General features: G+C 33.7%; 1 pseudogene; it reads left to right on the top strand.

Moving 5' to 3' along the window:
- The first annotated feature begins 32,918 nt into the window (after nt 1-32,918).
- On the top strand, nt 32,919-34,391 carry LOC144251104 (mitogen-activated protein kinase kinase kinase 8 pseudogene; annotated as a pseudogene).
- Nucleotides 34,392-144,179: the final 109,788 nt, after the last annotated feature.

Below are 144,179 nucleotides of genomic sequence, written 5' to 3'. Positions count from 1 at the left end.
AAGTAGACGTATAACCAGGGGCATTATCTGTTTTTAACTGTTTTGGAATGCCCACAGTGGCAAAATTTTGTAAGCAATGAGCTATAACATCTTTAGTTTTTTTCCGGCATGAAGGGAGCCCATCAAAAATCCAGAAGAAGTATCAACTGTAACATGCAAATATTTTAATTTTCCAAATTCTGGCAAGTGTGTGACGTCCATCTGCCAAATATGGTTAGGTATCAATCCTCTAGGATTGACTCCAAGATTAACTTGTGGTAAAAAGGTCACACAATTTTGACATTGTTTTATTATTTGTCTAGCTTGCTCCTTAGTTATTTTAAAACGCTTTTGTAAAGTATTAGCATTGACTTGGAACCTTTTATGAAAATTTATAGCTTCTTCTAGTATAGAGAAAATATGTATGTCATGTGTAGTTTTATCTGCTAAATCATTGCCCAAACTAAGGGCTCCAGGCAATCCTGTATGTGCCCTGATATGTCTTATAAAGAATGGATCTTTTCTGTCCCAGATTAAACTTTGTATAGTGGAAAACAAAGAGAAAACAGTAGAAGAAGGGGAAATCCTACCAGCATCTTCAAGGGATACTATAGCATTAACTATATACTGACTATCAGAAAATAAATTAAATACAGAATCTTTAAACATCACAAAAGTTTGTAATACTTCATTAAGCTCTACCTTTTGAGCTGATTGTTTGGGTACTAAAAATGTAAAAGTTCGATCAGGTGTAACTATTGCTGCTGTACCATGATTTGACCCATCAGTGAATATATTTGGAGCATCCATGATAGGTGTTTTTCTTGTCATTTTTGGAAAAATTACAGGATGCAATGACCAAAAAGACAATAAAGGATTAGATGGTAAGTGGTTATCAAATGAAACATTAGATTTGCACATGATTATTGCCCAAGTATTTAACTCATTAGCTAATTCATCAATTTGATTCATAGTATATGGAGTAATAATTTTATTAGGAGAAATTCCAAACACTGCCTTTGCTGTTTTTATTCCTTTGAGTATTAATTGTCCTACAGCCTCAGGATACCTAGTAAGAATAGTGTTAGGAGAATAAGATAAATGTATCCATAATAATGGGCCTTCTTGCCAAAATACTCCTGTAGGAATATTTTTTGTTGATAGTACAATAAACAATAAAGGCAAACTTATATCAATTCTATCCAAATGCATATTTTCCATATATGTTTCAATGATTTTTAATGCCTTTCTTGCTTCAGGCGTCAACATTCGGGGTGAATTTGGATCTGATGGACCTTTTAGGATATCAAATAAAGGTCCCAATTCTCCTGTTGGAATACCTAGATAAGGCCTTATCCAATTTATGTCTCCTAATAATTTTTGAAAGTCATTAATTGATTTGAGTTGATCTACTCGTATTTGAATTTTTGGTGGACGGACCATGGTTGAGGATAATAGAACTCCCAAATAATTAATTGGAAAATTTAATTGTACTTTATCTATTGCTATCTCTAGATTATAATTTTTTAATAAGTTTGTAAGTGTGGCATAACATTCTAGCAATGTGTTTTTAGCTCTGTGTGCTAATAATATGTCATCCATATAGTGGAATATTTGTAGCTCAGGATTTTGATTTCTAAGTGGCTGGATTACTCTGTTAACATAAATTTGACACATAGTTGGGCTGTTAGCCATCCCTTGAGGGAGTACTTTCCATTCATATCTCTGATCAGGACCTTCATGATTCAGTGCAGGGATAGTAAATGCAAAACGTGGACTATCCTCAGGATGAATTGGAATTGAAAAAAAAACAATCTTTAATATCTATAACTAAAACATACCAAGTTTTTGGCAAAGCAGACAACTGAGGAATCCCTGATTGAGCAGGTCCCATAATGACCATTTCATTATTAATGGCTCTTAAATCTTGCAATAATCTCCATTTACCAGATTTCTTTTTGATGACAAAAATGGGAGTATTATGGGGAGATACAGAAGGTTGTATATGTCCTTCCACTAATTGTTGTTTGACCAGATCATGGGCTACTTGTATCTTTTCTTTAGTCAAGGGCCACTGAGGGACCATACTGGTCTTTCTGATTTCCAGGTAATTTTTATTGTCTCAGTGGCCCTTTGTGAAAATCCAACCCATGTCTGTCTGTTCCTTGATTTATTTGTATTGGTGCTGCTATACCTTGTTCTTGTTTTTCTAATCTTTTTCCTTTCCTAAAACCTTGTCTAGCCATAATAGTGGGTGCATTTTGATTGATATTATTTGTTAATGTTAAACCTAATTGATCTAAGACATCTCGTCCCCATAAATTTACAGGAAGATGATCCAATACATATGGCTGTATAGTTCCTTCACATCCTTCAGGATCCTTCCAATCTAATACCATTGCACTGTTATCGGGATTATTCGCCACTCCTAGGCCTCGAAGCGTTTGAGTGGCTTGTTGTAATGGCCAATATTTTGGCCATTCTTGACGAGAGATAATGCTAAGGTCTGCACCTGTATCCAGTAGCCCATTAAATTCATGTCCTTGAATATTTAGTTTTAGCATGGGGCGAGAAACTAAATTTAAAGAAAGCATAACCCAATCTACACCTGTGGAGCCTAATCCCTTGGAACCTCTTTCTACAACATGACTGGAAAATTTATCATGTAGGCTTGGTATTATTAGTAATTGTGCTATTCTATCTCCTGGTGAAATTACTGATATACCCTTTGGAGAACTGGCTATAATTTTTATTTCACCTTCATAATCGGGATCAATTACCCCAGGACTTATCAAAAGTCCTTTTAGAGTAGAAGAGCTGCGTCCCAATAATAAGCCTACTGTTCCTTTGGGAAGAGGTCCTTTCACCCCTGTGGGAATGATTTGAACTCCCATCTCTGGAGTTAGTACTGCTCTGGCAGAGGCGCAGATGTCCAACCCTGCGCTCCCTCTGGTTTGTCTGATGAGGGATCTGATGCCCTGGGCACTACCCTGATGGGGTTGCTGGGGTTGCTGGGTTCCTCCAGAGCTCCGTATATTTGTGGTTTGGGGCCCCGGAGCATTTGGGCCTCCTGTCCGTTTTTTTGGCAACGGAGCCCAATGCCTTTGTCCACGATATTGTGGATAAAAACCTTGTCCTTGTTCGTTTTTTGATAATGGAGTACCCTCTATGGTGGTTGTTGCTGCCGATCCTCATAAGGTCCCTTTCCTAACAACATATCTAGATTTCTCTGAGGATAACCAGCTGCTGCATTTCCCATAGCTGTCTCCTTGCAAAATTCCTCATTAGCAACCTTCCATAACAGGTATTGTCCTCCAGTTAGCACAGCTTTACACATATTAGCCCAATCTGCTGGCGTCATGTTTAAGTTGGTAATGGATTCGATCAAGCTTACAGTGAAGGGTGCTTGAGGAACATAGGTTGTTACAGCCTCTTTTAGCTCCTTCACTGTTTTGTAAAATAAACCCTGGTGAATTCGCTGCCCTCCTACCTCAAATACAGGGCATACTTGAGATCCTGTCTCAGGATCCCAACTATCAACTGCGGGGGTTGGGAGCCTCCTAGCATATGGAGGTCGTGCTGTTGGTTGGAGACTTTCATTCTCTAATAGAAAGATGTTATTAACAGTCTCCTGTTGTAACTTTTCCCCTGATGGCTTTTGCTGCTCTAAACTTCTTTCCTCTACCTTTGTCTGAACTGAAGGCTTTGGACTAAGCAAACCAGATACGTTCGCCCACAATGTCAATGTGCCAACTGGCAGAGTCCCTGGGTTGTACTTTTCTATTCTTTTTAAATCTTCACCATGATGGTTCCATTGTGATATATCTAACAACTCCTCCTTAAAAAGCCATGGGCTGTATTTTTGTATTGTATCAATGTATGCCCTGAGTATTCTTGATTTTACTGAGATGCCTCCTTCGTCTAACAATTTACTTAACACTCTTTCGGTTTGTTTTTTACTAATTGCTGATCCCGTATTTCTACTATAATACAACCCAGCAAGATAACACCAAACCAAACAGAGACAGAATCCAATAAAAATGGAACAACAAAATTTCATTATAGCCTTTCTATCCTCCTGACATGTGCATCCGTCCTTTCTCCCTATCTGGTCCTCAGACGTAAATAGTTTTTCCTCAAATGTGAGCGGTTTTTCTTCCGTCTCACTCATCTCCAGGGACTGAAATGTCCATCCTTCCTTTCTCCCTATCTGTTCCTCAGACGCAAATAGTTTTTCCTCAGATGTGAGCGGTTTTTCTTCCATCTCACTCATCTCCAGGGACAGGCAAGTTAAAACAAAAATGAAGCAAAACAAAAGAGTAAACTTAGAATGGCTACCCATCCTCTCGCCCTGCCCTCAGGGGCGAGCAGTTTACTTACCCTCAGTCGCTCCCCATGCGAGCCACGAAATGCCGCAGTCTGACTGGGCACAATTCAGGAGCCACTTGTCAAAAGAAACAAACTTTATTTTTAAAACTACAAACGCCAAACAAAACAGCTCCTCAGGAAAAACCCTCAGAGCCCAACTGCCACCACCGGCTTCCAGAAGCCTCTCTCTCACAAACCACACCACCTCCCACAATCCTCCTGCTCTTGAGGCCGATTGGCTGGGTCGCGTGGGCGGAGCCAAAGAAGTCCCCCAGTGAGCAGTTCCGTAGTCTGAAGGGCAGGGAAACAGCCCAATGAACATCACCGCAGAGGAGCCAATCAGCTAGATGTTGCTGGGGCCGCTGTGAGCCAATCATCAGCTGGCAGTCTGAAGGGCAGGGAAACAGCCCAATGAACATGACTGCAGAGGAGCCAATCAGCTAGATGTTGCTGGGGCCGCTGTGAGCCAATCATCAGCTGGCAGTCTGAAGGGCAGGGAAACAGCCCAATGAACATGACTGCAGAGGAGCCAATCAGCTAGATGTTGCTGGGGCCGCTGTGAGCCAATCATCAGCTGGCAGTCTGAAGGGCAGGGAAACAGCCCAATGAACATGACTGCAGAGGAGCCAATCAGCTAGATGTTGCTGGGGCCACTGTGAGCCAATCATCAGCTGGCAGCTTGAAGGGCAGCTGGAAGTTTGCTGGGGCCCCTTTGGCTGTGGCTCTCAACAATATGCAAACAATTTTAATGTGCCAGTCTTTATAATAATTATGCACATTTTACATTGATTTTTTTTTATTATTCTCTACAGTGTATTTTATCTTTATCCCCAATTTACATATAAGATTATGGAGGCAGATATGGTCACAGAGTGGTGGTAAAGTGTGAATTTAAACCCAGGTTGATTTCCATGTTGTCATATTATAAGACATGACTATATGAATTATAAGAAGATTTATTTATACCTGGAAGTACTTTTTCATGGGGAATCTGTCATTAGTCATCTTTGGAGAACAATAATCAGAACATTAGACTAAGTATATTTTTTCCTTTGCTACAAGAGCTTCTATAATAATACATTAGTTGTTGTTATTTTTTTTCTATCTAAAAATTCTGGTTCTAAAGTTAAACAGGTGAGGTTATGATCTCAGCTTAGTCAACTCTCTAGTTTGGGATCTTGGATGAGTCATCTTATCATTCTGACCTTTTTTTTTAATGTTTGGCTGGAATAAGTAATTTCTAAATTCTGTTCAATTAAAGTATTTTATTATCATTATTGAGAGTAAAGAAACACATTATTGACCACAAATTATGTCACATAAGTTTCGGGACACTCAAGAACACTTACTTATCATCTTATTCTGAAATAAATTTGCCTAGACTATAAACATGAACCAGGTTAAGTTTTTGCTCTTGGTTATAAATACCATGTTAAGAAATGGTTCTTTCATGACAATATTACTCGAAGTCTTAGGCAGGCAGATATTTATGCTTTCTAAGCTATAGATAGTTGCAACATTGCTTTATCAATGGCAGTGCTCCTGGAGAAAAAAAAAAGTAATTCTCTCAAAACCCATGAAAATAATGTACAAGGTGGATCATTTTAGAAAACAAGAACATTTGTGCATTATGAAAATCATCATGCTTCATATATGGAAAACAAATCTGAGACTAATCAACCATTGTGTCTCAGAATTGCTGTGCCACACAATAAGTTTAAAATGTATTTCTTTACAATTGTCATCCAACTTTACCCTCCTGAGAATTTGAACTCCCCTTGGAAAAAGTTCATGTTTCAAACCTTCAATCTTCTACTGCATTTCGATTGTTACCACACATTTGGCTAGATATTGAATATCCAAGTGAGACACAGAATTTAGTACGAAATTTTGCATACCATATATCTGGAAAATTTACGGAAGTTACACAAATCCAAAAGTATTATCATCACCGATGGTTAAGAAAGTGCTTTCGTAATTTGTAGATGTTGTGAACATTACTTGATACTGCTTCTTCCCAGCCAACTGCTGCATTTAAATTTAATTGTTTTTCTGTATTTTTGTAGCAGAGCTGTCACTGGCAATAACATACTTTTGCATATGCATCAGTTTGGCTCTAGTACAGATTTTTGTTCACACTGGACTCCTACTGATGTGTGCAGATTTAAAGTCTAAAAATTAAATCTAATTTTATATAGCTTATAAGTAGTCCCTAGAGGGTATTGGATTCTAAAAGCTAATATTTTTCAGACATAATCAGCAGGATTAGGTAATGTACTACCATTAGCCACATTTTAACAAAAGGAAACAGTAAACATAAAAGCTCTTAGCAACTTCATACTTTACTAACGAATATTAATATAAAATTAAACAAATTAGAATTGCAGTTTAACATTATTCAACATGTTTATTCATCATGATTGTTTCATATTTAAAGAACACCAAAATATTGTGTTTTGTCAGCCAAGGACAATAATAGTTTAATAGTAATTTATTTTAAACAGCTACTGATAATACAACCAATCAACACATTAAGTGGTGCCAACATTGGCATCTTGCTAAATAATCTCTAGACATTGCACAGAGAGTACATCTTTCAAAGATAAGTCAACAAGAGCAATCAGAGCAGAAAATTAGAATTTGGTATCTTAGAATTAAAATACAGCTAAACTAAAGTTTTAATTGGGGTGATCTAAAAGGGCACTTGATGTAATGATCTCTTTCATTTGTTACTAATTGTTTGTTCCTGATGAAGAAGAAACATATACAGGAATGTTGAATTGAGCTAAGATGGCAGTTTCCTTAGCAGCTATGTTTTATTGTTGAACAACAAAAGAGTAGGGAGGGGTAAACTGCCACATAGAAATCTTTCTCCAGTTTCTTTCATATCAAACAAGAATTATTCCAGGAAATTCAGGGTCAGGTACAACAAATATGAAATAATTTATATGTGTCCAAAGAGAAAATAAAATGCCTTATGACATTGCAAAAACGCTGCATTGGTGGGCTGAAGTAAGGTTACATCTCTAGTGGGCTCACAAATCAAGCTGGAGTTGAAATTCCTGATTCAAACTGCTCACATTGAATCTTGCAAGGGCGATCTTATCTTCAAGTAAGTGTACAGATGGCCTCAACTTTCATCTCATTTATAATTTCAAGTGAAAAATTTAGTCTGTAATATTTACAGATCAACATAAAATAGTTTCAACTTCAAACCAGCATTTATTATTGCTGAATTGAGGGAGATAGAAATTTTAGTTCTAATTTTTACTAGTAATTTTGGTCTATTACATGGAAAATGTTTTCTATATGTTTAACATTCTCACAATCTTGTTGTACAAAAAATCTTAGAATACTGCTAATTTTTTTTTAAAAGAATACAGTAAGTCAAATTTTGTGTATATATCTCCATAATTAGTCATATGAATAAATTTTGTTTTGTTATTCTTAAATTGTTAGGACCATTTTGAATGACTTTAGAAACACAATGTGTTACTAAACTACTAAGTTTTGGATACCTTAAATTTATTACAAGTTTCAAGAAAAATATAACACTATTATAATAATTTCTATTCATGAGATTTGTGTACTTTTATATGTGCTAGGCACTCTCTGGGCACTTGGGATGTAGTACAAAGCAAGAGAAAATAATCCTACCTTAGAGACTATACATTTTACTGGAAAAACACAATATAGGCCAGTGTACAAATAACTCAGGGTGACAATGTTACCTAATGTTAAATGACATGAGGAATTTTATAGGAGGAAGGAACAAGCTATATTTGGAGGGCTATTCCAAATTTGGTGGTAAAAGAAAGCCTCTCTTGAATGGTGACTTTGTGAGGGTGTGAGTCATGTAAAGTTTTGGAGGACAAGCATTCATGTAGGGAAGAGAAAGAGCAAAGTCTCTGAGACAGAAACAAATTGTTGAATTGAGGAAAACAAAGAACATTGCATGATCTAGTATGATCATGCTAGAGAGTGGGAGAATGAGCTCCAAGAAAGTAAGGAGACTACCAGGATTACAGAGGGCTCTATCAACCATGTTAAATAACTACTTGCATCAGATTTTTACCCACATTTTCTTTTCAGTTCTTATTTTATTGGTGCATTATAATTTTACATAGTAATATTATGCCACATTATGCCATATTCATACACTCACACACACACATACACACACAATATAATTTGATCAACCTCCTTCCCCAGTACCTCCTTCCTCTGCCTCATCCACTTGCTCTCCTCTACTGATCTCCCTTCTGTTATTATTACTATTACTTTAATTAGTGCATTATGTTTTAGACATGCTATGTGCTGCCCTTATTTAGTTTGGGGTCTAGATATTCTAATCAGAAACAATGGAACATGCATGGTATAAATATTTACCTTTTTAAAGTAGTTTAATTAAATTTAGAAGTTTTGTGCTTTATAGTGTTTGTCCTAGTGAGTATGGAGTGAATGCAAAATAATTTAAGAATTTGGTGAGTTCTTCTCTTTTAAAATGTTTTTAAGCAACAAATGAAATGTACTTTTCACCAACATATTACCATTCTGAATACCTTCTTTGTACAGGGGCTCTTAAAAGAAAACAGGTTCTCAAGAAAAACAGGTTCAACTGGAAAAAAAAAAACAGAGCTGAAGATGGATTTTTTAAGAGAAAGAGAACTAAGGGAAACACTTGAGAAGCAGCTGGCTATGGAACAAAAGAACAGAGGTATTGCAGAATTTCTAACTAAGTTTAATACTTTAAGCGAAATAGTCAACACAAAAATGTAATAGTATGTTTGGTGGTTTGCTTTGAGAGTGTACACATTTGTTGATTTACCTGCAACTAAAGTTTAGAGCAGAATTCAAATCATGGGCTCACTGTGTTTCTTAATTTCCGCTGCTTTTCTTAATTTCCAAAGTACATATTTTCTCTTCTGTTCCTGTCTCAAGGGATTGAAATGTGTCCATTGTATCATTAATTATATAATTGCTGTTGCTTATAGTTTAATTAATTCATACTTTTTTGGACAGTACTAGAGATTGTACCTCTGAGATACATCCCCTACCCTTTTTGTTTTTAATTTTGAGATGGGGTCTCACTAAGTTGCTGAGGGTCTTGCCAATTTACCAAGGCTGTTCTTGAACTTTTGATCCTCCTTCCTCAGCCTTCTGAGCCTCTGGTATTACAGATATGCATCACTGTTCCCAACATGAATTAATATTCTTAAAATAAGAAATAAGCCCTGATAAGCTGACAGCCATGAAAAAAGTTTTTTGTTCTTTCACAGCTTCCCTTTGAAAACTTAAGAGTTAAAGTCATAATGCTAACATAGAAAATACTGATTATTCAGGCAAAGCAGGTTTAGTAAGATATTTATCAACTGAAATTGAAGACTGATGAATATCTGAACAAATGAGTAAAGTTGAATGTTTGTATAATTTTCTTTCTGAATACCTCATTTTCATTCTACAAGGTCAAGTACACAGAATAGAAACTAATATGAATTCTTATTGGGTAAAAATAATGATATTATTGATCTGTGAATTGTTTCTTTTAACACATTGTACAGTGCTTGTACAGATAATTTTGAAGGTCATTCACATTTGTATATTTATATATGAATTTGAAGAGTATTTACAACCAACTCCCCCTTTGTTTCAACCACTTGATTCTCCTAAGTATTATAGAAAGTGGAAGAATTTCTTTTATCCCATTTAATAAGTATTCAGTGTAAACACTCCCCATATTCTCCTTTTATATATTTGACATGGTCATTTAAAGACCATTTGTTTCAGTTCTCTTTTTAAAACTAGAAAGACTTACAAGGCTGTTTCATTAGTTATTAGTCAACAGCTAGTGGGTTCCTGGGATAAGGTTTATTTGAAAAGCTTTCGCTTAGGTGAATCGTACCATTCTAAAAAATATGGCTTCACTAGATTAAAGGGCTAAAATAATCAAAGATAAACACTGATAATGGATGTGTTCTAAGTGAATAAGGAAGTCCAGGCAGAGAATTCAGTCTGTGGGGCCATCTTCCATGAGATCACCATGTCTTGTTTTTGTCACACCTGGAGAAGTCTTTCGTATAGTACAAAAAACAGACTCTTGGATTCTTTAAACAACCCTTTGAGTATTTGAGAGACCTTCCTAATTTTATTGGTTCCAACTGGTTAGGAAGTTTTACATTCTGTTTTATTTCTTTAACCACTAGAGGGCAAAACATTCACAGATCATCCTATGAACAACCTATTTAATTAATTATGAAAAATAAGTTGAAGGTAATAACTTATCTATCAATACTTATCTATTATAAATGTGTCTGTTGATGCAGTGTATTACTCTGAAGATAGAACATAGCATCCTATTTGGTTCAATCAAATAGGAGGAAACAAGGAATGGTTGATGGCAACATACTGGGTATAGAGCTATCAATCAAATGGGGACGTATAAGTATTTCAAAAATTAGTGTTTCTTTTCAAAGATATTTATAAATAATCACCTTTTGAAAGGAAAATAGTAGGCAAGTAATTTTGTTAAAATAAGCATATGGTTTTCACATTATTAAGTAAAGGAAATCAGTATTTACTCAATGTAGTCCATGTACATTTTGATTAAAAGTTTTTAAAATTATGATACAGAAATAATAAACTCAACTTGTTAATGGGATACCATCTTAGCAACACTACTACTGATTAATCAAGAAATGCAGAAATTAGAAACTGAAATTAAAGTATTCACTTGAATCATTGTTACCTCATATTCCATTTTGACCAAATATTGTGCTAAATAAAAATAATGGTGTTTTCTAATCAGTAGTAAGAAGTCAAATAGTAAACTTGGGATGATTAATTTTCATGAAAAATAAAAGAATTTTCTCATAGTGGAACACTGACATCCACAATGTTTATCGATGTTTGTCAAAAAAGATGAGTTCAAAGAACACATGCTGAGTGGTTACCATATGTGTGTGTGTGTGTGTGTGTGTGTGTGTGTGCAAGCGTGTGTGTATGTAAAGAAAAAGTTAAAATACAGTTACCATACATTTTGTGAAGTACATGTATTATTATTATTTATTAACATATGCATATTTAAATTGTACTGTAGGAGAAAAATGTATCAGAATCAACTTTTTATATCATAATCTAATTTTATATAAAAGCATATTTTTGTCATCAATGGCACACTATTAGCAGTGTGGTTTTATACTTCACCAGATTCCTACAGAATGGAAGTATAATTTTTTAAAATAATTTGTAGTGCTATAAATTTGCTATGAAGAAACAATTTTCTGAGAAAATGGCTTTGTCGAAAAATACTGTTCATGTATGTTAACAATTAAGAGTATTTTGCTCTGCATATACAAAAAATGTTGATGTTTTCTAAAATTTCAAGAAAGAATTCTTAAAAACCTAGTTGTTGGGATATTATTTTATAAAATATTTATAAAGGAAATGCTTCATTTTTACTCAAAATTGATGAATTATAAGGAGATAGAAGACCTGTTCATAATGGTTTAGCCTATTTAAACTACCCTTCACTGTTCTTGATACAAGGGCAAAGAACAAGCCACATAATTCATTTATACAAGTTTCTTTTGTCTGTGAGTACAAATGTTTCCTAAAAGTGGTTTCCTATTAGATTTATCTTACATGTTACAATTAGAAGCATTTCTGTAATGCAAGAGTTGGAAGCTAAAATAAAAATTGGCTTCCTTGGACATTTTATTTGGAACCATTTTAGATAAAGGTGAATTTTTAAAGTTTCTCCTTATAGGTAGAATCAGTACAGCAGGAAACAAAAATGAATGAAAATTAGCAACATCATACAATTACATTTAAAATATTAAAGTATACACACTGTTTTCTAGCCATTGTTCAAAAGAGACTAAAGAAGGAGAAGAAGGCAAAGAGAAAATTGCAGGAAGCACTTGAATTTGAAACAAAACGGTGTGAGCAAGCAGAGCAGACACTAAAACAGGCAGCTTCAACAGACAGTCTCAGGGTCTTAAATGGTAAGAAGGTGCACATTTATGCATGACCAACTTTTATTTTTAATACTCAAAGGGAAATTTAGACACATGTTTGTGGTTTTGTATATTTCAATGTCTTGTGACTCATTCATCTGTGCTTGATGGGAAGAATGTGTTGGAGAAATTCTTTATTTCATATTTGCTTCAATCTTTTTCTGCTACTTAATCCCAGAATCTGGGACCTGGCATTGCATTTTTGCTTGAGCAAATCTTTTTCGACTGAAACATGACATAATATGAATGGAAGAACTTCCACCCTCATTCTATCTTATGAACAACATTATATTTTATTTTTATTCAAATCTCCTGAAAATTCTTAGGGTTATAGTTTTTGTTCAACCTTTAAAAGGTGACAAAGATTTATGAGATTTTAATTCAGTGCTAAAGTAACAGGTTGCTCTTTTTTAAAAAAGGACAATAGGAACCAAATGAAATATATGTCACTCTTACCTTTCTGTGCTTTTAGACTCTCTGACCCCAGAGATAGAAGCTGACTGCAGTGGCGGCAGAACAGATGCTGAAATGACAATACAAGGTAGGAATTTGCAGAAGGCTATAAATCTAGATCTTGCTATATGAGTTTTTCCTCAGCTTTAGCCTGCTATTCAAGCATGTAGCCTACCATCTGGGCCACATCAAAACAAGTTCAAACAAGGTCAAGTTCATCTTGCTTGTTTATATGAGTGAATTCATTTTGTGCTGATAGATTTTCTTTAAATTAACAGGTCATTTCTGCTTATACAATGCAATTAAAAAGGAATAATTAATTTTAAACAATGTATGATTTAATCTTGGACACAGTAAATGTGTTTTATTGAATGTTTAAAGCCCGATCTAATGCAGGAGTGTTTATAAGTTTTATACAACATAAATAAAATAATAGATTAAGCAAATAGGTAGTTCTTAAAATTCCAAAATGTCTTAACTACTCATTTTTTGTGACAGCTAGAATAAGGTTTATGCAGAATGAACTAGTTGAATGTTAACAATAAATAAGATTGTTTAGTTCCTATGTGATTTGCAAATATACTATATGACATTATATACATTTTAATAACACAAGTCTGCTGAACAAAATCATATATAGAATACTAAAGGGAGTTGTAGTAAACACTCAGAGGAGCTAAACATGTATACTGCCAAGACCACACTATTAGGAAAGAGCAGGATCAGAAGGTAGCATTTATAGCTAATCAAACATCTATCCTAGAAAACAAACTCAGTCCAACAACATGAATACTAAAAAGAAAAAGAGCATTTTTTCCTATGTCAAATGAAGATGATTCTTCAAAGGGAACCCTAAAATGATTAAGTGGTATAATTATCTGCATTGCTTTTACTTTGTATTTTCAACTCAATCATATTTAAGATACTATACATTAATTTTGTTACTAAATCAGCTACAAAAATGTGATTCTTGGCATAGTGTAAACAAAGTACACTTTTGCATACTTTTATATGTTCAATAAGTAACAATCAGAAACTTGAGGAAACATTCTTTAGGAAATAATGTTGTATTCTTTTGCCTATATTTATTTTATTCCTGGCCATACAGTTAGTCTTTAAATACCAAGGCTTGAACCATATGCTATTTTGATATATTTCCTTGGACAGAGATTAACGTAATTGTAGATATTTTTAAAAATCTCAATTTTTAGAGTATTATGGATTTCAGAACAATTGTGTTTGTGTGTATATCATTAAAGACATAAGAATTCTGATTCATCCTATAAAATGTACACATATATAAGGACAAATTTTGATGGTTAACAAAAATCCATTACTTGTTTTCAGGGATGACAGCTCAATAAGACCAATTTCTATAGGTAGGGACCAATTTAAGCACTAATTCTGATAATGTTGAAATGATGTAAGGAATCTTGATCATCAGATGGGGGTGAAACAAATTGTGTGATAAACCCAGAATCCTTAAGGTTGTTCTAATTCAATCTAGGCAAAATTATATACAATATATTCTTATACATAAATGAGAAATTTATTGTTAGTATTAAGTGATTAAGCAATGATCTAACATTTTTAAAAATAGCTCACTTAATATGTATGCCATAAGTTCATTGTCAGTAAGCTTTTTGTAATTAATAAAGCTGAAGTTATTTCTAATTTGTAAAATTCACATCTATTCAAGTACACATCTTAATGTGCACAAAGTCTTGCTGTATGAGGTCAAAATATCCACAGTATTCACTCTTTATTGTGATTTGTTTATTCTGTTAAAAAATAGTAATCACAAGTTGCCTTTCCTTTGCTATCCAGAAAGCTATCAGTTGAGTAACACAGTAAACCTACTCACATAACCTCATGATTAGAAAAACAAAACATATGTACAATTATGCATAGTAATTTACAGCCAAATATAAATTACTATAAATTATTATTCTTGTTTCTAATTGTAACATAAAATCATTTATTTATACAGCCTGCCAATGTTCATATAGCTCAAAATGAAATTTTTAAAAAAACACTTAACTCAAAATTTATGACTTTTGTTCTTTAATGCATTTTCCCCCATATGTGAAAAACAAACAAACAAAAAACTGCAGATAAATCTGTGACTTAAAAAGGTATTTCATTAGCAGCTGGATGCTTCTATAAGTTTAAAAACAGCAGAATAAAGAAATCTTTCGTCACTTTAACTCCATTATGTAAGCTCATTTTGCCCTTTGAATGTTTTCTAAACTAAGACTAAATAATAATACATTTGGAAGCTAACAAACTGAATAAAATTACTGTGGAGAGAAGAAATTAAAAAAGAAGAGTGATTTAGTTAAATTCTCTCCTAAGCAGGAGAATGGAAGAGGCGAATAAGCAAGAACTAAAACTCATGTTTAATTTGTGAAATGGTCTATGTCATGCATTTTGGGAGGCACAAGCACCTGCTGTTTCACAATTCAAGGACATAGACTCCACCTCTTGCTTCCTTGGTTTTCAGTCTCCCACTATCCTCAAGCCCAGGTGTTAACAACATTCTTTGTATTCTTTTTTACTCCCTAACCAACCATAAATGAAATTATTCTCAATTCCAAAATAAACTCAACTTAATTGAGAAATAAAAAAGAAACAAACTATAATTTTTATGCTTGTTGGTTATTTTTAACATATTAGCAATCAATAAATGCCACACTTGGCCCAAGAACTAGTCCCCTAGATGTTGGGCACCTAAATACTGCTCAAGTGCTAAGTCATTACCCCCAATAAGTACCTCAGGTAGAGTAAATATTGCCTCATTGACACTTTATACCACATTTCCATAAAACTAAAGAAATGGGAAGGAGGAAATCAAACTGGTTTAGAAAATAGTCATGAAGGGAAAAACACTAAATAATTTAAATTTTCTTGGTAAGTAATGCAAATCAACTCATGGTACATAGAGATAAATTCTTTATTTTTTTCTAATAACTGACTTAAAATTCATTAGTTTGGTGGAGACTTTACAAATATAGAATAAACATTCAAAATTAAAAAAATAGTTCAGAGTCTGAAATCAGGTCCAATCCTTAATATATTAAGGAAGAACTGAACCTGATGTTTGTCTCCTTCCCTCTCTCACCCTTTACACACTATTGTACCTCTTCTATACAAATTCCTAATTCCTATCATACTGGAATTTTTGTTGATGTTATTTTTCTGAAAACCTTATTTCTTTCCTCACCCACCAAGGACATTCCCTCCTCTTCTTTGCATTTACTTGCCCATCCTTGAAGGCTGAGCTTAAAAGTTACTCTATTGAGGAACATTTTTCAGATTCCTCCCCCTGCTCCTGGGGTACCTACCTGTCCTTTAGAACCAGTTCTGCCTACTAGAGGTTCTTACCACACTTTTCGTTTCTCCACTGGAAAATGCTTTGTATTTGTAATTCTTTCTGAAGCATTTTCTTCGATCAGAGATAGCTGGGGCTGAGTGTAAGCCATCATGTTTTGTTTATGACTGGTACACGTCTGGCAACATGCAAGGGTCACAGTAACACTTGATACATATTTCCTGAAGGAATGAATTAGATACTGGGAAATTAAGATCTATATTAGATCCTGTGGATATGAAGATTCTTACTGTTTGACATTCTCAGATATTAGTTGGAAAGACTGATGGGAGAAAATAAAGGATGAATTCTGACTAGGAATGTCAGAAATATAAATTCTGGAAGAATTAATCTTCATATTTGATAGCTCAATTAACAGTGCATACTCTTCTTTGTATGCAATATATATATATATATATATATATATATATATATATATATATGTTGTCAATGTACCTTTATTTTACTTACTTGTGGTGCTGAGGATCAATCCCAGTGCTTCACACATGCTAGGCAAGTGCTCTACCTGAGCTACAACCTGAGCCCTTTTGTTACAATTCTAATGCATTTTATTGTTTGCACATTTGACAAATATTCAGGTTCTACTCATTTACATCCACATTTCTATTTTAAATCTCATATTTCATTTAATATCCCATGATCACATTTACTAAGTAACATAATTTTCTTTTGTTTAATATACATTAATAATAACCTCATGCATATTTTCTACGTATAATTGCAAAAGTTTAAATCTTAACAATTTTCTACCATGTACAGATTCTTCCATAAGATAGGAGAATCATGAATACTGCTGTTCCATCTATATCTTTTTTATAAGATTTCTGAAAAGTCTAAAAGTTTGTTTTCAAAATAGTAGCTTTTTGCTTATTAAGTACAAACCTAGTCTTTTAAATCAAAAAATAACAAAAATCAATGGAAATGGAAACCATAGTTCCCCTGACATCTTAGGCTATCTGCAAATTATGCTTGCAAAATTTTGACTTCACTTGAAAGTATCTCTCTTTCATTTACATCCAGTGACCATAATCAAAACTATTTGGCTTTTTATTCTTTTTGACTGATCTCAGATCACAGAAAACAAAATATTCTTCCAATAAAAAGGCATAAAAGACTTGTCTACACATTAACATTTTTTTTCCAATTTAATATCTTCTTTCTGCTTCCTATATATTTGAGGATATGTGCTCAATTTCAAAATTATTCATTTATTCAACAAATATTTATTCAACATTGATGATATTCCAAGCACACTTTTATTATGTTATTGCATTAGTATTGGAAAAAGGACTTTAAGATATATTGAATCTCTTTATTGTGCAAAGGAGGAAATTGAGGCTTAGTGAGGGTGGATGACTAATTCTTGACCACACCAAGAATTCATCAGAGATAAAACTCTTGCTTTCCACACCACCCATTTTCTTCCTGAGTGCTTTCAGATTTGGATTATTAAATGATGTCCTCCTTTCTCCTTAAAATTTATTATTATTATTATTATTATTATTATTATTATTATTTGATTCATAACTTATAGCTCCAAAACATACTGCATATCATTCTTAAGAAGAAAATTCATATATCTGATTAAGCTTTTTATTGAATCAAATGTTCTAGCACTCAGTGAATTTCCTATTAATACATTTTCCTTCATTTAGACTTTAGGATACTACATATTAGGTGGAAATATTTACTTATTTAAATAGTGAGGTGGATCAGGAATTGATATATATTCAGTCTTTTCTCCTTTTCTGTTTAATATTCTAAGTTAAAGGCATGGTTATCTAAATCTTAGAGTAGCTAACTTATTTTCTCACTGTCATCCTTCTAGTTAGTTGGATTTTGCACTGAAATCCATATTTATGACCCCAAAGACTTTGTTCTTTCCACCATGTTTTGCTTCCTGGACTTACATGTCTTTTATAGGATAATCACTTGCAGCCATATCAGCCATTTTGGATAGTTTGCACATTGCCTGTTAATTACTTAAAAAGTCCACATGATCTACTTCTAGGGAATGATTTGCAGCTGGAAAAATGTTTCTTGCTTTTTATCTTTTTACAAGCCATTATGCTTATACTATGTTTATAGACCCTTCAGACACACTGGGAAAACTCATTCTAGGCAAAGAAAATAAAAGAGTAATGAAAAAATTAAGAAATTAATCATATTTTATAAAAGATTCACATTCATCACTACAACATAATATATAATGAACTTATGATAAACTTAAAAGTCAATAACAAATCTAATTTCTCTATAGTTTATGACACTTGCGAGAGTCTCTTGGTTTTCTTTGAAGTACACGTTTGTTTCTAAGTTGTTTTAGTCAGTTTTTTGCTGCTGTGACTAAATGACATGACAAGCACAACTGTAGAGGAAGAAAAGTTTATTTGAGGGCTCACGGTTTCAGAAGTCTTAGTCCATAGAAAGCCAGCTGCATTCCTCCAGGATTGAGGTGAGGCAGAACACCATGGTGGAAAAGTATGGCAAAGGGAAGCAGTTTACGTGGTGATCAGAAGCATAGAGACAGAGAGATCTCCACTTGCCAAATACAAATGTATACCCCATAGCCATGCCCCTAATGTACCATTTCCTCCAGCCATACCCTACCTGCCTCCAGTTACTACTCAGTAAAATCCATCAGAGAGTAATTTGCTGATGAGGTTAAGGCTGTAACACAAATCATTTCTCCTCTGAACCTTGCATTGTCTCACATGTGAGCCTTTGGAGGACACCACATCTAAACCATAACAAGTTGCTAAATGACATTCCAAGTCACTTTAGCAGTGTTGAATTGAATGCTACTTAAACTTATCACTTTTAAGATCTTTATGAAAGTATCATTCTAATTTGATTGTCATATAATCATTTTATGTATATTTCTATTTCTAATACTTGAAAACTGACTTCATGTGGGAATGAAGATTCTTTAGGCCCCTCTACAGAATCTAGCATTTCTGGTCAATAATATATACACAATTAAATTTTAGCTATCAATATTAAATTTTATTATTATGAATTAATATATTTATTATAGTACCTGGCAACTGATAAACACTGACGCTATTATTACTCTAACGTATGATTTTGATTTCCTTTGTTGGAGAATTGGTCTTCATTTATTATACAGTGTTGAATTACGTCCATAGTTAAGTGTTTTGGTCTTACAAGAATATTTTTTGGTTACCTAAGTAAATTTTCCATATTTAAATATTTCTTTATTTGGATTAAAAGGGGAAACAGGGAAGACTTTCTTAAGAACAAAACAAATAATAATATAGGGTTTAAAACTGAACTCTGGACTGATAGTATATCATATTGACTTTCTTTTTCACTTAGAAATAAATGATCATCCCAGGGATTTCTTAAATCTATTTTTCTTGATCTTAATATATAAATATTAGAATGATATTACTGTGAACAAAACAAAACAATAATAAATTTTCTTCTAGTACCTTGGCACTGGTTTCTGATGTTTGGCAGCATTTCAATGCAACTAATCAATTTAAGACAGTATTGATTAAGTTGAACAAAAAGTGCTATTGATTGTTGGTGGTAACCAATAAACAGGCTATTGTTTTATAGTTATCACAGGTCATTGTTAACTACTCGTTTAACTGAAATCAGACTTTCTGTTAAATAAAAAGTTTCAGAAGATCATCATGAATTTTGAACTTTATAAAATTTTAGAATAATGTTTTCTCATGATTTCAGTATAAATTTGTTTCTTTTAAAATATATAAAAAAGCAAATCTTGCTTTTGGATATAAGTGATATAAGTGGATTTACTTAAACTACAAATATTGAAGACACCTTCTAGGTTTTTGTTTGAAATGGTTTCTTTATAATTTAAACCAATTATGAAATTAGACATAGTGAACATTAAGTATGAAGCTGCTGAAACAGTAAAACAATAATTATTACTACGTAGCATTATTTCAATGTGCTGTTTACATAGAGCTAATTTTCCAAATTCCTACTTCATTTTTAATAGCAAAGCAAGATTGTGGTCATTATGTCTCTGTTTAGGGCAGGACATTTCATGAGGTTTTGTGATGTTATTTCAATTCTCACTACATTGTCCAAATGTAAAGCAGAGTAATGAAGGCAAAATGAATGGATTTATTTGAAATCATTTTCCTAATATAAATAATGTAATAGAGGATTGGCAATGTGAAAGTTCAGAATTGCTTTTATCTGGGATATCAGGGATACTGGATTGGAATTGAACATTTAGAGGAAAATGAACATTATACAACTAAATTGCTTTTAAGTAATGAATGAGATCATTATTAATACAAAATATAACAATGTTTTATTAGCATGCCAAAATTAAAAAAATGAATTAAACTGGCTTGTTCATGAACAACTTGTATAATGTCTGAAGACCTATAATCAAAGAAGAGTGATAAATAGAAATTCAGAACAATTTTAACTAAAGATCAATGTGTAAGGATGTTTAAACAAATATATCAGTGAAATCCAAAACAGATCCTAATTTAGAAAGTATAACATAAATCTGTGCAGACAGTGAAATATGCAAAAGAAACTTGAGGAATTTAGAAATCCAGAGGATTTACTTTGTAAGAAATAAAATGTAGTTTTCAGATTTGGTTTTACAAAATATTTAAAAGCTCAATATATATGAGAGAAAATATATGTTCATTTAAATGGTTTTTTTAGTTCCTTTGAAACAATGACTAGCTGCAAGGCTGAAGGAAGTATCAGAGAGCCAGTAGAAAAATAAACCTGTCATTTTAATTTTATATATTTTTATTAATGATGCTTTTTATTATAATGAATGCCAAACAACTTAGAAAGTTGTTTTTTGTTTGGGTTAATACTTTAGTTTCTTAATTTTCAGGTAGCATATTATCTTTAGACTTAAGGAAAACTTATTTAGAATAGGTTTTTCCTTGTAGTTTTTTCACCTTTATTATCAAGGGGAAAACTGATGAGCATTTATTCAATTAACTTGCTCAATGAAGATTGTAACAGTAGAATATATATATATATATATATATATATATATATATATATATATATATATATATATATAATATCTAGCAAGATGAAGGTGATTATATTTAGTGATGTGGATTAGAAGTATCTCTAGTTGTTCATATTCTCAAAGACTCTTTTCACTTTTTTGTCTATTAGATTGCAAAAGCAGCTTCAGAGAAATTTTGAAAAACAGAGTAGTTTTTTAGGTGAGGTTTTGTTTTTTTAAAAAAATTATCCTGAGAAATGTTGTTTTAATTAAAGAGTCAAAAAAGTGATCTGAAAATATTTAAGTTATAGAAAAAGAACTCCCATATTTAAGTATGTGCATTAAAATACAAGATTTCTATGACAAACTTTTTAAAATGGCACAAAAATACATGGTTATAGAAAGCATGACATCAATTTCAATAGCATATACACGTTTATACATTCAAGACATGTAACACCCTTTGATATAAATTCTCCTTTAGAAAAAAAAATTAAAACATCATCACTTAGTCTATAAATATAAAAGGGCTTATGGTGCATTATTCCACCTCCCATGGTTAGGGACAGAATGCAGACATGCCACAATAATGTTTTTTTTTTTTATTTCTACTGTTCGAACCATATTAATGAGAACATCATTTTGGAGAACTAATTATTTCTATTTGTCTTGTGTCACACTTTCTAATTCCCCTATATTAGCACAGCCAAAGCAAATTAATTGCCTTTCCAGCAGTTGAACCTTGTCCAAGAATGAGCTCACATTCCCTTCCAGTTTCCCTGTTTGTGGGAGTGCATTATGTCAAAAATTTTTCTTGATACTAAACATAGTCTTGAGAATACCTTTACAGATTTCTGTGTGCTCACTTGATGAAATTTATAAGTTTAAGTGACCCGCCAGGAAAGATAAAGTTCTTAGCTGCAAGATTATACATCAAAACAGTTAAAGTGAAATTAAAATTAAATGAATGAATCTCACTGAAGCAAAAAAAGCAGTAATTAATGGTTCCCTTAATTGTCTACATAAAATATTTGCATGGGTCTAATTTGCATAATTTGCATGTATTAATTAATCTTTCAAAGGAATTTTGTGCTGAGAGAAGCCAAAAAATCTCTTTGTTTTATTTAAGATCTAATGAAATATTTATCTTCTTTAATGAACTTCTCATCTTCATTAAAATAAAAATTGCACAAGTTTGTATGTTTTAAATGCTTTTATAATTGAAGTATTCAAAAAATCTCTTTAGACTTACAACAACTAAAAAACAAACACATTATTTAGCATTCAGTATCATTTTAGCAACAGAAACACTAAAAAAAAAGAGAAAGCTCAATTTCACTTTTTCAATGGTAGAAAAGCATTTGATAGATGAATATAGTTATTTAATTTTTAAAAAAGGCAATTTTTAAAGTCCTGATACTCCTTCAGTGGCATGGATGAGAAAAAATTAGTATGTTAGTTGTTTGGAAAAATGGTTCATTGGTTGAAAACATTTTAGCTGTTCAAAGAAATTAGTTCATAAAAATCAAATGTTATTATTAACAACTACTATATTGACTAGCAGTGTTTTTCTGGCATGAGTGGTACAGTTCCAACTTCATTCTAAGTCTGTCCTTTGAAGAATTGCAGCAAGAGCTACTCCTCTCACAAACTAAGAGATCACAGGGAAAGCCAAGAGACGTGCCTTGGAAGGGATGAAATCTAAAATCTCAGGAAGTGCCAAATTGTATATATTCAAGGGAACAGAGAAATAATGTGAGGAGAGAGCCTGGTAGTTAAAAAGCTTTGAGGGAAGGGAAATGGTGATCTGTTAATGGGATTTGTTCTTTCTGACACAGCTGTGTTTTAATATATTACAAAGAACATCAACTAGCACTGATTTTCATGGCAACCTCATTTTATATTTGAAGAAACTGAGGCACACAGACATAAATTACTGAACTCTGTCAACTGAAGACCGACCGTTGAGTCCTTTTGTCTCCATATGCCTTGCTTCCTATATGACAGCAATCTTTTTATCTCAAGATAATTTATGAAGTGGCTATGAGTAACTAAATGGTAAACTAGATGATGAGGGTAGCATAAATTTATAAAGATTAAGATTCAAAATGCAAATATATACTTCTTTTCATGTAAAGATTAGGAATGTGATAAGTCAATTAAATTGACCTTGGGATTTCTGTAGAAAAAACCTCATTTTTATTAGAAAGGTATTTTCATTAGGTAAAGATTATTGTACACCCCTTTAACCACACTCAACTTGCATTTTCTCAGAAAGTTTCCTCTAAAGTATAACAAAGTTTAGCCTTATCTAAAGTGAAGAAAAAGAAGTCTACTAATTTATAGGAATTGTCAAATTCACTTATAAAATAAATGCCAAATATGGATTTTCTTTAGCTTTCATATTATAATTTACATAAATGACTTCAAAATGATTCAAATTAATATAACATAATGCTCAAAAAGCAGTATTGTACTGAAAGTGGCAGTATAGTGTCAACTACCATTCATTCATTTTGTGACCTTGGTAACTTACATTAACTGCTAATATCTATTCTATTTTTGATATTTTTATCAAGATGGCAAAAGTATCTACTTCTTTTCTGTGAGCGTGCACACATACACACACACACACACACACACACACACACATACACACACAATGTGTCCATGGTTCATTTGTACATACACACATGGATTCTGAATCCAGAATTCCAAGGCTTAAATTACCATGCTGCTATTTATTATTTGTATAATAGTAAGAATATAAATTAATCTTCATTTTTTAGGTTCTCAATCTGTAAATTTCAGATAAAGATAATAAATATCTTATACATTTTTTAATATGGATTAAATGGATTTGTATGTGTACAAAACAGAATGAAGACTGGTAGAGGCAGAGTGCTGAAATATTTGCAATTTTTACAATTATGCACAAATTTAATGTAATAGTACTTGCAATGATATTCATTTTGGAAAAAAATTAACCATATCTTGGATGATTTTTTAAAAAAAAATTCTCCCAGGTCAAAGAATATTTTTTTTTCTGTATGACTCACACTTTTTCTTTAAGGCATAATTTAAGCTGGAAAATGATAATTATATTCACCAGATTGTCCAGAGTACATAAAAAAAATTCATGATAGGGGGTGAATTTCAGTATTTATGTAATTTAAACAATGAAGCTTAAGGAGATTAATTTTCAGCCACATATTATGTAAGACTATTTATCTTCTTCAAAATTAAATAAAAAACTACTTATTTTTGACTCAAATTTAAGATGGAAGTGTTAGAGCTTTTTAATTTTTATGGTATTTTGGCAAATTTCTCTTAATATGATTTGTATTTTCATATAGTGTGGAGTATCTACAGACTCTTCTAATTCATATATAATCACACTCCTGAGATAGTAAATCTCCAAACATAGTTCCACTTAAGCTTACTAATTACACCTATAAAACGATGAATGATGGCTACAAATTATTGGATCTGACTCTTATTCTTTATTTATTTCTCCCTGGGAGAAAGAGTGCTGGATGGGAAGATTTTTAGACCATAAATTTTTCTCATACACATTCAGGTGTGCAGTGTTTAACTTTACTCGGTACTATGGTTTTACATTAACAAATGAAAGCTTATGAAATCATCGTACCAGAATTAAGAACTACTTATTTGTTTTTCATGGTAAAACCTCTTCTTGTATTAACAATTTCAGCATCTTATTTTAATTACTTGTATAGATTAATATAGTTTTAGGCCTACTTGAATCCCAGTCATTATTGTCTTCTGGCTTGCTTTAATAAATTTCTTCCCTAAAGTTTTATGAAATTTCACTATCTAGTCCTTCAGCCTAGTTAAAGAGTTGAAGATGAGGAGAATTTTCACAAATGAGAAAAGATTAAATATAAGCAAAGAGGAATGGAATGCATATTCCTCTTCTATACCAACAGATGGCACTGGGTTCCAACCAACTGTTGCCCATGTGGAATCATAAGACCAGTAGTGCTATATCCATTTTCTAAAGAAATTCAGAAAAACACATTTTGTAAAATTACAGATTTTTAAAAACAATGTGGAAGCCCAAACAAGATGAAGGTTTATTTATGTGTTCTCTAACGATATTAAGATAGATAAAAGAACTGTGAATCTCAAAAAGCTTGTAATACAGCATGTTAACATACAAACCAAATTGAAAATATCTCCAAGTCACAAATAAAGTCTTTATCAAATGAATGCAGTGACTTCCCCTAAGTGCTTTAAATTCAGGCATACTTTGGAGATAATATTTTGAAGACTATTTGCCCAAGTTTTCCCTTAAATTATGCAATTCAGAGTAATCCTATTGTATTAGGCATTTAAGTGGTATGAATATTACAAAGAATAAAAACATACAATATTCTGTACATTCAAATTGTTATTCTTAAGTTATTAGGATAAAGAAGATTTAAAGAAATTGCAAAATACTTTGAAGAATCGATTTATCATGTACTATAGCTAATAGGCTTGTACTTGCCTGAGAAGTCAGGATAAATCCTGAAATGTGTCCTGTTAAATGAAAATATGTGTCAAAAGTCTCAATGAATATAAAGAGTGGAGTAAGTGTTATAGATAAAAAGAAAAAAAAGAGTTCATGCAATAGAAGTCATGTTTGTAGTCTATCTCTTGGAACAAATCTCATATAACCCTGTCTTTTCTGGATATACAATCCCTTTGAGGTATGTCATACTCTTACATTTACTTTCCAAGGGTTACCAGTAGTATAGTTAATAGGTGACTACAATATACTTTTTCTCTAAATAATTACATTAAATGTATATATTTTATTGTAGTACTAAAATGAAAATTTAAAATATGGGCAAAATTTAACCACTGGCTTATTGTACCATTTTACAACTACAAATATAACAAATGAAAGCAGGTAGCTTCATTGCATTGAACTAATTTGAACTGAAACTAGGCAGAAACTTCCTCACTGGCTCTCAAAAGGACACCCTTACCAAATCTAGATTAAGCCCATTGGATTGGTTATCAACACCAACAGGTCAGTTATCCAGAGGAAGTATAAAAACACCAAAGTATATGAGCTGTCATGTTAAACAGATAGGAAATCTCATTTTGTTAATAAAACTGGGAATAGTATTTAGTTTAAATTCTACAGTCTCTCATATCTTAATTTCACATCCTCCATAAGACTTTCAACTCTCTAATTTCAGAAATACTGATAACATTTCTGTGAAAATGTTATGAAATTAATGCCTGGGTAATTATAAATCATTATAGAAAAAATTGGTCGATTTTTTAGGTTGCTTTTTTACTTAAATTTTAGTATAAATAGATTTTTTTGTTTTTGTTTTGATAAGCCTATAAAATAGCTTTCCTAAATTTGTATACAAATAGTTAGATTAGTGAGTAATTGCTCATTTGGATCTTGATGCAATTCTTGGTTGCCTCGTTTTGAATACTATTTTAATGTGTGATTCAATTCCTTTGTGAGAAAAGTAGAACATAACCATTTATTTAAACCCAACAACTCTTGCAACTCAGTAGGCTCCTTTACACGCTATTTTTATAAAACAAAGGAAATATGAAAACCTTCCCAATTATTTTCTTAATGTTAAAAATTTATCAACAAAGAGGTGAAATTTTGTTTTACTATTCTGAAACTACAGACTTTCATATTTTAAAATTTGCAGTGCTTTAACTTAACCTATTATGGATTAAGTCTGCATGCAACTTCAGCCATATTTCATGTGACCAATAATTGTTCAGATTTCTGACATACTTTATTTTAGTTAGCTTTTTCACTACTGTGTGCTATGACTAACAGACCTGATGACAACAATCTTAGAGGAGGAAAAGTTTATTTGGGGGCTCACAGTTTCAGAGATCTCAATCCATAGATAGCCAGTTCCATTTCTCAGGGCCCCCAGGTGAGAGAGCATCACTGCAAAGGAGTGTGGTGGAGGGAAGCAGTTCACTTTAGGATCCGGAACCAGACAGAGCTAGAAATTCCACTCACCAGACACAAAATATATACCACAAAGGCACAACTCCCAAGGACTCACTCCTCCAGCCACACCCTACTGGCCTTATGTTACCAATTAATCCCACCAGGGTGTAATTCACAGATTAGGTTAACCCAATTCATAATCTATTAATTTCTCCTCTAAACCTTCTTGCATTGTCTCATACATGAGCTTTTGAGGGACACCTCACATCCAAATCATAACGGACTTTAAAATAATCAATATTATTTTTCATTATTGGCAGCATTTATTGTTTCTGGATAAAATGACTGAGCAATGACACAAATATAAATATGTAATACAGAATTTATCTTTTTTTATTCTTAATTTTAATTTTTATTGTAAATTGGCAATTTATAATTATGTACACTAGTGGTATATAAAGTGATATTGTGATTTATTAGTATGAAATAAGTAAATAAAGCTACTTAACATATTCATAACCTCAAATACTTTCCATTGCTCTGTAGTGAGAACATTTGAAATTTCCTCTTGAGCAATTGTGAAATGTAAAATACCCTTTTGTTAAATATATTCACCACAGTGTGTGATAAAACTAAAAGAACCTCATACATGGCTCCTGCCTAAAATTTTGAACTCTTTGACTACTCTCTCCCCTTGGCCCTCAGCCTCTGGCCTCTGTAACCATCACTCTACTCTCTGCTTCCTTGAGTTCAATTGTTTTACATTCAACATAATTGAGAACATGCAATGTTTGTCTTTCTGTGCCTGACTTTACTTGTCAAATATTCTCTAGTTTTTACCATGTTGTCATAAATGGTGAAATATCCTTACTTTTTAAATGTCTGAATAGTGTTTCATTGTGTGTATACTGCATTTTATTTATCCATTTATCTTCTGTTAAATACTTAGGTTGATTCCATAATTTGGCTATAGTGAATAATACTGCAATGATGATGGAGATATAGATATCTCTTTGATAAACTGATTTCAAATCTTTCGGTTATGATTGCCTAATCATGTAGTAATTCAATGTTTAGTTTTGAAGAACCTCCATGGAGTTTTCCATAATGGCTGTACTAATTGAAATTCTCATAAACAGTATACAAGGGTTCCCTTTTCTGCATATTCTCAATAACACTATGTCTTTTGGTAAAAGCTATTCTGACTAGTATGAGCTTATATCTCACTGTGGTTTTAGATTGTATTTTCCTAACAGAATCAACAAATGGGACTGAATCAACAAATGGGACTTACTCAAACTAAAAAGTTTTTTCTCAGCAAAAGAAACAATAAGAGAGATAAACAGGGAGCCTACATCCTGGGAACAAATCTTTACTCCACACACTTCAGATAGAGCCCTAATTACCAGAATATACAAAGAACTCAAAAAATTAGACAATAAGATAACAAATAACCCAATCAATAAATGGGCCAAGGACCTGAACAGACACTTCTCAGAGGAGGACATACAATCAATCAACAAGTACATGAAAAAATGCTCACCATCACTAGCAGTCAGAGAAATGCAAATCAAAACTACCCTAAGATACCATCTCACTCCAGTAAGACTGGCAGCCATTAGGAAGTCAAACAACAGTAAGTGCTGGAGAGGATGCGGGGAAAAGGGCACTCTTGTTCATTGCTGGTGGGACTGCAAATTGGTGCAGCCAATTTGGAAAGCAGTATGGAGATTTCTCGGAAAGCTGGGAATGGAACCGCCATTCGACCCAGCTATTCCCCTTCTCGGTCTATTCCCTAAAGCCCTAACAAGAGCATGCTACAGGGACACTGCTACATCGATGTTCATAGCAGCTCAATTCATGATAGCAAGACTGTGGAACCAGCCTAGATGCCCTTCAATAGATGAATGGATAAAAAAAATGTGGCATTTATATACTATGGAGTATTATTCTGCATTAAAAAATGACAAAATCATAGAGTTTGGAGGGAAATGGATGGCATTAGAGCAGATTATGCTAAGAGAAGCTAGTCAATCTTTAAAAAACAAATACCAAATGACTCCTTTGATATAAGGGGAGTAAACAAGGACAGGGTAGGGACGAAGAGCTTGAGAAGAAGATTTACATTAAACAGGGATAAGAGGTGGGAGGGAAAGGGAGTGAGAAGGGAAATTGCATGGAAATGGAAGGCGATCCTCAGGGTTATACAAAATGTCATATAAGAGGAAAGGAGGGGTAAGAAAAGATAATACAAATGGAAGAAAGGATGTATAGTAGAAGGGGTAGAGAGAGAAAAGGGGAGGGGAGGGGAGGGGAGGGGAGGGGGGACAGTAGAGAATAGGACAGACAGCAGAATACATCAGACACTAGAAAGGCAATATGTCAATTAATGGAAGGGAAACTGGTGTGATACAGCAATCTGTATATGGGGTAAAAGCGGGAGTTCATAATCCACTTGAATCAAACCGTGTAATATGATGTATTAAGAACCATGTAGTGTTATGAACGACCAATAAAAAAAAAAATAAAATAAAATAAAATAAAAAGATTGTATTTTCCTAAAGACAAAAAACGTTGAACAATTTTTCAAATATGCTTAGGTGACTTTTTTTGAGAAATATCTATTCAGGTCTCTTGCCCATTATTTTATTGGTTTTTTTTTTTCTTGCTATTAAACTGTTTGGTGTCTAAATATATTTTTGCATTAACCCCTTAATGGATGTAGGACTTGCAGTCATTTTCTACTAACCTGTAGGTTGTTTCTGCATGTTTCTGTTTCCTTTGCAGTGCAGAAGCTTTTTGGTTTGATATAATCCCACTTGTCTAGTTTTCTTTCTTTTTTTTCTTTGCTCTTTGCTTCTGTTGCCAAAAGTCATTATGCATACCAATATCCTGTTTTTCCCTTTTTTATTAGTTTATATTTACTGCTCTTCTGTTTAAGTCTTTAATCCATTTTGAGTTGATTTTTAAATATCATGTGAAATAAGGGTCCAATTTTATTCTTTTGCATGTGGAAACACAGTTTTTCCCCAACATGATTTACTGAAGACTGCCCTTTCTCATTGCACATTCTTGGGAACTATGTTTTAAAACAGTTGTTTCTAAAGTATGAATTCATTTTTGGTATGTCTATTTTGTTCCATTTGTTGAAGTGTCTTTTTTTTTCTTCTTGCCAGTACTATGCTGTTTTCATTACTGTGTCTATGTAGTCTAGTTGGAAATAAGGTAGAATAATGTTGTTAGGTAATGTAATGTTCCAATTTTGTTTTTCTTTCTCATGATTGCCTTAGCTATTCAGTATTGTTTTTTTGTAATTAATCCCTATGAATTTTAGAATTTAGTTTTATTTCTAATTTTTTAATTTTAATTTCTTCCCTATTGTGTTTGCCTTTTTTTTCTGGATCCCACTATTTTCATATGGGTGAGGTTATAAACACAAAGTATAAAAATACCTCAAAATAAGTTCCAGAAGTTCCAAAATCATAATTTTGTTATTATAAAACTTTAGAATTGCTATTCTCATTTCACCTACATATTTTTAATCTGGTCTTCTTGAAATCCCTGTAAATACTGTATCACTATAAAATCTTCACTGCAGGGTGAAGTAGGAAAAAAAGACATAAGTGAACGTGCTCTTTCAAATGACTTCTAGGCAGTTTTCAGTGAACTTCACTCTAAGAATCATCTCATGAACAGTTTGAGAGAACAAAATTTTTAAAATGACTCTTAAAAAATGAGCATCAAATTTTTCATGTATCTGTCCTCTTGAATTTTTGAAGTCCATATTTAGCAATTTAGACACTACAAAAGTGCAGCAAAAAAGTAAGTAATATCTCATGGAATGGATTTTGGCAAACTATTATAACTAATTCCTGGCAAGTCTATGTGTTATAGTTAATTTATTTTTTAAATGCTTGCATAATTAAGTTATAGGGCCAAAAAAAAAATGCAAGACATGATATTTTTTCTAAATAATTCAAAATACAGTAGTATATTAAAAAACAAACATTTCTAATAAAATATATATTAAATTTCTATTCAGGCAGCTATAGATATTAAGGTAATTACAAGAGCGATAGAAACTGCAAGTGAAGCTTTATTTATATATAAGTATGTAATATTTATGCATTTGATTTTACTATGTGAAACAAAGAATTTTAATGAATCATATATCATATATGTATCATATATCATATATATATATATATCATATATATGCCTCCACATTTAAAAAACCAATATTCTATATAAAACATTGTATATATTCGTGTTTTAAAATCTGTCTGTAGAACTCAAGTGGTTTTGACACAGCCTAGATGAGTTCCTTAAATTCACAGTGCTTCTTGAAATCTAACCTTAATTCATGATATGATGATCTACATGGTGACATAAGTTAATTTTATTCATTTCACAATTGCCAGTGATGGGAAAATAAGGCAATATTGACAGTAACCACAGCCATAAGCTATTAATTTTAATGGAAATAGTGGCCTGTGTTACCATGACCCAGGGCAGAATTTCACAGTGGGCATGTAATATACATATATCAGCATTTATCTTCTTTCTAAATATATGCACATTTATTATAACATACTTTAAATGTTCAGTTGTAAAGTTTTCTGTTTATTTTTAAAGACTATATTAAAGAAATTTGGCAACCTCATGGAATTTAATATATGCTAAAATAAAACTGGAATTTGTGTAAGTTAAAAATCTAAAGTGCTTCTATGTTTCCTGAAATTCTTTGTTTTTAGAGACAAACACAATTTGTAAAATGCAAAACTGTCCATTAGTACTGCATATTTTGACGACAGCACATTTTATCTTTTTTTTAATCATTGCTTTCCATTTTAGAAAGCATTTAGTGTCTTAACAATTGTTATTGTTTGTGGCCAGTTTGTTGATATTTTCAAGATTGATTTTCAAAGAATTAAGAGTTTCCTTAGAAAACATGAAGTATGATAAACAACAGTTTTTAAGATCGAAAGACACCATATTTATCCAAAATTGATCTCAGCCAGTAAGCCCACTGAATCAAAAGTTCAGAGTAACATTGAGTACATTGTCCTTGCTCTGTGCAGTAGTATCTTTTTAGATTATTTTAATAAACATAAATAAACATAAATATACATTTTCTCTTTTCCTTTCTGGTGGTTTATTAAATTGTACCAATTCCAGCAGTAGGGAGCTTTATGATTGCCTGAGCCATTACTTCTATCACAGTGCATTGTGACCTGTTATGATCTTTGTTAGTCTAAGACAAATTTAATCTGAGGTCAGACTACTAACAACTATTGTTTTCATTTCTGAGAAGATGAGAACATGTCAGAAAATAATATTATCGGGGTGTGGGGGGGGGCGGTGAGCGGACGGAATTTCCCAGCGCGGGGGCTCAGGCTTCCACGGCAAACGGGCAGTCTCTTTCTGTTTACGGAGAGAAAGGGGAAATGGAAAAGGCAGGGAGGCGGCGGCTGGCGTCCGCTGCGCCGCCCCTGGGCTGGCTCAGACGCTGTGAGTCAGGGGCCCACGAGGACGGCCTGAGAGCACGGGCCGCCGGGAATGCACTCGCCGGCACAAGTCTTGAGGACGCGCCATGCTCCGGGGGCCGATCGCCCTGGCTCCCTATCCTGCCGCAAGACCTCGGTGCCCCGGTGTGCCTGGCTCCGGAAGGCCGCCACCAGTTGCGCACCGAGCCTTCGGGGGAACCCGGCTGGAGCGCTGGGCTGGCGGGAGTGCGCGAAGAACGCAGACTCTCCAGATGGCACCACAGTAATGGAGTACATGAGCACTGGAGGTGACAATAAAGAAGAAATTGATTTACTAATTAAACATTTAAATGTATCGGATGTAATAGACATCATGGAAAATCTTTATACAAGTGAAGAGCCAGCGGTTTACAAACCCAGTCTAAGGACCATGTGTCAAGATAGTAATCAAAACGAAGAGCGTTCGGACTCTCTGCTGCTTAGTGGCCAAGAGGTGCCTTTGTTGTCATCCGTCAGATTTGGAACCGTGGAGGATTTGCTTGCTTTTGCAAACCATATATCAAATACCTCAAAGCATTTTTATGGACATCGACCACAAGAATCTGGAATTTTATTAAATATGGTAATCACTCCCCAGAATGGGCGCTACCAAATAGACTCTGATGTTCTCCTCATCCCTTGGAAGTTGACTTATAGGAACATAGGCTCGGATTTCATTCCTTGGGGGGCTTTTGGAAAAGTGTACTTAGCACAAGATATGAAGACCAAGAAAAGAATGGCATGTAAACTGATCCCCGTAGATCAATTTAAACCATCTGATGTGGAAATCCAGGCCTGCTTCCGGCATGAGAACATCGCTGAATTATATGGTGCTGTCCTTTGGGGCGAAACTGTCCATCTCTTTATGGAAGCAGGCGAGGGTGGGTCTGTTCTGGAAAAATTGGAGAGCTGTGGACCCATGAGAGAATTTGAAATTATTTGGGTGACAAAGCATGTTCTCAAGGGACTTGATTTTCTACACTCAAAGAAAGTGATTCACCATGATATTAAACCTAGCAACATTGTTTTCATGTCCACAAAAGCTGTGTTGGTGGATTTTGGCCTAAGCGTTCAGATGACTGAAGATATCTATTTCCCTAAGGATCTTCGAGGAACAGAGATTTACATGAGTCCAGAAGTGATCCTATGCAGAGGCCATTCCACGAAGGCAGACATCTACAGCCTGGGAGCCACGCTCATCCACATGCAGACAGGCACCCCGCCCTGGGTGAAGCGCTACCCCCGCTCAGCCTATCCCTCTTACCTGTACATAATCCACAAGCAAGCACCTCCTTTGGAAGATATAGCTGATGACTGCAGTCCAGGCATGAGAGAGCTGATAGAAGCCGCCCTGGAGAGGAACCCCAATCACCGTCCAAGAGCAGCAGACCTGCTAAAACATGAAGCCCTGAATCCCCCCAGAGAGGATCAGCCACACTGTCAGAGCCTGGACTCTGCTCTCTTTGAACGAAAGAGACTGTTGAGCAGGAAGGAGCTGGAGCTTCCCGAGAATATTGCTGATTCTTCATGCACAGGAAGCACTGAGGAATCTGAGATGCTCAAGAGACAGCGTTCTCTCTACATAGACCTTGGTGCCCTGGCTGGCTACTTCAATCTTGTTCGGGGCCCACCAACACTGGAATATGGCTGATGGATGGCACTATTTGCTCTCAACTAAAGACAGCCTTTATCTCCTGGACTTTGGATCTGCAGACTCTACAGAGTGGCTCTAGATAGTGAATTATACCCTTTATTAAAAGCTGGCAGTAGGGATTCCAGTGGCATACATATGAATGGGACTCCAAGTGGCCCCTGTGGATTTGATTTGTGAAGCTACTCTGGTATATGCTAGGTCTCAAGGTTCTCATTTCTCATGTGGCAGGAATTAAAGGAAGAAAGGGAAAAGTTGATAGAAGGATCATTTCTGGTGACTGATTTCATTCAGTGTGAAATTTTAAAAATACCAATCACGAGGAGACTAGCCTAAAATTACTATTCTTGTTTCTTATTTAAATGTGGGATCTTCCTTTAACTCAGAATAATTGTGTTGTATATATTGGTGTATATAGTAGGATAATTCTTGGAGCCTTTGTTGGTAGATTCAAGTATCATTTGAATACATTATATTTTGGGTGAATAGAATAACTTGACTATTGAAGCAATAAGCTTAACTAGTGCCTTAAAAATGGCTGTTTACTTAGGAGCCATCAGACAGCAGGCCACTAGTGAGTCTCTTTTATGTTCCTATGGAAACACTTTGCACTGTACATGCTATGCTTAAAGCTTTTGAAACATGATGTTTTGAATGTGGATAAAACTGTGTAAACCACATAATCTCTGTACATCCCAAAGGATGAGAAATGTGACGTTTAAGAAAATGGAAACATTTGTAAATTCTTGGTGATACTACTACTTTTGTAATTCTTCTGAGTATTTTCTTTAAAGCATTTGTATATGAAAATGGCATACTGTGTATGTTTTATATCAAATGCCTTCATGAATTTTTCATATATGTACATATTTGTAGCATTGTAAAGTATGTAAGTATTCCTACTTAAAATATGTTTTTACATTATGCAAAGGAAACCCAACATTTTTGTCCAATGTGACTGGTCAAATCATCTGAATAAATTTAATATTTTGTCTTAATAAAAAAAAAGAAAATAATATTATCAGTCTATTAAGGGACACCTATCTATCTTCAGCAAAATCAAAGAACCTTAGGATAAGACAAGTAAATTTAATTCCACTTACTAAAGGAAAATATGTTTGGGTGTATGTTTGTATCAGACAAAGCAAATGTTTTAAAAGTTTAAAAACATTTTGTGACTTAGAACAATGTATCCTACTATAAGCAAAAAAGAGTTTTGTTTGGTTTGGTTTTGCCTAACATAAGAAATATTCTTCTGGGAAACATGGTATTGGTTATGTTCTTTGTCTGAAAGGCAGGCAGGCCTCCAGGAGAATACAAAAGGTGGCATTTGGCTTGGCAAGTTAAGTTGCCTGTAGTTGTAGATCACAGTCTTTCCTGTGTTCCAGATGAAAGCAAACTGGTATGTTTCACACCGTAACTCATTAGAACTGAAATATTTACCTGGTATATTTACCAGCACATCTTTCTTATAAAACAAGGACTATCCATGGCAAAACAAGTTACCTCAAAACTTCATAGCTTAACAGTAAGTATTCTCTACCTCAGATTCTGTATGTGAGCAATCTGGGAATAGGTTATAGGATCCTTTGCTCTGTGGCCTTCCCCTAGCTGCAATAGGATGGCAGGGGCTGCAGTCAACTCTAGAGTCCCCTGAGACAGGCTCCATTTCTAAATTCCCTAGTGAGGCTCTTGGCATGCTTACATCCTCAGAAGAGTCAGACTGAATCAGGACTCAGATCTTTGCTGGCCATTGACAGGAAGCAACATCAATTCCTTGTCACATCAGATTATCCACAGGATACATGGCAGTCTTCTTTATCAGACTGAGAAAATGAGACGATCTAGATGGAGTATAGACCAGCAATGTGGAAATTATAGTTTTTTTAGAACCTAATCTTGGAAGTAATGTCCCATCACTTTGCTGTACTCTTTTTTCAAAGCAGGTCACTGTCATGAGATTTATCCCACACTGTAGAGGAAGAGATTGTATAAGAATATAGGAGGCAGGGGCTATTGCTATTTTAGAGGATGCCTATTACAGAAAATAAAATTAAGTTACTTGCTAAGATTGAAATTGGAATAAATAGTATTATAGAGTTCGAACATTTAGGTAAGTCATAAACTTATATAAATGTGGACCCAATGTTCACATCAGTGTTTAAAGTTATCCTCATACCTGGTTGGTAAAACTTGTCTGATTAATTCTGCTTCCTCTTAGGCTGGATTTCTTGGCAAACACACCACTGTTTTCTTCCTTTAGATATTTCTTGTCTGTTTTCTGATGTGTTCTTTAATATAACTTTCATATTTCTGAACTGATTCCTGATGTGTTTTCTTTAAAACTGAGTACACAGAGGACTACTTTATTTAATAGTTCCTGTACAACCTGTAACTGTTCTCACCCACATACTGTCTAAACAATAGTTGATGATTCCATTAGATAAGGTATTCAGAAAAGCTATTCTCCACAAAAGTGTCATTTCTTTCATTAAAATTCCTATTTATTGAAAAAATTAGAATGATCTCTCATTGAAATCTGCTTGTCATTTGTCACGTTTAGGCCTAGACCTGAATTTCACTTCAGCATTGTGTAAATATGTTAAATGAGACTCTAGAGATTTAGAAATTCATTCATTCACAATTATCTCCCTAAACAAATATAACCTTTATTAAAATTACCAAATTAAATATGCTATAGAAAATTTAGAAAGTAGAAAGAGCTAGACGTTTTTTAAATTTTATTTTCTTATTCGCTACAAACTCAAAAGAAATGTCTTTCTGACTGACTCTTTTTTGGGGGGAGGGGGTCAGGAATAAAAAATGCATTTATTCCGAAAATTCAAGTTTATTCACTGGATTTTGACTATCTTTTACAGTTGTGTGAGAGGATACAGAGACTTGATTTGAAAAAATCCCTATTTTCCTTTGTAGAATCTTATTTGCCCAAAGAAGCACTTTTATTTTATATGCTGTTTTAATTAAGCATAATGAATTATACATTCATCACCCAGGTTCAGATATGCCCCCAAATGATTATTTCCTTCCATCCCTTTATCCTAGTCTTCTTTTACCCTATAAGAAATAGAGAACTGAGAAATTAATGAGAGATTTCATTGCGTTTCACCTTGCTGAAGTTGTTGGGAGGTCTCACCTTCCAATCAGGACAAGGTAACCTAAATGCAAAGTACTCCATTCTCACTTGCTGGTACATTAAGCACTCTGATGGTCTCTAACTTCTTACTAATGAATGTTTAATTAGAACATGCACACACGTGCACAAATACTTTAACAATGCAGATCTACCAGTAACACAATTTTTATTTATAGAAACAAAACAAAATTTCAAAGAAATCTCTGCCCTGTCTTTTGCTTTTGTTTTACATAACTTTTATAAGGTAATTTGATATTTCTTTCAAATGCAATTTAAGACAGGGGTAATTTCCCTATAGTAATGAATATGCATTAGCATATACAGTCCTGTTAACAGGTAATAGACTTAAATAGACTTCATAAACTTTACAATTATAAATTTACCATTAAAACATGATGGACCAATAGTCCAGAATCTAACTTATGTCCACACCTTCAGATCAGTAAGTTCCATGAATCTGAATGTGCTTTCTCTGGAGAACTCTATTAAGAGAATCACTAACCATTTATTTACTATCTAATACTTAAACAAAACTTCTCAAAAGCCTATTACTAAGCAGAAAGCATATTTATCATGTCCATATAGACAGTGAAACATAATATGTGGATAGCAGAGAATGTGAAATTTGCTTAGAAAATATCTGTTGTTACACTGAAATTTTATTTACCTGTGGCAAACTATTTTATTTTTTAAATTTTTTTCTGAACTGTTAAAACATGACAAATATTTTGGGAGATAAATATGTTTAACCTGATTTAAACATTATGCATTATTATACATGTTTTGAAACACTGCATGGTACACCACTATCTTGTATAATTCTTGTTTCTGTGTACCAGCTTAAAAAGAAAAGTAAAATTGGAACTGAAAAATTCCAAACAATAGAAGCATTCAAGAGTGGTATAAATACTAGTTTGTATTTTTTACTAAGTTCATTTATTACCAATATTTAGGCCCAATGTGCTTCATCATTTCCTCTAATAATTTCTTAAGCTTTAAGAGTAAGAAACATAGGCCCTTTACCTGTAATAGTTAACCATACTTCTTTCAGGGAATATTTACAATGGGATGTTCTCATACAAAACACAATCTATTTATCAGCTCAGTAAATATTTCATTGACACAATGCTTTAATCTGACATCCAAATTCCAGTTTTGTCATTTGACCCAAAAATGTCCTTTATTTTCCTTCATTACTGAATCCAAATTAGGATCATATATTATATTTAGTTGCCACTTCTTTTTACTTTTAACGTTCTCTTGAGTATTTCCTTAAACTTATAATTTATGAAACAGATATTTTTGAAGAATATTATCCTTTTCTAGATAGAGTGTTTCTCACTTTGTATCCAGTATTTCCTCATGATCAGGCTCAGCTTATGTAGGTAGTATTCTTCTCAGGATATTAACATCCAGAGGCACAATAATATCCACTATCTTTCCCTTGTTTTGTGATACCAATTTTGATAATTCCTTTCATATATATTTACTGAGCATGCCCAAGAAGCCAAGCTATGTTCAAGGTGATAGAAATATACAAAGTCATATGGCTTATTATCTGCTCTAAAGGAAATTATAGCGGGACTCTAAGCAATTTCTAGTGAAGCAATTTGTTAGTATAGTGAAGACTATTTGGAAGAAATAACTGTTTGGATACTATGAGAAGAAGTTGCAATAATACTTAGGATCTAGCAATGTAATATATGTTTATATTACTATAATATATGCTTGTTTCCTGTATACATGAATTTAGACTAATACTTCAACTAAAACATTTTGTCAGAAGGTCTTTCTCAACTTTAAACATAGAGTTCCCTGTTCCATGTTGCATAGACAAATAGATGGATGATGATCCTTATGTTTTACCAATTGTGCTTGCTTATAGTCATGGTGATGTGATTTTAAGAAGAGTTAGTTATTGAATACATATGAGTACACAGAACTACAAGGTCCAGATTTTTACCCCAAATGGGAATATTCTTCCATACTGAGTAAAATATCTTTAATATCCAGTAAATTAGGATTAACTTTCCTTTGGAAGTAAATTCTTCTTTGCCCACATAAAGCACCAAGATACTTGAGCTTAAAATCTAGGCAAAGGGTAACTTTTTAAAGAATCTCATAAGAATATACTTCTAAGAGGTACTATGATATTATAAGGTAAACTGATAATTTGAGAAAAGTATTTTTAGGGCTGGAGTTGACTAAATAACTCCAAACTGGTGAGATTAACTATCTCCATCTGTAGATCTTGAAATGTCTTCCTTGAACATTTCTCTGTTCAGTTTTCATTGCTGATTTGGCTCTTTAAGTTTCCAAGTTGGAAGAATGTTGTGATTGGATCAGCTTTCCCAGTGAGGATGCTGTGTAGGTCCATAATTCCCACAGTTCCACTGGCTTCAAATTTTCAAATCATCCAAGTTAGAAATTTTCCTTGCAACCTGTGCTTTTCTGGAGTCTCATGCAAAGTTCCTTTAGGGAAATGAGGGTTTTACATTCTTCATTATTGTCTAAAAAGGTTTTTTTCCCCCCTGGGCTCAACCTGTGTATCATAGCTTTAGATGATCTTCTGTTCTTAGAATGTTTTAACCTAGATGGTGTCCTCTCATGTACTTCCTTCTTGGAAGAGAACTAAAAAAAAATATCTAAAAATTGTTTCCAATGATAACTTACTTGTCTTTATTGTAGCCACAGTCAAGATCTTTACTTCATGGAGTGGGGCTGTACCTCAGTGGTAGAGTGTGCCAGAAGGGATTTCTTAACATTAAATAGAGATTTGTCTGTTCTCAGTTGGACAGAGAAACAATAAACACATATTGCAGGGCACTGGATTCAATCTTCAGCATACAAAAAGAAAAAAAGTACTTTGCTTCATACTACATGATATTATCTTTTCTTATTTCAAATGAAATATGCCATATTGACCTGTTAGGTAATCCATTATCTACTTCTCATACCATTATATTCGGCTGATATAGACATGAAGACTTTATTATGCAGAGTTGTTTGACTACTACACACAGTCTATGCCCATTCTCTAGAACAGCACCAGCTGCTTGTGAAGAAAGTATACAAAAAGGATTTAGGGTTTACTCCTTTCTCACTTTGAACCAACTCTGTGGACTTCAAGTTTCCCAGCTGTAACTGTGAATTAAAAAAAAAAAAAAAGAAAAAGAAAAACATGTCATAACTTTTTCAGTTTTTACTTTTTAATTATATTTTAACACAACCTTGAACATATTAGTACTCTGGCATCTGGCAGTGACTTGAACTTTATTATCTGCATTTCATGAGAAGAAATGATGTTTACTCAATATCCTTTTATAAATGGGTTTGTGTTCAACATTAATCTCTCTTAAAATATTTCTCATGTTCAATGTAGACTTTGTGTCTCTGCTTCTTTGCTTTAGCAGTAGCAGAATGTTCTTACTCTAAATATAAAATTTAAAAAAAAGCAAGAAACAATATTTTCTTTAATTAGCTTCTTCCTTTGGGGGTTTTAGAAGAGGGGTTATGACTTGACAAAGATCCTTCCCATCTGTTCCTGTTTGTTTGCTTTTATTTTGACTTCCTTTCGTTATCTTATCAAATACCACATGAATCATTAACATTTGTTTTCATCACTTGTTTTGATTTCCTTTACTTCACATGATTAAGACATTATGTTGAAAGAGGTGCAGGGCTACCATATTTTATATTAACCTCATATTCTTTAAGTAAATATTAAACTTTCAAGATAACTGATCTTATATGTTTGCCTCCTGCTGTTTTAATATTTTCCTCAGCTCTAGAGTAGTGAGGCATGTACCTGTGCTACTGTTTTGTGAAAGCAGCAATTTTCATTAAATTTTAGGTGTTCTGGATATAATTTTTGAACAAATGTATTCCATTTTTAATAAGGCTACTTTCCAGCAGGAAATGCAATTTATTGAGGCTTTTTTGCAAAAGACATGTAAGAGATCTTTATAGATGTTCATGAGAATGTTCTAGTGAAAATTTAAAAATACACCCATCTGTATTTTGTGATACTTTTCATTGTAACAATCTTTTCTTAATGACATCATTTTTACACAGTGATTAATTGGATTCTGTTGTCACCCAACAAAGAAATTTAAAACTGTTCCAACTTTTAGGTTATCTTCAAATATAGAATCTTATTATATAATGTGGTTATCCAAAAAACTTCATTAGTTCTTAAAATACAAGATTTATTCAGTATTCTAATTTTTATATATAGAAAGTGATAAATTATTTGTCTCTCTCTCTCTCTCTCTCTCTCTCTCTCTATATATATATATATATATATATATATATATATATATATATATGACACTACCAATAACTACATATAATACCTGCTAAAACATTAAACCATAACATGAAATTTATTAAGTGAACAAAAATTCTAGCTCTCATTTCTCCCTCCTCAGCCACAGCAAATAAATAACAGAGATTCTATATGCTTACTGGGTCTGATTCAATGGTTTCAACTTTAATATTAGAACCTGAGATCCAGTTTTACAAAGGATTTAAGATTTTTTTCCTTCAATTCCTTATCTGTGGTTACCTCTCTGCATAGTAACAAAAAAAAAATCATACCTATGATAAACTATCAGTGATTTAGATACTTTCTTATATGCTAAATTATAGCTGTAAGCATTAAATCACAATGAACTTTGAGACTATTAGGAATTTGTAATTTAAATAGTTTCACTCAACCCCTACTCCCAAATGCTTTTAATTAGAACAGACTTTTTAATTAAGTACTCCCATGCACTAAGTTTAGCTTGATGATTTTCCTGTCATATCAACATCCCATACAAAAGAAAATAATCTTCATGTCAAAGTAAGGTACTTTTTCTGAAACCAGGCTATAAGAATTCTGTTTTTTATTTCCATCTGTCAGTTGAGGCAGGGGAGACTAAAAGGAAGGCCCTGGCCCTGGAAGCACAGCAGATATGCAAGGTGGTGACTGCAAGTCAGAGGTACTTTTATTTCCTCCAGTTACTTAGTAGAGGAAAAATGATGTAAGGGAACACATACAAAAATTGTATTCATACAAATAGTAAATCACTGCAGTTCCATTTTGTTGCTCTCTGAAAATGTGCCCTATTCAGTTGTTTCTGCAAAAAAAATCACTAAGAATACCTACTTTGTTCATTTGTTGGATATTTTGGAGTTGAAATGTAAAATATTTTGAGTTCAATAGTACTCAGAAAATATTATCTATGCTGGTATTAATCATTATTACCATTATCACCAAATTGCTGGATATTAAAGTAAAACTGTTATTTGGATATCAAGCAGCAATTATTTGGAAAGTCCAACTCAGCATCAAAAAGAAACAGGAAAAATATTCTTCTGTGGACAACACATGCAAAAATACATCAAGACTCTGTAGGGAATGGGAGGAGAGTAGGAAGGTATGAGACTGTCTAGTTAGGAGTTAAGCATGATTCACAATGGGCAGCTCTTAAAACAAAACTTAGGAATAAGCCCTCTGAGTCTCCAAAATCAAATAGAACACCTCTGAAATATGAGACCTCAGATATGGAAACACTAGAGATTCCAATAATCTCTGTTCTGTGGGTTGTTTTCACTGGGTCCTCTATGGGCCCACGGCTTTTTTTTTTTTTTTTTTCCGTTGAAAGAGTCAGGAGAGAAGGGAATATTGGAACCATTATTATATAGCATACAAAACATGGCATAGTTTGATTTACGAACCCATATATTATGGCCTTCCTATCACTCTTGTCATTTCACTTTTATTTAGGTGGTTTGTTATCAGAGGATGAATTAGAATAGCCCCATAGCTCAGAGACCTGTTGTAAGCTCTCTGGGTATGTCCATATGGGGATATTTACTATGAACTGTCGGGCCAACAACTTCTCTGAAATAATATAAAACTAGTTAAAAATTTTTATTCCAACAGACTTTTAATTATCCAGAAGGAAATTTCAATGACAAAATTGTAAAGTAGGAAGGTTTTTAAAGGTAAGTTCTATAAATGGAAGTAGAGAGACTGTCTGTCTTCTGGAGTCTATCTATGCCTGATCTCTTTCTGGTTTTAGTTGACTATAAATATCAGAGGATCTCTGATATTTAATATTTAGTCATAGAAAGGCCCTAATTGTTGTAGGTGGGAACCATTTCACGAATGACATCTTTAATGCTTGATGCATATGTCCATTTGTTAGAAATATATCAATCAAAAATTTCAAAGATGATATTTTAAAATTGGAATTATAGTAGGTTAGATACTAAGCACATAACTATAATGTATATAATTTTTATTTCATATATGACCCATGGTTAAAGAAGCTTACAAAATTGTTGTTTTTATTTATTTTTCTTTGTTCTTATTTTAAATTTGTTATTGTTAGATATGCCTGAAAGTGAGTGCATTTTGTCATTTCATACATACATGGAGTATAACTTATCCTAATTAGGTTCTCACTCTTGTGGTTGTATATAATGTAGTTTCATTGGCTGTGTATTCATATGTGAACATCGGAAATTTACATCAGATTCATTCTGCTGTCTTTTCTAATCCCAATCCTGTCCCTGTTCCCTTCCGTTCATTCTCCTTTGTCTAATCCAATGAACTGCTATTCCCACTCCCCACCACCTTATTCTGTGTTAGCATCCTCATATCAGAGAGAACATTCGGCCTTTGTTTGGGGGGATTGGCTAATTTCACTTAGCATGATTGTCTCCAGCTCTGTCCATTTACTAGCAAAATGCCATAACAAAATAATTATCTTGTTTTTAAAATCAACGGAGTTTTATTTTAGATAAACTTTAAAATATATAACATGCTAATGATTTTTATCCGATAGGCATATTAATTTTTCTCTTCAAAAGTTTAATGGTTTAAAGCCACATGAAAACTTTTAAGGCAAACATCATTCTAACAGCTCATTCTAATATTGGCAAAAAAAAAAAAAAAAAAAAAAAAAAAAAAAAACAGAGATAGCTGCTGCTTTCATGGATCTGACTATGTAGCAGGCTCGAGTTATTAGAGTACATTGTACTGGAAAATAAATAGCAAAGCTCTAGAGAATGTTAGTAGGTAGGAGCAGAAGCATAAGTCCAGAGCTAGGAGTACCTATCTTCCAGACTTCCAGAAGAAAAAAAGAGGCTTAATATTTCAACATAGTATGGAGCTTGTGGGCCATAGAATAGAGAGAAGGGCCAGGGTCCCTGAAAATAAGAAATGGTAGCAGATGAAGATTAGGGAGAAAAACCCTATCAATTTATGTTCCATCTTGTATGCCATAGTGTAGAATTTGGCTGGTAATGTGAATGTGGGCATTTTAAATAATTATTCATATTGATTAAATTATTTTTAAGTATATATACTCTTTGCTCATGAATTCTTTCCCCTTCTATACTATAGAGGGCACAAAATATTAGAAAAATATTTTCCAATACTTTAATTTTTCTTCAGTAGGCAGATGTTTGAGAGATTCATACTGAACACCAAAACATTATTTTTGAGCAAATGATTATTACTTTTTTGAGCAAATAGTTGGCAAAAGACCTCAATTAATGGAATTTGAATTTGAGAGAAGTTTTATTTTCTATGTAGTCATTAGAAAATTGTGTATGTTTAAAAAATGAGAATAGGATTGATATTCTCAGTATAACTGAATCCATGGGAAAATAAAACAGTTGAAAGGAGAACTGAGAAGGAATAAATTATGAAACTCAATATTAGAAAGTTCTGGTAAAATTATCAACACTTCACTGTTTTAGTTACTTCTAAAATATCTATTACTACATTGTTTTAAAAAACACATTGCTGTATTTAGCAGATATCATTAGAATCAAAATTATCTTTAAAAGTCCAATTTCATGCAGGTGCTATTAAGTCTATGAAAGACTAAAATTTTTAGTTTATTTATATAATGTAAATTTTATTGGGTTTATCTATAGAGTCAGAAGTTAAAACTCTACTAAGCTGAAACTACAAATAATTATATGTTAAAACACTTACATAAGTGAAAAAATCATAGTTTTGTACCACAGGTGGGTGCAGTCAAACAGAATAAGCAAACAGAATAAATGAGTCCACATTCCATGCAAAAATCCTGAATTCTTCCCAGCATTTAAGTGTAGTACTGTCATCTCCACACTCAGAAATTTTCATCAAAATTATGTAAACTACAGTATTGATATTTTATTGATGCTTGATTTATAAAATTTCTATCTTTAATATCACAATGGCTACTGCTAAACTATAGTAATATTTAGCATCAATGAGAGACTATTGTTGTGGGACAGAGGAAATAAATACTTTTAGGCCACATATCTAGGCAGGTTATTCAGCACAATTTGTAGTTCTCCTAAGTCACTCTTCAAAATTAGGAGTGCAGTTGCATGAATAATACATTTTCATTTGTGAATATTAGATTATATCTTACATCCAAAATTGTATGCTATTTTGAGTGAATAGATTTTCATTGTGATTATGTGTTTGAATTATTAAGAACCCTGACATAAGATTGCTGAACTGGGAAACTGAGATATTTAATTGTTACCATTATTCTTAAATTTGAAGGAGATTAATTTTAGAGAGGCAACTAATATTTAACACAACATATTAGAAAGTAGTTAATTGAAGTCTAATCTCATAGACATTCCTGTAAAGGAAAACAGTAAAGTTTGGATGTTAACAATATAATAAATTATATAATACATACATATTTGGGTGGATATATTTATGTATTTTATGTGAACTACTTGAGAACTCTAATTTATTCATTTAACACATAGTTACTGAATGTGTCTGGGATATATCAATGACCAAAACAGAGTTCCATTTCAATCTGGAGGTAACATTTCAACTATGAAAATTAGGCTAAGATAAAATAAGAGAGAGGAATTCAGAATTTGGGCACATCAGTATTTCCATGAAGTAGAAAATAAGTTACCATTAATGGTTATAAGCTCATTATTACTTACTTTATCTACTGTAGGTAAGATAAAAGCACTTGATCAGTTTTATGTGAAAGGTGAGATCTGTAAACATTTAGATTATCTTTTATATTTCTTGAAACTACTGTTCAGTTATTTCCATTTCCTTATACTTCAATTGCTGAAACAGACATTTCGCAAACATGCATACGGTAGTATACATTTTTTTAGTTTGGAAAACTTTGCTTTTCTGATCCTTTTACCCTCTACTTCAGGTTTTAAAATCGAAATTCAGACATATCTTAAACAAATGTATTTAAACTTTAGGCCAACTACAAAGTGGACAGTTTCGAGGGTGTTATGTTTGAGGAATAGCCTTATGTTTTGTTTTGTTCCTCCATTGGATTTCATTTTCCCGTTTCTTACTCCTGCTTCATTCAAATACATTATTCAGTGTGTAGAAAATTTGATTTCTTCTTATTTTTCACCCAAATGTGTTTTGTCATTGGCAAAAGTTAAATAATATATTTACACTTTAAGGTTTAATTGTTGTGTTAATCTCATTTCAGGGGGGAAAGGTTATAGTCCATTGATAGTAATGAAATAACCTTGGTGGCTCTCATATAAATAGCAACAAATGTGCACAATAGTTACATTACATGGCATATTTAACAACATTGCTAAAGAGTAAGAGGGTACTCAGTCTTTCGTGATGCAGATACACCTGAGTGCATTCAGAGAAAATTTGGTTCTGCAAGCTTGAAGGCAGTAATTATCATTCAGGAGAAATAAACTAACTTTGCATATCAGTGAAATACACACACATTCTCTTATCTATTTTCTGAGTGTTCTGGAATTGATATCAAGAAAGCAAATATATATTTATGAGAAGTAAAAATGCTGTATTCTTCTTGATCATATAAACTTAATGTAATTATGAAATTAACTTTGAGAATATATGAAAACTCTTACTTCCTAAGGTAAGTGAAGGTAAAAGAAAAATCACAAATTTTATATCAGGCTATGTAGTTTTCATATCCACATTTGTTCCCTAAATGCTATGTCATTAATTGTTTTTTATTATTTATTTTTATATGGAAGACTGTATTTGAAAACTACTGTCATGTACTGAATCTTCACTGTTGAAGAATTCCTTGTTATAGTAAATAACTTTGCCGTCAGACATTCGTCATTGGAAAGTTCAGAAAAAAATAAAGTCCTTTTAAGGGAACTTCCTCAATTTTGTGTATTAATGTTCTTTAACATTTAAGTATTCTACAAAACCCAGTTTTCTCCATTGATTTTCACGTGTGGTTCATACCAGAGACTTGAGAATGTTTGTAAATGTACAAGTATCAATCTTCTTACAGTGAATAACTGCAACTTTGCTGCTGGACACTGGTATACAAGAATTAAAGGCAGGTCTGAATAAGACCTAGCTTTTTTTTTCTTTTTTTTTAATAGAATGAACCATTTTCCTCTTCTGAAAATTCTGTACCTGAGCACATCAAAAGACTCTTGTAGCAATGGTCACCCAGACTTACAGAATTATGTCCCCCCCAAAACCAGCAAGAACACATGGAAATGAACTTGTAAGGGGCCTAGAGGATTCTGGAAAAAAAAAAAAAAACTAATATTCTGTTACATCTCTAATTGTGGGTTTTCTCCTGAAGATTTTTTTTTCCGTATACTTTCCAAAAGACCAACAAATGGATGTTGACAACAACCCAATAAATAACATTTTGCATATCTGAAAAGAAGCATTAAAAATAAACCAAAAGGTTTCACTGAAGGTCTCTTTTTCTTAAAAATAAAAAACAAGAAATATATATATATATATATATATATATATATATATATATATATATATATATATATATAAATGTAACATGTTTTCATTCCAAACTGGTAGTGGTATATAGAATCAGAAATAATAATGTTGCTTCTTATTCAAACTGTTGGTCACATGTACAGTATATAAACATGGAACACACAGGAAGGTATTATGTATGCAGTAGTATACTAGAATTTAGGAAAATGAAAATTTTAGAAAATATGTTTTGTCACCCTGTTGGTCAGAAAGATGTCTTTCTGGTTTTAACGCATGCAGGCATGTAAATATTTGTCTGGAGTCACAGTATTAATGAATGAGATCTTAAGCATCTGGTGACATCAGAACTCTGTGTCAGCCACTTTTATTTGTATATTGATCCCTGTTAGTGCCCCAAACTGCACTATTGAGAATGGATTTGTGGCTGAACAGTAAAATCAAAACACCAGAAATATTTTTATATGTTAATGCCATATTATGTTAATGTTGCTGAAAAACAAAAACCTAACAAACCCTTGATGTACCAGTCCAATACCATGTAGCCCTGAGTGATAAAGTTAAAATGTGTTGTGCTTCCCACCCTGGACAGAGGGAAGGGTGGCTACTTGTTAATTTCACTGTCTTTTTGAAAGTTACAGTATGTGTTTTCACTTTTTTGCAGATAACTGGAAGTAAAGCTGCAAACAGTGCTTATTACATGCTAAAGTTACCTTTTCTTTGTTTTTATATATCTGGAATTACACCTTTAAAGACTGATATAAATTAGTACTCTCACTGTACATTTTATGATTTTTCTGTCATCTTGAAATTTTATGATTATAACATTATTTATTACCATAAAACAGCAAAATCTTAAGTGACTAAGAAAACTAGTATAAAATGTTTAAAGGTAGTTCTGATTGGGTAATAATTATTCGGTTAAGAGAAAAATTAACATTATAGATACTCTGGCACTAAGCTTCTATACTTTTTAGGTCTTCCTTGTAATGCTGGAACATAATTCTTTTATGTAACTTGCTATTTACCAGCTAAGACCATTTTTTAATACAATAAAAGGTTATATGTACAGTTCCTATTTTAGCTTGCTTAAAAAGGGAGCAATATTTTTATTTAAAATATTGTTACTAAATGCTTTATAGAAACTTGGTTTTCTAAGCATAGTTCTTCCATAACCATCTTTCCTTGTTTGAGCACAAGAGATTCTATTTCTAGTCACATGGAATTTTGTTTGTTTTTCCCTATATGCAGTTTTTAAAGGATTACAGCATTTGAAATTGGAGACACTTGTGGCAAGCTTTTGAATCATACATTTTTTGAAAGATTTTTTTAAAAAGCTACAATTTACCTATGTAGTAGATTCAGTCATTGCTCTGCTCCTGGCATAGAGTCATTTGTTAAGTGTGCTTGAAAGTCTTAAAATACATGCTTTCAGGACCCTCTGAGAATGCTTTAGTGTTTGGTTCAAAATAAAAGGAAATTCTAGTAAGGATTAAAGAAAAAAAAATCTATCAGCTGTATGTTAAGAGAGACTCTTACTAACATGTTGTAAATATTACAATTCATGAAATGTTATTGTAAGTCTATAATTTAATTTTCCCCCTTTTTTAGTTAAACAGATTGGTTTAGAAATTTGTGTTTTGGCATAAACAAGTAAAATTGTGCCCATTTTATTGTTTCCCTGCTTTTGTAATCTTACAAATATTAATGTCTAGTTGTTCTATATTATAACCACATTTGCGCTCTATGCAAGCCCTTGGAACAGAACATACTCATCTTCATGTAGGACCTATGAAAATTGTCTATTTTTATCTATATATTTAAAGTTTTCTAAAAATGATAAAAGGTTATTACGAATTTTGTTGTACAAAACCTGTACAAAAATCTGTTTTTACATCATGATGCAAGAATTGGAAATTTTTCTATGGTAGCCTAGTTATTTGAGCCTGGTTTCAATGTGAGAACCACGTTTACTGTTATTGTATTTAATTTTCTTTTTCTTTTCAACAATCTCCTAATAAAAATGTCTGAAATCTCCTTGTGACTTTATTTACAGTTCGTTCGTCTTTATTACATTTTGTGAAATGCATAGCATTGAAGGAATATTTACTTTCTAATGGGAGGCATCTAAAAACAACATAAGTCAGCTCTTTGCAATTCAAAGGGAACAATGCTCAATGATTTTATTTAACATGCAACTGCTTCTATCTCTAATATGAATTACTGTGGTGAAAAACATCATAAAAGCACACTCTGTAGTTATTGTTTAACAAGCAGATTTTCCATATTTTGTTTCTTGCTAGCTAAGCAAACTGCCCACATATACATGATTTATTTATGTACATTTCTCAGTTTATGAAGCTGTTATTTGTACCTTTTTCCTTTATATTCTTATATTCCCATGATTCTTATTTCACAAAGCTTTGTGCTGAATACTGTAAAGTAGACATGTTGATGGAACAAAATATATTATTCCCATATCTATACGAGTGTGGATTTGTAACTCTTAACCCAGTGTTTCTCTTTCAGTTCTATCAATGCGAAAATGCCTTTAGTAACTTTGAAATTACAATATCCTTTAATAATATACAAACATTTTAATCAATCTCAAGTGCCGCATTTGAAGAAATATTAGGTTGCTACCTTTGTGAATATTCTAAACAGTCTTGAGAGAATGGAAAATGGATTTTTTTCTGTCTGAATTATTTCGATGAAATCTTGAAACAGTATATGAACAAATTATGATTTTTCTTTAATAAAAACCTAAAATGTGTATGTAACCATTATGAACACATTTTTTTGTCTTCTGTCATTATGTGCTTATGTCAGTTAAGACTTGGTTTAAAACATCATAAAACCTCATGATATCAGTGCAATTCACTTGAAAATTTAGGTTTATCCCCAAGTATTTTCATTGAAACTAGCAAATTTAAAATCTGCACAAAAGCCATTTACTACTAGAGGAGAGTATTGCACTAATATAAATTATACGGACTGCATTTTTAAAACAGGAATAAAGATGTTAATAGAATCAAAATGTTATTGGAAATATCAATGTAAAATTAGCAGTTTTCTTCAAGTGTAGGCTCAGTGCCAACACTGGTATATATCAGCTGAACTGACCCTCATTTATTCATTTAAGTTGATCTATTAATAAAGCCTCTGTTGCACAGGGCACTACACTAGATGTTGTAATGACTAAAGTTGAAAACATAGTTGTCCCAGAACAGTTTATAATTTTGTTGGAATATACAATTGTATTTTCAGGAAAAAAAAAAGATTCACTGAGCATTGTTTGCTCAGCAGTAGACACAGAACTGGTATTGAGAGGGCATTAACTTAGACACATTTCCTCTAGGTAGTAACAATCTAGCGACTCACTTTATATTTTAACTTTCTAGAGAGCAGTACAAGATGATTGAGGAGTCAAACAATTGACTAAGAACTGAGAAAAAGGAAATATATATTTTCCCTAGCTAAAGCACCATATCAGTTATTCTTTTCATGTTATTTATTAATTTATGTCAATTATATCATTATTCTTAACTAATGTTCATAAACTTTGTTTTAAGCTAATTTCCCCGTTTAATTACAGATAAAAAGTTAATTTAGCAACAAACTATTTCTGATATGTTCAAATAATTGATGATGAATATAAAATGTTTAATATTTATCATTCAGCATCTATATATCTCCAAGGTAAGTAATAGCCTAAAATGATTCAAACTCAGAGGACAAATTCCTGAAAGCCAAATGAATGCTAAGATAATGAGTGACATTTGTGGTGGTGGCATCATTTATATTTGGAGATTATGAGCTGTAGATTTTGAGTTGAACAATCATATCAGCTAGAACTCCTTTGATAGTTGTAACTAAAACAAATTCCTGCAAGTTTAAAAATCAAAGGAATTGGTTATAAAGACAGAGGGGTCCACATGGAACCTTAAGATATGACGATAGGCAGCCCCCCAGGGCCAGGGTCCAGGTACCCTCTTTTGCTTTCATCTTTCTGCTCTGCTATGTAGTTCTGCTTTTTTTTTCTTCTGTCATGGCTGACATGTTTGCTTTCCTTGTTCATCTTTTAACACCTTTATTATTCAGGAACATAAAACCCAGCCCACAGAAATGAACCAATCATTTTCTCAATATTTTTCTATATCAGAGTTCCTGAAAATTCTGATTACCTCATGTCAGAATACATGCCCACAAGGTACCTTGGCAATACACTAAAACATTTGGGAATTTTTAGATACTATTGTATCCAATTGAATTGGAATCTCTGTGACAGGTAGGGCCTCAGGATTTTTAAATATTTGAGATGATTCTAATGAGTATCTAAGGTTGAGAAATTGGGAGAATGACCAGTATCACAAATGATGTTTCTGCTACAAGACAAGGATGTAGTTGGTAGTGAGATAGAGTCCATTGTGAACAATGCAGACCCTATAAAAGGCAACTAATTGTTAGGTACAATCAAATATTTTGAAAAATAATTTTAGCATTATGAACTTAATTCTAAATTACATATGGATTTTCTTACTGAGGTACAATAGTTTCATTGCTATTTTTTTAAATGACATTATTGATGAATCTGGCTCTTGTAACAACTCATTGTTCATGGAGTTAAAATTTTACCTGAATTTTCACTGAAGACTTCTCTTCTGAATATTCTAAACATTTTCATTGGTCCTTACCATTGGGGAAAAACCCATATTTTTCATGTCTAGGATAGAGCTTCTGAGTTGGAGCCCGGAGCTGTTCTTTTCAGTGACCATGGAAACACAGTTGTAACAGCCTGATGTGGTTCTTGAGATAGAAAGACGAAACAGTTAAGATATTTGCATTAATGGAGGAGCATTCAGTCAGGTAAAAGGAGATAGATAATGTTTCTACAATTTACTGTTACTGGTACAATGTCAGTCAATATAAGAAGACTGTGATGGGCTTTCCAAATATAACAATATCTAAAGCAACACTAAAAATCATATGTGTGTATGTGTGCATACATATATATTTCACTAGATAAAACAATTCAATGTTATAGTGATTAGCCTCCAGATAAACAGTAAATATTTTCATAGTTTACCCAGCGCTCTAAGCTACTCTGTAAGTAGTTTTCAAACCCCTTAGGTACTTTGGCTACTCTTTCAACAATGCTAATTTTGTGACAAACATTGTCTATAACATTATCTAAGAGATGAAGAAGGGTTAGTTGATAAACCTCCAGTACTGTATATCTGTATTTTGTATTTAGTGCTGTGGAGCCACTTTCAACAACATACTTCAAATTGATATTTTAAAAATTAAGGACTAAAATGATTACTAATTAGCTAATCAAATATATTAATTTTAAAAATCCTATTACAGGTTTCTCCCACAAGTGAGGAGCTGAAAGAAGATATTGAAATCAGTTTGTCTTTTAAGTCTTCTTGTAATCTCAAAAATATTATGTTTGTGTGTGTGTGTGTGTGTGTATCAAGAGAATTTTACCTGTATGAAGATGCAGAAAACACCAGTCCAAAAAAAAATGTGAAAGTAAGACCAATAGAGGAGAAGAGAGAATAGAAGGAGGGGAGAGAGAAGGAAAAGGGGGAATGGGGATTGGAAAAAGAAAAAGGGGTTTTCTTTTAATTTTATCATTCAAATAAATTCATCTAACTATCATGTACCTGGATTCATTTAAGCTGAATGGTTTACGGCTCCCTACATTAATATATTTTGATGCTTTTTAATGTAAGCTTTATGCATGCTTTTTCTTTTCCCGCAGAAAATTACTTTGAGACAAGAGATACATATCAGGGCCCAAGTAATAGTGGACAAGGGATCTTGGGAAATAAAGTTCCTGCAATACAGATTAGGACAGAGCAAGAGCAAAGAATATGATCAAAGAGCAAGTGGGTAAATTACCTAATAACACAATGTATCCTAAAAGGAAAAGGTAAGGTATTCTTAATTGACTAACAAAAATGATTTAACACCTAGTCCCAACAAGTATCTCAAGTTGACTGTCAGGCACTTTTGGGGACATCTTATGTCCCTGGGGAAGATTTCACCTGCAGTGCCTTGATGAAGCCAAGTACAATATCTTTTTGGCTGACTCTTTTATCTCTTGAGTATTGCTTATTAGATTCAAATTACCATCTACTCATTCTTGTGTCTATGCCACATGTATCTTCAGTTAATTTCTCAGACATTTGGACTCTTACTAGGAATGTTGTAGTATTTTCTGTATGCAGCAAACTATCTCTATACCTTTGTCAGCACAGTAAATCAGACATATAATCCTACCATAAAAAATTCAACTGTGAGATGGATACTGGTCCTCAGTGTCTATTAACTTCTAGGAAATAAAAATACCTAAGTGGTTCTCTGAGTAGTCCATCAAGGTCTCTTATCTAGATTTTAGATGAAAGACATATATTTCTCTAATCCAATGGTTGTTGGTTGAGGCATGGAACCAAAGTAACTCACAGTTCTCACCAATAACCATGTTTTATCTTGAATTCTTTACCCTATATCTTAAACCTGTTTATAATTTGGAGGAAGATGAATAGCTTACTATATGAAATTAATTAACAGAGACCCATTTGCAACTTTGCATGACCTTGCATCTTGCCTTAAATGTGGTATATATTTTATTTACTTATTTTCCATTTTATTAATATTTAAAAATATTTGAGATAATTTGTATCACAGTCAATTGTAGGAATCAACTAAGAGATATGCTATGACTCTTCATTCATTTTCCTCCAAGATTATATTTTGCATAAATATAGAGCAGTATTACAACCAAGAAATTTACTCTGAAACCATCTATCAATCTTATTCAAATTTTATGTTTTACATGTATTTACATGTATTCACTATAAAACTTCATCATATATATAAATTCATGTTACCACTACCATAATGAAAACCCAGAATATTTTCAACACAAAGATCCCTCACATTATTTTTTTAATAACCACAATCACTTTTTTCACAGCATAATGCCCTTGAAATCTATAAAAGTCATTGAACATATTAGTAGTTCATTTTTTGTTGTTGTTGAATATTATTCCCTAGTATGGGTATACAATTTTTGTTTAGCCATCTACCTATTAGAGGACATTTGGATTGTTTACAGTCTGTGGATATTCTGAATAAAGCTGCTAGGTATATACATTCGTATATATGTTTTCATTGTGAATAAGAGTTCTCATTTCTCTGCACACCCAAGAGTTTAGTTGCTGAGTCATAAGGTAATGACACGTTTAGTTTTGTAAGAAACTGACAGACTCTTTTCAAGAGTGGCTGTACTGTTTCATATTTCATTTACAATGTGAGTGACCCAAGACAAGCAGTTCAGCACCTCTCTGCCTTTGGACACAGGACACAGGAGGGAGGGAATATACTTCCTCTTTCTGTCTACTTCATGCCACGTAGTGATGTAGGCTCAGTTTCCCCACAACCCAATGACCAGGGATTAATGGGCTGTAAATCTAAGTGGTGGTTAGCCCTATCTTACACTGTCTCACTAAATCCCATAGCTACCAGTCAATGGGGGTAGAAGTTCAGTTCTTTCCATCCAGTAGAGGAAGGGAAGATTAGCTTCCACTTGGCTGTTAACAAGGGGATTAGAGCCTGATTTCTGCTTCAGCAAAAAGAAGTGGTGGTGGTCAGGATGAAAGATCAGTTTCTCACTTTCCTCACTAAAACATGTCATCCTCCTGAAACATAGAGGGTGGAGTGGCTTGGAGGAGCAGCTTTTCCTTTGGTGTTTGGTGTCTGGTAGATAGTGCCTAAAAATTTTTACCAGTTAACTTGTCTTTTGGGTACAAGAACAGGTTTATCTTGGATATTTTTTAAGGAGGATCTCTAGGTGATTTTTTAATGTAGACTTCTAGACTTCTACAGGACTTTCTCTGGATTATATAGGGACAATAAGGAAACCCAGAGATCTCACTTGTGTCAGTCCTCAAAGCTTAAGACCCTTAACCAGTTCTCATTCTTTCTACCTTTCAGAAACTATGCTTGCTTGTTGTGTTTTGTCCAGAGTTCTGGTGGAACAAGAATGGATCATGGAAGAACAGAATTATTCATTGACCAGAACTAAAAATAAGAAAGGACTTTCTGTCTACTTGTTTATTTTATACTAACCATTAACATTTCTTCTTTTCATCTTGATTTTTGCTTTATTAATATCACATTAAAAGTACAGAACTTGGGTTGGGAATATAGCTCAGTGGTAGAGTGCTTGCCTTGCATGCCTGAAGCCCTGTGTTGGATTCTCAGTATTGCAAAAAAGAAAAACAGAAGAATCTGCAAGATATTCAAATGTTTGTTATTTATGTTATAACAGTATTTTTCAGAGTAGGTTGAGCATGATTTTATGGTTAACTGCTTGTAAGCATATTTTTATTTTGAACTATTTCAAAGCTATAAAAAATAGAATCACCAATTATTAATGTTTTATCCCATCTGTGTACTGACACTCTACTCTCCCCATCCCCACACCTCCTTCTCTCAGTACTTTTAAGGATTCATGAAATATTTGGAAACTGTGTTAGTATTAATATAAAGCAGTAGTTCACTACGCTGACTACTCTATCCCTTCAACAGCTCCATTATTGCTGAGCTTGCTCTAGAGCTCAAGAAAATCTTCCAGACACAGTTGAAATTTTAGCTGCTTAAGCCTTTATTTTGGAACTTCAGCAGAAAATTGATATTATTATGTATTGATTGCATACTATTAAATATAGTTGTTTAAAAAATCCAGATAGATCTGTTTCTAGAGAATTCTGAAATTTTATATTAATTTTTATCTTAATTATATCTATTTGTTCTAGTTTTTCAGAATTCCTTTGTATTTATTCCTGTTTTTAAAAGGCTGTTTCTTCATTCTATTTTTTCCTTCTAGAATTGTTGGTAAACTATACACTGAGTTTCCACACTCATTTCTGTTTTGCCAGTGAATATTCTCAAAATTTTAAGTGGTTTACTTTGTAAAGTGTACAATATTTAAATATGTTTCTCCTTTCCAAAGACTATAGGTCCCTTAAAATAGCTTTATTCCATTTATTCCCCTGTTTTGAATGCTATTTGATTTTTAATCTTCCTATTTCCCACAAACACTCATTGTTGTGAGTAGTCTGCTATTTTATGTTTTTTTTATTATTGATGCTATTATGACCAATTTGCAACTCTTATTGCATCTCTTAATTCTTGAATAATTTGTTCCCAACGTGTATTTTCAAAAATTATTTTTAAACGAAGTTATACAAAAAAGAACAAGACTTTACTTTTAGAGTTGTGTTAGTTAGCTTTTTTTTTTTTTTCTTGTGGCTGGGACAAAATACCTGGGACAATCAACTTAAAGAAAATTTTATTTTGGGTATGTTTTCAGAGGTTTCAGTCTATAGTTGTCTGACTCCAATGCTATAGGCCTATGGTGAGGGACAACATCATGTTGAAAAGCATATGGTGGTAGATAGTTGCTCACTTCCTGCAGCCAGGAAGGAAAGAGAGAGGGGTGAGAGATAAAAAAAGAGAAAGAGAAAAGGGGGTTATGGTACAAGATATACCCTTCTAGGGTATGTCCCCAGTGAAAATCTCCTCCCATGATTCCCTATCTTCTGCAGTTTCTACCACTTCCCAATAATAACATCAAATTATTAATTCATCAATGAATTGGTCCACTGATGGGGTCAGAGCCCTCATGATCCAGTCACTTCCCCAAAATCCCTCCTGTGAACACTGCTGCAGTGGGAATTAAGGCTTACACACATGAACCTTTGACGAATACTTCATATCCAAATCCTGACAGTAGTCTAAAAGTATTATTTTCTCTATCTTGGGGAATTTTTTTTAAGTGCACAATTATTGATTGCAAGTAATTTTCTCTTAGTAATTCATATGTTCAGTAGATTCTGGCACCTATCAATATTGTGGAAAGTTAGTTTAAATACTATTCTTTGTAGGAATTTCGTCTTTTCTCTCTGGATGTTTTGAATAATTTCTTCTGCCCTTGCTGTTTTGCAGTTTGAATAAATAGGTAAAGGTTTGAATGTATATTTTACTTGCTTTGTTTGGGGATTCTTAGACTTCTCAAGTTTTAAGAAAGTTTTTTTTAATTCAAAAAATATTAAGATTGGGCTGGGGATGTGGCTCAAGCGGTAGCGCACTCGCCTGGCATGCCTGCGGCCCGGGTTCGATCCTCAGCACCACATACCAACAAAGATGTTGTGTCCGCCGAGAATTAAAAAATAAATATTAAAAATTCTCTCTCCTCCCTCTCTCTCTCTCTCTCCCCTCTCACTCTCTCTTTAAAAAAAATATTAAGATATAATTTCAAACAATGCCTCCATTTCTTACAATTATACAAATCTCTGAAATTCTAATTTAGGCATGTGCTCGATATTTCTACTTTAGCTTCTTGGTTTCTGAACCTCCATCCATATATATCATTTTAAAAATAATTTCATTGTATATAATTTCTTCAGATTTGTCTTTTGATCTATTAATTGTTTACAAGTACATAGTTTGTCATGTGGTACTCACATAGAATGTTTAATATATTCAGTTTTAGAAGTCTTAGAAGAAATATATATCCAAGTGTTATATCTTGTTACTGGATTAGAAAGACTATTTTCCCCTTCATGACATTACAGGACTTGCCAATTTAGAAAATGAAAGTATATTACTTAAAAAATATTTAATTAAAGAAGATGTAGTGGAGTAAATGAGAGTGATAATATTTATGTAGCCTTTCTTCTGCTTACTTGGAGATTGTTTTTTTTTTCTTTATCTAGTTTCTTAAAATGAAAGCATTATTTTATAGTGGCACGTGTTGTGCTTTCTTTTTCAATCCATTCAAAAATTCTAATTTCTCTTTTGATTTCCTTTTACCTTGGATTATATATAATTGCATTATTTAGTTTTTAAATACTGAAATATTTCCAGATATATTTCTACTACAATCATATGCTAGTTACCAATGGGGATGTGGTGTGAGAAATATGTTGTTAAGCAATTTTTTTGTTGTGAGAACATCATAAAGTGCACAAACAGAAATTTAGATGGATATTATATCATTATGGTGATATCATCTTATGATACTTATTGGTGGTCCATTGTTGACTGAATTTGAAGGGCCAAAGTTTAATAATTATTTGGGAAAGATGGCAGAATCCAGCATATAGTCATCACACAAATAATAATTCTCCCACGTGATTTGGTGCAAAGGAGAAAGAAAGCAAAATCAGCAAAGTGAAAAGGAACATGTGCAAAGTCTGAGGGACCAGTCCAACCTCCCAATAGTTCTCCCAAAGTGGAATTAGACAGGATGCATGTTAAGTCCCTCAGCAGTGAATCACAGCAACCTTGAGAAATGTTGTTAGCCAAGGAAACTCATTAGAACCTCAGTAGCTGAGCTTTTATTGGGAATTGATCACGTAGTCACCTCTTGTCTAACACATATCTGAATTCCAGACTTCCAAAAATAAAGTAATTGTTTAGCATAAGCCATATTTTTTGTACATCCAGTTTTTTTAAAAAAAGAGAGTGCCACACTTATCAGTTAATGGTGCAACCTCTCCCTGAACCTAAGTGTTTAGATGCCAGCCAATGCCAACCTTGTATGGGTTACCATGGTTAACTCATTGTACATAGATGCTATTAACTTACTTGGAAACAGTTTGTTTCCTTCAGGTCTTGATTAAAGTTTTGCTGGGAAGAGATGGAGTAGCTGTGATTATTCCTACTAATGACACAAGACCATTTTGGGTGCCCTATTTGAAGTCCACAAATGATAGATTTTAGTGTATGGTTTTGGAAATAGGCACTGTTCTCAGACCTGTGTGAGCCTTATCTACTGTATCTTATATCTATCTAACAGTCCTCTTTTTCCTTTGGGTGTTGCTTTGTCAGATTTCAGTTGTTTTCCTTTGCACAGAGGTGCTGACTCTCCTGGAAACTCAAATCTTCTATATATAATATAAGTTCTTTCTTTGTGCTGTTCTTTCTTTGACAGTAATGTGCTCTGTGAATTTAAGAAACCTCATTCTCCCCACACTCTAAGCTCCATCTCCCCAGTGAGAAAGTTCTCCTGTGGGTTGTACCTATGTTGTTCTTTGTGCTGTAGCCTAAAATCTCTCTCCATGTAGTAAGCTTTGGTAATGAAAAGGATTGCCTTGCTTATTTTTTTTCTCATAAAGAGTACTACTTTTTATTGAGAGATGACATATGTTTTTAAAATTTTGTTTTGTATTTATCTTGATTTTTAGTTGTTTTGGGCCAAAAGGTAAGTCCAGTTCTTGTTGTTCCATCTTGTCTAGAAACTAAACTTGTTCAGGAAATATACATTTATGTACATATTGGTTGTTGGGTCAGGAAAGATAGACTCAAATAGTTATATTTTGAGGTCTATTACCAGGTTAGCTTTCAGTTGCTTATTCCCTTCCTACCCTTCCATTTTATCATATATTTTTTTTCCTTTTAATACACTTATTGGTTCTCATGCATAACCAACTGAAGACTTGTTAACAGTACTTTCTCTAATTTTTCTCTCATTTTGCTCTTATACGTATCTGTCACTTTTACTTTGACTGGTTGATAAAATATATTCCAGAAATTTTGAATGCCATGAAATTTTCTATTGCAAATACATAGTTTTTCCACTAAGATGTCATTTACTCAGTCCAATATGGCTAGACTTTCTATACTATCTTTTTTTGGTAAATTCTTTTTAATAAATTAATTAAATTTGGTAAATTCTTTTTAATAAATTAATTAAATTAATCAGGTGCCAACTTATCAGAAAGAATTTTTTTCCATATTTTTATTCATTAATTATAATTGCACATATTAATGACATTTGTTATTGCATATTTATCCATGTGCATAATATAACAATATAAAATGGCCAATATCACTTCTGAGCACTTCCTCCCTCCTCCCTACCTCCTATCCCTTAGTCCCTTTCCTCTACTAATCTCCTTTTATTTTCATAATATCTGCCCCTACCTTTCTTTTCCTCTTTCCTTTCTAGCTCTTAGGAAGAGTTTCTTGACCATCTGTTATGGTTTGGATATGAAGTGTTCCCTAAAAACATATGAGGCTATGAAGGAATGTTCAGAAGTGTAATTATTAGATTACAGAGAGCTGTAACCAATCAGTGGGCTAATCAATTTGATAGGTTAATAATTTGAATGGATTACTAGGTGATTACTATAGGCACGTGGCGAATGTCTGCATGAAGTAAACCACTAGACATGTGTTCTGGGGATTTTGACTCTTGCTTTTCTCTCTCTCTCTCTCCTTCCTGGCTGCTAGGAGCTGAAGAGCTGTCCTCCTCTGGGTCTTTCTGCCATGATGTCCTGCCTCACCTTGGGCCAGAGCAGTAGAACTAAGTCCCCGAAACTGTGAACCCAAAATAAACATTTCATCTTCTAAGTTGTCGGGTTGGGTATTTTGTTCACAGGGATGAAAATCTACCTAACACACAATCCTCTATATCCAGCCGCTGAAAAAAAGCCATGGACTTCTTGACTCTATCACATAGCATCTGAATACATGAACAAATCTAAAACTTTATTTATTGTGTTTCTTTGAATTATTTTCTTTGGATATATATCTTCAAGGAAATTATTATGTCTTCTTTATTATTTATGTTATAGATCCCATTTCGGTGAACGAGTTCGAGTTGTTGATTAAATGCTTGCTAAAATGATTAGAAAAGTATAATCTAAACTGGTCCTAAGAATAATTTTATATTATCTACTATAATGATTTTTACACATTAAAAACAGTGGTTGTAAGACCACTGGGCAGTCAATATTCTTAACCTTTGAGTTCTGAGAGTCAAAATTCTTTCACTAACTACAGAAATCTAGATCAAAGTTTCCTAAGCTAAAAACTAAAAAACAAAACAAAACAAAAAACCTCAGACTTATTGTACTATCTTTGTAGTTTGAATAAGGGCCTCAATAATATAATCAGTACATATATGTTTTTCTCTTTCAAGTGAGCCTTTCTTATTTTTATTTCTTTCATGATCCATAGAGAATCATCATTTTTCTAGTATCTATAATCCTCCATGCTCCTGTGTTCTATTTCTATATCTATTTTTCTACTGAAGAACTTTTCTTCACTAACTGTTTGGCTAATGTGGCTACCTTCATTGTTGCTAACTGAATAAGCATTCTCTATTTCCATAGCTTAATTGTAGAAATGCCTTCTTCAGGTCATTGGCTTCTAAGTAAGAGCATGTGAATGAATTCTGATCAATAAATTGAAGATATCATTAATATATGAACTTGTAGGCCTGGTCCACTGAAATATCCCAGCATGATTCTGTGTACTTCATTTCCTACCATGGATGTTAGCTTCAGAGCTACACTGTAAAACATATTTGATAATGAAACAGCTTGCTTTACCCAATTCCCCTGAATGCATGTGTGAAATACAATGTCCTTCTCCCACAACTCCCACCTATTTGTCTGGGTGAGTCCTAACTTTTATAACTTCAACTTAAAAAAAATGGTAGAACATTTAGTGCTATTTAAGAAACAAAATGGTCTTGTTGCTGGATTCTAAATATATTAACACATTAATGCCTTTAAACTACCTAAGTGGAACGGCTGCTGTGAATGATTTGAGTCATACACACCTCTAGAGTTAAGGGGGAGTCAAATATACTTCAATTACTTGGAAGAGAATGTGAAAGGCAGGGTAATCTACTATAGGAATAGTGCAGTATTTTTACAGATAACAAAGTGGAATGCCAGATTGACTGCACTATACATCCACTATAGTTGTTGATGAGAGGCTGATCAAAGAAGCACATCCTAAGTTCCTATTTTTCGTGGTTTGCTGACATATGTTATCTCACTTAGTCATATGCCTTTTTGAATTATGCAAAATAGGTCATATCATTCACATTTTACAGTCAAAGGCATGAAGTTGAGGAAAATTGAAGACATTTTTGTTTTTATTAAGTGTTTCTCTTTGAGCATGGGAAGATTTTTAATTCACTTGAAGTTGTATGTAACTATATAAAATAAATGATAATAAATGAATGCTCGGAAATTTTATTCACTGACTCCCTTCTATAGCATTCCTGGCTCCTCCATTTTCTTGTGTCAAGAATTCAAATAACTGGTATAGTTGAAAAAATAAACAAAAGGAAAATACAAAGATGGAGAAGATGAAGAAAACATGAAAGATGATAAAGGGGAGATATCCTGGGGATGATGAGAAAGGAGATCCCAGCCTTTATTCCCCAAGAAAACACAACTATTAGATATCTTTCCATGAATGATAAAAAACAACTGTTAAGAAGGCACAGCAACAGGCTAAAGAGGGGGGGGGAGAGAGAGAGAGAGAAAGAGAGAGAGAGAGAGAGATATTGAGAGATGGAGAGACACAGAGAGACACAGGAAGAACAATTTCATTTGCCTGCATTATCCCATGCCCCAGCCTGCTATAGTTCAGCACTAAAATGGAACTACCGATCCTGTGAGTTTCCCTTATAAAGAGAAAAGGAGGATGACAACAGGTTTTCCCAGGCTTTCAGGGCACAGCTCAAAGGACCTGTGACAGTTTCTCCCAACCCAAGTCAAAGGGAGGGTAGCATATCTGAGACATCTGGAAATAACCAGGAACAAAGAAGGAAGAAGGGGGGATTTATAGAAGTTGGGGTTACACTGTTAGGGTACAGTGTAAGTTCTCAGATTGTTTTTCTTTTTTCTTATTTAAATAGTAATATAGTTTAATGCAACTGTGGGTACAAAATATATTTACTAACAAGTGAGTTAGCCTTATTAGAATTGGACATATTTATTATTTCATGAGCATATGTGAAAGTCAATCAGATAAAAATACTAGTAAAGCTATGAATATTTCTTATTCTGGCTTTTACTTTTAAAGTTTACATAAATATTAGTAGTAATTATACTTGAAAACCTAGAAACAATGGATTCCTAAAGAGAACCTTAGCATTTTCTAACCAAGTATACATTAAACCTTTGAAGAAAACTGAAAAGTATCTTCCAGACTTGTTGGCACAGTATGGAACCCATATTAATGTTATATTTTATAGCATCCTTAATTCAAATCTGATTGATTTTTTGCTGCTCCAATTTGTACATTTCCCAATGAGTAGTCATATTTGCAGATCAGTCTTCACTGGATACATTATTTTCTTGGCTTTTGAACAAATGGAGATCAATATTAGAAAGTATATCTATTAAAAGTGTGTTCACTGTTTTCAATTGTCATGTTGAATAGTGATTTCATGTCTGTTTTCCTATAGTTTTGTGCTCAGAAAAAAAGGCCAAAAAGCTGTTGAATGCTCATATGGTCAAAAAGCTGCTTCAATGCTCCAATATAATCACAATTATTCATATGTGAGGAAGGAAAAGTATGGTAGTTTTTACAAGTAAATCTAGTTATATTTGATATAAAAAGAAAACTAATTAATTTTTAAAAATTTTCCTTGAGAATTTGATACTCAATGAAATGAGCACTTGTAACTTAATTTAAGCTTAATTTTAGTCAGTTAAACAATTAACTTAATTAGGAAAACTCAGGTACAATAAATATTTGTAAGAGAAAAAAATGTTTTAGTAGGAAAACTATTATATAAATTGAATATATTCCAGCAAATAATCCCCACACAGAAGCTAGGAGGATATAATCAGGCTGAAGCAAGTTACATGCTTAAAATACTTAGTTGAGCCTTAAGATTAATTTTTGTTAAAACATAGTTTTTTTGATTTTTTGAGGTTGTCAAGTCAGAGATAGCATGGAATTTCTTTTGAGAATATGTGGGAAATGTATCATAGATAGTGGTCTGTAGAAGAAGATTAAAAAAAAAAATTCAGATGCAGGATGTTTATTGGGATATAGTCTCTGGATCAACCACCATGAGAGAGTGAAAGAAACAGGCCAGAGCAAATGGTAAAGCTGAGATTCAGGTGTGTTCAAGAGAGACCTCAGCCTATCCTACAGGACAGCCAAGATGGCTGTGTGGAGTTGTACCACATAAGAAGCAAGGAATGTTAGACCTCATGATCCTACACAGAGTGTATGTCCTTTGGCTTGTCTCCAGGGAGAAAAAAGAAAATGACCTTAGATGGGAGATGTTAGTTGCCAATAAGTAGAGCAGCTGGGGGAATAAGTCTTGAAGGTATGATATATGGTTAGATACTACAGAATTCATTATAAGATTAAAAGAAGGACTTTCCTCCCTGATTGTGCAACTCAGACTAAGAAATAAGACCTCTGTAGCAACAACCACCATATACTTAGTGTCCTATACTCTCTCTTTTTATAATCTGCTTCATGGTTTAAGCTATGCTCTATCTATGATTTTATTGCTCTAGCTATTTCTATTACTGTTTAAACTGTATTTTTAATGACGACTTCCAATCTTCAGTCATGCCACAGTATTCTTTATGTGGGTCTCTCTGCTTCATTATGACTCCACTGTTTGATTTCTATCTTCAGATTCAAATTCCTTAGCTGAGAGAATGTTATCATTTTAGATTCTCTTACCATTCAAAAGTAAATATGTCCCTTGGGCAGATCTCCTGTGCCAGATTCTATTTTGAGTTGGTTTATATAAGTGATGGCCTTCAAGCCTGTGAACTGGCCAAATTAATGAGATTACAGGGCATACAACATGGTCCTCTGTTTATGGAGGACTTTCTATAAGGAGAGCTCTGGACAAAAAAAGCAATATTATGCTGGTAAGGGTCAATTTAAACTGAGTCTCATTGACCAGCTTGCTAATTCATAACAGAATATATTTCTAGAGTTGTATCACCACAATATTTGTCATACAAGAAGCTATCAAATTTTATTCATTCCAAAATATTCTAGGAAGAAAGCTTAAAATAAATATACCTGAAAAATTCTAGATATTTTAATTAAATTGATTTGGGATGGGACCCTAAATTTGCATTTTTAATAAACATTTTGTGTTCATTATGTTGGATAACTACATCATTGATTAGTTTCAGGAAAAGGAGTTTCAAAGAGAGACTCAAATATTTACAATATGTTGGGGGGATGGTTAGGTACTTGATTCCAACTTTAGCTTCCAGGAATAATTCCCAAAAGAACACTATGAAATATGACCATGAAAAGAGCTCCCTCACCTATAATTAAGAAAGTCAGGGAATTGGGCAGTCTCTGCTATAATACATGCCAGCCAAATATACAGCACACAGCTTCCCTGTTGGCACTAAATAGCTATGGTTGTGGCAAGGTGCCTTTCCTACAGCTGTCCCAGAAAGATCTGATCATATCCATAATCCTACAAGTAGTAGAAATAGGGAGGTAGACCCTCTGTTTTCTGACATTCATTTTCTTCTTGCAATTCTCATGAGTGGTTCTACTTGAAGAAGATAGTCCTATGTCTAATTTTAAATGAAGGGGGTCAGGTGTGGTGGTGCACACCTGTAAACCCAGAGACTCAGCTGAGGCTGGAGGATTTCAAGTTTGAAGACAGCTTCAGGAACTAAGCAAGGCCCTAAGCAACTAAGTTAGACCGCCTCAAAAAAGGGCTGGTGATGTTGCTCAGTGGTTAAGTGACCTGGGGTTCAATCTCTAGTACCAAAACCAAAGCAAAAAAAGCGAGGGAGCCTGGAAAATTGCCCTAACTTCTACTCTACATTGAGCAAATTAATCTGAAGCATCTGCCACATACCCCAAGTTCATGGTAGCAGGGAATCATGAATCATAAGTTGAGAAAACATATTATTGAATCGTAACTAATTAGATCAATCAGTTTTGGGATTCTAATCAAGAAGAACAAACAATACAAAGACTGCCTTTCTAAATATGTTTGACTTTTACTGTGTTACCAAATATATTCTAATTACTCTAATGTACATGAAAACATTATGATTTTTGTTTTTAGTTTGTAAATCTGTTCAGACTTTTATATTGACACAGTCATAACACTGAACATTAGAGTTTACCAATTTCCACTCTGAAATACTGAAATTTAAATTAATGGATAATGTTTAATGTACACTAAAATAATGGACAGATTACTTAATGAAATCATGTTAATATGGCCTTAAGGCATAGCATCCAGAATTGCTCTTTAATGCCAGGTTTCCTGTCTTGTTCCTAAGATTGATAAAGCTGAAGAAAGATAAAGAGGAGATAATCAGTAGAATCAGTAGCACTGCGGGAAGCCAAGGTATCACTCAGCAATCACCAATCACTCAGGCACACATCTAGTATTTGTTGTTCTCTGTTCATTTCAGCCACAAATGAAATTCTGTGAAACTAAGTTTAATACAAAATATAAATTTTTCTTTTTCATTTTCAAAATAACAAAATGGTATAAAATCTATTGCACTGTAATATATGTTTCTGAAATATGAATGTGCTCACAAAAAATGGTAAAAATGAAAATATGATACAAACATTGTTTTGATTCATACTTGATTTTTTCCTACACCATTTCTTAAATGTTCCAAGGAATTTAATTTAGAGGCAAGGAGGGTTGATCAAGAAAGAGATATCATATAGCTTGTGGAGAATTGGTATATTTATCCTCTCACCAGTCCTTATATCCTGACAATATCTAATAAACTCATTCCTTCTACAGGCCTGGGCATAAAGGGTTGATATTCAGAAGGTAGGCTACAGCCTTCTGAGATGTGTCTCCTAACAATAACATTTAATTATATGCCTAAAATGTCTTTATTGTGATAGGAAAAGCAACACCAAATACAAAGGGCTTCTTAAAGATTTTTAATTTTAAAAAATTTTAAATGTAGAATTGTTCAGATATCTTTTCTCTATCATCAGAGCATACAATCTAAGAAAGATAATGCTGGAAAAGAAGAGGAAGGAGTCCGAGATGGCAGGCTAGACAGAGGCTGCATTATGTGTTGCTCCATGAAGTGGCATTCTAGTAGTGGGAATACTGTCTCTCTGAAAGTTATTAGAGGACCCACGACAGCTGCTCCCACACAGGATACCCAGCTGCTGTCAGCACATAGGACCTCTGGCCACCACTCCCATGTGAACCCCCAATCTACCAAAGTGGGGCTCCCCAGGTCATCTCCATCTTGGGCAGTACAACCACTGCCATAGTCCCAACATGTGGTATATGCACCTGGTGACAAAGGATAGGGACTAGAGACAGCCACCAGCCACAACACTGTACTCCACAGAGCTGCATCTCTGAATACACCACCCAATGCCGCCACCTAGTCCAACTCGATTTGACACTCCACCTCTGAAAGCAGCCACCTCCATGTTAGGACACCTTTGTCACTGTCTTTACTTGGGGCAACTCCCAGATTGGGATGCCAGCTGGGTACTAGAAGCAATATCAAGTAGAGTTGTTGGGATAATGAATGGACACTATAAGCCTAGTGGGTAAGAACAACAGTGCTAGAAGGGAAGATAGAAGAACAACATAAAAAAAAAAAAACAAGGGAAGAAAGTGCCCCAAACAAACCATGATACTACATTAATAGAATCCATGGCCAGCACAGCACAAGAAATTATAGAGAATGAGTTCAGGATGTACATATTTAAAATGTTCTGTGAATTAAAGGATGATATAAGAGAGCAAATACAGCAGCAAAAGATCATTATGACAAAGAGCTACATAAATAAATACAGGAAGCAAATGATTACATCAAAAGGCTTTAGAAGTTCTGGAAAAAAAAAAAGAAATCCTTGAAATGAAGAAAACAATAAATCAAATTTAAAACTCAATAGAGAGCATCACCAAAATATTAGACCACTAAGAAGAAAGAACTTCAGACAATGAAGACAAAAATATATAACCTTGAAAATAAAGTTGATCACACAGAGAAGATGGTAGGAAACCATGAGCAGAACACTCAAGATTATGGGATAACATAAAAAGACCAAGTTTAAGAATTATTGGGACAGAGGAAGGCATATAATTTCAAACTCAAGGAATGAGCAATCTATTCAATGAAATAAAATACAAAATTTTTTCCAAACATGAAGAATTAATTGGAAAATCAAATACAAGAGGCTTACAGGTCACCAGATGTACAAAATCACAACAGATCTACACCAAATCACATTATAATGAACATACCTAGCATACAGAATAAGAAGAAAATTTCAAAAGCAAAAAGAGAAAGGAATCAGATTACATCTATAGGGAAGCCAATTAGGATATCTTCAGATTTTTTAACCCAGACCCTGAAAGCTAGAAGATCCTAGAACATATACCAAGCTCTGAAAGAAAATGGATGCCAACCAAGAATCTTATATCCAGCAAAATTAAGCTTTAGATGTGATGATGAAATAAAAACCTTCCATAATAAACAAAAGCTAAAAGAATTTACAACTTGCAAGCCTGCACTGCAAAACATCCTCTGCAACTATTTCAGGAAGAAGAATTAAAAAATGACAATGAAAATCAGCAAAGGGAAGTATTACACTAAAGGAAAAACTAATCAAAGGAGAAACCAAGTCAATTTAAATTAACAAAACTAAAAAAAAAAAAATGGCTGGGAATACAAATCATGTCTCAATAATAACCCTGAGTATTAATGGCCTTAACTGGCCAATCAAAAAACAGACTGGGAGATTGAATTTAAAAAATAAAAAAGATACCAACAATATGCTGCCTTCAAGAGACTCATCTTATAGGAAAAGACATCCACAGACTGAGGTGAAAGGCTGGGAAAAATCATACCACTCTCGTACACTGTAGGAGCAAGAAGGGGTTTTCATCATCATATCAAATAAAGTAGAATTCAAGCCAAAGTTAGTCAAAAACGATAAAGCAGGACATTTCATACTACTTACGGGAACCATACACCAACACGATATAACAATTACAAATATACATGCCCCAAACAATGGAGCATCTATGTTCATCAAACAAACACTTTTCAAGTTCAAGAATCAGATAGACCACAACACAATAATTTTGGGAAACATTAACACACTTCTTTCACCACTGAATAGATCTCCCAAACAAAAGCTAAACAAAGAAACTATAGAAATCAATAATACAATCAATAATTTAGACTTAACAGACATATACAGAATATTTTATCCATGAATGTGGGAATACACTTTCTTCTCAGCAACACATAAATCTTTCCCCAAAATAGACCATATTATGCCACAAAGCAACTCTTAGCAAATACAAAAAATTAGAGATACTATCCTTTATTGTATTAGATCATAATAGAATCAAATTAGAAATCAATGAAAAAATAAAAAATAGAAGATACACTAATACCTGGAGACTAAATAATACGCTACTAAATGAACAATGGGTTACAAAAGATATCAAAAAGGAGGTTAAAAATTTCTTACAGGTGAATGAGAACATTGATACAACATATCAAAATCTCTTGGACACTATGAAGGCCACACTAAAAGGAAAATTTATTGCATGGATTTCATTTCTTAAAAGAAGAAAAAGTCAACAAATAAATGACTTAATATTACATTTCAAAGCCCTAAAAAAGAACAAATCAACACCAAAAGCATTAGAGAACAGGAAATAATTAAAATTGGAGCTGAAATCAATGAAATGGAAACAAAAGAAACAATTGAAAGAATTGACAAAACAAAAAGTTGGTTCTTTGAAAAAATAAATAAAATTGATAAACCCTTAGCCATGCTAATGAAGAGAAGCAGAGAGAAAACTCAAATTACTAACATAAGTGATGAAAAAGGGAATATCACAATAGACATTTGTTGAGAGCCACAGTTTAGTCGGAATGACACCTGGCATTTTTGCCAGAGGGAATGGTTGAAAGGTGACCCTGCTCCAGGAATAGGGCAGCTCCGGGATTAGGGTGAATCCTGCTGCCTCGAGTGCCTGGTACTTTGGAGTTCCCATTGAGTTCTCGCGGGGTTCTGGGAGAATTGGAGCGCAGAGCCCAGTGGAGTGAGTGTGTTCCCAGGAAGTGTGTGTAGAGTGCCAGTGAGAGTTCAGGAATAAAGAGTTGCTGTTTGAACCTACAAGGCTTTGTGGCAGCTCGGTTATTTGTGCCCAGCCAGACTGTGGCTTTTGGTGGAACGTATGGGGAACGTCTGAAGCTTGGAGGTAAGTGAAATTGCTTGCCCCTGAAGGAGAGCGAAAGAATGGGTGACCATTTCAAAAAACAATGTGTTCTTGTTTTGATTTATTTTGTTTTTATTCAAGTTGCCTGTCCCTAGAACTTTCTCAGGCAAACTGGGGAAAATGGTTGTCTCAAGGTTTGAAGTTGTTCGCCCCTGAGGAACAGATAGAGATAGACCACAAATGCACATGTCAAGAAAATAGAAAAACTGATACAATGATTTTTTTGTTCCATTTTTGTTTCATTCTGTTTCGATTTTGTTTTGTGTTATCTTTTTGGGTTGCATTATCTTTATAGTAGATCAGAAATTAGTAAAAAAACAAACCAAAAAATGTTAAGTAAATTGTTAGAGGTTCAGACTATGGTAGATCAAGTAAAAGAGATGGTCTCTTGAAGTTAGACAGAAGAAGAAAAATTAAAGGAAAAGGGGCTATCGGAAAAAAAGTTACAACAGGAGGCTGCTACTAACACCTTTCTATCACCAAAAGGCGTAAGTGTCCAACCAACAGCTCCACCTATAGAGACAACATATGCTGCGGGGCCCTCCAACCCCCATAGTTGATAGATGGGATCCTGAGACAGGACCTCAAAGATTAGCATGCCCTGTATTTGAGCAGACAGGAGGGCAGTGAATTCACTGTACTTTAGATTTCAAAACAGTGAAGCAGCTAAAAGAGGCTGTAACAACCTATGTTCCCCAAGCACCCTTCACTATAAGCATGGTCAAATCTATTACCAACTTGGACATGATGCCACCAGATTGGGCTAGCATGTGTAAAGCTGTGCTAAATGGAGGGCAATATTTGTTATGGAAGGTTGACAATCAGGAATTTTGCACAGAGAAGGCTAGGCGAAATGCAGCAGCTGGTTATCCTCAGAGAAATCTAGATATGTTGTTAGGAAAAGGACCTTATGAGGGTCAGCTGCAACAAATTGCATATGATCCTACTATATATTCACAAATTGCTGCAGATGCAGTTAGGGCATGGAAGACTTTACAAGGACATGGAGATTTACAAGGTCAATTATCTGAGGTTATACAAGGAGCTTATGAACCTTACGCTGAATTTGTAGATAGGCTTATTCAAACAGCTAGCAGAGTTTTTGGGGATACAGAACAAGCAATGCCATTAATTAAACAGCTAGCCTTTGAGCAAGCAAATTGATGGTGCAAGGAGGCCATTAGACCATGGAAACATGAAGATTTAAACACATATATTAAATTATGTGGAGACATTAATGAACAAGGGCAAATCTTGGCAGCTGCAGTACAATAGGCTTTAGATGCCAAGACAAAAACATGCTACAATTGTGGACAAACAGGACATTTTAAAAGGAATTTCCCCATAGGAGGAGGGTTTAACAAAACTAGGTATCAAAGGGGTAGAATATCTGGTATTTGCCCACGATGCCTTAGAGGGAGACATTGGGCTAATGAATGTCATTCTCAAACCACCATACAGGGTGCTCCGTTATCAAAAAACAGACAAGGACCAAGTGTTTACTCATGATATCATGGAGAAAAATATCAGGCTCCATTGCCAAAAAACAGACAGGGGGGCCTAATGCTCCGGGGCCCAGGACCACAAATATAAGTGGCAATGGAGAAACCCAGCAACACCATCAGGGTAGTGCCTAGGACACATTATTCATTAGATCCCTCATCAGACAAACCAGAGGGAGTGCAGGGTTGGACATCTGTGCCTCTGCCAGAGCAGTACTGACTCCAGAGGTTGGAGTTCAAATCATTCCCACAGGGGTAAAAGGACCTCTTCCCCAAGGAACAGTAGGCTTATTATTGGGAAGGCGTTCTTCTACTCTAAAGGGACTTATGATATGTCCTGGGGTAATTGATCCCGATTATGAAGGTGAAATAAAAATTATATCCAGTTCTCCAAGAGGTATATCAGTAATTTCACCAGGAGATAGAATAGCACAGTTATTAATAATACCCAGCCAGCATGTTAAATTTTCCAGCCTTACTATAGAAAGAGGTTCTAGGGGATTAGGCTCCACAGGTGGAGGTTGGGCAATGCTTTCTTTAAATTTAGATTTTCGCTCAATGCTAAAACTAAATATTCAAGGACATGAATTTAATGGGCTACTGGACACAGGTGCAGAACTTAACATCATCTCTCGTAAAGAATGGCAGAAACATTGGCCATTACAACAGGCTACTCAAACGCTTCGAGGCCTAGGAATAGCAAGTAATCCCAATAGAAGTGTAATGGTGTTAGATTGGAAGGATCCTGAAGGATGTGAAGGAACTATACAGCCATATGTATTGAATCATCTTCCAATAAATTTATGGGGACAAGATGTCCTAGATCAATTAGGTTTGACATTAACAAATAACATCAATCCAAATGCACCCACTATTAGTGCTAGACAAGGTTTTAGGAAAGAAAAAAGATTAGAAGAACAAGAACAAGGTATAGCAGCACCAATTCATATAGATCAAGGAATAGATAGACATGGATTGGGTTTTCAGAAGGGGTCTCTGAGACAATAAAAATTACTTGGAAATCAGAAAGACCAGTATGGGTTCCTCAGTGGCCCCTGACTAAAGAAAAGATACAAGTAGCCCATGACCTTGTCAAAAACAATTAGCGGAGGGACATATACAACCATCCGTATCTCTCCATAATACTCCCATTTTGTCATTAAAAAGAAATCTGGTAAATGGAGATTATTATAAGATTTCTGAGTCATTAATAATGAGATGGTTATTGTGGGACCTGCTCAATCAGGGATTCCCCAGTTGTCTACTTTGCCAAAACCTGGTATGATTTTGCTGTAGATATTAAAGATTGTTTTTACTCAATTCCAATACATCCTGAGGATAGTCCACATTTTGCATTTACTATTCCTGCACTGAATCAAGAAGGTCCTGATCAGAGATATGAATGGAAAGTACTCCCTCAAGGGATGGCTAATAGCCCAACTATGTGTCAAATTTATGTTAACAAAACAATCCAGCGACTTAGAAATCAAAATCCTGAACTACAAATATTTTACTGTATGGACGATGTATTATTAGCACACAAAGATAAAAACACTTTGCTAGAATGTTATGCCACACTAACAAACTTATTAAAAATTATAATCTAGAGATAGAAATAGATAAAGTACAATTAAATTTTCCAATTAATTATTTAGGAGTTCTATTATCCTCAACCATGGTCCATCCACCAAAAATTCAAATACGAGTAGATCAACTCAAATCACTTAATGACTTTCAAAAGTTATTAGGAGACATAAATTGGATAAGACCTTACCTAGGCATACCAACAGGAGAGTTAGGACCTTTATTTGATATGCTAAATGTTCCATCAGATCCAAATTCACCCCGAATGTTAAAGCCTGAAGCAAGAAAGACATTAAAAATTATTGAAAAATATATGGAAAATATTCATTTGGATAGAATTGATATAAGTTTGCCTTTATTATTTATTGTACTACCAACAAAAAAAAATATTCCTATATGAGTATTTTGGCAAGAAGGTCCATTATTGTGGATACATTTATCTTATTCTCCTAACACTATTCTTACTAGGTATCCTTAGGCTGTAGGACAATTAATACTCAAAGGAATAAAAGCAGCAAGGGAGTTTTTGGAAATTCTCCCAATAAAATTATTAATCCATACACTATGGGTCAAATTGATGAGTTAGCTAATGAGTTAAATACTTGGGCAATAATCATGTGCAAATCTAATGTTTCATTTCATAACTACTTACCATCCAATCCTTTGTTGTGTTTTTGGTCTTCGCATCCTATAGTTTTTCCAAAAATGACAAGAAAAACACCTATCATGAATGCTCCAAATATATTCACTGATGGGTCAAATAATGATACAGTAGCAGTAGTTACCCCTGATCAAACTTTTACGTTTTTAGTACCCAAACAATCAGCTCAAATGTAGAGCTTAATGCAGTATTACAAGATTTTGTGATGTTTAAAGATTCTGTATTTAATTTATTTTCTGATAGTCAGTATATAGTTAATGCTATAGTATCCCTTGAAGATGCTGGTAGGATTTCCCCTTCCTCTACTGTTTTCTCTTTGTTTTCCAATATACAAAGTCTAATCTGGGACAGAAAAGATCCATTCTTTATAGGACATATCAGGGCACATAGAAGGTTGCCTGGAGCCCTTAGTTTTGGCAATGTTTTAGCAGATAAAACTACACATGACATACATATTTTCTCTACACTAGAAGAAGCTACAAATTTTCATAAAAGGTTCCATGTTAATGCTAACACTTTACCAAAGCATTTTAAAATAACTAAGGAAGAAGCTAGACAAATAATAAAACAATGTCAAAATTGTGTGACCTTTTTACCACAAGTTAATCTTGGAGTAAATCCTAGAGGACTGATACTTAACCATATTTGGCAGATGGACATCACACACTTGCCAGAATTTGGAAAATTAAAATATTTGCATGTTACAGTTGATACTTCTGGATTTTTGATGGGCTCCCTTCATGCCAGAGAAAAAACTTAAGATATTATAGCTCATTGCTTACAAAATTTTGCCACTGTGGGCGTTCCAAAACTGTTAAAAACAGATAATGCCCCTGGCTATACTTCTACCTCTTTTAAACAATTTTGCTCATCATTTGGCACTACTCATATAACAGGAATCCCATACAATCCACAGGGACAAGGCATAGTTGAAAGAGCTCATCAAACTATTAAAATGTACTTATTAAAGCAAAAAGAGGGAATTGGAAAGGGGTATATATACCTCAAAGATAAACTTAAAATAACACTTTTTACTCTAAACTTTCTAAAATTGCTGCAGAAAGGCATATGTGTCCAAAAAATGTACATAAGCCCAAGGTACTTTGGAAGGATATTCTAACAGGACAATGGAAAAGTCCTGACACTGTGATTGTCTGGAGTCAGGGGTCTGTTTGTGTGTTTCCACAGGGAGAACAGCAGCCTATTTGGATCCCAGAGAGACCAACTAAAGCAATTTCTACAGAACAAAAAGAAGATGACTTGGCTCAAATCCATAACAGCTGATATCCTTACATCTGCAACAGTGGTTCTCCCACACCTGGAGGCTAATGAATAATGAACACCATTAAAGCCTATTTCAAATGTAAAAAACCTTGGGGCTTGCTTGTGGGAAAACCTTCAGACCCATTAAGCAAGTTACAGGAAAAAGGATGGGATATCCAAAGAAGAGTCAAACCCAGGTGGTAACCAGGATGCCTTTTTCAATATCTATTTTATTATTGCCTTTTCCCACATCATGAATTTCTATTTTATTTTTTGAGCTCATACAGACTTAGGTTAATGTTTTTCTGATCAGTTATATTTTTTGACTGTGGAGTTTTTAAACAATGTAAAGGAGATTTCACCTGTGTAAAGCTACAAGGCCTTTACTATTGTCTCATGTGTTGTATGTTATGTGTGCACACTTCTGTTTTGTGTTGTATGTCTGTATGTGCGTATGTCCATATATCATATATGAGGAGCGCTCATGAACAAATGGATCCAAATATTTTTTTTTTTATTCATGTGATTTAAATGGTTTAATTTAAATTGGGTAAACAGCTGTTGAGGATTGTTTTAATATGTGAACAAAAATGAGGTTAACAGATCTTTTTGTTTACTTTTACCTTTCCTTTTCATTATATTTAATTATTCTGTTCAGGATAATGTAAATTGTTTAGAAAATTGCTTTCTTTTAGTGCCTGCTGGAATGTTACATAATTTTTTTTAGCCATCATTGCCAGAATTCCTATCTTCATCCCAGTGCAGGTGAAGACAGATAAAACCAAACTACAGCTTCTGTGATAGCTATTACAACAAACTGTATAAACTGATTCATCAATGAATAATTACTCAACAAGTGATGCTCAATCAAGGAGTCGATTTACTTTGGGAGGAAATGGACATATTGATGGATTCCTCTGCTTTGAACTTCTTGCAGAACTTGCCTGGACTATGTATCACTTGTACGCATTGTGAACTATCTGTTGGTGCAACGAATTGTTGTAGTGCTGGGGTTTCTTTGGTGATGGTGTCATCAGTGGTACAATTTTTTTCCAAAAAGAGCCATCATTTGGCTTGGTGCTGTGGCATTTTGCATCCTCCTCCCTTCTGCTTGTGATGGTCTAAAATTTGGGGGCCACCAGAGGTGAGGCAAAGAACCTCACCCCCCACTGGCACCAAGGCCAAATTTGGGGGCCAAAAGAGGTGAGGCAAAGAACCTCACCCCCCCACTGGCACCAAGGCCAAATTTGGGGGCCAACAGAGGTGAGGCAAAGAACCTCACCCCCCTACTAGTACCAAGGCCAAATTTGGGGGCCAACAGAGGTGAGCAAAGAACCTCACCCCCTCACTAGTACAAAGGCCTATCCACAAGTATGGCTCTATGCTGGACTGGTAGTCAATGACTGGTAAGATCCAATTGCAATGGTACCAACCTAAGACAGGAGGTTGATGCCTTGAGGTTAGATCATCTGATGACAGGTAAGAACCATATGTAGTATTGGACAACCTAATACAGGCACGGTCCCTAAGCCACATTCTTGTTGTTTAATTAAACAGAAGGGGGGAGATGTTGAGAGCCACAGTTTAGTCGGAATGACACCTGGCATTTTTGCCAGAGGGAATGGTTGAAAGGTGACCCTGCTCCAGGAATAGGGCAGCTCTGGGATTAGGGTGGATCCTGCTGCCTCGGGCACCTGCTACTTTGGAGTTCCCATTGAGTTCTCGCGGGGTTCTGGGAGAATTGGAGCGCAGAGCCCAGTGGAGTGAGTGTGTTCCCCAGAAGTATGTGTAGAGTGCCGGTGAGAGTTCAGGAATAAAGAGTTGCTGTTTGAACCTACAAGGCTTTGTGGCAGCTCGGTTATTTGTGCCCAGCCAGACTGTGGCAGACATTACAGAAATACCTAAGATAATTAGAAATTATTTTGAAAATTTATACTCCAATAAAGTAGAAAATATCAAAGATCTCGACAAATTTCTGGAATAATATGAATCCTCCAAACTGAATCAGGAAGATATACACAATTTAAACAGATCAGTATTTAGCAATGAAATAGAAGATGCCATCAGAAGACTACCAAGCAAGAAAAGCTCAGGACCGGATGCATACAAGCCGAGATCTACAAGATCTTCAAAGAAGAACTGATACCAATACTCCTCAAATTATTCCAAGAAATAGCAGAAGGGGGAACACTTCCTAACTCATTCTATGAGGCAAATATCACCCCGATTCAAAAACCAGACAAGGACACATCAAAGAAACAAAACTTCAGATCAATATCTCTAACAAAATTGTATGCAAAACTTCTCAATAAAATTCTAGCAAATTGATAGTGCATCACAATCAAATGGGGTTCATCCCAGAAGTGGAAAGTTGGCTCAACATATGAAAATCAATAAATGTAATTTATTAATCAATAAACTTAAAGATAACAATCATATGATCATATCAATAGATGCAGAAAAAGCATTTGGCAAAATATTGCACCCCTTCATGTTCAAATACCAGAAAAAGTAGGGATAACAGGAATATATTTCAACATTGTAAATGTTATCCATGTGAAGCCCAATGCCAACATCATTCTTAATGGAGTAAAATGGAAACATTCCCTCTAAAAACCAGAACAAAACAGGAATGCCCTCCTCATCTATTCTATTTAACACAGTTCTTGATACCCTAGGTGGAACTATTAGACTGATGAAAGAAATTAAATTGTACACAAAGCAAAAAATAACTCAAACTATCACTATTTGCCAATGACATGATTCTATACCTAGACTTTCTAAAAAAATTCCACTAGAAAACTCTAGAACTAATAAATGAATTCAGCAAAGTATCAGGATACAAAATCAACACCCATAAATCAAAGGAATTTCTGTATATCAGTGACAAATCCTCTAAAAGAGAAACTAGGAAAACTACCCCATTTACAATAGACTAAATAAATAAATAAATAAATAAATAAGTAAACAAATAAATAAATAAAATACTTGGGAATCAATGTAACAAACGAAGTGAAAGATCTCTACAATGAAAACCACAGAACACTAAAGAAAGAAATTAAAGAAGACCTTAGTAGATGGAAAGATCTCCCTTGCTCTTGTATAACAGAATTAATATTGTCAAATTGACCATACTTCCAAAAGCATTATACAGATTTAATGCAATTCCAATCAAAATCCCAATGACATTCCTCATTGAAATAGAAAAGGCAATCATAAAATTCATCTGGAAAAATAAGAGATTCAGAATAGCTAAAGCAATACTTAGCAAGAAGAGTGAAGCAGGTGGCACCATTATACCAGACCTTAAACTATATTACAGAGCAATAGTAACAAAAACAGCATGGTATTGGCATCAAAATAAATTGGTAGACCAATGGTTCAAAATAGAGGACACAGAGACTAACCCACTTAATTACAGTTATCTTATATTAGACAAAGGCACCAAAAGCATACATTGTAGAAAAGATAGCATCTTCAACAAGTGGTGCTGGGAAAACTGGAAATCCATATCAACAAAATGAAATTAAGCCCCTACCTCTCCCCATTAACAAAACAACACATATAATTCCTACATCTTCATCCACTGAAGATCTAGGAATTATACTAGAAGAAAAAAGAGTAAGCCCAAATTTTCATCATGTCAGATTAGGCTCCAACTTCCTTAACCAGACTCCTATAGTGCAAGAAATAAAATTGAGAATCAATAAATGAAATGGATTCAAATTGAAAAGCTTCTTCTAAGCAAAATAAATAATCAGTGATGTGAATAGAGAAACTTCATAATGGGAGCAAATTTTTACCACATGCATATTAGATAGAGCAATTCTAGAATATATAAATAACTCAAAAAATTTAACACCAAAAACAAATAATTCAATTAATAAATGGGCCAATGACCTGAAGAGACACTTCTCAGAAAATGATGTACAATCAATCAACAAATACATAAAAAATGTTCAGCATCACTAGCAATTAGAGAAATGAAATCAAAACCACTCTAATATTTCATCTCACTCCAGTCAGAATGGCAGCTATTATGCATTCAAACAACAATAAGTATTGGCAAGGATGTGGGGGAAAAGGTTGACTCATACATTGCTGGTGGGGCTGCAAATTGGTGAAGCCAATATGGAAAGCAGGATGGAGATTTCTTGGAAAATTGGGAATGGAACCACCATTTGACCCAGCTATCCCTCTCCTTGGTCTATACCCAATGAACTTAAAAACTGCATACTACAGGGCACAGCCACATCAATGTTTATAGCAGCACAATTCACAATAAATAAACTTTGGAGCCAACCTAGATGCCTTCAATAGATAATAGATTTTAAAAATGTGGCATATATTTATAATGGAATACTAGTCAGCAATGAAAGAGAATAAAATCATGGCATTTTCAGGTAAATGAATGGAGTTAGAGAAGATAATGCTAAGCGAAGTTAGCCAATCCCCAAAAAACAAATGCTGAGTGTTTTCTTTGATATAAGGAAGCTGATTCATAGTGGGATAGGGAGCAGAAGCATGGGAGGAATAGAGGAACTTTAGATAGGGCAGAGGGATTGAAGGAGAAGGGAAGGGGCATGGGGTTATTAATGATGATGGAATGTGATGATCATTATTATCCAAAGACAGGTATGAAGACACGAATTGGTGTGAATATACTATGTATACAACCAGAGATATGGTAAATTATGCTCTATATGTGTAATAAGAATGTAATACATTCCATATGTATGTCATATATAAATTTTAAAAAAGTATTTAAAAAAAGAAAAGAAAACTTGGAATGGAATGACCATTTGATCCAGTTATCCCATTCCTCGGTCTGTATCCAAAGGACTTAAAATCAACATACTATAGTAACACAACCATGTCAATTTTTATAGCAGCTCAATTCACAACAAGCTAAACTGTGGAAGCAACCTAGATGCCCTTCAAGAGATGAATGGACAAAGAAACTCTTGTATATATAAACAATGGAATACTATTCAGCATTAAAAGAGAATAAAATTATGACATTTTCAGGTAAATGGATGGAGTTGGAGAATATCATGCTAAGTGAAGTTAGCCTATCCCCAAATAAACAAAGACCAAATGTTCTCTCTGATAAGTGACTATTGATCCATAATGGTGGGGGGGGGGCGGAACGTGGGGAAAATGGAGCAGCTTTGATGGGGCAAAGGGGAGGAAGGGGTTGGGAGGGACATGTGTGCAGGAAAGATAGTGGGATGAGACAGACATCAATACCCTAGGTTCATGTGTGATTGTACATATGGTGCAATGCTACATAATGTACAACCAGAGAAATGAAAATTCATACTGCAATTGTGTACAATGAATCAAAATGCATTCTGCTGTCATATATACCTAATTGAAATAAATAAATAAATTTTTAAAAAACGGCATACTACAGTAATGCAGCCACATCAATGTTTGTAGCAGCACAATTCACAATAGCTTTATTGTGGAACCAACCTAGATGCTCTTCAATAGATGAACGGATAAAGAAAACATAGTATGTATACACATGGAATATTACTCAGCATTAAAAGAAAATAAAATCATAACAATTGCAGGTAAATGAAGTTGGAGAATATCATGCTTAAGTAAAGTAAGCCAATCCCATAAAACCAAAGACTGAATGTATTCTCTGATATGTGGATGCTGATCCTTAATGGAGGGGGAGCATGGGAAGAATGGAGGAACTTTAGATCTGGCAAAGGGGAGGGAGTGGAAATGAGGGGGCACGTGGGTAGGAAAGATAGTGGAATGAGATGGACATCATTACTGTAAATACACGTATGAAGACACAAATGACGTGACTATAATTTGTGTACAACCAGAGACATGGAAAATTGTGCTCTATATGTGTATTAGGAATTGAAATGCATTCTGCTGTCATGTATAACAAATTTAAATAAAGAAGTAAATTTTTTAAAAAAGATAATGCTGATCTTGTTTGGTGGGAGACTTCTTTTTATGCCACATTTTTAAATGATTTATAAACTTCACTTGTTAAATATTTGTTTGAGTTCCAAAATAAATAAAGTGAATCTAATAATTTAAGTGAAAATAGAGGTCTCCTTATCTTCGTCCTAGTGATCCTGTTATTTTAAAAAGACTAAAACTGTAATAAGTTTCCCTTTTTCTTCAGTGTAGACTTTCACTAAAACTTACATTCAGAGGACATTTATTTGTGCCATCTGGGTTACTGACCAAATTTGGCTAATCAATGTTTCCTGAGAATTCCCCTTAGATTTGAATTACACTGGGAAAATCTTAAGATAGGTAACTGTCAGATATAGTTATTCATTTTTTTCTTTGTTCTGAAGGAGGGTAATTTATTGAATTTGTGTTAGCATTTACATCTCCTCAAGAAGAGAAGATTCAAGTCTTGTGGTTCTTTGTTCTTACTGGTTTCTTAACATTTTTATTTATTTCAACATTTTTTGTCTATATGAATCTATCTCTGTTCCTGTGGTATACCACAGTCCAACAGATGAATTTGTTCACTGTTGAATGCCACAGGAAGGGAGACCTGCGGTGTATTTTCCTAACCACCAACAGGGTCTATTCCAGAACTTTGCCTTAGAACATGATATCATTAGCTTTATAGCCCTCTCTTATGGTTCAAAAATCTGTCATGATTTTGCCATAGATGAAAATGTAGTAAAGTAACACACTTTACTCTATTTACAAAGCTACATAAACTTTAACTCTAAAGCAGCATGGTAGCAACAACTATTAAAGATATCTTGAGTGTGACCATTAGTCTAGGATATCCAGGGACATCTCTGGGCTCTGAGCAGCTCCTCTTTGGGAGATCTGAAATCACTAAGTAACTATCTCCATTTATTTCCACCTGGGAGAGTCATACCTGAAACCAAAGTGCATTAATACAAATGAATCAAAGAACTATGGAGAAAAACAGGACTTGTTATACTGTTTTAAGAATCATATGTAAATTAGCATAATATTATTTGAAATTATATTGTGATAGAATAAATTTCATGTTGTGACTCTAAACAAGCATTCAGAAATAAAAGGGTAGACTAGATCTCTCAGCTAAGAAGTTAAGAGCTTGCTTAGCTTGATAAAAAAAAATCTATTTATGTCTTTAGCAAATTTTAACAAACATCCTATCAGAGATATCTTAAAACTTCCTATTTAAATCAGCAAAGTATAAGAATGCTATCACTGCTTTTATTCACCATTATGTTGGAGATTTTTGTTGATGAATATAAAACAAAAAAAATAAGGAAAATAATAATCAGTGTGAGTTAATGAGGCCATGCTCTGCAAGGTAGGAAAAAGAAAGTGTACAAATCATGAATTGATAATGGGTCCAAAATTTCTGAATATAAGATCCATAAAGAAAAAATCTTTTGCATCATTATTCATAAGAGACTTCTAGATACAAGAAAGGATTGAATAATACAGGGCTTTATAGTGATTTTGTCCTGTGTCACAATAATAATGGAAGGCTTTCTAGAATTTTAAGCAGATATATTATATTGTGACCTTCTAAGCGAGCTGCTTTCTAAGCAAGGCTTGAAAAGAAACAAAAGATAGGAAGACCCTTAGTTAGGAGATGGTTGTATCTCACTAAGAGATGAAGTTGGACTGGGAGATCCTGGAAGGGAAGAGATATAGGGATGCTCTCCCCAGTAGATGAATGGAAGACACAGTCTGGAGGTCTCAGTGATTTATTAGACACATGAGGTGAGAGAGTGAGGACTCTGACAGGCTTCCTATCCATAAAGACAGCAGCAACAGAGAAAACAATAGTACAAATCACTGAGCTAGAAAACATAAGAAACAGTTTATTGGTAAAGTACGTGAAGGTGAATAGATCAGTTCACTGGCTTCAGATTGTCACAAGATATCAAGTTGAAGATGATATTTTAAGAAATTTGTGAATCACACAATTAGAGCTGACGACATAAGTCTGAGAAACTTGAGGATACTGATTATTGAAGAAAACCATGACAGTGAGTGAGATCAATCAGACAAACTGCAGAAGTTGTGAGACAATAAGAAACTCAAGACAGTACTTATTCTCTTTAATCACTTGGAGCAAATAAGTTGAACCTTTTAAAAGGTATGATCAGAGAGGTAGAGAAAAAAACAGGTAAAAATGGATGAAATATCATGGAAAAATTAGTACACAGCTGATGGGAAAATTAGAAGTGGAACAATGAAGGTAAAACTTGGGACAAATGAAAAGCAAGAGGATCTCACATCTTTGGCCAAGAATAAGAAAATGTCAGATGTGATAAACAACTAAGATTGTACAAGGATTCAACTTGACACTTGACTGTGTGGTAGAGACCCCCAGGCCTATTTAGAAATGGGGAGGTTATAGTTTGAGGTAAATTTAAGTTTCTGATGAATGAAGAGACACTTGTTCTTCTGGACTGAGCCAGGCAATTTGATTACAAAGATTGACAACATCTCTCTAGATTCAAGACTGATACCACATTGTGACAGTTGATTTTTGTATCACTTTTTTGATATTTGATCAAACATTATTCTGGATGTGTCTGCTGGTGACTTTAGCATTTAAATTGATAGATTGCAGCTTCTCTCACTTCTATGAGTAGGTCTCATTCAGGTGAAGTTCTTATTGGAACAAAGTACTGATTCTCCTTCAAGTAAGAATTTGTGTCTGATTGCTGAGAGCAGGGACATTATTTCCTACTTTGGGACTTGGTTGAAACATGGGTTTTGGGGAGTTTCAAGCCTAGCAGCATTTGGACTAGAACACCACCATTTGTTCTGAGCTCTGTAGCATGGACTACAGATTGAACTCTCTCTTTCTATTTTTTCTTCTCTCTCCAGATATGTAAACAATAGGTTCATTTACTTGGGACAACCCTAACACATCAAGAGACTTCAACATGTGACTGCTATCCTTGATGGGAGACCCTGCAAGACAATGCACACAGAGAAGATCTGAATCCTTGTAATGGAAGGTGGTTTATTTTACCTAAAGGAATTTTTCTGTGCTAGATTTTGTGAGTAAAGCAAAAGTGAGAGTTATTGTTTATGCTTCCCAGAAGATGAATATCAAAATAAGAAAGAAGAAGGAAACTGGTTTGGAAAATATTTATTATGAACCTTTGGTGGGACACTGTTTTAAGGCATGTTACATCATCACACACATTATCTAAGTGAATCATCATCATAAACAACCTTATAAGGTAAGTGTTCGACCTGTAATGAAAATGAGTTAAAGTCATAAAGTTTATGTAACTTTCCTAAGGTCATACCGCTAGAAGGTAGAAGATGGAGTAATAAAATCCAATCATACTCTACAATTACTCTTTAAAAACCATTCCTTTATACCTGGGTACTTCTTATCTATGTATACGACCATCAGAGAATGATATTAAATGCATAATTATTTTAAGAAATTTTAATATCAAATGAGGCAGTTTAGGCCAATGTTTCCCAAATTTGAATAGTATTTTAAAACAGAAACAATTTTATCAGACTGAATTATTATTTTGAATTATTTTATTATTGTTATGTAATATGAAAGAAAGTAGAAATATATTTTACTTATAACCACATGAACCAAATAAATATATATATTAAATGAAGCAAACCTCCAAAACAATAAATTATATATTATCATTAATAATGTTGCTTACAGAATGAATGAAAAGGATCATGACTACACTAGTCAACTCTTATATTTGACTTGACTATATCAGTATTTGGTGGGACATGTATTTGCCAGTAGTCTCCCATTGTCAAACACCCATTGAAATCTAGACTGCTATGAATTTAAATGGCAATCATATGACAAAAATGTGTAATTTATATACTTATCATACATTAAGTCTTCCTAAGTTCTTTTTGATTAATGTCAGATAATTCTAATAAAAGGGTATAACATCAATTCTAGTCTGAACTAAAATGCAAACCTAGAAGTATACATTTTGTTGTAATATTTTAAGGCATTTCTTGAGCCAGATAACTCAAAATACACATGAAATCATTTTAAATAATGTTCTGGCTTTTTGTACTGGCAAATAACATTAGATGTAAAACGAAACAAATACTTTCTATACATTGGTCTCCTCATCTACATAAATGAGATAAAGATTATAGTTATCTCATGGATTTATGAGAGTTTTAGAAGAGTTAATATGTGTTCAATACTTAAAAGCGTTCTTCTTACTCAGTTCCCAAAAGCCACTGAATCACATCCCACCCTTTTTATTTTTTATTTTATGACAGGGTCTTGCTAAATTGCTTTGGGCCTTGCTAAGTTGCTAAGGCTATCCTCAAACTTGTGATACTCCCTTCTCAGCCTCTGAAGTTGTTGGGATTACAGGCATGAGCCACCACACTCAGGCTTCTCTTAATAGTATTTATCACCATTGTTTTTAAAATTTTCTTATTCTAATTTGTAATATATGACAGCAGAATGCATTGTAATTCATATTACACATATAGAGCACAATTTTTCATATGTCTGGTTGTATACAAAGTATATTCACACCATTCATGTCTTCATACATATACTTAGGGTAATGATATCCATCTCATGCCACCATCTTCTTTACACCCCTTGCCTTGTCCCCTCATTTTCCTCCCCTTTGCCCTATCTAAAGTTCATCTAATCTTCCCATGCTCCCCCTCCCAATCCCACTATGAATCAGCCTACTTATATCATAGAAAACATTTGGCATTTGTTTTGGAGGGATTGGCTAACTTCACTTAGCATTATATTCTCCAACTCCATCCATTTACCTGCAAATGCCATGATTTTATTCTTTTTTAATGCTGAGTAATACCCCATTGTGTAGATATACCACATTTTCTTTATCCATTCATTTACTAAAGGGCATCTAGGTTGATTTCTCAGTTTAGCTACTGCGAACTGTGCTGCAAAAAAATTGATGTGACTGTTTCCCTGGAGTATGCTTTTTAAAAATCCTTTGCGTATAGACTGAGGAGAGGGATAGCTGGATCGAAAGGTGATTCCATTCCCAGTTTTCCAAGGAATCTCTAAACTGCTGTCCATATTGGTTGTACCATTTTGCAGTTCCACCAACAGTGTGTGAGTGTGGCTTTTTCCCCACATCTTCGCCAACATTTATTGTTGTTTTTATTCTTAAAAGCTGCCATTCTGACTGAAGTGAGATAAAATCTTAGAGTAGTTTTGATTTGCATTTCTCTAATTGCTAAAGATATTGAACATTTTTTTCATATATTTGTTGATTGATTATATATCACCTTCTGAGAAGTGTCTGCTCAGTTCCATGACCCATTTATTTATGGGGTTATTTGTTTTTTTCTTGTTCAGCTTTTTTACTTCTTGATATCCTACAGATTAGTGGTCTATCCGATGTGTAAGTGGTAAAAATTTGCTCCAAAGATGTAGGCTCTATTCACATCACTGATTGTTTATTTTGCTGAGAAGAAGCTTTTTAGTTTGAATCCATCCCATTTATTAATTCTTTATTTTTATCCTTGTATTATAGGAGTCTTATTAAGGAAGTAGGGGTCTGATCTGATATGATGGAGATTAGGTCCTACTTTTTCTTCTGTTAGACTCAGGGTCTCTGGTTTAATTCCTAGGTCCTTGATCTACATTGTGTCGAGTTTTATGCAAAGTGAGAGAGAGGAGTTTAATTTAATTTTGTTGCATATGGATTTCCAGTTTTCCCAGCACTACTTGTTGAAGAGACTATCTTTTCTACAATGTATGTTTTTGGTGCCTTTGTCTAATATAAGATAACTGTAATTAGATGGGTTAGTCTCTGTGTCTTCTATTCTGTACCATTGGTGCCAATACCATATAGTTTAAGGTCTGGTATAATGGTGCCACCTGCTTCACTCTTCTTGATAAGGATTGCTTTACCTATTCTGAGTCTCTAATTTTTCCAGATGAATTTTCTGCTTGCTTTTTCATTTCCATGAAGAATGTCATTGGAATTTTGATTGGAATTGCATTAAATCTGTATAATGCTTTTTGAGGTATGCTCAATTTTACAATATTAGTTTTGCCTATCCAAGACCAAGGGAAATATTTCCATCTACTAAGGTCTTCTTTAATTTCTTTCTTTAGTGTTCTGTAGTTTTCATTGTAGAGTTCTTTCACCTAGTTTGTTAGATTAATTCCCAACAATTTCATTTATTTTTGAGGCTATTGTAAATGGGGTAGTTTTCCTTTCAGAGGATTTGTCACTGATATATAGAAATCACTTTGATTTATGGATGTTGATTTTGTATCCTGCTACTTTGCTGGATTCATTTACTAGTTGTTTTCTGGTAGAATTTTCTGGGTATTATATGTATAGAATCATGTCATCAGTAAATAGTGCTAATTTGAGTTCTTTTGTACCTCTTTGTATCCAATTAATTTCTTTTGTCTGTCTAATTGCTTTGGCCAGTGTTTCAAGAAATATGTTAAATAGAAATGGTGAAAGATGGCATCCCGGTCTTGTTCCAGTTTTTAATGGGAATGCTTTCAATTTTCCTCCATTTAGAATGGTGTTGGCCTTGAGCTTAACGTGGATAGCATTTACAATGTTGAGATATGTTCCTGTTATACCTAGTTTTTCTAATGTTTTTAACATGAAGGGGTGCTATATTTTGTCAAATGCTTTTTCTGCATCTATTGAGATGATCATATGATTGTTATCTTTAAGTCTATTGATGTGATGAATTACATTTATTGATTTCCATATATTAAACCAACCTTACATCCCTGGGATGAACCCCACTTGCACTATCTTTTTATATGTTTTTATATTCAATTTGCCAGAATTTTATTGAGAATTTTTGCGTCTATGTTTACTAGAGATATTGGTCTTAAGTTTTCTTTCTTTCTTGTGTCTTTGCCTGGTTTTTGGAAACAGGGTGATATTGGTCTCATAGAATGAGTTTGCAAGTATTCCCTCTTTTTCTAATTCCTGAAATAAATTGAAGAGTGTTGTTATTCATTCGACTTTAAATGCCTTGTAGTACGTGGCTGTGTATCCATCTGGTTCTTGGCTTTTGTTGGTTGGTAGGCTTCTGATGGTGTCTTCTATTTCATCACTTGAAATTGATCAGTTTAAATTGTGTGTATCATCCTGATTCAATTTGGGCAAATCATATGAGTCTAGAAATTTGTCAATAGCTTTGATATTTTCGATTTTATTGGAATACAATTTTTAACATAATTTCTAATTATCTTATGTATTTCTGTAGTATCTGTTGTGATATTTCTTTTTTCATCACATATATTAATAATCTGAGTGTCTCTCTGCTTCTTTTCATTAGCATGGCTAAGGGTTTATCTATTTTATTTATTTTTTCAAAGAACCAACTTTTTCTTTTGTCAATTTTTTAGTCATTACTTTTGTTTCAGTTTCATTGATTTCAGCTCTGATTTTAATTATTTTCTGTCTTCTCCTGATTTTGCTGTTGATTTGTTCATCTTTATCTAGGACTTTGAGATGTAATATTAAGACATTTATTTTTTGACTTTTTCTTCTTTTTAGAAATGAACTCCATGAAATGAATTTTCCGCTTAGTGCAGACTTCATAGTGTCCCAGATTTTAATACATTGTATCTGTGTTCTCATTCACCTCTAAGAAATTTTTAATCTCCTTTTTGATGTCTTTTATAACCCAATGTTCATTCAGTAGCATATTATTTAGTCTCCAGGTGTTGGAGTAGTTTCTAATTTTTATTCTATCATTGATTCTAATTTCATTCTATTATGATCTAATAGAATGCAGGGTAGTATCTCTACTTTTTTATATTTGCTAAGAGTTGCTTTGTGGCATCATATATGGTCTATTTTAGAGAAGGATCCATGTGCTGCTGAGAAGAAAGTGTATTTGTTCATTGAAGGATGAAATATTCTATATATGTCAGTTAAGTTTAAATTATTGATTGTATTATTGAGTTCTACACTTTGTTTAGCTTTTGTTTGGAAGATCTATTCAGTGGTGAAAGAGGTGTGTTAAAATTACCCAGAATTATTGTGTTGTGGTCTATTTGACCCTTGAATCTTAGAAGAGTTTGTTTGATGATCATAGGTGCTCCATTGTTTGTGGCATATACATTTGTTATTGTTATGTCTTGTTGATGGTTCCCTTAAGCTGTATGAAATGTTCTTCTTTATCCCTTTTGATTAACTTTGGCTTGAAGTCTACTTTTTTTTTTTTTGAAATTAAGATGGAAATCCCTTGTTGCTTTCACATTCCATGTGAGTGGTATGATTTTTCCCAACCTTTCACTTTCAGTCTGTGGATGTCTTTTCCTGTGAGATGAGTCTCTTCGAGGCAGTGTATTGTTGGGTCATTTTTTTTAAATCCAATCTTCCAGTCTGTCTTTTGATTGGTGATTTTAGGCCATTAACATTCAGAGTTATTATTGAGACATGATCTATATTCCCACCCATACTTGTTTATTTTTGGTATTTAACTTGAATTGGTTTCCCTTTGATTAGTTTTTCCTCTAGTGTAATACCTTCCTTTGCTGATTTTCATTGTTGTTTTTCAATTCCTCTTCATGAAATATTTTGCCAAGGATGCTCTGTAATGCAGGCTTCCCAGTTGTAAATTCTTTTAATTTCGTTCATCATGGAAGGTTTTTACTACATCATCACATCTAAAGCTTAATTTTGCTGGATGTAAGATTCTTGGTTGTCATCCATTTTCTTTGAGAGCTTGAATATGTTGTTCCAGGATCTTCTAGCTTTCAGGTTCTGGGTTGAAAAATCTGCATATAATCTAATTGTTTTACCCCTATATGAAATCTGATTCCTTACTCTTGTGGCTTTTAATATTCTTTCCTATTCTGTATGTTCTGTATGCTACACATTTTCAATATAATGTGCCTTGGTGTAGATCTGTTTTGATTTTGTATATTTGGCGTTCTGTAAGCCTCTTGGATTTGGTTTTACAATTCATTATTCATATTTGGAAAATTTTCTGGTATTATTTCATTGAATATATTGCTCATTCTTTTAGTTTGGAAATCTATTCCTTCCTCTATTCCAATAACTATTCCATATTTCTTGAATGTTCTGCTAATGGTTTCTTACCATCTTCACTGTGTGATCTACATTCTTTTTAAGATTATATATTTTGTCTTTTATTTTCTGAGGTCCTATCTTCCAAGTGGTCTAATCTGCTGTTGATGCTTTCAATTGAACTTTTAATTGGTTTATTGCTTATTCGTTTCAATGATTTCTGCTTTTATTTCCACCTCTATCTCCCTATTGAAGTAATTTTTTGCTTCCTGTATTTGTATACGTAAGGCTTTGTCAAAATGATCTTTTGCTGCCTGTATTTGCTCTCTATGTCATCCTTTATTTCATAGAACATTTTAATTATGTACATTCTGAACTCCTTCTCTGTAATTTCTTCTGCTATACTGGCCATGGATTGTAATAATGGGGTATATTTGTTTGGGGCACTTTCTTCCCTTGTATTTTCATATTGCTTATGTATCTTCTTTTCTAGAACTGTGGATCCTAGGCATTGTCATTTTTATCCTATAGGCTTATAGTGCCTCTGTAGGGATCCAATATCTCTCCTTAGAGGTCAAGGACAATGTTATCAGAACCCAATATAAACAATATACCCCCTAAAAAACGTTTGCTAATAGATGTTTATAGTTGGTCACAATGTACACAAATGGTGAATTAATTTATTATCTACACTATATTCAGTAGGTTTGTAAAAGGGTTTACAGTTTCTGATGATGGACAAAGAATCAGGAGTGAGGAGTAGGATGATATGTTGAGGAGGTAGAAAGTGAGGATATAGAGTTGTTACGTCTTAGGAGGTATGAAAAAGAAATCTAAAGAAGAAGGTTAGTTTTAGGAGAAGAGAGAGGAAGTAATTTTGGGTAGACAAGTACTTTTGGGTGGGTAGTAGAATACATAAAACAGACATATATATTAAGAAAATTTTTTTAAATGTTAAAAGAATAGAAATTGGTGGGAATAAAAGGAAAAAAACTAAAAGTGAAAATAATATACAACCCAATTTTAATATACTATTCAGATGTCCCAGTCCTCAGAATTGTAATTCATGCAAAAAACTTGGTTTCAGGAAAATGGAGAGGGAGAGGGGAAAAAAAAGTTTTGAAGGAATTCACAGGGAATGTTTTGGTTGGAAATCAGTATCTTTTCTGCTTCCCTTTTCCTCTAATAAGTAGGGTCCTCTGTAGTTAGCTGGAATGTACACCCTCAAGATGGTGAAGGTAACCAGGGTGTCACTGTGCCAGTTTAGCAGCTGCTGGGGAGAGGGGAGAGTTAGAAATTGAGTACCTGGCTAGCCAGCTTGTGTGAAGTTCCCATATTCAGGCAGGTTACTGTGCAGAGGGGACTATCTCCACTGCTGCAGATACCCAAGATGGCTGTTACCAGGGGAGTCCCATATTGTTAGATGGGGGTCCACACAAGAGTGGTAGCTGGAATTCCGGCATGTGGAAGCTGCCCGTGTCCTGCATGGGAGTGGTGTCGTTGGTTCTGCTCAGGTAGGTGGCTGAAAGTTTTGTGCAGGTGTTGATTGTTCCACTTGGGTACCTGGTAGTCCTGCATGGGTGAGTATTTGGGAGACCTAATATGACACTGAGGTCTGGAGCCCTGGACTGGCACGTAGGCATGAATCCTGCATGGGAGCAGGAATATCGCTGGCAGAGAAGCAGTATGTATTCTCACTACTAGAATCCCAGGTAGCTGAGAGACACAGAGTGCTGCCTTTCTCTGGCCCGCCATCTTGTATCTTCCTTTATCACAATTTTTGATATTATAAAATATCAAACTTTTAAAAAGTATTATTAAAAATAAACAAACCTCCAAGGATATGTCCACAGGATTCAGGATTTATAGAAGCTAACTTTGACAAACTGTGTTTTAAATTTCTATCTCATTTGTGTCAAGGAATTATGATTAACATGCACACTACTACACAGAATAATTAATCCCAGGTTTATTGCTGATATTTTGCAAAAAATAATTCATTTTCCAATAATCCAACAGTTGGATATTTTGCTATTTGCCTTTCCATGTGCTCAGCCATTAAGTCTGTCAAATTTTGAGCAACTATATGTAAATATTCTGAATTTTCATTACAGAAAATCTAGCACTGTTTATTCTTGTGTGTGTGTGTGTGTGTATAATTTGTGTTGATATACGTTTTTACTTTTTGTGTATATAAAAATTACACCAGTTTAGAATCATCACATATTATTGGTTGCTTTAAAGTTCCAAATATTTTTAAATCCTTAATGAATTCTGTCCAAATAAAACCAATGTCAATTATTCCGCCCACTCTTTTTCATACTCTATTTACTATGATCCTCAAAGCCAAGGGAATCAGATGCAGGATTACATGGGAAAGCAGATGTTGTGCTGACCCCAGTCAAGACAAGCCAGAGTCATTTGAGCTTCTCTTGTGAGCATGGACCCTATTGAAGATGCATTTCTGCATACCACTGACAATGCCCTTTTCACCTCAAAGGCAAAAAAAACGTTTGCATATGAAACTCTTGGATGAGTGATACTTAATTTTAAAATGGAGAAGAATTGAGGATGGTACAAGAGAAAGAATTACCCCCTAATATTCATGAGAAATTAGTAATACACTATTTTTAAAAAGCTGACAATTTATTGCCAAGATACAAAGGAAGATCATGAAACTATGAGAAATTTATATATAGTTTACTAAAAGTTGAGTCCTCAGCTCTCCCTGAATAAAACCATTAGAATGTCACTAAATTGCACTAATTCTCTGAATAAGTTTTGTTCTGTTGGTGAAAGAAAGGAGGGATCATAAGTAAGAGAGCTTAAATTAATTGAAAATGTCAATACTATAATAATTTCAGTAATTACTTAATTCTGCTGCTGATTTAACAGAGTCAAAGATTTTTTTTTATTGCACATATCATTTTTATCCAAGAAAACAAAGCATAAAGTTTACTACCACCAGTTTTCTTTTTAGTACTATCAGGTTACACGAAGGCTCTGTATTTATGTATTCCTTTCAGGCCTTTTCAACAAGATCACTTTCAGCTTTGAAAATCAATTTTCCTAGCAGTACCATGGCTTGCTTACACACTGAACTACATAAAATTTTTCACTCATCTATCTGTACTATGTGTGTTAACTAATTTGTTCTACCAAATTCTAAACACTTTTTAAATGATGCATATCATTTTAAGGGACAATACAAGATTCTTCAACATGTGGCAGAAGAAACTATTTTAACAACTGACTATTATATTATTACTTTATATCTGAAACACCTTCCAATAGTTTCATAGTTGAGCTGTCAAATCAGCAACCACTTGAACAAACAACAGGGAGCTAAGATTCAGTAAATATAATAGAAAATTTCTGATATTTGGTCCATTATGGATTAGTTTCATTTTTCCATAACCCCAGTGCTACTGACCACAATGAAATTGTCAGGAAAATAAAATAATGGAGCTAGATTCTATGAGATAATTAGCATAAGGGAAGTCTACATTTGTGAACACAGACAAAACCTGGCTTTGTAGAACACAATGAATGTGATTGGCATAACTGTTTGACCCCTAGTTTGACAGGGTAGGGGTGGGGGATTCTCGTGGTTCTATTCTTTCTTTGGAATCACAGTGTGAAATGAATGCAGAATGCTCTCATTCTTACCCTTTCAATTTCTCTTCTCCCCTCTATTAGTCAGCTTATAAAGCTTTTACAACTAGCCCTAAGATCATGGTTGTGTGATAAAGGAGCAATGTTGCCATTGAAAACTTTAGTTTGCCTCATTTACTTTGTGGAAAACACCAAAAAGAAGTAAAAGAGAAATGTACTTTGTAAATACTTTGAAGAATTACCAAAATTATGAAAACTAATTTAAAAATAGAATTTGTGGCTCAAATGAACAGCATCTTTCTGTATATAGTTATCAGTTCTATTACTGGTATAAAAAATATAGAATTCTCTATTTGTACCATGTAGAAACGTCTTAGTTGCGTATATCTGTTTTTCTGGTACAAGGAATAATTTCACTTATATCCAGGCTAGATGGTAATATGTCTGATGAAGTTGTAACTGTGACTTGACCTCCAATGACAACAGTCAGAACACATGCACCACTTTTGCAGAAATTAGTATAATAAATGGTTACGGTATACTGAATACTGATTGTATGCTAGGTCTTATTTTAACTGCTTTACAACTGTTATTAACTCTGGTTAATCCCAAAAAACAAATATGAGGCAGGAACAAATTTCATCCCATTTTATGGATGAGAGCACCGAGAGACAGGGAGGTTAATGTCCTCAGAATTCGAAGGTGGTCAAATTGGAATTATAACCAAGCCATCTGGCTCCAAGGCCCATTCTCCTTATTCATGACGATATAAATACCTGATTTTGAACACAATAGGGTACTGGGTTTTATCTCATTTTTTCACAGATAATCTGTCTCTTTTTGGGCAAATCAGTTCATTGCTTTTCCATCTGTTAAGAAAAGGGCATAATTTTCAAAGTATTTCACTGACACAAAAACACATGTATGTATGTATTTTTTCACATGTAGTTTTTTTCCTAGCATCCATTCTAACCTCCATTTACATGTTGTTTGGGGACTTTCTTACCAAAATAAATGTGTTGTAACTGAAACTCGCATAATAAAATGTTGTCTTTATTTTTTCTGTGTTCCCACTTTCTAAGAGACAAGTTAATTTATATTACCACTTTGAATTTGCTTTATTTCTCCTGTGCTGTGGTTTATACTGTCTCCATTCATAGGTTCAGAATTTGCAGATGGTTATGTTTTCTAAATTCTGTGCTTCAAGAGAAAACAAAAGTTACGCCAGACACACTATATTCATTACTCCTTTTGAAGAGATCATGTAACATTTTTAATATCAAAAAGAGGGAAATGAGTTACTATGCAAAGACAATAAAGTAGTACAGGTGGAGTTAAGGAAATAATAATCAATTCTAGGTCAATCAAAAGTAACTTGAAAAACAAAATAACAGTTATTTAGTAAGCCATTCTCCATTTTACCTTATAGTAAGTTTTCATTTTATTATATTTCTTGTTATAACTAAGGGGAGAGTGAGAACATGATTTTAAAGCCTTTTCCTCTTCAGAACAGTTATTCAATAACAATTAAATATCATGCCTCCTCATCACAGTGGGGCTAATATGAGGCCTTTGTCCTAATAGAATTCATACATAATTGAAGAAAATTAAAATAAATTAAAATTTTATATTTTGGTGGATATTTGATGACTATCTTAATTGTAATATTATCATATATGCAACCCTCAATTAATTCTCCACCACAGTGATTCTCACAGTTGTACAAAATCTATGAAGATGAATAAATAAAAACAAAATCTTGTCTCATTTTGTTTAGTTTTCTGAATCCATCCAAATTTTCATCAAATGCCTTCTTGAAGTATCCTGCCACTCCTGTTAACAAATTGGGCTTTAGGATCCATCTCTTTAACTATGTGAAGGTCCCTTTTATATCCTAGGATATCTTACCTAGTGATTTCCTAGAATACTAGAATGTGATATATTTGTGGAAAAAAGCATAACAAACTTTGTAATGTACACCATGCAAAAAAGTGTATTTTCTTTCCATTTTATCTTAGAGACATCATTGGTGTTAAAATAACTCATATCAGAGACTTTTCACTTATGTCTTCTTTTATTTGTGCGTGTGTGTTTAGAAGAACAACATTTTTAATCATTTGTATTCATTATATTTCCTACCATATATCCAATAGCTTTTTTGAAAACAATCTGTTGCTTAGGTTTGTCCTTTTCCTTTCTACTAAAATTATGTGGAAGGCATTCAGATTTTTAACATATAACATCTAATTGCTCCTACCTTGAACAAAGTAATAGTCTCTTAGTTATCTTGCTGTGCCATTTCTATTTCATTCCTTTATACTTTGTATACAGTTACAAGGGCCTTTCCAGGTGAAAATAAACATTAAATAACTTAACTGACAAAACCATACAGTATTAATTTTTGGCTAAAAATGTTTTACTTCGATTTTCACTCACACTTAAAATATATTTTCTCTCATATGCATAGTCTGGACCAAAATAAGGGAAGAAGTGGGGGTGATCCCATGAAAATCAAAGGGAGATCAGTGGAGCTATGGAAGAGGAATGATGGGAAGGAAAGAGATAAGAAAGAAATTAAATTGATTATGCTAGGTACATACCTGAATATTCCACAGTGAATTTCACCTTTGTGTACATCTAAAAAGCAATTAAAAATCTATAAGTAAATAGAAGGAAGATCCCTAGAGGAAGGAGAACGGGGGAGGAAAGAAGGAAGGGAAAAGAGAAGTACTGGGGAGTTAAATGATATAAATTAAATGATATAAATCATATTCCATACTTTATGATTATTTGAAAATGAACCACAATATTTTGTATAATTATAATGTACTAATAAAAATATACATACAAAATTTGAAGTTTATGAGTTCTAAAAATAGTTATTTGTATCTAAAAAATACTAAAAAAAATAAATGCAGCTATATAACAATCCCTACCATAAAGATACTAAAGAGTTACATCAGTCACCAAAATGACCTTTTGATGTATAACTTTGAGTCAATTTCTCCTCCCAACTACTGATCTGTTTTCTATTCCTACATTATTGTTTTTCCAAAATATATGAATGGAATCATACAATATATCACCTTCTTAGTGTGGTCTCTTTCATTTTGCATAACGCATTTGTGATTAATCCATGATTTTTAGAATGTCAGTTTCTTTTTTTCCCCTTTAACTTCTTAGTAGTATTACAGTTCATTCATTCACTATACAATAGACTTGTATGTTGTATTTAGTTTTGATTATTTTGAATGAAGCTATTAAAATATTTGTATATAGGTTTGGGGGTTAATATAAGTTTGTCTTCCTTTAGATAAATCCTTAGCCATTGCTAGATATGTAGTACATTGTTAGCTTTAGAAGAAATTGAAAATAACTATTTTTCAAAGTGTCTCTATGTATGAAAGTTCAAATTGCACCACATCCTTTCCAGCACTTAATATTGTCTGAAAATGTTACTCATTATAATAAATATAGAGGTGTTTCATTGTAATTTTGAAAATAGCTTATAAGAAATACAAGAGATTAATTAAAGTATGTAGTTATCATTTCCTGTACTCTTCACTTCTTTGTGTAGATACATATTTCCATTTGGTATTTTACTTCTGGAAAAAGGACTTCCTGTTAAAGTTCATCTTCTGTGAGTCTCCTGGTGATTAACTCTTTCAACTTTTGTTTGCCTTCATATGTGGAAGAGATAATTCCTATACACACAATTCTGGGTTGATTTTTTTTCTTTATGTACTTTAAGCCTGTTACTTTTTTCTACTTGTACTATTTCCAGCAAAAATGATGACACCTTTGCCATTATTCCACTATTCATAATGTATTTTTCCTTCTCTTCTTTATCACTGATTTTGAGCAATTTGATTATAGTGTTCCATAGTGAAGTTTGTTTTTATACTTGGGGTCCTTTGAGATACCTGGATCTGTGGCTTTTGAAAAAAAATGTGTTCAAGTGTTCTTTTATTTATTTTTCCCCAACTCTTCTTTAAAGATTTTAATTAAATGTATTTCATGCAACTTAAACTTGTTCTACTGTTTATTGATTCTCTGTTTATTTTTAAAAATCTCCATTTCCATTTGGATATTGCTATCTTCAAGTTCATTAATTACTATGTTTTAAAACTGAATAAACTGCAATTTATATCATTTATTCTATCAAATCTAATTTTCTTCTTGCCCATTGTAGTTTTTATGTCTAGAAATTTGATGTGTGTCTCTTTCACTCTTTTTAAAAATATACATATTCTATGTCTGCATTTGAACATATGGAACACACAGTTTAATGTCAATGTCTGTTTGATAATTCTAATATCAATATTAATAGACTGATTTTTCTTTTCATTATAGGTATAATTTTCCTACTTCAGTGCATGCCTGGTAACATTTTATTAGCTGACAAATATTATAAATTTTAGGTTGTGACATCCCTGATACTTTAAAATTATTAGGGAATTCTTGAACTTTTTCCTTGGATGCAGTTATTTAGAAATAGTTTCTTTCAGGTCTTGCTTTTAAATTTCATTAAAACTGTAGCATTAACAGGGCTCAATCCAGAGACAATTGAGGTCCACCACTAGGATAGGACACTTTATCTACTTAGTGGCCTATGATTTTTTTTCTTCAAATGTAGGTGATATGGATCAGATTTTTTAAGCCCTTTTTGAAAATTAGATACTGTTTCCCTAATCTTCTTTTAAATTTTTTTAGTTGTTCATAAGACCTTTATTTTATTTATTTATGTGTGGTGCTGAGAATCGAACCCAATGCCTCACTAGGCAAGCACTCTACCACTGAGCTATACTCCTAGCCCTTCCTAATCTTTTGAGGTAGCTATTTTTCAACCTAAAGTAGTTCTCGCCCACCCATGAGTGTGTGTATATGTGTATGTGTGTGATTTATAGTCTGACGAAACTGGAAAGGGCACCTCTCTAAATCTCTAGACTTTGCCTTTACATAGCTTTCTGCTCTCTATACTCAGCAGAGTGTTAGCAACCATGGACTTTTGAGATTTCTCAATTCAGAGTGTGCTTCCTAACCCTGCATTTTCCCTCTGCCCTATACCTGGAAACCCTCTCAAGCAATAAGCTGGGACAATTGTTCACCATATCTCTGAGACCACTGTCTTTCACTAACATAAGTTCAGTGTCTTATGTATTTTTTCTTTCTTTCTTCCTTCTTCATTCCTTCCTTCCTTTCTTGGTATTTAAGATGGGAAAATATTAGGTCCCTATTAATCCATTTTTTTTCTTTTTTTTTATTGGTTGTTCAAAACATTACAAAGCTCATGACATATCATCTTCCATACATTTGATTCAAGTGGGTTATGAACTCCCATTTTTTACCCCAAATACAAGTTGCAGAATTACATCGGTTACACATCCACATTTTTACATAATACCATATTAATGACTGTTGTATTTTGCTACCTTTCCTATTCCCTACTATCCCCCCTCCCCTTCCCTCTCAATCCATTTTGATTGAAAGCATAAGTTAACTTTGTTTCTTTTGGTATCTTCTCAAACTTAAATAAAAATATTTAAACCCAAAAGGAAAAAACAAACTGCTGATAACACAGTAGTTCAAAGGAATATTCAACAAATAGTGATTATGAAAAACAGATGAGTAAATGGCATCTGATTTAGCTGAGCACAAGCCAGAGCCTAAGCATTTGCACTGGAAGTGTCCATTTAGAATCCAAAGAATTAATGGTTGTATAATCCTTGAATGTCTCAGGACCTCTATAGAATTTTTTTTTTTAAATGATCAGGCTGAGCTAGATCTAGGATCTAACATGGCGGCGAAGGGACTGCATCACCCCAGGGCGCCGCGTCACTAAGTAGGAGAAAGACGATGCAAAACGGCTGAAGGATATCTTTGGGAAGTTCAAGTGAAATTGAGGTGCTCCAGAATCTAGTGGACAGATTTCCATCGTGCGAAGTTCGGCTCTGAGAGCTCCATTTCCCCGCACGGAGGGTCGCATAGCCTGACGGGCGATCGCCCCGCGGCTGGAGTCTGTGGCGCGCGCCAGGGAGCGGCAGGGTGCCGGAGCGGGGGAACAGCGATACGGATCCGGGGGGGGGCTCCCGCCTGTGGTACATCGGAGCCCTTAGCGCTGAGTTCCGGCTTTGAAACAGAGGAGAGAAGCGGCCCAGTTTGGCTCCAGACACCGGTCGGACCACAGTGGAGAACAGCAGCCGCCATTTCGGAGAGATGATGTAATCATCCCCGTGTTCTACTGATCTCAGCCCATTCAACTACGAACAGGTGATAACAGGCTGGTATTTGCCTGCTTCTAGCAGACAGATTTTCTGCTCAGGCTCGGGGCGGGGGTTCTTGTGGAGAATACTCCTAGAGGCTCGTGCCTGGCAAGGCGTGCGCCGGGCACTGAGCAGCTGGATTCGGGTTCCCGGGGCTAACCTGGCCCAGGTCTGAGGAAACTGCGGAGACTGCCGGCGGAGGCCAGCTCCAAGTGGAGCGTGCGCTGAGCTGGGGCTGGGAAACCCGTGGCGTCGCTCCCTGGAGCCAGCTCCCAGCGGAGAGTGTATCAGATCGGAGAGGCGGGGTTCCGGCTACCTAAGCTGCTTTGGCCCAAGGCTAGGGAACCGGCGGTGACTGCTTCTCAATCAGGGTCCGGCGGGGTGTTGTAGGGACAGAGTGGATCTTCCTCCTGCGCCCAGAGCAGTCCAAGTGACCCGCCGGCGTGGTGCCATGACACCCCAAACGCAGCTGGGGCTGAAGAGAGCAGCCGCCCACGCATAGAATAGGACCAGCGATTCCGCGGCGCAGCAGCCAAGTAACCTCATTTGGAGTAGGGGCTGTGCGGAGCTGCCATCCGAGCAAGCAGGGCAGGCAGACCTGCCGCCAACTGGCAAGACAGGCCAGGTAGCTTGCCAGCGGGGTGGACACGTAACACCGAGGCAGTCGCGTCACACTGGTTGGAGTGGGGGTGGAGCAGGGTCGCCGCCCGAGTCCGGAGGGGGCTCAGCGACCCGTTGGAGAGGTAGTTAGGTACCCCCATTGGGAGTGGGGGCTGTGTAGAACTGCGACCCACCGGCCTAGAGGTCTGCCAGCGCGGTAGACTCGTCACACCAATTGGAGCGGGGGGCCCAGCTGAGCCGCCACCCACATCCAGATCAGGACCAACGATCCCAGGGCGTGGTAGTTAAGTTACCACAATTGGAGTGGGGGCAGAGCAAAGCCACCACCCGTGCCCGCAGCGGGGGCAGACCTGCGACCGATCAGCGGGGTAGACAGACCACCATAATTAGAGGAGGAGCACAGCCAATACCCGCCCTGCAAGGAAGACTTCCCAACTATACAAGAGCAACATTAATAAATAGGGGGTAAATTTCAAAAACACAACAGTGGCACCAAGCAGAAAGAAACGTCAGCAGTATGAAAAGACAAGGAAAGAAAGGACCACAAGCAATGCAGGTCAACTCAACTTTAGAAGAGGTAATAGCTGCAACAGATGGAATGTCAGATAAAGACATCAGGATTTATATGCTTCAGATGATCTGGAGTCTCAAGGAAGACATGAGACAGCAAAATCAGACAATGAAAGATCACATTGACAAACAAATCCAGGAAGTAAAAGATCAATTTCACAGGGAGATAGAGGTAATAAAAAACAAACAAATAGAAATTCTAGAAATGCAGGAAGCTATAAACCAACTTAAAAACTCAATTGAGAATACTACCAGCAGAGTAGATCACTTAGAAGAGAGAACATCAGACAATGAAGACAAAGTATTTCAACTGGAAAAGAACATAGACAGCTCAGCAAGTCTGCTAAGAAACCATGAGCAGAACATCCAAGAATTATGGGATAATATCAAAAGACCAAATTTAAGAGTCATTGGGATACAGGAAGGCACAGAGCTCCAAACCAAAGGAATAAAAAGTCTTTTCAGTGAAATAATACGAGAAAACTTCCCAGACTTGAAGAATGAGACAGAATCCCAAATCCTAGAAGCCTACAGGACGCCGAATGTGCAAAATCTTAAGAGATCCACACCTAGACACATTATAATGAAAATGTCCAACATACAGAATAAGGAGAGAATTTTAAAAGCTGCAAGAGAAAGAAAGCAGATTACATTTAGGGGTAAACCAATCAGGATAACAGCTGATCTCTCAACACAGACTCTGAAAGCTAGAAGATCCTGGAATAACATATTTCAAACACTGAAAGAAAATGGGTTCCAACCAAGAATCGTGTATCCGGCGAAATTAAGCTTCAGACTAGAAGATGAAATTAAAACCTTCCACGATAAACAAAAGTTAAAAGAATTCGCAGCTAGAAAACCATCTCTTCAAAAAATCCTTGGCAAAACATTACAGGAAGAGGAAATGGAAAATAACTTTGAAAACCAACAATGGGAGGTAGGACAGTAAAGGGGGGAAAGTAGTCAAAGAGGATAACAAATCAGGTTTAGTAACATCAATAAACAAATATGGATAGAAGAACAAACCATATCTCAATAATAACCCTAAATGTTAATGGCTTAAACTCACCAATTAAGAGACGCAGGCTAGTAGAATGGATCAAAAAACAAGACCCAACAATATGCTGTCTACAGGAGACGCATTTGATAGGAAAAGATATACATAGACTGAAGGTGAAAGGTTGGGAAAAATCATATCACTCATATGGACCGCGGAAACAAGCAGGAGTGTCCATACTCATATCTAATAAAATAGATTTCAAGCCAAAGCTAATCAAAAGGGATATAGAAGGACACTTCATACTGCTCAAGGGAACCATACACCAACAAGACATAACAATCATAAATATATATGCCCCAAATAATGGTGCAGCTGTGTTCATCAAGCAAACTCTTCTCAAGTTCAAGAGTCTAATAGACCAACATACAATAATCATGGGAGACTTCAACACACCTCTCTCACCACTGGACAGATCTTCCAAACAAAAGTTAAATAAGGAAACTATAGAACTCAACAACACAATTAACAACCTAGACTTAATTGACATATATAGACTATACCACCCAACATCAAGTAGCTACACTTTTTTCTCAGCAGCACATGGAACCTTCTCAAAAATAGACCATATACTATGTCACAGGGCAACTCTTAGACAATACAAAGGGGTAGAGATAATACCATGCATCTTATCTGATCATAATGGAATGAAACTGAAAATCAATGATAAAAGAAGAAAGGAAAAATCAAGCATCACCTGGAGAATGAACAATAGGTTGCTGAGTGATCAATGGGTTTTAGAAGACATCAAGGAGGAAATTAAAAAATTCCTAGAGTTAAATGAAAACACAGACACAACATATCGGAATCTATGGGACACATTGAAAGCAGTTCTAAGAGGAAAATTCATTGCTTGGAGTTCATTCCTCAAAAAAAGAAAAAACCAACAAATAAATGATCTCATACTTCATCTCAAAATCCTAGAAAAAGAAGAGCAAAACAACAGCAAAAGAAGTAGAAGGCAAGAAATAATTAAAATCAGAGCTGAAATTAATGAAATTGAAACAAAAGAAACAATTGAAAAAATTGACAAAACTAAAAGCTGGTTCTTTGAAAAAATAAATAAAATTGACAGACCCTTAGCCATGCTAACGAAGAGAAGAAGAGAGAGAACCCAAATTACTAGCATACGGGATGAAAAAGGCAATATCACAACAGACACTTCAGAAATACAGAAGATAATCAGAAATTACTTTGAATCCTTATACTCCAATAAAATAGAAGATACTGAAGGCATAGATAAATTCCTTGAGTCCTATGATCTGCCCAGATTGAGCCAGGAGGATATAGACAACCTAAACAGACCAATAACAATAGAGGAAATAGAAGAAACCATCAAAAGACTACCAACTAAGAAAAGCCCAGGACCGGATGGGTATACAGCAGAGTTTTACAAAACCTTTAAAGAGGAACTAACACCAATACTTTTCAAGCTATTTCAGGAAATAGAAAAAGAGGGAGAACTTCCAAATTCATTCTACGAGGCCAACATCACCCTGATTCCGAAACCAGACAAAGACACGTCAAAGAAGGAAAACTACAGACCAATATCTCTAATGAACCTTGACGCAAAAATCCTCAATAAAATTCTGGCGAATCGGATTCAAATACATATCAAAAAAATTATACATCATGATCAAGTAGGATTCATCCCTGGGATGCAAGGCTGGTTTAATATACGGAAATCAATAAATGTTATCCACCACATCAACAGACTTAAAAATAAGAACCATATGATCATCTCAATAGATGCAGAAAAAGCATTCGACAAAGTACAGCATCCCTTTATGTTCAAAACGCTAGAAAAATTAGGGATAACAGGATCATACCTCAACATTGTAAAAGCAATCTATGATAAGCCACAGGCCAGCATCATTCTGAATGGAGAAAAATTGAAGGCATTCCCTCTAAGATCTGGTACAAGACAGGGATGCCCTCTCTCACCACTTCTGTTCAACATAGTCCTCGAAACACTGGCTAGAGCAATTAGACAGACAAAAGAAATTAAAGGCATAAAAATAGGAAAAGAAGAACTTAAATTATCACTATTTGCAGATGATATGATTCTATACCTAGCAGACCCAAAAGGGTCTACAAAGAAGCTATTAGAGCTAATAAATGAATTCAGCAAAGTGGCAGGATATAAGATCAACACGCATAAATCAAAGGCATTCCTGTATATCAGCGACAAATCCTCTGAAACGGAAATGAGGACAACTACTCCATTCACAATATCCCCCCAAAAAATAAAATACTTGGGAATCAACCTAACAAAAGAGGTGAAAGATTTATACAATGAAAATTACAGAACCCTAAAGAAAGACATAGAAGAAGACCTTAGAAGATGGAAAAATATACCCTGCTCATGGATAGGCAGAACTAACATCATCAAAATGGCGATATTACCAAAAGTTCTCTATAAGTTCAATGCAATGCCAATCAAAATCCCAACAGCATATCTTGTAGAAATAGATAAAAGAATCATGAAATTCATATGGAATAATAAAAGACCCAGAATAGCAAAAACAATACTAAGCAGGAAGTGTGAATCAGGCGGTATAGCGATACCAGACTTCAAACTATACTACAGAGCAATAGTAACAAAAACAGCATGGTACTGGTACCAAAACAGGCGGGTGGACCAATGGTACAGAATAGAGGACACAGTAACCAATCCACAAAACTACAACTATCTTATATTTGATAAAGGGGCTAAAAGCATGCAATGGAGGAAGGATAGCATCTTCAACAAATGGTGCTGGGAAAACTGGAAATCCATTTGCACCAAAATGAATCTGAATCCCTATCTCTCGCCGTGCACAAAAGTTAACTCAAAATGGATCAAGGAGCTTGATATTAAATCAGAGACACGGCATCTGATAGAAGAAAAAGTTGGTTATGATCTACACGCTGTGGGATCGGGCTCCAAATTCCTCAATAGGACACCCATAGCGCTAGAGTTAACAAATAGAATCAACAAATGGGACTTACTCAAACTAAAAAGTTTTTTCTCAGCAAAAGAAACAATAAGAGAGATAAACAGGGAGCCTACATCCTGGGAACAAATCTTTACTCCACACACTTCAGATAGAGCCCTAATAACCAGAATATACAAAGAACTCAAAAAATTAGACAATAAGATAACAAATAACCCAATCAATAAATGGGCCAAGGACCTGAACAGACACTTCTCAGAGGAGGACATACAATCAATCAACAAGTACATGAAAAAATGCTCACCATCGCTAGCAGTCAGAGAAATGCAAATCAAAACTACCCTAAGATACCATCTCACTCCAGTAAGACTGGCAGCCATTAGGAAGTCAAACAACAATAAGTGCTGGAGAGGATGCGGGGAAAAGGGCACTCTTGTTCATTGCTGGTGGGACTGCAAATTGGTGCAGCCAATTTGGAAAGCAGTATGGAGATTTCTCGGAAAGCTGGGAATGGAACCACCATTTGACCCAGCTATTCCCCTTCTTGGTCTATTCCCTAAAGCCCTAACAAGAGCATGCTACAGGGACACTGCTACATCGATGTTCATAGCAGCTCAATTCACGATAGCAAGACTGTGGAACCAGCCTAGATGCCCTTCAATAGATGAATGGATAAAAAAAATGTGGCATTTATATACAATGGAGTATTATTCTGCATTAAAAAATGACAAAATCATAGAATTTGGAGGGAAATGGATGGCATTAGAGCAGATTATGCTAAGTGAAGCTAGTCAATCTTTAAAAAACAAATACCAAATGACTCCTTTGATATAAGGGGAGTTAACAAGGACAGGGTGGGGACGAAGAGCTTGAGAAGAATATTTACATTAAACAGGGATGAGAGGTGGGAGGGAAAGGGAGTGAGAAGGGAAAGTGCATGGAAATGGAAGGCGATCCTCAGGGTTATACAAAATGTCATATAAGAGGAATGGAGGGGTAAGACAAGATAATACAAATGGAAGAAATGATTTACAGTAAAAGGGGTAGAGAGAGAAAAGGGGAGGGGGGGAGGGGAGGGAAGGGGAGGGGAGGGGGGATAGTAGAGAATAGGACAGACAGCAGAATACATCAGACACTAGAAAGGCAATATGTCAATCAATGGAAGGGTAACTGATGTGATACAGCAATTTGTATACGGGGTAAAAGGGGGAGTTCATAATCCACTTGAATCAAACCGTGTAATATGATGTATTAAGAACTATGTAATGTTATGAACGACCAATAAAAAAAAAAAGAAAAAAAAAAAAGAAAAAAAAAAAAATAAATGATCAGGCTGAATGTTTTATTTCAAGTTAAGTTTCTGGTTTTACAATAGCAGGCAGTGGTGGTGGTTCAACACATCATCACATGTAATGGGGAATAAAACATCCATTTAAGAACTCAGAGTCCCTTCTGAACATCATTTACAAATCTCTGCTAGAATCAAAAAAGAAAGAAGCTGAATTTTCAAACTTTTTTTCAGTTCAAACTTTGTTTTCCTGAAGGTAAGTTATCCTGGGCTCAGAGAAGCTGGGATGCCAGAGTGATCCAGGAGACCAGAGCAGCTGGTCTGGCAGGAGATCCCAGGAGCCATCAATTTCAGAGCATATTTGCCTGTGTCTGAAGACAGCTGAGCTTTTCTTTACCAGGAGCTCTTCAGTTTTGGGGTCCTCAATAGAAGAAACAGACAAAATCCTATATAATATCAAATTCTGTTACATATGATGACATATTGAATCACCACCACTTTTTAAAAAACAAAGCAAAATAAAAAATTGTCTTGAAATAAAGCAATATTGTGTAATTCCTGACTATGCCTGCAACCGCATTTAATGACTTCTGCTCCCTTAATCCTGCAGAAAATTGAATTTATATCTTGAATATGCTGAATTAGACAATCTCGGAATTTTTGTAGATCAAGAACACCTGAGGGAAAGGAGGACTGAGTAATGACCTTATTAAAAAAAAAAAAAAAACTGTGACCTAGTTATTTTCTCCTACTAAGATCCCACAACATTGGCAGTAAGCTTTACAGATCTTAATGAAGAGATAATATTTCCCCTTTATATCTGCTTTGATGTAATTCACAAAGTTGTATCATGTTGTGTGTCCATTTTTGTTTCTTTCAAGATATATTTAAATATCCTTTTAATTTTTTTATTAACTCATTAGTTGTCAGGAACATATTATTTAACTTCCATATATTTGTGAATATTCTGAAATTCCACTTGTTACTTATTTCCCGTTTCATACAATTATGGTTGAAAAGATACTTGATATGATTCCAATCTTAAATTGGTTAGGACTTGTTTTGTGACCAAACAAATGATCCGTCTTAGAGAATGTTTCCTGGGCATTTCAAAAGAACGTATATTCTAGTGCCCTTGGATGGAATGTTTAGAACATATTTGTTAGAAAAAATTGGTCTAAAGTGTAGTTTACGTTAAATGTTTCCAAATTTATTTTCTGTCTGCATAATCTAATGCTGAACACCAAGCATAGAAGTCCTCTAATGTTATTTCATTATATTGTATCTGTCTCTTTGAATTTATTAATATTTGTTTTATATACTTAGGTATTCCAGTATATTGATAATTAGTATATCCTATTGGTGATAATCATTATATAATGATCTTCAAATAATATTAGAGTTTTTTTGCATGAAGTCTATTTTAATTGATATAATGGGTACTCTTGCTTGCTTTGGTTTCCATTACATAAAATACAATTTTCCAATCCTTCACTTTGAATCTATATACATCTTGATAAGTGAAATGAGTCTCAAAAAGAGGAAGGTGAATCTAAGAAAAATAACTGCTAACCAACTTATTATACCTCACGGAACTAAAAACCAACCAAACTAACAACAACAAAAAATATAAGTCCAAAGTCACAAGGAAATAATAAAGACCAAAGTAGAAATAATTGATAAATATTAGGAAAAATAATATAAAATGTCAACAAAACTATGAGCTGTGTTGTCTTTGAAAGGCAGAGAAAATTGACAGACCTTCAGCTAGGGTAAGAAAAAATAATGAAGAGACAAACAATAATAGAAATCATAAAAGGAGATGCATTCAAAAGGACTGAACAAAAGCAAAACACAGAAATGGCATTATATCAAACCCAAAAGCTTTTGCACAGAGAAGCACAGAGGAAAGAGACTATTTATAGAAAGAGAGAAAATATTTGCAAACTATACATTTGATAAGGGTTGGGTTAGTATCCAAAATAAATGAGATCAAAGAACTCAATAGCAAAGAAAACAAATATTTTCAAGTATGTGGAACAAATCAGAATAGATATTCCTCAAAAAAAGGCATACATATGTGATGGTCATATGCAAAAATGTTCAACATTAATAATCAGAAAAATGCAAAGTAAAATACATGATGATTTCACTTAAAATGGGTTATTATGAGAATGAAAAAGATAAGTGCTGGTGATGTGGGTAAGAGGGAACTCTTGAATACTCTTGGTGGGAATATAGCATCATATGTAAAACACTATGGAATTCCTCAAAAAATTAAATATCAAAGCTATCATATGGTCTAGCCATTCTACAAATAAGTGTGTATCGAAAGAAAGGAAATCAGTATCATGAAAAGATATCTATCTATACTTCCATGTTTATTTCAGTACTATTCACATTAGCTAAGGTATGGAGTCAACCTATGTCCATCAACAAATTAATGGATAAAGAATATAGGTAATTTTTAAATGATGGCATACTATTTAACTTTAAAGAAAGGCTATCTTATCATGTGGAACAATATGCATGAACTTGGAGGACATTGTGTTAAGGGAAATAAGCCATGCATTAGAAAACATACATAGTATATGATCTCACTTACATGTATAATCTAAAATTGTTAAACTCATTGAAGTATAGAGATGAATTATGATCATCAGGGGCTTGGATCAGAAGCAGGATGACAAGGGAGATATTGGCGAAAGGATACAAACTTCAGTTAGAGAAAAGGAATAAATTCAAAAGATCTTTTCTACACCATGGTGAATATAGTAATAACAATGTGTTACATTCTTGAATATTGCCAGGACAGATTTTTTAAGTGTGCTTACACAATAAAATGATAAGTAAAATGAGGGTAAAGTATAGTAATTAACTCTAGTTAGTTACTTCTACAATGTATACATATTTTAAAATAAGATGCTGTATATAATAAATGTATACAATTTTGACAATTAAAATAAATTTTAAGATGTGAATGTTGATTTTATTTGTCAGATCCTATTAAAAAAATCACTCAATCCCCTTGAAATCTACCTTTATTCCCTTCTCAATTCCATTTACATGGAAAGAAATGCCTAAAATATTTCTGAGAAATGTTCTAGTGCAAAAGAGAAAAGGCCATGGTTGTTGTTTTGTTGTTGTTGTTGTTGTTTTGTTTTTGTTTTGTTTTGGAAGTTCCTCAAGAAAATGGTGAAATCTGGATACAATTTTTCCAATGGTGAGGTACACCAGTTTAAACATTTTGTTGATTCATTTTTACATATGAAATGACAGTCCTTCATCTGTCATCTGAGTTTTAAGGTAGAGAAAAAAAACATCAATTATGGAAATTAGATACACAAACAAATTAACAAAACAAAAATAAATTTGCAGGAAACAAGAATTCAGAAAAAATTATAATCTATACTTATACTTCACAGAGATAAAATAGAATACTTATTTATAAAAAGAAATAAGATGTTACAAAATACAACATTTTGGAAGGCAGAAGTTTCAGAAAAAATATTTTCAAAAATTAAAATTTCCATTCATATTTTACAACAGGAAATTAAGAATTATATTGGTTTTTAGGGCAAAAGAACTAAAAAATGAGTAAAGTGGAAGAAATGGAATGGGAACAAAAATTCCCATCTGAGAGGGCATTATAAATAATGAGTTTAAGATAATGGAGAAAATGCAAAGAAGGAAAATTTTACAAAACAACAAAGGCTTGTTTTGATTAATTGAACCAGCAGGGGGTCAGACGCAATTAAAAGATTCATACTAAGGTATAGATTCTTCAAATCCCAAAACATCAGGGCAAACAATACAAATGCTTTAAAGAAGACAATAGATATACATATATGCACCCTGCATACAGAGTTCATCCTTATTATTCATGAATTTCATATTTGCAAATTAGTAGTCTAGTTTGAAAAAATAATTCATAATTCTAAGTCAATACTTTCTGTGCCTTCATGTCTCTTGTAGACATATAGAGTAGCATAAAACATGGCCTGGTGTGTGCTACTCCAATTAGGTGGAATAAGGTGGGACTGAGTTCTTGCTTCTTTAGCTTTTCTACTGTCACAGATTATTCCTGGAGGGTTCCTAAAAGCCAACTGACTGAGCAAAGCAGAATAGAATCTTTATGCTTTTATCAAAGAAAGGAGACAGGAGACCTGACATTCAAAAGGCACTCCCCAGCACAACAAGAGAAGTACCTTTATCTGGAAAAGAATGGACATCTTGACCTTGAAGGGAGGTGGAGAAAGCACCTGCAGTTTCACACCCTTTTCACCTGATCCTTTATGCACACACCACGCCACTGCCATCTTGGGCATTTCTGGTTTGAACTGGTTGGGAGGTTTGTTCTACCAGTTTCCTGTTGGGGGTGAAGGGCTATGAGAACTGGTGAGAAAAGTGTGAAAAATAGGGTCGAGCCTTACTAGTGTCTGTCTGGGTGATGCTGCTATGAACAAACGTCTTTCTCTTCATGTTCTATTTAGTCTTTTATTTTTCTCATTTTTATATATTTTTGTTGTTGTTATTTTTCCATTTAAAACGACTACCACCATGTGCCATGGCACATGCCTTGTAATCCCAGGGGCTAAGGAGGCTGAGGAAAAGGATGGTGAGTTCAAAGTCAAAGCCAGCCTCAGCAAAAGCAAGGTGCTAAACAGCTGAGTGAGACCCTGTCTCTAAATAAAATACAAAATAGGGCTGGGGATGTGGCTCAGTGGTCAAGTGACCTTGAGTTCAACCCCAGGTGTATGTATGTATGTGTGTGTGTGTGTGTGTGTGTGTGTGTGTGTGTGTGTGTATATATATATATATATATATATATATATATATATATATATATATCCCGAGCTCAGTGCTGAAATATTGTCACTGTTTCTAAACAAAAACAAAGGTGCGGGAGGATGCTGTAATATGTTTTAGGGAGAAAATATTTGTGTTCAATAAGCCTCTTTCAGTCACATTAGAGTGCTTGACCAAACTTTCAGTACAAGGTGAGTTCAATGTTAATGAATAAATAATCTATACATATTAAGAAGTTTTTAAACAGAAATACAAGTAAATCTAGTTATATATGTATGAGTTGGAGAAAATGTAACTCTTTGTTTTAAGGTAACATAGGTTTGGGATGTTTTCTTGCGTAAATAATGAGAAATATATGTAAATGAAAGAAATAGAACAAAGGCTATATATACATTTGTCAGTAGATCAAACTGCATACTAAAATTATGGCATTTTAAGTATACCCCATGTGGCATTCGGGAAAAGAATTCTGGCTGGTTGGCCATTTTAAATTTGCAAACATTCTGAAGTAGCACAGTGATAAAGGATGTTCAAGCTGGAGCTGTGAGTTAGGCATTTGGGGGTCAAGCTGTCCACCTTGCAAAACATTGGATAACAGACATTAGCCCTCACATATACTTTGAACTTAACATACTTTTGAAAGTAGTTTGTTACAATCATCTAGGTATTTCCTTAAAATCATAAACTTTTATTTCCTAGATTAAGCATTGCATTTCATTAGATAAAATTTACCAAATACAATACTCTTTTACTTTTCCTTATACACAGAGACAAAACAGAAACCCTGTTTGAACCTTCTATTTTCTTGATCAAATGAATTTTCTTATCATTTTCACTAAATACTTGCATAAATCATTGAGGAGGTAAATAATCTGAAATAAGAAGGCATTTGACCACCTCAAACTGCCCTCTGGCAAATAAGAATATTGGTGTCAAGGGACACCAATGAGGCCTTTCTTTTTGCATTTGTGATACTGTTGTAGTTATCCTATTTAAAGGTTTTGTTTTTCCCTCACCTTAACTTGACTTTACCAAGTTGTAAAAATCTTCAACTTCTTTTAATTTTGCTTTCATTTTATACAATTGCAGTCTGATCTCTATGGATTTTTTTTTTAATGTTTAACTTATACTGGGTGCAGTGGTGCATACCTGTAATCTCAACAACCTGGGGGACTGAGACACACACAAAAAAAGTTGGCAGCCAGCCTCAACAACTTAGTGAGACCCAGCCTCAAAAAAAAAAAAAAATATATATATATATATATATATATATATATATATTTTTTTTTTTATTTATATATATATATTTTTTTTTCAATTGTTTTACCTCCTAAACTGTATAAAAAGAAATCTACTAAAGAGTATATAATAATTAAATTCTTCATTTATTTGTATCTAGGGTGATTATATATTCTGGTTTGTCTAGGGCAGCCACAATTTCTACCTATTTTCCTGTAATGTGCATTAATAGTTTCTCTTTTCATTCTCTAAAGTTAGGTTAGGTTAAACAACAGATAACTATGGCTGATCTCAGAGCAAATAGATGGTTGCTACTTTTTTTTTTTTTTGCAACTACATGGCCAACAAAAATACAAATGATGAAAAAAAAAGCTAGCCAATTTTTTCCTTATAATTGAACTGTGTTACAACATCAGTGCGGCCTCTACTTCTTTTTGGCTTATTTCATTCATATAGGTTCACATATGCATATATGCATATATACATACACACACACACACACACACACACACACATATATATATATATATATATATATATATATATCCAATTAGTAGCTTATAAATAGGAGTTTTATAAAGAAGATAATGTGTAGATAAAGAGCAACATCTGTCATCAAGTTCTAGTTAACATATATATGAAAGCAATTTGCATTACGATTTTAAAGTTTATTTTTCTTGAACTAGGTGAATGAAAGCATAACTGAGAAGACAGGTCCAGCTTCATAGAGTGCATGACCAAAAATAAACAAGGCTAGAAGAGGAATAAGACCTGCACAAACCAATAAAAATCAGAAGATCAAGGTATAATCTAGACAAATTAATGCAAACATCAAACATCACCATCACATTTGCATAAATAGTTATAGACCAAAGAGAAAGCACATAAAATACAATGGCAGTGGCAACACTCAATATTAGCATACTTATACTGTTGTCTTGAAATGGTGTTCTTGAACCTGTTGAAGAAAATACTTTTCCCCTTGAAACTTGAGAACAAAGCATAATTTGGAAAAGTATCCCAAACCCTTATAAACCTAGAATAAAACATGCTATTCTTAATATATGCTTGATAACAAGTAAAATTATAAATTCTTCAAATTTTGCTCAGTGAAGACATTTTTAATAATCCATACTCACTTTTACCTTTATAGTAAATAATATATTCATTGTAAAAAAAGAAAGTACCTATTTTATTTTAACTAGAAAGCTTTCTGACCTAGATTTATAGAACTTTCTACGAAAGATGCTTAGTGATTACTTCCTTAAATAAATAGTCAATAATATGCTTTGAGAATTTAAAACCTTAGTAGTTCATCATTATGCATATAATCCACAGTTTTCAATTATCCATGCCACTGGTTTGCTACTTTAGCATGACTAATAAAAAGTTATTATTATTGTTGTTTCTTATTTTTCTCTACTGAATTACAACTACAAACAATTCACAAAGAAAATGAAGGATTCATACCATCTCTAATTACTACTATCATTGATTTATTTGAAGCTGATTATACAGAATTACCATACTTTGGTTAGTGTTTTAGCTTTGGAATTAAATATGCATATTATTTTTTTAGGACTTGAAATACACCTCTTAGACATCATTGATATTTTTTATCTTGTTAACAGACTCATCTTCTGTGGATAATTATTTAAGATGCCCACTTACTGCATACGGCAGATACTGTTCGCTAGCTATTACACTGCAGTGTACACTTTTTATTTTCTGCAGCTAGATTTAAATAGGTGGTGGGCAGAAATTCTTTCCCAGCTATGCTGTCATTCATATATATGAATCCCAAGAAAATATTATTTCCATTATTTCCCAAAACTGTGGTCAAACTTTAGTCCAGAAATAAGTATGCAACAAACTTCTGGACAGTGACACAGAAGAAACCTGTTTTCTGTAGTTTCTTACCAAACAGGGAACAAGGCATATATTTATGGTAATTAATTATTAGCCTCCATTCCTTATTTACTTTTCAGGAATGCTGGAGGTGCAGTAACCATATTGCAATCAGACAGCAAAAGTAATTAGGTCAAAATTGAACACACTAGGATGTTATAGAGAAAAAGTCTGGACCCTTAAAAACATCACTGACTGGCTGAGGCATATTTACTGCTTGTTACTTGTACAGCAAGTGTCCTCATATTTTAATCCATTTTTAGTTGTTTCTCTCTCTGGGGATGGAACCTAAGTCAGCACACACTATGCATACACTTTGTCACTCATCTGTAACCACCCCTATTTCGGTGTCTCCTTGTTATTTACTAATGAAAGTCTTCTTCATAGATACCTTAGCCAAGTTCTTAATTACTTTCAGAAAGTCCTATTTAAAAAATGCTCTTCTTGACCCATTTATTGATATACTCTGTTTTTTGATCTTCTGATATATGACTACCAGATTTGGGTTTAGCTTTGCTTCAAGCTCTGGGGTCAATCTCATCCACAAGGTAGGATAATGTACAATCGAATGGGCTTCTTACCAATTATTCAACCTCAAGTAAATGTTACATGCTTATTTGATATAGTCATTCCAGGATTCTGCTACCCAGGTTTTTTGATTTTCCTTTAAAGTAAACTTCACTAGTATAAACAGTGGTTAAGAGCATAGGCTAGTTTTAGGTCTCTACTCTGTCAGTGATTAGTTTTACAAATTAACAAGTTGGTGAACCTTTGGAGTTTTAGTTTCCTTGTCTGTGAAATAAGATGAATGTAAAGATTAAATAAAAGCCTGCTTCACTCAGTGTCTGGTAGTATATCTGTTAAATCCAATAAAAGGCATGAATATCAATCTTTTGAAGGTCCATATAGAAGCCTTAGCTCAGAAGGATTTAGTACATCATCCAACATGACACAAATTATGAACCAAGAAAAGATTATTTGTCTTCATTGTACCATACTGTTTCATTTTTGTGGTTATCATTTGTAAGATCACTCATTTCTTTTGTTTTTCTGGAGACAATTCTAGCCATTTGCATTCCTACCATAGCCATTTTTTCATCTCTACCATCACCCTTTTCTCAGGGAGGTAGAAGAAGATAATTGGCATCATATCTTTGATATTCTTCTGTGAAAACATTTGAAGAACATAGAAATAGGATATCAGATGGTCATTTTCATTGCCAGGTTGTTAAAGCAATTGTTTATTAGCTATTTAGAACAAATTGATTTTTGATACTCCGAAACCTGGATATCCTATGGTTAATAATTTATCTTTATTTTGTCCTAGTTTTTTTTGATTACCTCTCAAGAAATAATTTTATGTGAAGTGACTTAAGGAATGAAGGACAATAGCCAAAATAATGATGGTTCCTTCTGAAAGATGGTAAAGAATTAAAAGCACAGAAACCTCTTTGCCTTTCTCACCAAAACTTTATTCATTTACATCTGGTGCTATGTGAACTACTGGCAGGCACAGAATGAATCATTGTTGCACTATCATTAACATAATGCCTGTGTGTAGATTTATCAGCAGACTTTCAGTTTGATAAACTGTTGGCATGTAAATATTTCCTTGAAGAAATTCCAGTCCAGCTGCTTTTGTTTACAAATCTATCAATGGCTAAAACCATTGAATGCATTTTGCCAGTTTCTGAATTATAATTACATGTCTAATTGTGAATTAATTATAAAAAAGAAAGACAAATCTTCACAATAAATATTTCTCCATTTCTGGATTCATGCGATTTTTCCATATTCATGAAATATAAGATCTTACTTTCACATGCAATTATCTTATATTTCTTTATTTATAAGTACAAGTGGTTAGATAAAATGAATTTGAAAAATCATTTGATTTTAGGAAGACTGTTTATTCCCTTGTTTTACTTTCTTCTCTATGCTGCTTAATCATTTCAAGGCTCCAATTAAGATTAGATTTTGATATGCCAGTGACATTAACATCTACACTGACCTGAATATTGAATATTTGCAGCTTTCTAATGTTTCACGTGCAATTGAAATGATTCTGTGTTTGTCTAGTTTTTTCTGACTGTCCTCTGTGAACAACAGTAACCACATATACAAATTCACAAAGTAATATAAATGGTGTAAAAAAAATCCATCAAAAAACACCAGGCCACAGTGCTTTTTTCACCATTTATAGTAATTTGTGATTTCACCAGCAATATAATTCACATATGAGTTCATCAGCAGTGCAGACACACCGATGGAAGAAATCATCTATACTACTCAGATAACCTAAAAAGCATCTCATTATTCATTGTTTCGGCAACATAACAGACAGTGAATAAGTCACACTAGATGCCCTATGATATCCAGTGTTTGTCTGCGAATGTATGCCAAATAGGCAAGTCTGAGAGAACCAGTGCTATACAAGTATTGTTCCTGCTTCTGTGCCTGAACATTAAGAAAGGACATGTGACAGATTGCAGATATCTTGCAGCATGAGATCAAAGGTAGAACACTCATCTCAAGAAACAGCTTTGATCACTTTCTGTTTTAAAAACCTGTTTCTCCACCTGTACCAGAGGGCCTTTACTGGGCCTTCAAATTATATGCAGAAACTCATTCATAGAGACTATAAAGTCATATTTAAATACCAAATTACAAAGTCCCTAGCACAGACGAGAAGCCCTATGTTTTGGTCAGCCTTTTAGTGGTGTGGTTGAAAGAACTGACAAGAATTTAGAGGAAGAAAAGTTTATTTGGGCGGTCATGGTTTCAGAGGTCTCAGCTCAGTCCATAGACAGCTGGCTCCACTCCTCAGGGCTTGAGGTGAGGCAGAACAACATGGTGGAATAGTGTGGTAGAGGGAAGTGTCTTACTTGATGATCAGGAAGCAGAGAGAGAGAGTTCACTCACCAAATACAAAGTACATACCCCAAAGGCACACTCCCCAATGACCACCTCCTCTAGCACAGCTTACACTCCTTCAGTTACCACTCAGTTAAGCCCCCTCAGGGGATTAATTCATTGATTGGGTTAAGGCTGTCAAAACCCAATCATTTCACCTATGAATGTTCTTGCATTATCTCACACATGAGCTTTTGGGGGACACCTCACATCTACAACATAACACCCTATATATAAAAGTTTGTAAAACTAGGAGATTAAGCTGAAGATCCCAGTAGATTTCCTCTTATGGTAGAGCTTAGTGGATAAAGCCACATGGTGGACACTGTGAAGCAGGCAATACTTAGGAGCCTATTTCTCCCTTGGCTTAGGTGACTTAGCTCCTTGGTGCCAATGTAGACAAACTTTCTCAGCATCCTCAAGTAACAATAGAAGCAACAATAATAATAAAATTGACATAGTATTAGATTATTTGGCATTTCATCAAACACTTTTTATGATATTTTTTAAACCTCAAACGCCCATTTGGGATAGGTGCTACTATTTTCATTATAAAGAAAAGAAAATTAGACCATTTTTCAGACTGACAGAGAACTGAAGAATCTTTGTGGTAGCACCTGAAACCAAACATTTTTCTGTTTATATTTGAAATCTCTGTTCTTAAATCCAGTGTATTTGAGAGATATTTTGATTTGCCTTTCTGATGTACTCATCTGAGGTTTTTTTGTTTTGTTTTGTTTGTTTGTTTGTTTTTGTAAATGTACTTTGTCTCTCATAGAAGGAGACCTGATAGAAGCTTGGGAATCCTATTTTAATTAGATTAATTTGATTTATGTGGTCTTAGGGCCTCAACCTATTCAATATTGAATAGGAATTTTACTAACTTGAGAATGACTTAAGGGGCTTTTTTATTAGATAACACTGTAAAACAGCACCTATATAAGAAAAGAGTTAGTACTGCTAGTCTCCTAGCTTTTGAGATGTGGGTACAGATTTCAAAGAGAATAAAGTCTTGCCTAAATGAATATGTCCTTCAGAAATTTATATGTAACTACAATTCTTAGCTCTTTCTTGAGGATAATTGGGGCCTATCAGCCAATTTGGATAAAAACATGTGAAGTTTTATTTCAAGGTCATAAAACCAATTCTTGTTCTCTTGGGCATTTTTTTCAAAATCAAATTTTTAATTTTTTTTGTTACTATACAAGTTAATACAACTTTTTTTTTTTTAAGGAAAGAAAACAATGATACTCAGAAAGTACAGGTTTCACAGTGAAAAAATCGGTACCCTTATTCTCTCTAACATCAGCATCAGAATAGCATATATCTGTGCAGACTTTTATGCCCTGTACCTATGATGTCATATAAATGAATGCACTCAACTTTTATTACAATATCTTTGTAGTTAACTTTATTTTTCACATCAGTCTATCTTGGACATCAGTATAAAACAATTCACTTGTCTTTGCTCTTTTAATGAATGCTTAATGTTTCTTAAAATGGATGTAAAATTTTTTAAGTCTATCTCTATTGATGGGCATTTAAAGTGTTTCTCAGCTTACAAGTACCTTTAAAAGGTACCTTGTTATAAATAATCTCTCCTTATTTTGTACACATATTAGTATCATTTGAATTCAGAAAAATGTAGAATAACAGTTTTTCTGCTTGAAATGGTGTGGTGTGTGTGAGTGTGTGTGCACATTCACACATGTACACACATGTGTTTTGCTTTGAGTTTGATTATTGATGTGTCAGGGTGTACTTGCTTATCACCTGTCTTTGATTTTTTATCTTCAGCACAAAGTTCAACCACATTTCCAATGTATTTTTGGAGCTAAGTGTGACCTTATGACTGATTTCTAGCCACAGGTATGTCAGCAGTGCAAGGTACCAGTCCCAAGTCCTTCCTAGCCCTAGCAACTTGCCCACTTATGATTTTCCTTGCCTTTCACTCCCCTAGCTTGATAAGGAGTGTGTTGAAGATGGAAAACTGCTGCAGTCTTGGCTGGGCACAGAATCACAAGCCACCTCATACCTTGTAGATTCAAACAGCAATACTTTATTCCCGAACTCACACTGGCCTCTGCACATGTTCTGGGGAAATCCAAGTTCTGCCGCCAATTCACGTCCCAAAAACTTTCTCAATTCCACGAGAGCTCAAGGGAACTCAGGCAGCAGGAACACCCTATTCCCAGCAGCAATAACCTTAAACCTGCAACTTCCCTAAACCCAGATTATCTTAAACCCGGAACGCCCTAAACCCAAGGAGCGGGATACTTCCTCAAACCTGCAGGATACACCTTAAAAAACCTGGATCCACCCTCGTTCTTGAGCAGGGTCACCTTTCTCAAACACACATGCAAGGTCACAGCGGATTTCCAAGGCAAGTCCATTTAACATGGGGTACTTTGGCAAGGAAATTTCGATGCGTCATTCCTACTTGGCAATGGTCCTCAGCAGAAAACTGTAAGTTAGAAAGAGCTTGAATTCCTGCATTACTCTGTGTATGAAAGTGACCTGCAAATATTGAAACCCCATTGTGGAAATTCAGTGATAAATAACAATTTATTGTACTATATCTGTATTACAATTTGGGGTTTACTTATTGAAGAAACTCAAAATATACCTCACTAGCCCCCTACTTAAAAAAAAAAAAATATTCTTCTTCACAGTTAGGTCTTTGTTATATTCAAATTTCAGAACTGACAATATTACTTGAAATAGAACTGATTCAACTTTTAAATAAAAACAAACATATTAATTATTGTCTAGATATAGAAGATATAGTATCTGGGATAAATTTGACTGGTATGCTATGTGAAAGGAGGGGAAAAAAATATAAACTGAATACTGGAAAGTGTATTGAGAATCATGTTGGGAACTCGCCAAAGACCATCTAATAGATTTTGATTAACATTTAGTAGAGTAAAACAAACTATTGCTTAAAGTCACTGAGTATGCTCATACTTTAAGACAAAGAGAATATTTTATATTCCTATAAATACCTACCTAAGACTTAGAAGTTTATATTTTAAGAAACCATAAAGTAATTCCTGCAGAGAAAAATTGATGACACAATAGCCAATTGCCCATGGTATCAAACCATTGCACAGAATCAGATCTTTGCATAAATCATATTTGACAGAATTTCCACTGTCTGTACATGCTTCATTTGGCCACACTACACTTAATGAACTTATGCCGCAAGCAACTTTTCAAATGATAATAACTAACAAAAATAGTGGCATCCTTAAAGATGTAAACTTGACAAATGGGTGAATAAAAATCTTACAAGTTGTGTAAATGGAGTCCCTCCATCACAAAAACTGAATGGTTAATGGCTGTTCTGCTGTGCATTAGCCCACACTAAAAGGCCTACTTTACTTCTGATATACAAATAACCACCTTTAGTATTATTGAGAGTTATGCAACAACAGAGAGGATAATACTTTCCTGTGGAAGAAATTTACAAGTTATGAGCCTACTATTTATTTGACTTTGAGTTACCCTTGGTTTCCATAATCCCTAGTTGAAGCTACATGAATATGTATTAAGGGGTAAAATATGAAAAAAATAGTAAGCTCTTTGAGTAGTTTTATATTCTATTATTCCAACTGTACAATTTTCATTTTTGTTGAATAAGGGAGCTCTGGGATCATAAATGTTTCTTAAAAATTGAAAATGCAAGTTAAGTTTCTTAAGTTGTGAAGTAGACCAATTAGTTCATTTTGCTTGTCTTTCCTAAGGAGAATTTAATAATCATACTTCATTCTCATTCAATAAAGAGAAGGAAATGTATTAATAATAATTAGTGATTTGAAACTTAGACCATTCTGTTTTTATTTTGAACATCTTGGTGTCTTCATTGCAACTGGCAACAAAATGTAATTAGAATTTTATGAAATTAGTGAGCTTAGAAACATTACAGTGTCTCTTTAAGGAATTTATTTAACAACAGACTGTAACCAAAAAAAGTGTAAAACATAAAATTAGTGGACATAAATATATAAATACATACTTAAAGATTTTATATTAAATATTTAAGTTTGATTTTAGGTAAAGAGTACTGGCACAGAGAATTAATACAAGTTGTCAAAATGCACACATCTGGAAAATTTTAGAGTACAGATGTGGATTTGGGCCTGTTTCCAAAGCTGATGACTTTTCTAATACAATACTGTTTTTAAGAATATATATTCTTGAATTAAGCTTCACAAAGAGGAAAATAAAAATTACAGTGAAAACCTTTTTGTAGAGAATTTAGGGAAGCAGAAATAAGATATGTTATAGATTTCTAGGATAAACAAACAAAATGCAAAATTTTTCCTAATGCATGTTGTAAGCAGGGACCATATTAGTATTAGTAATGATAGAAGACTGTATCTGTTAGAAGTTTTCTTCTGCTAAAAACAAAACATCTCACAATTTCTTGATTGCTTTATTAAATATTTCATTATGAAAATGTAGAGAAATCAATATGGGGAATTGCATCTTGGGACACTATTATGATGAGTAAAGAAATCTGGAAGTGGAAGGAAAATGATCTTTGGGAGTAAGTGACCATGTCATTTCTAAGTATAATAAAACCAAAGAAATGAAGGCTGAATATCACAAGATTTGCACCCAGAACTTTTTGAGAATAAGTAGGAAAACTGTCTCTATTGTTGACTCCAAAAATCAAAGTAGCTTAAGAGATATAAAATAAGCTTCTGGTGGTGACATACCATAACATTCAGTATTTGGAAACTGATGATTGCATTGTATGATGATTGCATTGCAGTAAATGACATCATATATTTTTATATATTTGCTAAAAATAATATAGACAGAGTGATATTTAGCACACACAATATATTTATTGTTAATTTGTAGTTCTTTCTCCTTAAAGAAGGATTAAAAACTATACTTCATTTGTGTAGGTGCTTTCTTTCTTTTTGGCCTGATTTGGATCAAGCTCTTCTTTGATAAACCTGGTTATGTGGATTCTTTCATCATTCTGTCCTGCAATGTTTTTTTTTTTTTTTATTTTTTTCCCTTCACAGTAACTGATAGTGTGATGAATAGGGTGACCACTACTTTCTATATAAGTGTTTAAAACTCAAACATATTTGAGCTGCCTTTGATAATTTTAAACTTTTAGATATAGAATTTTCATCAAAATGATATTTCCACAACTACAGCTTTCCTTCACATACTTTCTGAACAATGCCTTTTCTTGTTGGTGGTCAAACGGGTGTATCTTTTTCCTGTTTGTGTATCCTCTTTATTTTTTGAACTATTTTGTAGCATTACAAGACTTATTATAGCCTATATAATAATAAAAAAACAGATAAATTATGTACTGTCTATTTCTTGGTAGTTATTTGGCCAAGTAATTTCTTACATTACAAATTTATATTTTAGTGATTACTGTCTATAATTCTCTTATAATTACTATCTATAATACTTGAGTGTGGCAGAAACAGTATGCTCATTTAAAATTCCATCTGTTTTCACATTTCCCAGCTCCTTAACAATTATATAAGGCCATGTGATTAGTTCTGGTCAATGGGCTGTGGGTAGAAGGGAAATATGACACTTCCTGACAAATGTATAAAAGAGGGAGTACATGACCTTCTGGCCATCTGTTTCCCAAGTATATCAGACATGGTAGTCTCATTTGAGAGGGATAGCCACCAGACTGAAGTTGCCTAGGTCACTGATTCACCATACAGAAAACCTTTGCCCTGAAATAAAAATGGCAAACTATAGCCATTGAGTCAAATGTATCTCACTACCTCTGAGAACAAAATGCTGATTAAAAAAAAAAAAAAAATATATATATATATATATATATATATATATATATATATATATATTTATATTCATTATCCATTATCTGTGCCTGTTTTCATGCTATCATGTCAGAGTTAAATAGTTACTACAGAGATAATTAAAGCCTCAGCCCCAAATCTCACATTTTACTGAAAAATTTACCAATATGCCTGACTTAGAGTGTCAATAAATAGCATGGAATCATTCTTACATCTTAACACCAAACAAGAAGTAAGACACATATTATTTCTAAAATATTCTTCAATATATTTCATAAATGATCATAAAATTGTATATTAAATACATGTCTCTAGAAGTGTATACTATGACTTATTTCAAAAGAAAACATTTTTACAACACATACAGAAGATAAAATGAAATAGTAGCACAATGATTTTAATAAATCAGACAACTTATTCTAAATATGAGATTGAATCCTCTTACAATAAAAATTTCTCTGCATATTATTCTCTGCTTTGTTTTCATGCATTCAATCCATTTTCATTATGGACTTGAAACAATTTTTCCTTACCCTTATGAACTATCAGTAAAGGAGAACAAAAAATATTCGTTGACTTAAAAATCTCTATATTTTTATCCTGCATATATTGCATTGGAGACAGGTTATATCTGAAGTATAATTTGGCAACTATTACTCATCTAGAAATATCAATAGAAGGACTAGATCATGTGGGTCATCTTACATGTTTGTACATGTATTTTTGTGTGTGTATATCAGAACATTTATATGGCATTAAGGGTGAGATACTACAAAGATTTGCACTTATTATTCATGACAATTGCTTTTTTAAGAGCAAAGATTATATAGATATTCAGGTTTGTAATGCACATATGCCAGATTCATTTAGGAAGTTTTCAAGTACAAGTTAAATGCATGTTGATGGCCATAAATGTATTTTCAAAGGTACTTATATTTCAAATGATTTTCAATAGTTAATTATAGAAATTGAATTATATGATTCTGTGGCTTCCTTCTATCAACTGTTGTCTACCTCAACTATATTGTACTTATTAATGACTTACACGTGTGTAGGGATTCCACACAAGATCAGATTTGTAGGAATGTTTATTTCTATTCAAATTGTAAGTGCTATTAAATTTTCTATTAATGAAATAACTCTAGAGGAATATTTCATAGACATTTGTAATAGTATTTACCATAAATACTCCATATGCTGATTTAATAAAAGTGATGGACATGACCCAGACCCCTTTTCATATATGCTGAGAAAGTAAAAAAACCAGGTGTGCTGTTGACACACATCTCTAAAAAGAATGAATAGACTAACTTACTTGGGGCTGAGTTTTATCACTTTCCAGTCACTTGATTTAAAACAGTGATTGCTGCAAGAAACCCTCAACACGGTTCCAAAAGAAATTTTTCTACTGTGTCCTTTCATCTTTGCTTTTGATTTTTTCTTTTCCCATTTTCCTCTGACAGAGTAATTTAGGCCATCCAAAATTTCATTTTGCTTTATTTATGACTTCTTGAGTAAAATAATGCTAATAATGCAATAGATCTTTCTTATAAGCACTTTTATAATCAAGCATCTTAGAAAATCAAATAAGTTTTGGATTTTTGGACACATGAAAGTAGCATTGACAGGGGATATTTTCCTAAAATACTGCAGATAGTTCTAAAAGTAAAATACTGTATATTTCTCCTAGATTGTCCCTGGCACTCCTATTGTCAGTTTATTTTTCTGTCCATGAAAATTTTCCAGTTCTGTTCTTAGAGAAATTGTTTAGAGCTCTAGCTCCTGTAGTCAACAATTGTGTGTAATGTGTAATGTCCTTTCATTCTCAGATTCTGTGTCAGTCACATGTGATTATTTGCTCTAATCTAATACTTGTACACATACAGTTACACAAACACATACACCCACACTCCACACTCAGAATGTTTTCATTTGAAGTAGTAATTTTCATCAACTCAGCTTCCAAATATAATCATGTAGGTAGCTGTTAAAAAAAGATCTATGCAGTTTCCCCTCCCAGAACAATTAAAGAGAAAATTTCTAGGCAGTGATAGGCCGGTATTAGTATTAGTGTAAGTTCCCCATTTAAAGAGACCCTAGTAGTTAATATAGTCTAGTGAATGGGTTCATATTAGGTAAATTAGCAATTACATTTAAAATTGCTTCAGACCACCTAATAATAGTTGAACATATAGATCCTGGCCTAGAAACACATAATAATCAAAGCTTTAAATAGATACAGTGAATCCTTCCTCTGAACTGAAAATAGTTGAATGAGTACTGTAAAATAATTTTTAATGCATTGTTAATTTATGTCAAAATTGTTTATTAATTTGTAATTATATAAAAATCCTCATAATTTGTATTTTTCATTTGGGCTAAGGTATAATTATTGTTTCTCTCTCATATAATGCATGTATAAATGAACAATTTTTAAAAATAACTTCAAGTGCATTTAATTCCTTTTATTTTATAATTCTACATTGTAAAGTGTATGTATCCTGAGAAATAAACCAATATGTTGAAAGGTGTCCATTACAGTACTATTTATGGAACAAAATACATATTTTGGAATGTTTCTTAAAAATCTAAATATGTAAGTCTAGGGAATAATTATTATTATGGTGTCACTAATACAACCATTAATAATCATGTATTGGGAATTTTTGCATTTATAAAAGTCAAGATATAAAAATAAGGATGGCCATTGCTGAATAATCTAAATTATATGAAAGGAATTTATTTTAAAGGATAGAAATGTCTTGCTTTCACCTATGCAAAGAAGAACAGACTAATAATGACCTCCAACAAGAAGTGGCAGAGGATCATTGGTAGGACATTAAGGTTTACCTATGACACCGTTTTGTTTATAATTGACCTAGTTTACAACCTTAACATTGCAAACTGTGCAATAATTAAGAGACGGAACTTGTCAGGGTCATACTTTTGATGTGAGTTTGGTCAAAGATATATGGTATTCTTGCAAGACAAAGTCAGTTAACAGGTGAAGCAGTAGTAAACAGTGAATTTGGAGAGTTGGAAGATGGAGTAAATAAAAACTCACGAACATTACTGAGATATGATTGTTGTTGGTGAATTTCCAGCCATAAAATATCTTTTCTGCTTTGGATAACATCTAGAAGGACTCTTGGAAGGCAATTCTATTTTCTTTAGGGTTAAAAACATCTTTTTTAATTAGGCAGTTTCTGAACATAGGAGCAAGAAGAAGGGTCATTTTTTAATTTGTTTTTGTTTACTGCAATTTGTTTCCTGTTCTATTTACTTCAGTTTAACATATAAATGATGTCTTCCTCAAGAAATGTGGAAACTGGCCAAATGTCAATGAATAAATTGATATATATGGTTTGAAATAAATGCCGCAGAGTCTTCCTCTCTTTGAAAGTATGAGTAATACTAGATGTGCTTATGTCCTGCAGATATTCATGATTACATATTTTAAAGAACTGGCAACACATTTGGCATTTTTCAGCAGAAAAAATAAGATGGTTTCATATCTTAGAATACTTTTGAACTAAATTAAAGACTAGAAATTCCAATAGAATGTTTTTAATGAAGAAGATTGCTACATCTTAATAGCACTGTAAGGTTTATGAACAAGACAGTATTGATGTTGGTTTCCTTGTAAACATTTTCATTTTAGTCTTTATTTTTTTTCATTTCTTTTTAATTTAAGTGATTCTTGTTCAGCATGATTTGTTAGTAAAATTCTAAATAAAATGTGTTTTTAGTAAGCATTTTTATAAAAGGAAGAAAAAGTGTGCATTTTCCTGAAATATGATGAACTATCATTGGTTTTTCAAAATTAAATTCTAGGAATTAAAGTGTCAGGTAAAAGGGACTAAAAGGATTGAAACAAATCTAAAAATCTTGGAGATTTGTGAAGAAAAATTTGATCTTTACAATTTTATTGGTACTGGCCTTATACCTCTAATTCTGAATGATCTCTAAGTGTAGATTTTCTACCATTTGCCAAAATAAAGAATAACATTCTAATAGTTAGTAAAGTAAATTTGAGTACATTATTGATTAACACTATCATTCATGCACTGCCTTGAAAATATTTAGTTGCATGATTCATTCACTTTGCACTTAATCAGTATATGAATTATGTGACTAACCATGATAGGCCAACAGTGCAAATGATAAATTTAATGAATAGAATTTTCTGATGCATTTTATCTTTCCAAGTACATTATCAAAAATGAAACGTTGCCTCTAATCCTAAGAAAATATAGTGTAACTCTTGGCAGCTTACTACTAGAACATTTTTATTCATGAGGGAACAGGGCAGCGCTTGCCATTTAGAAAGTAATATGCTTTTCTCTATCTGTGAGGTAAATTTGTTATCATATCTCTGATGGAAAGCAAATAACATGTCTTACCATCAGTTTACATTCTTTGTAGCCATTACCATAATTGAGGGCATTGAAATGATGGAAAATACCAGTGTGTTGAAGAATGGCAGAAGAGGATGCAACATGAAGGGGAAACTGGATTTATTGATGCCCTAGTGTTTTCCGGTTCATGTCTCTAAGAATAGGGACACCTTTCACATGTTCATTTTTACTCCTCCTTTTGTAAGGGGATAGCCGTTCCAAGTCTTTGTAAAAATAAAACAGAACAAACCACAAAGAGGCCAAGATAGCTAATCAATGTCATCAATTTAATTAGCCAGAAATATCAGTGAACAATGTTGGATGATTGTCTGAATTGACTTGGTTTAACTAAGCTGATGAATCAGTATAATGGTAGTTTCATGGAGAAGTAATACGATCAAGACATAGATGGTAGAACTCATATAACACATGTAAGGAATGGTAATTTTTAGGTGTTACTTCATTATGGCATAATGCCACAATATTACTGTAATAATTATATCTTTCCGAATGCATCAGAGTAATTGCTACATACTTGACATTGAGAATGGATACATCCTGCATTCCACTGTGATTATGTGCAGCTTATAGTTCATATATGCTTCTTATGCTCTATTTTGTGTGGATGAAATAGCCCTCCTAATTTGTATCACTCTTGGAAAAATCAAGTTCATTCTTCATATGTTACCAACAGTAATCTTTTGTAAACACAAATACAGACATGTTACTTTATGCTAATGTATAATGTCTTATGATTATAAAGGTCAAAAACAAAAAATCTCAAAGTAGACTACAAGTCTGTCTATGTTCACAAATCTGTCTATACTCTGCTTATCATACCACCCACCTCTTTAGTCTCCAAGTTTTTTCTTACAGAATTTCAGTTTTACAGATCAACCAGTCTTCTGAACATTGAGCTCTTAAAGCATAGAGTTCTTAAAACATAGAGTTCTTTTTTTTTTGAGAATTAGTCTTGTTTAATACTTGTTTCCAAACCAAATGAATGAGTAAATCAAACAATTTGAATTATCATAAAACTGTTTTTTTTTTTTTAAACTTATGTTTTCTTTTTTCTTTTTTGGCAATGTTGAGAATAGAATCCAGGGACTGACTTGTGCATACTATGCAAGTGCTCTACCTGTAAACTGTGTCCTCAGCATTCTGTATTTTTATGTTGTAAGTTTCCTATAATAAATGAAAAAGAAAACACTGTTTCATAATAAATATTACCATTTTTATTAAAACATTGAGTTCTTAAAGGATTCTGTTTCTGTCAACCTTTCTACTAACTCTCCCTGTTGTTGAGTTCTACATGATAATGACTTTAAAAGAAACCTTTTCTGACCCTCTAAACCAGGATAAATTTTGCAGATTCACCTATATTTTCTTTTGGCAAAAGCTATCACATGTTTAATGATTCGTTCAGATTTTCCCACTTGCTTTTAAGATCTGTATTTCAAAAGACCATGCGCATTCTCTTCACCTATTCATCACCCTGTAATTTTGTGACTAAGTAAGTATACAAGAGCAAATCTATCACAGAAATTATGTAGTGATAAAAAGGGTAAGCAATTAGAGACCTTAATAATTTGGTTGTCATCAAATACTTTATACTTAAAATTTATATTTAATACAGATATACACATGTATTTTATTTCAAGGTATTTTATTTACCCATTGAGGAATACAGTTTTATGACCTAGGAAGCACTGATACTTTTACCTTGGTGCTATGCAGATTAAGTTAATTCAGTCATTTTGCAAGTACACTATTTATTCATTCATCCAACTAATAATTGTAGATCACCAAATGCCAAAAGTAAAGGCTTAGTCATGCATTGTTGAGTATTGAGTCCTGTTTATGCTTAGTTATCTGTAGAGAGAAGAAGAGGAATCTAACAAATAATTTTTATATGATTTTATAATTTTTCTAATAAAATCGAGTAGGGGGAATATGGGAGATCTTTAGCTTTCTACCAATTGTTTTAGCATTGTGTGTACATAGCCATGGAGTTTAGTTTCTGCTCACATTTTATTGGCAGGATGCACAGTTGTAAAAAATTGAAGGAAAATATCTTGAGATAAAAAAAAAAAAACAGTAAACTGTACTTACTTGCTTCATTTCAGCCACATAAAACTCATATCATGCATAAAACTGTCTTCATCATTTGATTTTCTTTCCACCCCCTGAATATTAGGAATATTATTCCCTACTTTATTATCTCCCCAATCTTATATAGAGTAAGGTTTTTTATTCTGACATTATGAGAAATTCAGGGAACTCTGTATATTGTAGTAGATATGATACCTACATATTCACATGTGTGTGTATTTTTCATTATTCACCTAAAAAATAAATTTTTATATAATTTGTATGTAAAATAAGGAAATATTATTTTTAAGATACTAAGCTTCTTAACAAATCATTTTCCTCAATATAAAAATATTAACATGAATTCAAAACACTGATTGGAAATTTCAGGTGATTTTACATGTTTTACCTTAAAGGAATATATTTACATTGGTCTAGGATCACTGGTTTATTTACTGATAAATATTTTCCATGATGAGTTTCTATTTTCTTAACCCAAGCTAACATCTAATTGCTTTTTTTTTTTACCTCCAACTAAATATTGAGTTGACATCTTTATTGAGTTGCTTACAATAATACCTGGATGGTATCTTTGGGAATTATAGCTATTTTAGAACACATTAGTATATACACACATTCTACATTATTTAGTTACATGTGTAATATCTTGAATAAGAGTACAGCATATCATCTGCCATCTTGTACCAATTACTATGTTCTTTTGCTTTTTCAAGGCTTATGTAAAAGTGTGCATTGTTTTGCTTAACTCAGGAAGTTGTATGTCATCAACAAATTGTGAATGTTGTTATCCCAGCACTCACTCTGTCTTCCAGGTCATTTTTACTTATTAGGGTATGTGTGTTTGTGTCCACATTTGCAAAACTGAAAGTCCTTAGGAGTTGGTCTTTTGCTTATACTCATTAGACATATATTTGAATGTTTCCTACAAGATACTAATGAAATAATAATTCTGTGAATTTGTATTTTCATTTGATCAGTATGAAGACAAAAATTCTTAATGCAACTATTTGGATAAGGCTAAAGATATGGCATGTATGTATTTTGTTGAATGTATATTTTGGATGATGTATACTCTGATTTGAATATGGTTTGCGTGTCCCCTAAAATGTCCACATGTTAAAAACTTGGTCCCCAGAGTGGCAGAATTGGAAAGTAGTGGAACCTTTAACAGATGGGGTCTAGTAGGGGGTACTTAGATCATTAGGAACACACCCTTGTGAGGGATTAGGGTAGTTCTCATGCAACCCCTTGGTAGTTCTCAGAAGAAGGTTGTTATAGAAGGAGCAAGCCTAACCCATCCCTCTCTCTCAGACTTTCTATTTGGCCATCTGATGCTTTTTCTTATATATGTCATGCACCATTTGGTCCTCAGAAGAGGCTGAACCAGTGGAGTACCACCTAAGGCTTTCACTGTACAAACCTGAGGACTAAATAAACCTCTCTTCTTCCTAAGTAGTTTGCCTCAGATATTGCATTATGATTATGTAAAGTTATCTAATAAAATACAGAAAGTGTCATAAATTTTACCTAATTTGCATTTTATAAATAAGAAAACATGAACATATGCTGAATTTATTAATCTATCCAATAGCTCTTCATTCATATTTTATTAATGAAACAAATATTTACTACATACCTACTCTATTTCAGCCATTATGTCAAATACTGGCAATTAGTGATAAACAAGGAAAATGTGGAACTTGCTTTTTTTTCTAATGCAAAAAATAAATCCCCAACTCAGGAATTGTAAATTGAGATAAGTGTAGGGAAAAATGAATATTTTCTTGAATATTTTGGCTACAAATTAAAGTTATCTATTGAATAATTTGTAAAGAACTTCATTGAAAAGAGGATATTTAAGATCAAAATTAAAAGATGAGAAGCAGCCAAGTGCAGTGCAGATATAAGTATTCTTGGATGCAGAAATATCATATTCAATGGTCCTTAGTTGAGGGATTTTTAATATTAAATGAACTGAAAGGAGAATGGTGTGCCTAGATATTGAATGTGTCAAATATTTGAAAGATGAGAATAGAGGGTGAGTTTATGGTCAAGTCAATATAGCACTTTGAGTCCCATTTGAAACATATATATATATATATATATATATATATATATATAATTTATGCTAACAACACTGTAATATAATTTCAGAAGGAAAATGATAGCTAGGAATGGAAAGATGACTCATGTTGGTTTTAGAAAAGGAAATGAAAAAGGAAACAAATGAAAATGAGAAGGTCAGTTGGAAAGATGATTAAGTAAACCAGGGAAAATCATAGAGGACATTCAGATAAGAGGACTATAGCGATGAAATATAACAGTAAAATTAATGAGATTACCAATTACAGAAAATGTTAATAGATTATAATAGGAGCAAACAAAATGAAAGAATAAAAAATGATTACCAGATTTCTGACTGTAGCAATTATGTATAAGGTGGTATATACTGAGAAAGACAATCTGACTTAGTAGAAAGTTGATAGGTGAATTTGGGAGTCCTTAAGTGGGGAAGTTTAGAGATTGTGAAATAAATGATTTGACTTTGAACATTTCACATTTGCAAAATGTTTTGTCCAGTGGAGGTCAGATTAAACCTTGTGGATATGGACTTTTGAAATTCAACTACGAAAATTGGATTATGGTATTTTGGTTATTTAAATAGAACATATTTTCTTTTTTTGGTACCAGAGATTGAACCAAGATTGACCACTGAGCCACAGACCCAACCCTATTTTATATTTTATTTAAAGACATGGTTTCACTGAGTTGCTTAGCATTTTGCTTTTGCTGAGGCTGACTTTGAACTCCAGATCCTCCTGCCTCAGCCTCCCAAACTGCTGGGATTACAGGCATGTGCCACCATGCCCAGTTAGATTGTATTTTCTGACATTTTGATTTAAATCAACTCACCTTGTTTCCTTTTTGCACTATAAAAAATTTTAAATTACATTATACTATTTTATTTATATCAAGAGAAAACTATTGTATAATGACTAACTAAAGCTTAATAGCGGTCTCTTAGGCATTCAAGGACCTTAGCACACTTAAATATATTTGTTCCTTTCCATGTTATATTGTTAAATTTTTATGTGTTTTCAAAGTGCATACAAGATAGATTATAAAAGACTCTATTATTGTTTTGTATGTTATATATTCATTTATATGTACCCATAGATATATCATTTTTGATTCTCTGCATTTCTTTCTGTCTTTATTTTATCTCAGGATACTTTTCTTCTGCTTGAAGTACTACACAACTTATAGTATATAGTCTGTTGGTGACAAATCTTTATAGTTGTCTGTGGAACAATGAATTTGACTTTCATTTTTAGAAAGATTTTCCCCCAAATATAGAATGAACTATGGCTTTTTATTTTCACTTATTAAAAGTGTCATTTCAGTGTCTTATTTTTTATGAAAACGTTAACTGGTTTTTTTTAATCATTTTTTTCTTGTTGTTTTTAGTTATACATGATAGTAAAGTATAATTTGACTTTTTTATACAAACATGGAGTACAACTTATTCTAAATAGGATCTCATTCTTGTGGAGATACATGATGGTGAGATGCATTATGGTGTATTCATATATGTACAGAGGAAAGTTATGTCAGAATTATTCCACTGTCTTTCCTATTCCTTTCCTCACTCCTTTCCCTTCATTAATCTACTAAACTTCTATACTTCTACACCTCTCTTTTTGTATGTTAGCATCTGCATATCAGAAAGAACATTTGACCTTTGATTTTAGAGGACTGGCTTATTTTGCTTAGCTTAATAATCCAGACCCATCTATTTTCTGGCAAAAGTTATTCTTTTTTATAGCCAAATAACATTACATTGTGTATATGTGTCATATTTTCTTTCTTCTGTTGTAGGACACCTAGATTATTTCCATAGCTTATCTATTGGGAATTGAGCTGCTATAAACATCAATGTAGTGTGCTGATTTTAAATCCTTTGGGTGTAAATCAAGGAGTGGAATAAGTGGGTCAAACACTGGTTCCATTCCAAGTATTCTGAGGAATCTCCATACTGCTTTCCGTTTTCCAGTCCCACTAGCAATGGATGAGTGAAAAATTTCCCCTGGATCCTTGCCAACATTTAATGTTTATTATTATTATTGTTATTGTTATTATTATTATTATTATTATTATTATTATTTATTTTGAGAGAGAGAGAGAAAGAGAGAGAGAGAGAGAGAGATAGAGAGATAGAGAGAGAGAGAGAGAGAGAGAGAGAGAGAGAGAGAGAGAGAGAGAGAGAATTTTTTAACATTTATTTTTCAGTTCTTGGCGGACACAACATCTTTGTCTGTATGTGGTGCTGAGGATCAAACCCAGGCCACATGCATGCCAGGCGAGCGTGCTACTGCTTGAGTCACATCCCCAGCCCAACATTTAATGTTATTGTATTTTTGATAATTACCATTCTGTCTAGAGAATGGAATGGACTAGTGAGATGGAATCATATTGTAGTTTTAATTTGCATTTCTCTTAGTTGGTAGAGATGTTGAACCTTTTTTTTATATATTTGTTGATCATTTGTATTTCTTCTTCTCTGAAGTGTCTGTTCAGTTCCTTTGCCCGTTTACTAATTGGGTTATTTTCTTTCCTTAAAGCAGATCTGGCACTCAGGAGATCTTCATGCTCTTGAATATTTCCATTGCTGTGAAGAAGCATTTTAGTTTGATACCATCCCATTTATTGATTCTTGGTTTTCCTTCTGTGCTTTAAGAGTTTTGTTGAAGAAGTCTTTTCCTAACTCAACATAGTGGAATGCTGGGCCTATCTTTTCTTCTAGTAGACAGGAAATAATTAAAATCAGAGCCAAAATCAATGAAAGTGAAACAAAAAATTTCCCCCCAAAAATCAATAAAACAAAAAGTTCTTTGAAAAAATCAATAAAATTGATAAACCCTTAGCCATGCTAACCAAAAGAAAGAGGAAAAAACTCAAATTTCTAATATTCATAATGAAAAAAGGTATCCCAACATGGATACCACTGAAATACAGAGGATACTCAAAAACTATTTTGAAAACTTATACTCCAATAAAACAAAATCTTGAAGACATTGACACATTTTTAGAGACATATTTGCTGCCCCAATTTAACCAGGAGGACATAGAACATTTAAACAGATCAATTTCAAGCAGTAAGTTAAAGATGCCATCAAAAGCCTACCAACAAAGGAAAGCCCAGGACCAGTTGGCTTCTCAGCCAGTTTCTTCCAGACCTTAAAGAAGAATCAAGACCAATCCTCCTGAAACTATTCCATGAGAAAACTTTGGTTTTACTGTTGCTTCTTTGAGGCAGTATGATTGTTTTCTCTAGCTTTTGGGGTATTTTATTTTCCCCCCACACCTCCTAGGTATGATTTCCTTTTATACAGACTGATGTTCTAGAGCCTGTTATATTGGTGGTTTGTTGTCTTTTGTCAGTACTAAAACATTCTCAGTGGTTACCTTTTTGAGTATTGAATTGATCACTGTCTCTCCCATTTCCCATCATCTCCTTGAAGATTTCATCATGTCCCAAATGTTACATATACTGTTTATTTATTTTCCCCTCCTGGTTTCCAGAACAGTTTCCCCCATTTTGTTTTCTTGTTTCTTTTTTAACTCAAGATAATGCACTGAATTGGGTTGACAAATCAGATTCACACAAATCAGAGGATATACCCAGTATCGGGTGTTACTATTCATTTCAATAACGCAGTTAATCAAAAGGTTCAGTTGTAGCTGAGATAATTCGAGGACATCAGAGATGGCCTTCACTCTGGATGGGTACTTACTATGTCAGGCATGACCTTGAGGAATACAATAGAAGATGTCTCTACATGAGGGATATTGTACAACTGAACAGTAATGTTATTTCTTGTTAAGTCGAGTCCATTTAAAAATTAAAGATGGTTACAATGCTGTTATTGTTCTGGATTTTTTTCAATTTTAATTTTTTAATTTTAAAAATCCATTGATAAACATCTATTTCGTTTTTATTTAATCCTTTAATAAGAGTCTCTCTACAAATCTATCATTATAATCTTTTCATTTTTATCTTATTACTTTCTGAAGATTTATCAGTATTTCCATGCTGAGGTCAATACAAATGCTGGAAAATATAATATGTTCAAAACTGTGGTAAACTTAATTTACCACAATAAATATACAAATGACATGAATCTTGAAACTGTCAGAATGTGAAAAGAATTTTTTTTTTTGTACCAGGGATTGAATCCAGGGGTACTTAACCACTGAGCTATATCCACAGCCCTTTTCATATTTTATTAGAGAGAGGATTTTGCTGAGTTGCTTAGGGACTTGCTAATTTGTTGAGGCTGGGTTTGAACTCAAGATCCTCCTGCCTTAGCCTCCTAAGTCACTGGGATTATAGGTATCCACCACTACAACTGGCCAGAATGTGAAAATCATACAAGTTTTTGGAACTTCAGTTTATCATTTTAACTGAATATTCTAAGAACAGTATATCCATGTGAGGAGCATATTAGAAGAATTGACATTGATTTTAAAGAAGTGATCTTGGAAAGAAATTTTTTTTAATTGAAGATCACAAGTTTGAGATGGCAAGATTGTGCAACTTACTTCGACCTTATCTCAAAATAAAATAAAAAGAACTAGGAGTGTGGCTCAGTAGTAGAGTGCTTACCTAGAATACAGAAGATCCTGGGTTCAATCATCAGTACACAATAAATTATATTTAGTTGTGATGAGAATACTTAAAGTTGTCTCTTCTAGCTATTTTGAAGTGAACTGCCTTTTTCTTAACTACAGTTATTTTACTATAGAATATCACACTAGAATTTGTTGATTTATCTAAGTGTAATATTTTCCCTATGACTGACCTCTCCCCATTCTTCTTACTTTCTGCTCTGCCCAGCCTCTGATAAACACCATGTTATTCTCAACATCTATGAGATATTCAGCTTTTTTAGGCTTTATATATGAGTGAGAATAGGTGACATTTTTCTGTGACTTTTTAATTTCATTTAGAAAACAAATTCATTATATTTTCAGTGTCTGAGAAATAAAGTGATGTATGAAAAAGACTAAATATCCAATTCTAATTTAATTTCCATTCTGATTGCAGAAATTATCTTTTCTTAGCTCATTGGTGATCATACAGCACAAAACCCAGAATCTGAAGGACTTAGGAACTTTAATAAATGTTTATTTCATGAAAGATCATGAAAGCTAAAAATGTTCCCACTGGGGCTCTGTGGTGGAAAATGTAAAATATCTAAAGGATGGCATGAAGACTCTTCCTTATGAGAAAGAGAGTGAAGTAAAGAAACTAGGGAACATTGAAGACAATCATAACCATTAAAACCTTTTCTTTGGTATAGACCTAGGAAGAGGTGACAAGAGCTCTTAAGTGTCAGTTTTTATCTTCTGTCCTCCATCTTATCACTCAAATATTACCTGTAACTTTGTACTTTTCCTCCTATATTCAATGTATACAGCTATTTAAGAAATTTGGGCACAAAAAAAATAGGAAGGTTAGAGAAAACTAGAAGGTCTTGTTAGTGCAAAGTTATGAAGACATTCATTCCAATGTATATAAGGATGAATTTGAATTCAACAATTCAAAAAAGTTTATTATATATTTCAGGGACAGCAATTAAATCCCCAGAACTATTTTTTGTGTATAAATATGAATATGTATCTACTGCATTTTCACTTGAATAGCCTAAATAAGGTATCATCACCCTACAACAAATTTAATTAAAAAATAAGTTAGCAAATAATTATTACATTTATGGGTATACAGTGATTTGACAGTAAGGTATTTGATTTTATGGATCATCCTAACTCTTTTTACTTAAACTATTCTGAATTTGTAAACATAGAATAAACACTAAAATGTTTAAGAAAATAAACACTTGAATTCTAAGTGACTTCCCCTTTCCTGAAAATTATGTTTTATGCATATAGTATCTGCTTAATTTTGTTATTAAAAGGCGACCTTGTATGTTAACATATCCATCTTAAACTTTCAAAAAACATTTTACTTTTTTAACCAGTAAGAAAATTAAACCAAATCAACCAAGGAAAAATTTTTTCTTAGTATTTTTTATTTTGCACATTTTAAAAAATATTGTCAAGTCCTAGCCTCACCTATACCTACTGTATACCTGTGGGTTAGGTATACAGTACTCCTGCCGCAAGCTGCCCAAAACCTCACAGAACATTTATCTTTTTGTCTTTTATTTTCCTATCTAATATTTGCGAAATTTTTCTACTTTTAAAGTTTGAATGTTATTTTTGTAAATTCAAAGTTAGTGTGTTCCTAGTAAAAAAGTTCCAAAACTAATGAACTTTTATTTTTTTTTATTTTAATAGAATGTCCTGTAACTATCAGAGTTTTCATTCAGACATATCTACAATACACATTCTTGATCTTTACCACAGGAGTCAATGAAATGAAGAGATATCATGACTCTCAGGAGACCTATAGAGAAAAAGAAATTTTATATTTAGCAATACACTTTGGGTTATATCTAACACATTTATATAAGGAGGAGAGTATACACATAAATGTCGTAGACTGAAAAAACTTTAGCACTTTCCAAGGACAATAAATTGTGCTCAATTTAACAATTTGTTTTAGGATAAAGTCAACATATTCTAGCTAGAGCTGAAGAACTCTAACAGTAAATCTTGTTATACCTCATATAATTTTTACAAAATGCACAAGTCATGAATAATTTTAAAATGATCTTATATATGAGTCCTTTCTGTTCAGTCTTTTTTTTTTATTTTTAAGTATTTACAGTGATTATAGATGATGCCATTGCCATGCTTATTTTTTTTTAAGATCTTTAACTAAAACTTAAACAAGCCTTATATTTTAAGGAAATTAAAACTACTATGAGATTATACATTGGCAGTATTCTTGTTGATGAAGATGCATTTCATTATTTATGGCCTACATAAACCAACGTAAAATTCTATTACAAACGCACCTAAAAATAGACCCCATTTTCCCATAATAAACAGGTTAAGAGGTTGAACAGATTTCATGTACTGTAAACCTGTGAGCATTACCACCTTGTTGAAAATATTTTCCTCAACTTTCAAGAAAGTTCTGTTTTTATCAACTCAACTGTTTTGTTAGTCTCTTTTAGAAGTGCTTGTGCTTCTTTTGTTTGCTTTGTATGTCACTAAAACCAGGGAACACCTGTAAGAGTCAACTTCATTTTTTTTTAAACACAGCATACACTGCCTGAGGCTGGCAAAAATATGTAACAATCCAGGGAGGGGGTATAGGGAAAGAAAGAATAGTAAAACAGGCATTATTACCCTGTGTACATATGTGACTACAGGACCAGTGTAATTTTACATCATGCACAACCAGGAAAATGAGAAATTATACTCCATTTATGTATGATATGTTAAAGGGCATTCTACTGTCATCTATAACTAATTAGAACAAATTTTAAAAATGTGAAAAAAAAATGAGGATAATTTGAGGGAGGTCATGGTGGTAGTAGGAAACTAGAGAAAAAAAGGCCTTCAAAATCTATTTTTATTATGGGCTGTCTTATACTTCTTGATGACTAATTAATGACTAACATAAAATCCAATGAATACAGGAAATATGAAATAAAAAGGATAAAAATTAAAATTATTAAAAAATGTAACAATCTATAAAGCTTACATTGAATGAATCAATTCAATTTTTCAGAGGCATAAACTTTATTCTTACTTGGGTCTAGTGTTAAGTTTTTGTTCTTTATACTACTTGCAGTTTTTTAATTTCTTAGATAAAAATTCAGGAAGACTGCAGATATTATTTCTACAAATAGGCTTCCTATCCTTTTCTCTCTTCCTGGAACTCCCATTGTATACATGTTGGTACTCTGATACTGTCCAAAGAACTTCTTTCATTTTTCTTAATTTATTTTTTACTTTCTGTTCCTCAGATCAGAAAATCTCAATTGACTTTTTTTTCAAGTTTATGTATTATTTAATCTTCTTTTTCATTTCAGTTATATTTTTCAATTACAAGATTTTTACTTAGTCCTCTCAATCATTTCCATTTCTTTATTGATATTGGTAAGATACTGTTTTAATACGTCCCTTTAATGGTTGGATGTTCTTTCCTTTTGTTCTTTCAACATTTTTGTACTAGTTGAATTCTTTATCTGTTATATCTTACATCTGGCCTTCCTCATGATGATTTCTATTCTGTTTTCCTGAGTATGAGCCAGACACTGATGTTTTTTTGTAAGTGCTGTATTTTTTTATTATTATTGAAAGTGGGACATTTCAAGTATTATAGTTGGACTATAAAGGAAGTGAGTCTCCTTGATTCATAGGATTTGCTTTTTGCTGTTTTTTTTTATTGTGCGTGTGTGTGTGTGTGTGTGTGTGTGTGTGTGTTATTGATGATGTTTCTATTTATTTCTTTAGGGACTTTCTTGGATTAAGTCTAAAATCTGTATTTTTGTCAACTCTAGCTGTTGCAGTAACTGACTGGTAGCTTAGTGGTTAATTAATGATTGGACAGAGTTTCTTAAATACCTCAAATCAATAAATCTTTCCCCAAATAGGCTTTCTGTCCTTTTATTTCTGTTTGTGGTTGGAGTATGCCTTCCATTCTTTCGTGTTCAACTCTGACTCAGCTTTCATTTCCAGCTTATTCATAACCTGATGGTCAGCCAGAAGTGAAAAATTAGAACCTTCTTAGATCTTTCCTGTTTAGACACATTCCTGCACAAGCATATGGTCCTAAAGACTAAAATCTAAAGACTCCCATGGAATGTTGGAACTTTAAAAAACCTTCTGTGAGTTCTTTGTATATTCTGGTTATTAGGGCTCTATCTGAAGTGTGTGGAGTAAAGATTTGTTCCCAGGATGTAGGCTCCCTGTTTATCTCTCTTATTGTTTCTTTTGCTGAGAAAAAACTTTTTAGTTTGAGTAAGTCCCATTTGTTGATTCTATTTGTTAACTCTAGCGCTATGGGTGTCCTATTGAGGAATTTGGAGCCCGAACCCACAGCGTGTAGATCATAACCAACTTTTTCTTCTATCAGATGCCATGTCTCTGATTTAATATCAAGCTCCTTGATCCATTTTGAGTTAACTTTTGTGCACGGCGAGAGATAGGGATTCAGATTCATTTTGGTGCAAATGGATTTCCAGTTTTTCCAGCACCATTTGTTGAAGATGCTATCCTTCCTCCATTGCATGCTTTTAGCCCCTTTATCAAAAATAAGATAGTTGTAGTTTTGTGGATTGGTTATTGTGTCCTCTATTCTGTACCATTGGTCCACCCGCCTGTTTTGGTACCAGTACCATGCTGTTTTTGTTACTATTGCTCTGTAGTATAGTTTGAAGTCTGGTATCTCTATACCGCCTGATTCACACTTCCTGCTTAGTATTGTTTTTGCTATTCTGGGTCTTTTATTATTCCATATGAATTTCATGATTCTTTTATCGATTTCTACAAGATATGCTGTTGGGATTTTGATTGGCATTGCATTGAACTTATATAGAACTCAAAAAATTAGACAATAAGATAACAAATAACCTAATCAATAAATGGGCAAAGGACCTGAACAGACACTTCTCAGAGGAGGACATACAATCAATCAATAAGTACATGAAAAAATGCTCACCATCACTAGCAGTCAGAGAAATGCAAATCAAAACTACCCTAAAATACCATCTCACTCCAGTAAGACTGGCAGCCATTAGGAAGTCAAACAACAATAAGTGCTGGAGAGGATGCGGGGAAAAGGGCACTCTTGTTCATTGCTGGTGGGACTGCAAATTGGTGCAGCCAATTTGGAAAGCAGTATGGAGATTTCTTGGAAAGCTGGGAATGGAACCACCATTTGACCCAGCTATTCCCCTTCTCGGTCTATTCCCTAAAGCCCTAACAAGAGCATGCTACAGGGACACTGCTACATCGATGTTCATAGCAGCTCAATTCACGATAGCAAGACTGTGGAACCAGCCTAGATGCCCTTCAATAGATGAATGGATAAAAAAAATGTGGCATTTATATACTATGGAGTATTACTCTGCATTAAGAAATGACAAAATCATAGAATTTGGAGGGAAATGGATGGCATTAGAGCAGATTATGCTAAGTGAAGCTAGTCAATCTTTAAAAAACAAATACCAAATGACTCCTTTGATATAAGGGGAGTAAACAAGGACAGGGCAGGGACGAAGAGCTTGAGAATAAGATTTACATTAAATAGGGATGAGAGGTGGGAGGGAAAGGGAGTGAGAAGGGAAACTGCATGGAAATGGAAGGCGATCCTCAGGGTTATACAAAATGTCATATAAGAGGAAAGGAGGGGCAAGACAAGATAATACAAATGGAAGAAATGATTTACAGTAGAAGGGGTAGAGAGAGAAGAGGGGAGGGGAGGGGAGGGGAAGGGAGGGGGGATAGTAGAGAATTGGACAGACAGCAGAATACATCAGACACTAGAAAGGCAATATGTCAATCAATGGAAGGGAAACTGATGTGATACAGCAATTTGTATACGGGGTAAAAGCGGGAGTTCATAATCCACGTGAATCAACCGTGTAATATGATGTATTAAGAACTATGTAATGTTATGAACGTCCAATAAAAAAAAATAAAAAAGAAAAAAAAAAAAAAGAAAAAAAACCTTCTGTGAACATCTTATTCCCTCATTTTCTTTTTCTCCTTTTGTCTTTTTACTTAACTCCAGTTAACATAACATCACTGTACTAGGCACTAGAAATGTTAAATAGTCACCACTAATTGTTTTTTTTTTTTTTTTTTGGACACACATTGACAATCAATCAGTGAGTAAGCTGAGTCAAGTCAGTACTCTGGGAATAGTTTTTTTGGGAGAAATTCAAAATCTATTCTGCCCTCTTTTTTTTAATGACTGATAGACTCCTGGTTTTTCATAGCTACTGTTGTTTCAAGGATGCTGGTTTTCAAGGCTACTGGAGCTAGAGAGAGAGGAATATGGCAACTGGACATTTAAAACTGTGGCAAATCTCACTGTTTTTAATGAGAGTTAAAAGGTTTCCAAGGTAAATGTTTTTTAGATTGTTGCAACCTTTCCATTAATTTCCATACTTCTGAAAATGTTGATTTTTTAATAATTGTCACCTGTAGTTTCATTTCCTTTCTAAAATATTGAACTTTTGGAGGCCCTTGCTCTGCCATTCTGTAATTGCTTCTTTCCTGTGTAGAGTTTTTAAAATATTTTACATACAAGTTTTTTATCACATATATGATTTGCACATATTTTCCTCCATGCTTGAGATTTGACTTTTCATATCTTAACAGTGTCATTCAAAGATAAGTTATTAGTTT

Source organism: Urocitellus parryii, chromosome Y (genome assembly GCF_045843805.1).
Source record: "Urocitellus parryii isolate mUroPar1 chromosome Y, mUroPar1.hap1, whole genome shotgun sequence".
In the NCBI taxonomy this organism is placed as follows: domain Eukaryota; kingdom Metazoa; phylum Chordata; class Mammalia; order Rodentia; family Sciuridae; genus Urocitellus; species Urocitellus parryii.
The sequence above is the reverse complement of the archived record's forward strand: the minus strand, read 5'-3'. Positions and strand labels throughout refer to the sequence as shown.